General features: G+C 38.2%; 2 protein-coding genes and 1 long non-coding RNA gene across 5 annotated transcripts; all 3 read left to right on the top strand.

Moving 5' to 3' along the window:
• The first annotated feature begins 21,451 nt into the window (after window positions 1–21,451).
• RIMOC1 (RAB7A interacting MON1-CCZ1 complex subunit 1) lies at window positions 21,452–45,150 on the top strand. 2 transcript variants are annotated; one of them, XM_055554437.1, is made up of 7 exons: window positions 21,452–21,750; window positions 25,874–25,980; window positions 28,054–28,197; window positions 29,432–29,563; window positions 33,704–33,818; window positions 40,100–40,382; window positions 41,165–45,150. In XM_055554437.1, coding segments are annotated over exons 1-7 (882 nt in total). In that variant the 5' UTR covers window positions 21,452–21,650; the 3' UTR covers window positions 41,166–45,150. The 2 variants fall into 2 exon arrangements, with proteins under 2 accessions (XP_055410412.1, XP_055410411.1); XM_055554436.1 differs by having other exon boundaries at window positions 21,453–21,750; window positions 40,100–45,150.
• A 9,144-nt stretch (window positions 45,151–54,294) lies between these two features.
• Window positions 54,295–67,401, top strand: FBXO4 (F-box protein 4). Of its 2 annotated transcripts, none has more exons than XM_055554847.1 (7): window positions 54,295–54,459; window positions 56,008–56,243; window positions 58,175–58,395; window positions 62,371–62,446; window positions 62,557–62,732; window positions 66,472–66,647; window positions 67,055–67,401. In XM_055554847.1, the coding sequence occupies exons 1-7, from the start codon at window positions 54,310–54,312 to the stop codon at window positions 67,142–67,144; spliced, it is 1,125 nt and encodes a 374-aa protein (XP_055410822.1). In that variant the 5' UTR covers window positions 54,295–54,309; the 3' UTR covers window positions 67,145–67,401. The 2 variants fall into 2 exon arrangements, with proteins under 2 accessions (XP_055410822.1, XP_055410821.1); XM_055554846.1 differs by lacking the exon at window positions 54,295–54,459 and adding an exon at window positions 54,545–54,778.
• An 8,782-nt stretch (window positions 67,402–76,183) lies between these two features.
• On the top strand, window positions 76,184–105,817 carry LOC129633094 (uncharacterized). The gene is made up of 3 exons (XR_008704881.1): window positions 76,184–76,204; window positions 104,385–104,511; window positions 105,605–105,817. It is a non-coding gene; the product is annotated as an uncharacterized LOC129633094 (long non-coding RNA).
• Window positions 105,818–142,679: the final 36,862 nt, after the last annotated feature.

The following is a 142,679-nucleotide window of genomic DNA, read 5'->3' as shown; positions in this document are numbered from 1 at the left end:
TGATTTAGGTCATACCTGAATGCCCTAGTGGTTTTCCCTACTTTCTTCAATTTAAACCTCAATTTTGCAATACAGAGCTCATGATCTGAGCAACAGTCAGATCCCTGTCTTGATTTTGCTGACTGTATAGAGCTTCTCCATCTTTGGCTGCAAAGAATATAATCAATCTGATTTTGATGTTGACCATCTGGTGATGTCCATGTGTACAGTCATCTTTTGTGTTGTTGGAAGAGGGGGTTTGTTATGACTGGTGTGTTTTCTTGGCAAAACAAGAATAGCCTTTGCCCTATTTCATTTTGTACTCCCAAGGCCAAACTTGCCTGTTACTGCAGGTATCTCTTGACTTCCTACTTTTGCATTCCAGCCCCCTATAATGAAAAGGATATCTTTTTTGGTGTTAGTTCTAGAAGGTCATCATAGAACCATTCAGCTTCAGCTTCTTTGACATTCGTGCCTGAGGCATAGACTTGGATTACTGTAATACTGAATGGTTTGTCTTGGAAACGAACAGAGATCATTTTGTTATTTTTGAGATTGTACCCAAGTACTGCATTTCAGACTCTTTTATGACTGTAAGGGCTACTCCATTTCTTCTAAGGGGTTCTTGCCCACAGTAGTAGATATAGTGGTCATCTGGATTAAATTCGCCCATTCCCATTCATTTTAGTTCACTGATTCCTAAAATGTCAATGTTCACTCTTGCCATGACCCAGATAACCATGATGGTGTGATCACTAACTTAGAGACAGACATCCCGGAGTGTGAAATCAAGTGGGTCTTAGGAAGCATTACTATGAACAAAGCTGGTGGGTATGATGGAATTCCAGTTGAGCTATTTAAAATCCTAAAAGATGATGCTGTGAAAGTGCTGCACTCAATATGCCAGCAATTTGGAAAACTCAGCAATAGCCACAGGACTGGAAAAGGTCAGTTTCATTCCAATCCCAAAGAAGATTATAATAGCAAAGAATGTTCAAACTACCACACAACTGCACTCATTTCACATGCTAGAAAGGTAATGCTCAAAATCCTTCAAGCTAGGCTTCAATAATATGTGAAACGAGAACTTCCAGATATACAAGCTGATTTAGAAAAGGAACCAGAGATGAACGTTCCAAATCCTTTGGATCATAGAGAAAGCAAGAGAATTTCAGAAAAACATCTTCATCGGTGACTGTGCTAAAGCCCTTGACCCTGTGGATCACAACAAAATGTGGAAATTTCTTAAAGAGATGGGAATACCAGACCACCTTACCTGCCTCCTGAGAAACCTGTATGCAGATCAAGAAGCAACAGTTACAACCAGACATGGAATAACAGACTGGCATGCTACAGTGTACGGTTTTGCAAAAGTTGGGCATAGTGAGACTGAACAACATAGGCTACAGGTTAAAGTTCAACATCCAATTATAGCCAAGCTCTTTCTAAACCATCATACCTTAAGAGCTTTGCAGAAGTACTTCAGGTGTTATACAAACATTGAATTTTGAAAATAAATTTTAAATTATATTTTTACTTTTCTATCAACTCTAACAAAGTAGTAGCTTCTACACTCAATTGTGGTGTAACTGATTTTAACCTATTAAAGATTACCAGGTCATGAAGCTGGGAGGTAGAACTCAGAATAATATATGACAGATTGTCTTTTTAACTAGCAGAAACAGATTAACTAGTCCCTGAATTGGATTAGGAAAGTTTGCTGTAAATTTAAAAAAATATATAGATTGCTATATCTCAGAGTATATATAAAATACAATCCAGGTTGATTGAACTACTAAATACATTTTAAAAGACAATTTTGCTGCTATTTGATACGAATGTTTACCTCTACCTAAATACCTCAAAAAGGGTAGGGACTCTGTCTTTCTGTGTCTTTCTTAACCCATCGAGTCTCATAATATAGTACTTAGGCTTCCCTAAAAGTGATGTGAGCCATGAGCCAACTGGCAAAATAAGTGTGTAGAATTTACTTGACATGAAGTGCTTTTGGAGCTATTTATGAAAAGGTGATAGTCTAATAGTCCAGGTCATCTGTGTGAATGAATAATGATTGGTTCAGCAACAATGAAAATCAACCTCAGAAATCAGCTAATGACTATGTCCCTAAAACCCCCTATGACACCTAATTGAAACAAAGCAAAATATAAAATAATCTTCTGCTGCCCTCTTCTCCTTTTGCTTTCAATCTTTCCCAGCATCAGGGTCTTTTCCAATGAGCTGGCTCTTCATATCAGGTGACCAAAATATTGGAGCTTTAACTTCAGCATCAGTGCTTCCAATGAACCTTCCAATTCAGGGTTGATTTCCTTTAGGATTGACTGGCTTGATCTCCTAGCTGTCCAAGGGTTTCTTGGCACAATTCAAAAGCATCATTTTTTTGGTGCTCAGCCTTCTTTATGGTCCAACTCTCACATCCATACTGGAAAAACCATAGCCTTGAGTCTACAGACCTTTTTCAGCAAAGTGACACTTCTGCTTTTTAATGCTGTTTAGATTTGTCATAGAGATATATACATACCTCCTGCTACTCAGAGGTATCTTTCTCCAGGACCTGAAACTATTCCTTGGAAATATAATTATCAGGATGAATTGGGCCTTTGTCTCCTAGTCTCAGTGAAAGGATAGAATTTCAGTTTCCTTAACTGCCAGCTGGCAGACACAGCTAGCCTAATCACTTTGATACCACCCTTTGTGGTTGTAATTTTTCTTTTCCCTTTTTACTTGGGCCCTGCTCACTCTTCCCTACTCCTTCATACTGCCATTAAAATGCCCAGTCATCTCTGCACTAATCAGATGGAGCTCAGCTCTTGCCCCTACAGTCAGTAATTATTGAATAAAATCTGTTTTCAAACTTTAATGTCCTGCTTGGGCTACAGTCCACGGGGTCGCAAAGAATCGGACACGACTGAGCGACTTCACTCACTCACTTACTCACTCACTTGGTTATCTTTGACACTGGCAATACAGGAACAGAATTTTCTATGTAGTTCCAATGACATCACTTGCTTAGCAAACCAAATATTATTTCTGCAAATATACTTTAAAGACAGATTGTACACAGAAATATAAGAATTAATCTTCTTAAATAAATAACAGAATTAACATGAGAATCAGTAGTTCATATGCATGTGAATTTAATATGTGGCTAAACTGGTCTTTTTTTGAAAAATATTTATTTGGCTACACCAGGTCCTAGTTGCAACATGTGAATTCTTGGCTGCAGCATGTGGGATCTAGTTCCCTGAGCAGGGGTCAAACTCAGGCCCTCTGCATTGGGAGCTCAGAATCTTAACAACTGGACCATCAGGGAAGTCCCTAAACTGGTCTTTTTGATTGGTAGAAAAAGATGAGTTAGTTCCTCAGTTGGTGTTAGTATGTATGAAGTAAATGAAGTATGTAGAAGTAAATGTAGAGGAATTATTTTATAATCTTAGAATGGGAAAGTCCTTTTCAAAGAAATCATAAAATCCAGAAGTTATAAAGTGAAAGACTGCCGAGGTCCAGCCCCGGCTGATCCAGGGTATTCGAAGGGGAGACGGAGTAGGCGACCTATTTATTTATTTATTTATTCAGAGATATAAAGAATAATAGAATGAGGATAGCTCAGTAGGAAAATTCAGTGGAGAAAAGAAGCTCAGTAGCTTGGTTTACGCGGGAGACCAATAAAACTTCAAGACAAGAAGTTTGCACCACTTACGTAGGCCTCAGGCGTCCTTCCGTTCTCCCGAAGGAGAGGAGACACTGAGGCCTCCCCGGTCGGATCTTAGAAGCCCAGGCATAATTAGTAAGCATGGTGGGTTCCGCGCTCCAGATGGAGACTCAGCTGGAAGTTAAAGGGAAGAATGACATGGGGAGACCAAGCGTTGGTGAGCAAGGCCCATAGCTTTATTTTTAACAGGGGCTTTAATACCCTAAGTTACACACAGAGGATAATAGGGAATGCAAAGTCAGCAGTCTTTGATGCTTATCAAAAACCAGGGTTTCTTTCCTGCAAATTTATCATATACAAATGGTTTAGGTGATTTACATCATCTTCTGGCCAGAAGGCCTATTAACATTTTATGACTCTTGACAAGGACTTATCAACAAAGACTTATTTTCTCTAAGAGTAATTATTTTAAGGTTTGGCGCCATCTTTCAAAGATAAAATTACATTCCTATAGGGCGGATGTGTAATGGGTTTACAAAGGAAAGAATTTATTACCTTAAGGGTCTAAAGTTACTAACACCAAGGCCACTACTTATTTTTTTCTACATACCAACTTTATTAATTAATACACATTCAAGGATACAATTCAGGGCATGTGGAAACTTGGCAACAAACATTGGCTCATCAATGAAATCTTTTACTGGTTTTATTCTGACAGTTTCTAACTCTCTGAGAGGCTCTAAGCTATTTGAATATCTTAAGCTTCCTGTGCCTCTGGAGGCTGGGAGACTGTAAACAATCATATGCATAACTGTAGGTGTCCGGGTAAACTTGTCAGGCGAGTTAGAGAGCCATCTGAGGGGTTTGGATTTAAACACTCCTAATTGCCCGGGAACTTTATTAATTGGAGCTGTAAGTTAGCTCTTTGACAGAGAGAGCGAGATGGTGGTGGGGGACAGTTCCCAGTAAAGTCAGAGGTGAGAGCACAAAGCAATAAAGTAGGCAGACTCTGGTTTTTGGGGGTAGATGCTCGAGAATATCTGGGGGCACTCCCAAGGCTCGATCCCGCCTTTGCGTATGCCGAGCCTCCTTCCTCATGACCTTTGTCACGAGTGGAATGTCTCTCGCCGGCTCCCGGCAAAAGACTGATAGATTCAACAAAGCACATAAACCTTAAAGCTATAATCTCATACTCGTGAGCAAAATTAAAAGACAAGAAAGTGGGAAAAAGTATTCTTTACATATAAATCTGACAGTTAATAGCTATAACTCTAATGTCTACAAAAAGAAAGCCAAAACATAGTCACCGAAAAAGAAAAATGAACACACATAATGGAAAGATAAATGTAAATAACTATTATATGAAAAGATGGTCTAACCAAGGAAATGCAGTTTCAAATGAGGTGTCACTTTTTGTTTAACAGATAGGCAAAAATTAGAGAGATTAATTATAAACAACGTTGTCAAGAATGTAGAAATAATCCTCTCATGTTTTACAAAGCAAACTATCAAACTTTAAATTTCTCCCTCCTTCAACATCTTATATCTTTACTGTAGGATGTTGTTGTTGTTCAATCGCTAAGTTGTCTCAGACTCTTTGTGACCCCGTGGACTGCCGCATGCCAGGCTCCTCTGTCCTCCACTATCTCCCAGAGTTCGCTCAGATTCGTATTCATTAAGTCAGTGATGCTGACTCTACTCTACTTCCCCCTTTTCATCCTCTACTGCCCCCTTCTCTTTTTGTCTTCAATCTTTCCCAACAACTGGGCCTTTTCCAATGAATTGGCTCTTTGAGTCAGGTGGCCAAAGTATTCTAGCTTTAGCAACAGTCCTTCCAATGACTATTTGAATATTCAGTGTGGATTGACTGGTGTGATCTCCTAGCTGTCCAGGGGATTCTCAAGAGTCTTCTCCAGCATCACAGTTTGAAAACATCAATTCTTTGGCACTCAGCCTTCTTTATGGACCAACTCTCACACAGTAGTAAAAAAGAATCAGAGGGATCTTCACATACTTACAGTAACACTTTACCAGGATATATTGTTAAATAAAGGAATCAAGTTACAGGATAATGTCTATGATGTGATTCCACTTATGTAAAAAATAAATAGATCAATTCTATATTAGTGGTACTTGTATAGAAATTCATAGAAAAATTAAGGGGATTTAAAATTTTCCATTTATATGTGTTGCCTTGTTTTAAGTTTTACTATATTTAGTACATATTATTTGTATAATTCTAAAAAGTGAAGAGCCAATAATTACCTAATAATTTCTTAAACTCAATTTTATATGTTCAGCAATATTAAAAAGAATGACACATTTCAATATCTTTAAGACTTTGACATGTCATAAAAACAAGTTAAAACCCTATAATTTGGTTCCATGAAAAAATTTGACTTCTGTTTGTGCAGAGATATATCTGGAAGAATATTTATAGACATTTTACTAGTAGTCACTTTTATTTCAGGTGATTTTAACTTTTTTTTTCCCTTTTTTTCTTTTTTCTTATTTGGCTGAACCCCACAACTTGTGGAATCTTAGTTCCCTGACCAAGGATCAAACACAGGCTCCCTCCATTGGGAACATAGCATTTAGCCACAGGCCTACCAAGTTACACCACTATTTTTGAAGACAGAAGAGGGGGTCATGAGCCTAGGGATGCAAGAAATGCAGCTCTAGAAGCTATGAAAAGACAGGCTATTGATTCTTCCTTAGAGCTTCTGGGAGAGAGTGGGCCTGCTGACACCTTGACTTTAATCCAGTGAAACTGATTTTGCAATTCTGACTCCCAGAGCCATAAGATAATAAATATGTGTTGTTTTAAGCCAGTAATTTCATGTCAATCTGTGACAGAAACAATAGAAAACTAATAAATTGAGGTTGTAGGAAGAATCTGTTTCCTTGCCTTTTCAGCTTGTAGCAGCTATCCATATTCCTTGGCTCATAATCCCCTTTCTCTATCTTCAAAGTTAGCTATGGCAAGTCAAGTTCCTTCTCAGAATGTATCACTCTGACCTCTTCTTCCTCCATCTTCCACTTTTAAGAATCCTTGTGATTATACTGAGCACATCCAGATAATGCAGGCTAATATTGCAGTATTAAGTTCAGTTGATTAACAAGCTCATTTCCATCTGCAACCTTAATTGCCCTTTGCCATGTAACATGTTCACAGCTCCAGATATTACGACATGGACGTCTTTGTGAGGCCGTTGCTCTGCTCACAGGGAGTTAATTATTCACTTAGTAAAGTTGAACACATTAATCAACACTCTGGCTTGGATAGTTCCTCACCTCAATCCATAAATGGAAAGAAGTTAAAATATTCAGGACTTTGGCTGGCCGGATTTGACCGGAGCGGGGCTGAGTGAGTGATGGGATTTAAGAGTGATGCCATGGTAGGAACTGTGGATGCACAGAAGGGCAGAGGGTTGGGGATGATGATTCTGGGTCTGGACATTTTAAATTTGAAGTGCCCATGGCATCTGCAGCTGAAAATGCCTAGCAGTCAGTTTTGTATGAGTATATGGAGTGTGGGGTTTCCCAGGTGGTTCAGTAGTAAATCTTCCTGCCAATGTGGGAGACCCAGGTTCTATCCCTGGGTCAGGAAGATCCCCTAGAGAAGGGAATGGCAACCCACTTCACTATTCTTGCCTAGAAAATTCCATGGACAGAGGAACCTGATGGGCTGCAGTCCATGGGGTCACAAAGAATCAGACATGACTAAGCAACTAACACAGACACACACAGTATAGGTGGTAGCTGAAACCATGTGTGTAAGGTATGTTAAGCAGGGCAGGAGAGTGAGAGGCAAAGAAAGCAGTGAACTAAAGACAGAATGGGAGACAGCAATGGCACCCCACTCCAGTACTCTTGCCTGGAGAATCCCATGGGCGGAGGAGCCCGGTAGGCTGCAGTCTGTGGGGTCGCTAAGAGTCAGACACGACTAGCGACTTCACTTTCACTTTTCACTCTCATGCATTGAAGGAAATGGCAACCCATTTCAGTGTTCTTGCCTGGAGAATCCCAGGGACAGGGGAGCCTGGTGGGCTGCCATCTATGGGGTCGCACAGAGTCGGACACGACTGAAGCGACTTAGCAGCAGTAGCAGCAAAGGCAGAATGGGAGGGAAATTCTCACTGTAGAGGAAGCTATACTGCACCCTCAGTTCACCCTTCACAACCAAGGCACTCACCTCCCCAGCTTCTAGGAACACTGACTGTGGATTGCTCCCAGCTCTGTCAGAAGGATCGGAGAAGACAATGGCAACCCACTCCAGTGTTCTTGCCTGGAGAATCCCAGGGACGGGGGAGCCTGGTGGGCTGCCGTCTATGGGGTCGTGCAGAGTCAGACACGACTGAAGCAACTTAGCAGCAGCAGCTGTCAGAGGGATATCACTTCTCTAGAACTGCCCTACACCCAAGGGAGACACTTTGCCCTACTTTGAACCAGCCCATTCTGTGGGGATATCCCTCATCCAAGGAATTATCAATGTAGAAATCCAATGCCTTGGCCCCTTTGCATCAATTTGTGACATCAATCAAGGACCGTCTAATTCAAGAACTCTGTACAATCAGTGGAGGCTTCTGTTGCAACTGTATCACAGTTCACCTTGTCTCTTGCCTCATCTCCCTCTCCTACTGATAATCATCTTCCTGAGAGCAGTCCAAGCACACACCTACACTCTTCTCCATTTTAGTGTCCATTTCCAGGGAAGTAGCTCACACTAATCCTCTCACATTTAGTGGGATGGTAGAAAAGTTTAATTTTGTGGAAAGGACAGTAAAGAAATGAATTAGAACAGTATTAAGAGAGTGCAGTCTTTGAACTGTGAAATGAAACAGTGTCACATGCTGCAGAGATGTTTGGTGAGATAATGAGTGGACCATGATGAGGGAAGAAGACACACTGAAGTATGGTGATTACCTGTCACCAATCGTTATTCTTAAAGGATAACGATTGGTGACAGGTAATCATGAGGGCAGTCTATGCTTCTGCAAAGATTGAATGTTGGGATTGAATTCAGAATGGGAAGGAGCCAGAGAAGAACACAGGAACAATGAATGGGAGAAACTCAAGCATTTTAAAGGTGCGTTCATTTGTTAAAAAAATAAATATTGAACAAATTAATTACCATTTAATAAGTTAATAGATATTTATGTCTGTTATATAAATCAGTAGTCATATGCAAGTGATATGACTGCCCATCAGGCACTCAATTTGCCCTCAAGGAATTTACTGTCTGAAAGGGATGAGAGGAAGCTGACCAAGGTAACTGACTAGGGACTGCTAGGCAGTAGGAAGGCTCCAGATCAATTTATAGTCTGTTGGCAATAAGTCTGCATGCCAGTCAGTCTACTGGCAATAAGTCTGTTGTGCTTCCCTGCAGGGCAGAGGAACATTCAGTGAAGATTGTCAGAGTTTTTAGAGTGGAAGGATAGGAAACCAAAGTGCCCATTTGGATGACCAATCTTGTGACCCAGGGGAAAGAGGCCAGAAAGGACCTAAAAGAATTGAGAGAATATTTCACCAAAAGGTTTTTTTAGATTGAAAATCTGCAATGTTTAAGATCATGAGAGAATGATAAAGGATATATGGAATGTAGTTAGAGATTGAGTTTTGGAGTTTAAGGCTTCTGAGGGCTATAGCCTGGTTCATTGGTCCACCATGATGTTGGGCTAGTTTAGGCTTATAGCAGGGTCTAGGGTGAAGGTAAATGATGTAAATCAAGACAATATCTTTACTGAGTTGTGAGAGGGAGCCAGAGGTCAATAGAGGGGAAGAGAATTATGAGGGAGCTTGACATCAAACAGATGAAGTATTAATAGGCAAGTGTCCATTGAAATAAATAGATGAACATTTTGAGGAAATAGATGCATTTGTTAACATTGAAGCTAGATTCCCAGAGCATACAGTGAAAAAAAGTGGGAAGGGGGTGATTGTTAGGAAGAATCTTGGAAAAGCATGTTCAGGATAATAAGGATATGAGGACACAAAAGCAGATTGTAGCTTGTAGGACTTCCCTTCCCTAAGACCACAGGGTTTAAAAATATGGTAAAAAGTGACTGACTCCAAATGATTAACTTGCCACAAGTTGTCTTGAGTCTACACAACTTGGCACAAGTTGTTTGCATTTTACCCAAGGCAGTTAATTATTACTGGCAATAAACTCAAAAAGAGGTTTCTGGGTCAAGTACAAGAAATGAAAGTTTATTCAATTTTGGCAATGTAAGAAGTGGAATTTTTTTACTTAGAAAAGTATTAGCTTCTCTTTTATATGGTATTTTATTGTCTTAATTTTTACTGATAGATTGAAAAGAAAAACTAAAGCTGCTAAGCCTTGTGCATTAAAAGCATTTTTAAAAATCACTGAAGTTAGTATAAACAGTAGTATACAGTGGGGTAAGGAGAACTTTTACTTCGGTGGATTCAGTACAAATTAAAGGATGGATTTTTCTTACTAACAGGCACAAAGCAATGCTCTTGGGCTTTAACTTTGTGCTACGTTACTGGCCAATTCTTGGTCAGGATCTTGATTTTGTACAGGTTTCCATTTTCACTCTTCAACATATTCTTTACAAGTTTGGAAATGGATCTTGTGATGATTAATTTTTGATTAATTAATTATTAGGCTGCTTTGACTCTTGGTTGTGGTAATGTGGGATCTTCCATCCTTCTGCTGGAATGTGGCCTGTAGGATATACTTCCCTGACCGGGGTCAAACCTGGGTCCCCTGCATTGGGAGCTCAGAGTCTTAGGCACTCAATCACCAAGGAATTTCTGTGATGATTACTTTTATGTGTCAACTTTGATAGGCTATAGTATTAAGTTATCTAATCAAGTACTAACAAAGGTGTTGTGAAGTATTTTTTTAGGTGAGGTTAATATCTATGAGTTGACCTTCAGGGGATTATTTTTGTGACATATATGTGTATATATCTCTACCTATATATCCATCCCCTATTGGTTCTGTTTTTCTGGAGAACTCTGACTGATACAGACCTGATTGGTATAAGGATAATGTTAACCCTGTGTTAACAATTGGTTCTGGACCAGTATGTGACCCAGATTGAACCAATAAAGTGTGAGGAAATGTTTGATCTGGGCTTCTAGAGAAGTACTTCCCTATAAATCTGTGAGAGTTTCCACTAGTACCTGCCTCTGTCTTCCTCTGACAGTAGTTTCCTTAGATATGAGGCGTGGAATGGGTGCATCTCTTTCACTGTCAGGTTGAGTATGAAGCCAACAAACAAAGAAGGCAGAGCCAAGACACTTGTAGAGACATGGAGCTGGGGCTGCTGGTTTAAATCAGTACTGAAGCCTGTCCTGCCTCTGAGATTCATAATCCAAACCATGTATCATATTTCCTCACTGTTTATCTGGTAGTTGGGCTTTCTGACTCCTGCAGCCAAAATTATTTTACCTAATACAACACTTTTCCTTAAGATGAGTTCTTTGGGATATTAAGAAGCTAGTATATATGATCTGTTAGTTGAAATTTATGTCCTGTGTGGATACTTTTTTTTTAATAATAATTGCATATTTGGGATTTAAAAACAGGTAATATAAATCAAAGAATAGCTTTTAATTGAATCTTTGCAAGTTAGACAATGTGTTGTTTGTAAAGTTTCAATGTGTTCTGTTAATTTGTTTTAGAAGTATTAAGATTCTTAAGATTCCAGTGGACTTATATCATACCCAATCTTTTTAAAAAAAATTGGGGTATAGATGCTTTACAATGTTATGTTAGTTTCTGCTGTACAACAAAATGAATCAGCTATATGTATACATATATCCCCACCCTCTTGGACTGCCTTCCCACCCCACATCACCATCCCATCCCTCTAGGTCATCATAGAGCATCAAGCTGAGCTCTCTGTACTATACAGCAGGTCCCTACTAGCTATCTGTTTGACATATGGCAGTGCACATAAATCAAGCCTGATCTCCCAATTCATGCATAAGTCTTTTTTTGCATTATGATTTTTTCAGAGTATATGCCTAGTAGTGGGATTCAGTTCAGTTCAATCACTCGGTCGTGTCCGACTCTTTGCGACCCCATGGACTGCAGCATTCCCGGCCTCCCTGTCCACCACCTACTCCCACAGTTTACCCAAACTAATGTCCATTGAGTTGATGATGCCATCCAACCATATCATCCTCTATTGTCCCCTTCTCCTCCTGCCCTCAATCTTTCCCAGCATCAGGGTCTTTTCAAATGAGTCAGCTCTTTACATTAGGTGGCCAAAGTATTGGAATTTCAGCTTCAACATCAGTCCTTTCAGTGAATACGCAGGATTGATTTTTAGGATGGACTGGTTGGATCTCCTTGCAGTCCAAGGGACTCTCAAGAGTCTTCTCCAACATCACAGTTCAAAAGCATCAACTCTTCGGCACTCAGCTTTCTTTATAGTCCAACTCTCACATCTGTATATGACTACTGGAAAAACCATAGCTTTGACTAGACGGACCTTTGTTGGCAAAGTAGTGTCTCTGCTTTTTATTTATTTTTTTTAATGAATTATTTTACTTTATTTTCACTTTGCCATTGTTTTTTTATTAATTTTTTTAAATTTTATTTTATTTTTAAACTTTACAATATTGTATTAGTTTTGCCAAATATCGAAATGAATCCGCCACAGGTATACCTGTGTTCCCCATCCTGCTTTTTAATATTCTGTCTAGGTTGGTCACAACTTTCCTTCCAAGGAGTAAGCGTCTTTTAATTTCATGGCTGCAGTCACCACCTGCAGTGATTTTGGAGCTCAGAAAAATAGTCAGCCACTGTTTCTACTGTTTCCCCATCTATTTGCCATGAAGTGTGGGACCGGATGCCATGATCTTAGTTTTCTGAATGTTGAGCTTTAAGCCTTTTTCACTCTCCTCTTTCACTTTCATCAAGAGGTTCTTTAGTAGTGGGATTGCTGGGTCTAAAAACAGAACTACCATATGACCCAGCAATCCCATTACTAGGCATGTACCCAATATTTAAATGCCATGTCACTGACAAAGCACAGAACTTGGAAATTATTTGATATTGCAGCAATAGTGCACACTTATTAGATAGTTAATCTGGCAGATATATATTGCAGGTAATATGGATATCACTAAAAATGCTAAAGGAAACAGCCAAATAAGGCTGCCCACAGAATAGGGCAAGTGATTAATTACCTTGGGGAGTGGGAAAGGAGAAACAGTTTCTTGTAACATAAAAATAGACCTAGAAAACCTAAATGGCACAGCAGTCTTTCTGCTCTGTTCAGAAAGAATTTATTCTAGAGCTTAAATTATATATTTAACCCTTTAATCATCATGCTTTTAATATTTTGAGTCCTTTTGCACAGGGTGCTGTTAATTACCAGTATGCCTATAAAGAATCACTCTCTCTCCCCCTTTCTCTTTCTCCCCAATGAAAACTTCAAAAATTAATTGCTAATTACTTTTTTAGATGAATGTAAAAACTTAGATAAAAGTTTTAGTCAGGGACTTAAGTACATGTACATGCGTATTCACAGAAGCACTTTTCACAACAGCTGAATGGTGGAAGTAGTCCAAATGTCCATCAACAGTGAGTGGTCAAACAAGTTGTGGTATATACATACACACAATGGAATTTTATTCAGCCATAAAGAGAAGTGAAGCACTGATACATGTTACAGGATGTGGCACCTCAAAAACACTATGCTCAGTTTAAGCCAGACAACAAAGAGCACATGATTTTATGTATGTGAATTACCCAGAATAGGTAAATCCATAGAAACAGAAAGCAGTCTGGAGTTGTCAGGAACTTGGAGGAAGAAAGAGTGAAGATGGTTGTTTAATGGGTATGGGGTTATCTTTTGGAGGAGTTAAAGAAAATGTTTTAAAATTTGATAGAAATGGTGATTGAATGATATTGTGAATGTTCTAAATGTCACTGATTTGTATACTTTAAGCTGGTTAGTATTATTATGTGAATTTTGCCTCAATAAAAATGGGGGGAAAGTTTTATTGAGCTTAGGTTTATATATAGAGCTCTACAAATCAATAAGGCTGAATTAATTCTTGCTTTTCCCCACAAATCTGTTCCTCCTCTATCTTCATCTGATCCAACAAATGTCACTGCCATTGGCCAAATAGCTCTTGGCAAAACCTGGAAAACATTCTCCATACCTCTTTTTCCTTCTCCTCTCCCATCCCATCCTATCACCAAGTCCTATTGATTCTTTTTCTATAGTGTGTCAAATTTAATCCTCTGTATTTCAGCTGTGCTCATTCTGATAGGAATTACTTTATTTTCATCCAGAGAACTAGTCTCCCAACTGAACTACCAAATTTTCCTTCACATTTCTGTCATTCCATTCTAGCCAGAGTGAGTCATTAAAATGCAGTCTGATCATATCAGTCCCTTGCCAAAAACACTTCAACAGCCTTTTTTTCCCATTTAAGATAAAGTCTACAATCTCCAACATGTTATCAGAGGCCTGCTTGATCTGCCTCTACTGTCCTATACTCATACTGTTTATATATATATAATATTTTATTTATTTATTTATTTGATTGTGCTGGATCTTAGTTGTGTTCTATGGGATCTAGTTCCTTGACTAGTGATCAAACCTGGGGCCCCAGCATTGGGAGCTCTGAGTCTTAGCCACTGGACCACCAGGGAAGTCCCTCTGTTTATGTTTTTGTTTTATATGGCATGCAACATAAACTGACTCTAATTAGTTTCAGGATACAGATACAGGAGATGATCAAGGAACAGTTGAGCAGTCAAGACAGAAGTGGGGAGTTAAAGGAACCAAGTCCTCCCCAGGGACCTCTGCAGCAGCAGGTGGGTTCCTCTCACTGGAGTGCTGACATGGATGTGTTTAGTGTTCTGTCTTTAGTGTCTCAGATTACCAGGGGAAAGAATCTAATTGGCTTGGCTTCTGTCAGACTTTTACCCCTGGATCTGTCTGTCCTTGAATTTATCTCCACAAAGATAGGTCTGTCTTGTGCCATGTTACATGTGCCTGGCATAGAGTAGGGGCTCATTCAATAGTGAACAAATTTATGTCCAACTAATTGAATAAATAAATTGGCCATGGCCATAAGACAAAGCTGAGTAATTCAGCTTGGGGCTCACTTCGGGGTATGAGTTCATTTCCATGGTTGAGGGTGAGGCATCCACTTCAGGAGATAACTTCTCACTGTGCTGCTCAGCCTCACCTTGTTCCACTTTCCTCCTTGCACCAGAAACCTTTGCCCTTCTCTCATCCCTCAAAACTCTCAAATTCTTTCTAAACTCAAAGGCTTTGCATATGCCATCTCCTGTGCCAGATATGTTCTTCTCCATTGTTCTGGTTGTAGATTTAATGCCTCTCGGCTACAAATTTATTCATTTTGCCTGTTTTGTGAATATATATATATATATTCACAGGCTCCTCCTCTGTCCATGGGATTCTCCAGGCAAGAATACTGGGATGGGTTGCCATTTCCTTCTCCAGGGGATCTTCACCCAGGGATCGATCCCATGTCTCTTAACCTCTCCTGCATTGGTGGTCGGGTTCTTTACCACTAGTGCCACATGGGAAGCCCATATATATATATGTGTATATATACATATGTTAGTCGCTCAGTCGTGCCTGACTCTTTGCAACCCCATGGACTGCAGCCCACCAGGATCCTCTGTCCATGAGATTTTCCAGGCAAGGATACTGGAGTGGGTTGCCATTTCCTTCTCCAGGGGGATCTTCCCAACCCAGGGATCAAACCCAGGTTTCCTGCACTGCATGCAGATTCTTTTACAACTGAGCTACAATGGAAGCCATATATAAATATGCATATATGGGCCCTTTAATTTTGGTCAGCTGATATAATATTAAACTTTGTCAGTAGAGGGAGCTAGAGAGACATTGCAGGAAACATCGTCTTCGGGGTCTCCTGTGCTTTCTTGGCACTTCTACAGCACCGCCAGCAGCTTCTCCTGGCACCCATCTCAGACATGTTTCCTGTAAGACACCCCGCCATAAGCAGCTTTCCCAGCACCTTGAGGATAGATTTCTGGCAAGTCCCAGAGGGTAGAGTTCCAGCAAGTTCCAATGGTGTGAACTACAGTGATTTCTCTGCTGGCTAGCTATTCCCAGCCAGAAATTCTCCAACAAAGTCTAAATTTATATCCCAGGGGAAGTGGCTGCCCCTTGTCCCTGTTGTTTCTCTATTCTTACTTCTTACCAGCAGTCCATTGTGACTTCAACCCCTTGTTAAAAATCTTTTTTTTTTTTTTTTTTCTTTTTTGCCCATGCTGTGTGGCATTGTGGGACCTACTTCCCTGATCAGGAATTGAACCTGGATGCCCTACAGTGTAAGCATGTGTTGAACAGCACTGCCACCCTTGGGGTAACACTGGTATTGCATTTTGTATCAGCAGAGGCTTCTTTTGAATCCTGTGTCCACATGATGACATATCACATCAAGCAAAGGGTGCCAAGCTGATCCTTGCCAGGAACCAAAATCTACTACTGCTAGCAACACTCAAAAGAGTGCACACTTTCCCCTCCTCCCTTTACTTGCTATGTGTTTATAATTAAATTAGTTACAATTAGGCTCTGGAGTCAAGCAGACCTGGTTGGGTTTCATGATCAATTCTTTCACTTGCTAACTTAGGTGAAGATGTTTAGCTTTTCTAAGCTTCTGTTTCCTCCCTTGTATGGGTGAGATAGAGAGTAATATCTATATCATAAGGTAGCAAGTAAGGATTAAATAAGTTAATGAGTAGTGCTTGGCAACAAAGTGTATGTATGTAGGCTGCTGCTGCTGCTGCTTAGTCGCTTCAGTCATGTCTGACTCTGTGTGACCCCATAGAAGGCAGCCCACCAGGCTCCCCTGTCCCTGGGGTTCTCCAGGCAAGAACACTGGAGTGGGTTGCCATTTCCTTCTCCAATGCATGAAAGGGAAAAGTGAAAGTGAAAGTGAAGTCGTGTCCGACCCTCAGCGACCCCATGGACTGCAGCCTTCCAAGCTCCTCCATCCATGGGATTTTCCAGGCAAGAGTACTGGAGTGGGGTGCCATATGTATGTAGGCTAGCTGCTGTATAAAAGGCCCATGAAGATAAATCCATTAAGTTTTTGAAAAGATGAACTCTTCTGATATTAAGAATGTTCATATTAGCTGTCCTTATTTTCCACTGTTTCCCAGTCAAAGGACCGCTCAAAGTTCTCGGGATCTTCAGTTCAGTTCAGTCACTCAGTCATGTCTGACACTTTGCGACCCCATGGACTCCAGCATTCCAGGGATTCCTGTCCATCACCAACTCCCGGAGTTTACTCAAACTCATGTCCATCGAGTCGGTGATACCATCCAACCATCTCATCCTCTGTCGTCCCCTTCTCCTCCCACCTTCAATTTTTCCCAGCATCAGGGTTTTTTCAAATGAGTCAGTTCTTTGCATCACGTGGCCAAAGTACTGGAGTTTCAGCTTCAGTATCAGTCTTTCCAATGAATATTCAGGACTGATTTCCTTTGGGATGGACTGGTTGGATCTCCTTGCAGTCCAAGGGACTCTCAGAAGTCTTCTTCAATGCCACAGTTCAAAAGCATCAATTCTTTGACATTTAGCTTTCTTTATAGTCCAACTCACACCCATACATGACTACTGGAAAAACCATAGCCTTGACTGGATGGAACTTTGTTGGCAAAATAATGTCTCTGCGTTTTAATATGCTATCTAGGTTGGTCATAGCTTTTCTTTCAAGGAGCAAGCATCTTTTAATTTCACGGCTGCAGTCACCATCTGTAATGATTTTGGAGCCCAAGAAAATAAAGTCTGTCACTGTTTCTAGTGTTTCCCCATCTATTTGCATGAAGTGATGGGACTGGATGCCATGATCTTAGTTTTCTGAATGCTGAGTTTTAAGCCAAATTTTACACTCTCCTTGTTCACTTTCATCAAGAGGTTCTTTAGTTCTTTGCTTTCTGCCATAAGGGTGGTGTCATCTGCATATCTGAAGTTTATTGATATTTCTCCTGGCAATCTTGATTCCAGCTTGTGCTTCCTTCAGCCCAGCTGATGTACTCTGCATATTTTAAATAAGCAGGGTGACAATATACAGCCTTGAGGTATTCTTTTCCCTATTTGGAACTAGTCTGTTGTTCTGTGTCCAGTTCTAACTGTTGCTTCTTGACCTGCATATAGGTTTCTGAAGAGGCAGGTCAGGTGGTCTGGTATTCCCATGTCTTTCAGAATTTTCCACAGTTTGTTGTGGTCCACAGAGTCAAGGCTTTGGCATAGTCAATAAAGCAGAAGTAGATGTTTTTCTGGAACTCTCTTGCTTTTTCAGTGATCCAGTGGATGTTGGCAGGTTCCTCTGCCTTTTCTAAATCCAGCTTGAACATCAGGAAATTCACAGTTCACATACTGTTGAAGCCTGGCTTGGAGAATTTTGAGCATTACTTTACTAGCCTGTGAGATGAGTGCAATTGTGCAGTAGTTTGAACATTCTTTGGCATTGCCTTTCTTTGGGATTGGAATGAAAACTGACCTTTTCCAGACTGTGGCCACTGCTGAGTTTTTCAAATTTGTTTGGGAGCTTTCTGTGGCTCAAATTAGTTGTCTTAACCACTGGACCATCAAGGAAGTCCTTGTAATAATTCTTTATATCAGACTTTCCCTATTCCAATGCTTATGTAGTTTCTTTGTCTTAATTGGGCCCAGGTCGGTACATATCCCCACTCTTCACCTGGGTAATTTTATTTGTCCTTTAGGTGATAATAAAGCATAAAGGATTTTATTAAGTCCTTCTCTGAGATCTCAAACCAAATTATTCCTCTGTTTTTCCTTCATAACATCTTCCACAGTTTTAAACTTATGTATTAGTTTGTGTGATTCTTGCACATCTTTATCTTCCCAAACTAGGTAACAGTCTTCAGGAGGGCATTGATCACATTTATTTTGTTTACTTCTACAAATCCGGTGCCTATTACAGTGCTTACCCAATAATGGGTCATTAAATGAAAAAGAGAGTAAATCTTTTTTAAAGGAGAATTAATTATTTATTTTTGGCAGCTGTGGGTCTTAGTTGCTGCTCGTGGGCTTTCTCTAGTTGTGGTGAGCGGGGGCTACTCTCTGGCCATGGTGTGTGGACTTCTTATTGCGGTGTCTTCTCTTGTTGTGGAGCATGGGCTCTAGGAAACATGGGCTTCAATAGTTGTGGCACATGTGCTTAGTTGCTGCCTGACATATAGAATCTTCCAGGACTAGCGATCAAATCTTGCATTGGTAGGCAGCTTCTTAACCAATGGACCACCAGGGGAGTTTGAAAGTAAATTTTTATTGTGGTTTTATAACAGTCAAGTCACTGGTGGCAACTGAAAAAAAAAAAAGAACTCAACTTCCTGTTCACAGGAGGTTGACAAATTTATATGAAAGAATAAGACCTGCACAAAAAATGTAAATCAGTAAAGAGTTTCAAAAGAATGGTACAAGTGGTAAGTACTAGTAGTTCAGAGGCAATCAAGAATTTTATTTTTAAAAAGCTTTTTTTAAATTTTTATAGACATCCCTAGAAATTAATTTCTTCTTAGCTAATTGTATTTTATCTATTATATATTAATGGGGAGGAAAATGGCCCAAATGAGATCAATTATTTTAGAAGATACTTTTTAGTAGATTCATAATGGGTTATTAATCTTTCTGGGAAGTTTTTAAAATCTAGCATTATATTTTCATTTGTTCTATGCATTTTGGCGTCACCATGCAGCATGTGGGATCTCAGTTCCTCAACCAGGGATTGAACTCATGGCCTCCTATAGTGAAAGCTCAGGGTCCTAACTGCTGGACCACCAGGGAGTCCCCTCTTTAGCCCACATTGATCACATAATATAACATTCCTGGCCTTCAGCTTCCTTATTAGAGACTGTCCTGAGCATTCATTGGAAGGACTGATGCTGAAGCTGAAGCTCCAATACTTTGGCCACCTGATGCAAAGGACTGACTCAGTGGAAAAGACCCTGTTGCTGGGAAAGATTGAAGGCGGGAGGAGAAAGGGACAACAGAGGATGAGATGGTTGGAATGCATCAGTGACTAGATGGACATGAGTTTGAGCAATCTCCGGGAGTTGGTGATGAACAGGAAAGCCTGGCATGCTGCAGTCCACAAAGAGTCGGACTTGACTGAGCAACTGAATTGAATTGATATTGACAAAATAACATGAAATTTTTTTAATTAATAAACTTTTCCTAAGTATTTATTATGTATCAGGCACTATAGGAATCACTGAGGACACAAAAGTAATATGTTTCCTGCCCCCTATATTTAGGGTGAATTGCAGAAGGAAGAAACTTGTTACAAAGGTCAGCTAAGAAAGCCACTGTGGCCAATCACTTATAAATCACAACACACAATTTCCTCATGTGAACTGAAAGAAAAAAAAATGCACAGTGAGTTGTGAGTTAAGTTTTATTTGGGACCTGATGAGGACTATAGCTTGGGCTGTACATAACTCCTAGGACCTGTCAGTATATACATGGTTTTAGTCAAGGGGGATACTTGCAATCAGGCACACATTTTTGCAAAGGTTTGATGCTAGTCACGAGGAACAGATGTCTCCGTTAAAGACTAGTGGTTTTCCAGACATGAGAAGATACAAGGAATTGGGCTCACAAAATCTTCTGAAAATAACCATCCAAAGGCCTGTTCTGCCAGTTTTTCCCAGAGCACAGGATGCGTCATTTCTGATCTCTTCCCTGAACTCCTTTCAGGGTGTGTTGAAGGTCAGTGACAACAATGGCTAGTGACTTCATTCTTGTAAAATGGCAACAGATGACAAGTGACAATTTTTAGTTGGCACCTATTTTTATATCCCTTATTAAATAAAAAACTAACTTCCATAAGACAGAAGATAGGATGGAGATTATTCAAGATACTGTGTCAAATCAAAAAATGAAAAAGATGAATTAAAGGTTAGTTTGATCAGAGGCAAGAAAATAGGGAATGCATAATGGAAGTTAGACTTCTAAGTGCTTTGAGACTCACAGTTGAGAAGAACTTTGCACATGAAGTTTTTTAGACCCTCTTTAAGGGAGGGTCTAGAGATGTGTGGCAGTAGAAATTTTTGTAAATGCAAAATTTTTGTACACTGGGACAAGATGAATATGTTAAATGTGAGCTAGACAAAGCAGACCAAAAATAAAGCAAACCCAACTGCTAAAATTCAACTTTAGAAAAACTCAGCCACATAGACTGGGAATTTCCATCAGAGTTTAGCGGTCCCGTGGATCCAATCCCTGTCTCCTCCATTGCACGCAGATTCTTGACCATTGAGACACCAGGGAAGCCCAACTAGACCCACAGTAACCGCTCAGAGATTTGGATATGCTCCAGAAGAGCCAGTCGGGCTTTCCGTATTTTAGACAACCAAAACCACACAGCCCTATTTTCAGAGATTAATGGCTGCTCTGTTGAAGAAGTGAAGTCACTCAGTCGTGTCCGACTCTTTGGGACCCCAATGGACTGTAGCCTGGCAGGCTTTTCAATCCATTGGATTTTCCAAGCAAGAATACTGGAGTGGGTTGCCATTTCCTTCTCCAGAGGATCTTCCCGACGCAGGGATTGAATCGGGGTCTCCCGCGTTATAGGAAGACTCCTCAACGTCTGAGCCACCAGGGATGTCTCACAGGGGAATCCCGCGCTGCAGCTCTGCTCTCCAGCCAGTCCCCGGAGGAGAGAGCTGGCTTTTCATTGGATCAGCGCGGGGACAGAGCCAGCTCTCTATTGGTTTAGAAGGGGGGCGGGAGGGAGGCGTGTCCTGACGTCACGCCCGTCCCCAAAGTGCTTACTCAGGGCTGTGGAAGGAGAAGTCCGAGAGGAAGAGGATAACCCGGAACTACCTTTGCGGTCCTGAGCCATCCCTTTCTCGGAACTGGGGTCCCCTCCCACCAACCAAGAAAGCTCCGCCCAAAGCAGCCCCGCCCGCACCAGGGGATCAGGTGACCTCGGGCCGGTGCGGTTACGTGACTGGGCGCGCCCGCCCGTTGTGGCCATGGCGGCCGCAAGCTCTAGTGTGGTCAGGCGAGTGGAGGAACTCGGAGACCTGGCTCAGGCCCACATACAACAACTTAGCGAAGCCGCCGGCGAAGATGGTGAGGGAGCTGAGGAGAGGGAGGCGGTCAGGCGGGCGGTTGTTCGGAGCTGGCTCTCGACGGCCATTGGGGCTGAGGCTGCGGCCTGTAGTCTATGGATTCCAGGCCAGAAATACAGAAGGTGTTGCGCTTCTGGCCCTAGCTGGGCGTTCTCTTGTCTACCTCCAGGAGCTCACATCGCTTTAAGACAAAGGCGTTTACTTCCGGACCAGGTTTTTCATAACCCGCGAAAACCGCTGAAATCTCAGGCAAATCAGGGCTTCTTGTCTTTACCTGTCTCGGTCGGTGGCGACTGGCAAAAGGGCGAGATCTGGATGAAAGTACACAGGGAAGTTTAAATGAGTGGTTAAAGTTGGATGATGGTACGCAAATAAGTAATGGTAGTTTTGCATGTCCTAAAGATAGTTTGGCGTGTATAATAGTTCTACTTTTTCATTGCTACGTTGTAAATTTTTGTGTTGTGTTTTGGAGTCTAAACTCAACTGTAAACAGTAGTCTACAGACGAGATTTACATTGGAGTAATTAAAACGATTCTCTCACGTTCATCACCTCAGTTGTCACAAGGGCCGTGTCAGTACTGGAATAACTTTTTTTTTTTAATATCTAAGCGGTTTCCTTGGATTTCCCTGGTGGCTCAGACGGTAAAGCGTCTGCCTACAACGCGGAAGACCTGGTTTCAATCCCTGGGTCGGGAAGATCCTCTGGAGAAGGAAATGGCAACCCACTCCAGTACTCTTGCCTGGAAAATCCCATGGACAGAGGAGCATGGTAGGCTCCTACAGTCCATGGGGTGGCAAAGAGTCAGACAGGACTGAGCGACTTCACTCACTCAAGCGGTTTCCTTAGGAAAGACTGACACAGAATCACCTCGACGTTTGCTCTTTTTCATTACTTACCAGCTGCCTATAGGTTTCTACATTCTTACCGAGTTTTGCACCTTTACTACAGATAGAAAGTTTAAAAAATTTTTGTGGGCTGTCTCGTTGTCTTCGGAGTCATAGAGAAATAGTAGTGGAACATTTTCTCAAGCGATTGAATAGTTGGTGAATTTATTGAATAGGGTCCATGATAAAATGGCTCTAGTTCCATACAAGACTATTTGCTGGATTTTCTTTTCTTAGGGGTCTGTTGTTAAAAATCCACAAGACTACCCTGAAGTAGTTTCCTTTTTTGGTTTGTGGTAAGTGAATCACATGAATAATTTTAGTTTATGGACAGTAGTAGCTATTCCAGTAGCTATTGTCTGGAAGTGCATCTAAGTTACTTCCAAATAAACTATTCAGTGATTTCCACCCCACTCCAGCTCCATTAGAACCAGTCTGAAGAGATGAAAGAATGTATGCTATTCACTTACCAGTAAACCAAAAACCCATTCTCATTTTCCAGTGGAAGTGTACTTTAATCCAGTCTAGAGTGAAGGCTGAAAAGTAAAGTATATATTCTTGTTTGGAGGCTTTAAAGTTCTGAAATGTACTAGAATTGCAATAATAGTGGTCGACGTTATGAACTGTTCAGTATTACTAGCAAGATTTTCATATTAAGTTTAACTAAGACATAGTTCCATATATTTGAACTTGTATTTTCTAATATAGCAAAAATTATACACAGTAAAAATTTGTTTTTTAATGATATTTATGTTAGGTTGTAGGGATTGATAATTCCTGTAGTTTTTTAATTGATCAGATACAGCCAGACACTAGTCCATGTAAGAATGCTCTCCTTTGTACTACTGGTCAATTTTGGTTCATTTATTTCTCATTGTACAAGCACAATGTGTTTACGATATGGAAATATATACCATTAGAGGGACCTTTTCTGGGGACTATGTTAGAATCTCTTATCTTTGCCTTGTCAGTCACTATTTTGACTGAATGGTTAGGAAAAATTCTACATTTCATAAAAATTTTCTAAAATGGTGAACCATTATCCCTCCATTTGTCTAATTATGTCATGAGTTCATGTGAAATGCTCCTTCAGCAATGGTTTGATGAATTCAGTGCAGACCTTTACATTTAAAATAATCCTGCAAATTAAGAAAAAAATATCAACTCAGTGTTGAAAGAAGCTCCTGAGGGGTGTTTTGTTCCAAACCGTTTCAGTTCACAGTAGAATCTTTTTTCCGGAGCTGTATGGGTGTTACTTCTGGACTGAGGAGAGATAGGAAGGCAGTGCTGAAGAAGTAGTTTTCAATTTAGGTGAATATTGGACCTTAAAGTGTTCAGAATCTGGTCTAGATACAGGTTCGGCCTTACTGGGGAAAGTTTAAGGTTGTCGTATTACTGCGAACAGACGCAACTTAAACTGGTGGTGCTTTTGTTCCAACACTGATCTGCTTACCTACTTGTGTAGGTGCTGAGGCTGGATCAGATGGACCCTCACCAGGTCCTGAAAGGTTGTTGAATCACGCCAATACACCGGGATTCTTGGCCCCCAGAGGAGAAGAATTCAATCCGGGGCCAGAGATGAGACTTGATCGCTCAGAGCTTTTGTGTAATAAAGTTTTATTAAAGTATAAAGGAGATAGAGAAAGCTTCTGACATAGGCATCAGAAGGGGGCAGAAAGAGTACCCCCCTGCTAGTCTTCAGCTGGATGTTACATAGTCACTAGCAGTCTGTTTAATGAAAGAAAGGAATGTCTTAAAATTCAGAATGGCACCAAATGGTTTATCCTGGGCCATAAAATGATTAACTTGAATCTTAAAAGAAGGGCAGACCACCATACAAATAGTTTCATTTACATAGATTAGGGGAACAATATCTGTGTATAACATACTGGTTTGTCAAGTAGGTTCTGGGCCAAGAGGCGGAACCGACTTGGAGACAGAGTTTGGGGTAAAGGCGTAGTACATTAGCATAGTTTAAGACAAACATTTCCATAAGAAAAAGGCATTGGTTATCTCTAGGCTCAAGAATAGCTAACTTCAGGCCAAACCAGATGTCATTATGGCAACACAGTATTTTAAGAGAAACCTCCCTTTAAATTTGTATAGAGAAGGAAAAAAATATTGCTAGTTTGTTTCCTCCTGCCGCTTAAGAGAGAAAAATGTTTGACACTTGCAGGCTATTTCCTCCATTTGGAGACCCCTGGCCTTCCTGCCTGTTACCCTCTCAGTCCTACATTGTCCCTTTACCAGTGAGGGGAAAAGGTTATATATTTCAGGAGAAAGCTACAGAGGGGCAGTCTCAAGGATCTAAGTGTCTTGATGGGCTTTTTTTTTTTTTTTTTTTTTGATGTATGTGTGTGTGTGCTTAGATGCTCAGTGTCCAACGCTTTGCAGGTTTTGGAACTGTAGCCTGCCAGGCTCCTCTGTCCATGAGGATTCTCCAGGCAAGAATATTGGAATGGATTGCCATACCCTCCTCCAGGGGTTCTTCCCAACCCAGGATACACAAGGGTGCATAGCACCTTGGATGCATATGGACAATTTGTAGGTTAGAGAGGAAAAATTCATAAGACAAGGTGAAACCATAGAAGCAAAAGAAAAAAGGAATAAGTTAGACAATGTAGAGGGAAAGTGAGGATGATGCTTTTAGAGGGTGTATCAGAAATATTTAGTTTAATTTTGTCCAGGTTTTGATTTCTAGGTTTTTAAGAAATAAACTACTCAGGCGTATTGTGTAATTTTACTTACAACAGCTATTTGTATACCTAAATATGTAAGTATAATTATAAAGTTATAATTTCATAACTAACAGCACTTAACATTTTATGAGGCATTTGGTTTAATCAGTCTTTTTCCTTCACAGAATGTATTTATGAAATTATAAGTTTTTAGTGGAAGTCCTTTCTATAGATTTATGTATATTATTTGTACTCTTCCAATAAAAGTTTTAAATTTAATGCTTAAACATTTTGAATATGTCAACATCATAAAATAAACATTATGAAAGTACACGTTGTGCTTAAGAAATGGCAACTGAACCTAGAAAGTTTTAAGTCTCGCTTTTAAGAAAAAATTTCCATGATAAATTTAAGTAGAGTTAGGTATTATGATATACTTCATGTTTTACAAAAGATATTACTATGTTGTATTAATTTTATCATTTTAGATATGTAGCTTTTTTTTTTGTTTAAAAGACACCTGAAAATAGGTGAAGTAATCATATTTTTATCTCTTATAGATCACTTTTTAATTCGCGCCTCTGCAGCTCTAGAAAAATTGAAACTTCAGTGTGGAGAAGACAAAGAATGTTCAACCCCATCAAATCTTCTAGAACTTTACACACAGGTACTGAATCAGATGGTTTCTGACATATTGTGGGGTAGGTTGCTTACTTAAGAGGGTTGACTCCAAAATTTAGGTTTAATGTTCTTTATTTAAAATGTTTTTGTTCAAAAAACTATGTATAAGGCATATAGACTTGAAACTGTGAGGCAGTTTGCAAAGAAGTAAAGTTTATTGGATGTGTGGATTATAAAGTCAGGGAAAAAATCTTACATATACCAGTATTGCTTCCCTATACATAATTAAGCAAAATACTCATATGTGCAATTTCCAAGCTCTGAAAGGTTAGAGGGAATGGAGGTTTCTCTAAGGCCTCTGGTTATTTTTTTTTTCCCCCCCCTGAAATTTACCTTTCCTTTGGATTCTTCGCTTGACTACCTGTGATTTTGTTGTGCAAGTCCATAAGAACAGAAAGCTGTTCCCCCTTCTTTCCCTTTTCTTTCAAATTCAGACCTCTCTATGGACAAAATCTGTTTTCTAGGTTTTCTCAAACTGCTGAGGCAAGTTCACATTAATAAACATAATTTTGAGGGACTTCCCTGGTGATGTAGTAGTTAAGACTCTGTTCTTCCATTGCATAGGGCACAGGCTCCACCCTGATGGAGTTCCATCAGTGAACTAAGATCTTGCATTTGCAACAAGACCTTCAAATATGACTTCAAATATGACTTGACTGCAAATATGACTTGTCTTTGGTTGGTTAAATAGAACTAATAGCAGAACTCGTTTCCTTAGTCTTCATGCAGCACAACAAAAAAGCAAAACCTGAAAAAAACATAATTTTATTATAGTAGCTATCATTTATATAGCACTTTATAGTTGACAGAGTGCTTCATATGCCCTTACTTGATTGCCAGTTGTTATAGGAAATAAGAGTAAACTTACTCGAGTTTCCAAAACACATTCATAGCACTTAGCTGCCTGATGCTGCTTTCTGTTAGGAGATACATGGGCATAGTTCTGCCTTCAGATGTGGTTGAATGAGCCTCTGACAAGTACCCACAAACCCCAGAGAGCTATTGTAGCTCGGGAGAAATTTCCTTCACTTTCTTTCTTTCCTTTCAGAAGGTTCCCTGTTTATCTTACTTCTTTCATATAGGAGAGCTGTAAACACTTTTAACTTATTTCTGAGAATAAGGCAAAAGAATTAGAGATATAATTAAAATTCCTCAAACCTTTCTGGAGCTTACTTGTGGTTCTGAATCAACAGGTCCTTTTCCTTAGGATGATGATCTCTCCCTTCCTGGCTTAGTCCTTCTAACACAACAGCACCTGTCACTTAAGTAGTGCTGTGTGCTAGGTCATGTTCTAAGTGATTTACATATGTTAATTCATTTTATCCTCAAGGCTGGGGACTTTAAAAGACAATTTGTCAATGAAGTAACTGAGGCTTTAAAAAAGAAGTAAAATATGACTTGTCTTTGGTTGGTTAGATAGAACTAGTAGCAGAACTCAATTTCCTTAGTCTTCATCAAGTAGATTAAACAGAGACAAAGGATTGAGTAGTTTGAAAGGGCTGACTCTTCATTTGGGGAAACAGGTAATCCTTTGAAGATTCAGTGTACAAAACTGGAGGTAGTGACCTTTTCTTGATACGGCAGGCATTTAGAAAATGTTCAGAAAGTAATATATGCAAATAACAAAGAATATAAAAAACTTTTTATAATTATATTGTATATGATTAACTTACTTGAATTAAAACATAAATATCCATTTTATTTTTTGAGGAAAGCTGGATTATCTTAAATCAGTGTTTAGTTAAATCTTACAAAGTTTACTATAAATTCGTCTTAGATTATATTTACAGCTAGGACTGACTACTGGGGCTTCCCTGATGGCTCAGTGGGTAAAGAATCCGCCCACAATGCAGGAGATGCAGGTTCGATCCCTGGGAAGATCCCCTGGAGAAGGAAATGACAACCCATTCTGTGTTCTTGCCTGAAAAACCCCATGGACAGAGGAGCCTGGCGGACTACAGTCCATGGGGTCGCAAAGAATATATGTAAGATTAAACTGTAAGAGTTATTCATTCTAATTCAAATCTTTTATATTATACTTTTTTCTCTCTTACTGCAGGCTATTTTGGACATGACATATTTTGAGGAGAACAAGCTAGTAGATGAAGATTTTCCTGAAGATTCTTCACAGAAAGTAAAAGAGTTGATCAATTTTCTTTCAGAACCAGAAATTTTGGTTAAAGAAAATAATATGCATCCAAAAGTAAGTTTTGCACAACTATAAATTATGGTGGAATGCTGCTAATTCCTGCTAGACTACCCTTTAGGATCTGTGTTTTTTCCTTCTTAAATGTGTCTTTGTCTCTATTTTAAATTGACTGAAGGAGGGATATATGAAGTTGAATGTTTCAGACTGATGTCAAAACTAAAGTATCCATTTTTATAAATATGTTTCAGAACATTTTCTATGATGAAGTTACACACAGTGCATAGTCATTTTCTAAAGATGCACATTTGCTATTTCTGCTCCCTTTACTTTTGCAGATGCTATGTTTTCTTGAAGGTTCCTAGTGATTTTAATGACCACGTCTCTGGTTCTTTCACAGTCCTCTTCTTCCTGGACATTTGCTGTCTTTCCAAGGATCATAACATCCCTAAAGGCCTTTTATGCTTCTCTTCGTCTCTGAGAAGCCTTGCTCTTTCTCTTTCTAAGCATCTCACCTCTCTCCCATTCTGGAAGCATAGGCACTCCCCAAGAATATCTCCTTAATTCTCTAATAGTTTCTATTTTGTCTTTGTTTGAATATCTCCTTAATCCTCTAATAGTTTCTGTTTTGTCTTTGTTTGTCCACACACTTTTTACTGCTGTCTCTATTTCGATGATTCCCAAGATTTTTGTATCTAGCCCTGACTACTTTAAACCCCTGGATCAGCAGGGAAATCCATTCATTCAGGCAAATAATTTCTCATCTTCAGCTATCTGCTGGCTGTCTCTACCGAGATATCTTTGTTGCTCTCTGTTTTATCAGGGAATGCTAATTGTGTAAATGAATAATTCCAAGTTTTAAAAGATACCACATAATAAAAGTTTGATTCATTTAAATTATTTTTGTATATATCTTTTCATTGTTTTAATTTAGTAGTAGTAGAAAATGTTTCAAGTAACATATATATATATATATTTCTGAAAACTTATTTTTCCCATCAGACTATGGAATACTTATATTTGAAATACATTAGAGGATTTAGTTACTTAAATACTTGAATATCAATTATCTAGAAATACTTGTAAATTAGAGTAGTTATTGTAATTTTTATATAGCAGTAGATGTTTATATTTCTAATTGATTCAAAGTAAGTCATTCCTGTGTAGGTTGCAAAGTAAAGGGCAGATTTTATGAAATGAATATTTTTAATTTCTCAATATTTTGAAATTTAGTTTTTATTTTTACAGACATGAAGTTTCTCTTTTTAACTGAGTCTTTGTTGTATTTCAGCATTGCGATTTGCTTGGAGATGAACTCCTGGAATGTCTCTCCTGGAGACGAGGAGCCCTGCTCTACATGTATTGTCATTCTCTGACCAAAAGGAGAGACTGGCTCACAAGAAAATCTAGCTTACTTAAAAAGGTAAAAAGGCAAATTCTTCATACATATTTGATTGTTGACATTTAAATGTTTCTAAAATCTGTCTTTAATATAGGATTAAGAACCAAGGAGTCAAAGGGCCTGGGTTTTCATTCCAGGCCTGTACTTATCAGCTGTGTAATCTTAAATTGAAATTACTGTGAAGATTAAATAATATGGAAAAGAAAAACCATAAAATAACATGTGAAAATCCTTTGTAAACTGGAAAGTTTTACACTTTTAAGTCCCAGATTTTTATTTTTTATGATATAAGACAATCTGTATTAATTTCTAAGCATATTTTTTGGCCTGAAGAAAACAAAACTTGGTAGTGAGCCTCTTTCTATTAGCAGATCACTCCTAAAGATTCCACATGACTCTGCTCTTAGAAAATTGTGGCTCTCTGATTTTTCCTGATTCTTCCGACCAAATCAGTAAATGCAAAGATCCTGTCTTAATATTTGTATAACTATGGATCCTTCCTATCTTGAGTTGGTTGTACACATAGTTTATGTGGGCCTGCAAATGAGAGGTCACAGTTTCAGATATAAAAATTTGATTATAGTGTTTCTAAATTATAGTAAGTGTATCCATATTTTTAACAAGTTGTTATTGAACATATCTTTATTATCTTTACTGATTTCTTTCTCTGATGACATTTTTGACAAGTATGTTACTGAATCATGTGTTCTTGATTAGTGATTTTTTTTCCCGTTGTTCAGCCCTTAAGTTGTGTCTGACTCTGTGTAACCCGTGGAATGTAGCTTGTGAGGCTCTTCTGTCCTCCACTATCTCCCAGAGTTTGCTCAAATTCATGTCCATTGAGTTGATGATGATACCTAACCATCTGATCCTCTCCTGTCACCTTCAGTCTTTCCCAGCATCAGGGTCTTTTCCAGTGAGTTGACTCTTCCCAAAACATGGCCAAAGTGTTGGAGCTTCAGCTTTAGCATAAGTCATTCCAGTGAATATTCAGGGTTGATTTCCTTTAAGATTGACTGGTTTGATCTTGCAGTCCAAGGGACTCTCAGGAGTCTTCGCCAGCATCATAGCTCAACAGCATCAATTCTTCGGCCTTCAACTTTCTTTATGGTCCAACTCTCACATTCATACATGACTTATGGAAAAACTATAGCTTTGACCATATGGGCCTTTATCAGCAAAGTGATATCTCTGCTTTTTAATACACTGTCTAGCTTTGCCATAGGTTTCCTTCCAGAAGCAGATGTCTTTTAATTTCATGGCTGCGGTCATTGTCTGCAGTGATTGTGGAGTTCAAGAAAATAAAATCTGTCACTGTTTTCACTTTTTTACTTTCTATCTGGCATGAAGTGATGGGACCAGATGCCTTCATCTTGGTATTTTTTTAGTGCTCAGTTTCAAGCCAGCTTTTTCACTCTCTTCTTCACCTTCATTAAGAGGCTCTTTAGTTCCTCTTCGCTTTCTGCCATTAGAGTGGTATGATCGTCACGTCTGAGGTTGTTGATACTTGTGGCTGTCTTGAGTTCAGCTTGAACTTCATCCAACCTGGCATTTCACATCATGTACATGTACTCTACATATAAGTTAAATAAACAGGTGACAATAAACAGCCTTGACATACTCCTTTTCCTATTTTTCCTATTTTGAACTGATTGTTCCTTACATGGAACAATCAGTTGTTCCATGTAACGTTCTAACTGTTAATTCTTGATCTGCATACAGGTTTCTCAGGAGGCAGGTAAGGTGGTCTGGTATTCCCATCTCTTTAAGAATTTTCCACAGTTTGTTGTGATCTGCACAAAGACTTTAGTGTAGTCAATGAAACAGAAGTAGATGTTTTTCTGGAACTTGTTTGCTTTCTTCATGATCCAGAAAATTGATGGCAAATTAGTCTCTGGTTTCTTTGCCTTTTCTAAACCCAGCTTGTACATCAGAAGGTTCTTGGTTCAGGTATTGCTGAAGCCTAGCTTGAAGGATTTTGAGTATAGCCTTGTTACAATAGCGTGTAAAATGAGTGCAATTTTGTGGTTGTTGAAACATTATTTGGCATTGCTGCTCTTTGGGATTGAAATGAAAACTGATCTTTTCCAGTCCTGTGGCCACTGCTGAATTTTCCAAATTTGCTGGCGTATTGAGTATAGCACTTTCACAGCACCATCTTTAGGATTTGAAATAGCTCAGCTGGAATTCCATCACCTTCACTAGCTTTGTCCTTAGTAATGCTTCCTGAGGGCCACTTGACGTCACACTCCAGGATGTCTGGCTCTAGGTGAGTAATCACACCATAGTCGTTATCTGGGTCATTAAGACCTTTTTGTATAGTTCTTCTGTATATTCTTGCCACCTCTTCTTAATCTCTTCTGCTTCTGTTAGGTCCATACCATTTCTGTCTTTTATCATGCCCATCCTTGCATGAAATGTTTGCTGGATATCTCTCATATTATTGATGATATCTCTAGTCTTTCCCATTCTGTTTTTTCCTCTATTTCTTTGCATTTTTCATTTAAGAGGGCCTTCTTATCTCTCCCTGCTCTTTTTGGAATTCTGCATTCAGTTGGGTATATCTTTTCCTTTTTTCCTTGGCTTTCACTTTTCTTCTTTTCACAGCAATTTGTAAAGCTGCCTCAGACAATCACTGTCTTCTTGCATTTCTTTTTCTCTGGGATGGTGTTGGTCACTGCCTCCTGTATGATGTTATGAACTTCTGTCCATAGTTCTTCAGGCACTCTTGTCTACCAGATTTAATCCCTTGAATCTGTTTGTCACCTCCACTGTATAATCATGAGGGATTTGATTAGGTCATGCTTGAATGGTGTAGTGGTTTTCCATACTTTCTTCAATTTAAGCTTGAATTTTGCAGTAAGTAGCTCATAATCTGAGCCACAGTTGGCTCCAGGTCTTATTTTTGCTGACTGTATAGAGCTTCTCCATCCTCAGCTGCAAAGAACATAATCAGTCTAATTTTGGTATTGACCATCTGGTGATGGTGATGGTTATGTCCATGTGTTGAGTTGCCTCCTGTGTTGTTGGAAAAGGGTGTTTGCTATGACCAGCATGTTTTCTTGACAGAATTCTGTTAGCTTTTGCCTTGCTTCATTTTCTACTCCAAGGCCAAACTTGCTTGTTATTCTTAGTATCTCTTGACTTCCTACTTTTGCGTTCTAGTCCCTTGTGATAGAAAGGACATCTTTTTTTTTTGGTGATAATTCTAGAAGTTCTTGTAGGTCATCATAGAACCATTCAACTTCAGCTTCTTTGGCATCAGTGGTTGGAGCGTACACTGGGATTACTGTGAATGTTGAATGTTTTGCCTTGGAAGGGAACCAAGATCATTCTCTCATTTTTTAATTTTGAACTGCATTTTGGACTCTGTGAGGGCTATTCCATTGCTTCTAAGGAGTTCTTGCCCACAGTAGTAGATACAATGGTCACCTGAATTAAATCCACCCATTTCTGTCCATTTTAGTTCACTGATTGCTAAGATGTTGATGTTCAATCTTGCCACCTCCTGCTTGACTACGTCCAATTTACCTTGATTCGTGGACCTTACATTCCAAGTTCCTATGCGGTTTTGTTCTTTATAGCATCGGACTATACTTTCATCAGCAGAGACATCCTCTACTGGCATCATTTCTGCTTTGGCCCAGCTGCTTCATTCTTTCTGGAGCTGTTAGTAATTGCTCTCTGCCCAGTAGCATGTTAGACAACTTTTAACCTTAGGGTCTTGTCTCCCAGTGTCATATCTTTTTGCCTTTTTATACTCTTCATAGGGTTCTTAAGTCAAGAATACTGGAGTGGGTTGCCATTTCCTCCTCCAGTAGACCACATTTTGACCCATCCATCTTCATTATGACCCATCCATATTGTATGGCTCTGCACAGCATGGTTCATGAGTTACAAAAGCCCCTTCGCCACAACAAGGCTGTTACCCTTGAAGGTTTTTTCCCCCGTACCCTTTTACTAGTTGGCGGGTTATACTTTAAAATACCCTTTTAAAAATTTCAAGGTAGTGGGTCCTTACAACATTGTAATGTAATAACCATAAGACATATCTAGTAATAACTATTAAGCAGTATTCTCCTGAGTGAAAATATTAACATTTGAAGTTTCTATAGCTCTGCATTTAATAACCTGGATTCTTTGTTTTTGACTTTCATTTAGTACCTTGTTGATGGAATCAGTTACTTACTACAAATGCTGAATTTTCGATGTCCCATCCAGTTAAATGAAGGAGCTTCTTTCCAAGACCTAGACACAGCTAAATTACTAAGTGAAGGTAGTATGATTTCTTTTTTCAGTTTTCTAAGTGTTTCAAAGCATTTTAAGATTTTAAAATGTTTCTTAGATTTAAATGATTTAAGTAAATTTCAAGGTTTACATTACAGACAAAACAATAATAAAAGGCTTTTTTTAAAAATTGGAAGTCTTCTCATGTAATACATAAAAGTACTGCTAATCTCTGTTTAATAGTTTAAAGAAATTAATTTATCATGTTGCTTTTACTTTCTTTGCATCCCCACCCAGCCCTGATCAGGCTCTAGGTATGGCTTCTTATAACAGGGACTAGAAGTAACTTCAAAACAAGAAGAAATTTACTGCTTTTTCACTTAAAAAAGGTCCACAACTGGTTATGGTGGCTTCATGGCATCAGATTCCTGTCTTTTTCCTCTATCGTCTTTTGAAGTAGAGCCCTGCGACTTCAGAGGGATGGATGTGCTTTATAGAATTCATATAAATAGTATTTGCCAGAGTTGTGCAACAGGCATCCCTGTTGAGGACATTGCTTCCATTTTCAGTGTCTCAAGATGCTGCTGGAGCTCCTTCTGTTTCAGCTATGTTTCAGTCTCTAGGAATAGCAAAAGGAAGTTTCTTTCAGCCAGGTCTTTCTTACAGCCTTCTTAGAAGCTTGTTAGAACACTGAGAACACTTCTGCCAACATTTCACTGGCCAGAATTTAATCACAGAGCTTCATATAGCTAGAAGGAAATCTGGGATGTATTGCCCTTTACATTATACGTTGCCATCCCTAGTAAAGTCTCTTGACTAAGAAAGAAGGGACGAGTACATGTTGGATGGTACCTGCTGGTTTCTGTCATAAACGTATGTGCACTTAAAAATGTTAGGAACTGGAAGTAGCGCATCATTTGGGTTTTAGACTGAGGTTTGAGAGGGAAGAACCGTTTAGTTTTAGTGTCTCTTTTTACAAATGGAAGAACTGAGGTCCTGATAAGCCTGGTAAGGTCACATAGCTGGCGAAAGATGTTAGATTATATATGTAAACTTTCTTTTATGCTTCATGTGAAATTCTGGGGAACCTTGATGAGAAAAATCAAACATGCGGAAGAACAAGAAAACTTCTTAGGGAAAATTCTGTGTCTTAATTTTACAAGTGTGTTTTAATTCTTCTTTGTTAACTGCTGTAGACTTTCCCTTTCTAGTAGAAAACATTGCATGGAAAAAAAAAAAAACACTGTGAATTAAGTGCCATTAACATATATGACTGGCTACAAGTGGCTTGTCCTTAAAAAAACTTGTTGTAGATATAAAGTGAGCATGATGTTTTGACAAACATGGTGTTTTGACAAATGTGTTTTGATTTATTCGTGAGAAGTATTTATTCCAGGTAACTAGTGAATTGATTAGTTGCATTGAAAATGAGCTTTCTAAAATTTCCTCTCCTGCATGGATTGATTTAAAAGAAGAAGCAGAGATGGACATTAAAGCTATTTAAACTCAAAGAAAGAGGCAAAATATTTCCCTTATTCTCCCATTTCTAGTCATAAAGTTATATATTGTCATGGCCTGGAATTTTTTTTATCACTATCCTGATGATCAGTTCAGTTCAGTTCAGTTGCTCAGTCATGTCCGACTCTTTGCTACCGCATGAATCGCAGCACGCCAGGCCTTCCTGTCCATCACCAAATCCCGGAGTTCACCCAGACTCACATCCATTGAGTCAGTGATGCCATCCAGCCATCTCATCCTCTGTCGTCCCCTTCTCCTCCTGCCCCCAATCCCTCCCAGCATCAGAGTCTTTTCCAATGAGTCAACTCTTCGCATGAGGTAGCCAAAGTACTGGAGTTTCAGCTTTAGCATCGTACCTTTCAAAGAAATCCCAGGGCTGATGTCCTTCAGAATGGACTGGTTGGATCTCCTTGCAGTCCAAGGGACTCTCAAGAGTCTTCTCCAACACCACAGTTCAAAAGCATCAATTCTTCGGCGCTAAGCCTTCTTCACAGTCCAGCTCTTACATCCATACATGACTACTGGAAAAACCATAGCCTTGACTAGACGGACCTTTGTTGGCAAAGTAATGTCTCTGCTTTTGAATATGCTATCTAGGTTGGTCATAACTTTCCTTCCAAGGAGTAAGTGTCTTTAATTTCATGGCTGCAGTCACCATCTGCAGTGATTTTGGAGCCCAGAAAAATAAAGTCTGACACTGTTTCCCCTTCTGTTTCCCATGAAGTGATGGGACCAGATGCCATGATCTTCGTTTTCTGAATGTTGAGCTTTAAGCCAATTTTTTCACTCTCCACTTTCACCTTCATCAAGAGGCTTTTTCGTTCCTCTTCACTTTCTGCCATAAGGGTGGTGTCATCTGCATATCTGAGGTTATTGATATTTCTCCCGGCAATCTTGATTCCAGCTTGTGCTTCTTCCAGCCCAGCATTTCTCATGATGTACTCTGCATATAAGTTAAATAAGCAGGGTGACAATATGCACCCTTGACGTACTCCTTTTCCTATTGGGAACCAGTTTGTTGTTCCATGTCCAGTTCTAACTGTTGCTTCCTGACCTGCATACAGGTTTCTCAAGAGGCAGGTCAGGTGGTCTGGTATTCCCATGTCTTTCAGAATTTTCTACAGTTTATTGTGATCCACACAGTCAAAGGCTTTGGCACAGTCAATAAAGCAGAAATCGATGTTTTTCTGGAACTCTCTTGCTTTTTCCATGATCCAGCGGATGTTGGCAATTTGATCTCTGGTTCCTCTGCCTTTTCTAAAACCAGCTTGAACGTCTGGAATTTCACGGTTCACGTATTGCTGAAGCCTGGCTTGGAGAATTTTGAGCATTACTTTACTAGCGTGTGAGATGAGTGCAATTGTGCGGTAGTTTGAGCATTCTTTGGCATTGCCTTTCTTTGGGATTGGAATGAAAACTGACCTTTTCCTGTCCTGTGGCCACTGCTGAGTTTTCCAAATTTGCTGGCATATTGAGTGCAGGACTCACATCCTTGTGATACTGATCTTCTTTTGCATTATAATTGATTACACTTGCCTCTACCTTCCATTGCTTCTTCAACAGGGGAATCAAAGGCACAGATACGGTCTCTTTTTTTCCCAGGAAATAAGAAAGTAAAATCAGCCCCCTAGCAGTTTTGTCACAGGAGTCAGTCCTCTTGGTGTTGGCTTGCTCTCAACTAGAGCAGTTTGTTCCTCCCTACTTGATTCCTTGAGATGTAGACTAGTAGCCAGGAAGCCTACTTCTCATAGGCTAAATTACTCTTAAGACCCTGGTGGAGTGGTTCTAAATTTTTTTTTTTTTAAATTTTGTTAGCCAGTATAAAAAACGTAATTCAGAATAATTATTATTTTTTCTTTTTTGGCTGTGCTGTATCTTCGTTGCTGCATAGGCTTTTCTCTAGTTGCTGTGAACGGGGGCCTACTCTCTAGTTGCAATGCACGGGCTTCTCATTAGGATGGCTTTTGTTTTTGTGGAGCAGGGCTCTAGGGCACGCAGGCTTCAGTAGTTGGGGCCTGTGGGTTCTAGAGCACAGGCTCAGTAATTGTGGCACATAGGCTTTAGTTGCTCTGCAGCATGTGGGATCTTCCCAGATCAGGGATCAAAACTGTGTCTCCTGCATTGGCAGGTAAATTCTTTACCACTGAGCCACCAGGGAAGCCCCAGAATAGTTCTTAATGCTAATTAGAGTTAAAAGTTCTTTAAGAATCATCAAAACTTTTGTGACCAGGTCTTAATAATAGTTTGCCTGATTTTTGATAAAACTTAAAGCAATGTATGCTTTCAATGATTTTTATGTCTTTTTAGAAGGTGAGATAATCATTTTGTCCTTTGATCATTACCTGTATGCCATTAAATTTTTTGCTTTTAGAAATTATCAAGTAATGTATTCAGTAAACCTTTTTATTTCATTTCTGTGTTTCATTATTCTGTGGGCCCTTATAAAAATAGCCTTGTCACTATAACCCTGGAGTTAAATAGGTTAAAGGACTGTTCAGCTGGGTGCATCCTTGGTTTATGCCCTTTTTATGCCACTAAGAACCACCCATCCTGGCAGCCTTTGGCTCATTGCTTAGCCCAGAACCTGAATTTCAGATGTCTTGAAGGAGGAGCTCTGAATTGAGATCACTAATTGCCTGGGTAGCATGTTAAAAATACTGATTTCTGTGTATCACCTTAAGGTTCTGATTCAATATCTGGAGTCCAGGAATCTATTTTTATTACCTCCTGTAATTATGATGCAGTCAGATTTAGATATCACTGCTTCTAGAGAATGCCAGTATGGCCACTTTTTTTTTCTTTTTTTTTTTTTTAACATAAAACTCTCTGCCCTCACTCTTACTTCATGGGTTATTCATCCTCTCCCTCCCTTCATCCCGCATGCTCACATACATGTTCACTAAGCATATGAACAGTAAATAGTGAAGTATTTTATTGAAAACCATGCTGAAACTTAGCAGAAAAATATCAAAGAAAATTTATAGCACCAAAAACAGTGTAACTAGAGAGTAATGGATTCCTTGAGAGAGTAGGGAGGGAGGAAGAGTATTTTTTATGTTGTTCATCTCTTCCCTTGGTATTTTGAAACAATAGTTCAGCGTAGTTTATGGACCAGCAGCCTCACCCTAGATTCTAAGTCTTTGTTAAAAATGCAGATTCATAGATGCAATCCCATATCTGAATCTGCAAGTTTTGGAGGTGGGAATCCAGCAACCAGCATTTCAGCATGTCCTCCAGGTAATAATTCTAGTGAAGTTTGAGAAACACTCTTTAGTATATAGCTGTTCTTTTGCTCCTCAGGGACACCTTCCTATAGGATATCTGTGTACTTTTCTTAACCTTCACTCCTTGTTAGTATAAAGGATGAGGCTAGCTTAGAGTTGGGTGTAAACTGGATGCCAGATCTCCCTTAAACAAACCCTTCTCATCTTTCCCATGTGGCCTCACTTTGTGGGTCTTACTTCAGCTCTTCCTTCTAAAGATCTAGTCTACTTAAAAGTTTAACCTTTCATTCAGTTTTGCTCCTGTCTCCTTACTTTACCAGTCTTTTTAGGAATAATTAGGGTGTAAGATCACAAACATAAGAAAGGATACTCATTTGATGAAATGCCCTATCTAATATGAAATATAATTCTGGAGTGAAAATCTTTAATTGGGGATGCAGAAAACCCCACCAACTATTCCTTAAGAAAACTTCATGAAATTAAGGAGAGCATATGGAATCTTGATTTTTGCAAACTGGGGCCTAAAGAGCTTTGATGAGTTGCACAAAGTTAGTAATTTTTATCCAGATCCTCTCAGATTCTAGGTCTGTTTCTTTTTACATTCTGAATAATATCTTATGCTATTCTAGCTTTTTCTGTGAAGATTTTGATCTTTTAACTATGAAGAAATGAAATGAGAAAGAAATGATTATGGGTAATATGTACAAAACAACTTAATAAGTATAAGGCATATTACCCATAATCTTTTCTTTTCACTTCATTTCTTCATAGCTAAAAGAGAGAAAAAATCTCAGAACAAAAGCTCGTTAAAATTCCATGAAATAAGTAGGGCATGTGGAATCCTGAGTCTTGCAAACTGAGGTTTAAAGAGCTTTGGTGAGTTGTACAAAGTTGATCATTTATCCCCAAATCTTTACTACTCTAGGTTTTTTTTTTAATATCAAATTAATAAACTCTGTATGTCATAAATGTTTAATCATATAATTGCCTTCTTCTATGATCATGCTTTCAACTTTTGATGGAAATCCTGCAGTGTATTCCTTTTTCCTGAGAAGATGAAGCTTCTTGGATACAATTTAACACCTTTAGTTATTTCAAATTTTATGGCCTCTAAGGGACATGATTATGCAGGATTGTATCTGTACACTATTGTAGAAATATAGGAACTGTATTACTGATCCTTGAGTATACCCCCTAAATAAAAGTTATGTTCATGAATGGGATCGAGGGAATCTCGGAGTAGTATGCGGAATATGCAATGCACGTTCCTGGGAGAGGTTCCATTGATTTAGATTAGATTTTCAAACAGATCCTAAAGATAATCCCAGAAAGGTGAATACACAAACCTAAATGATTCTTTAAAAATAATTTTTGGGGAGGGTGGGATTTGGCTTCTTTTATAAAGTAGAGATGGAAGTGTCAATGAAATGAGGATTGTGTTAAGTGATATTTGGCTTTTCTAAGTATAACTGTTAAATGAGAAGGGAAAATGCTTAATGATATAAAAGGATTTTATTAGAGTCTTGATCATTAGGGTTTCTTTTAAAGTTTTAAAATTCTAATCTCTCAACTTAAATGACTTTCCTAGGAATATTTAGTGACATTCATTTGCTGGCTATGATGTACAGTGGAGAAATGTGTTATTGGGGATTGAAGCATTGTGCAGATCAACAGCCAGAAAATCATGAAATGGATACTGGCGTTTCTGGAGGAAGTTACGCTACACACAAAGAACCTTTGGATTTCCGAGAAGTAGGAGAGAAAATTTTGAAAAAGTATGTATATGTATGCGAAGGACCCCTGAAAGAACAAGAATGGAATACAACAAATGCAAAACAAATTTTAAACTTCTTTCAGCATCACACTAACTAGTAAGTTCTTCTAGTCCTTTTCAAACAGAAAAACAAAAAGACTCAGGAAATGAAAATTCCAGAAAAGAAGACATAATGATACTGAATTTATGAACATTACACTACATAAAGATAGCCAGCATGGTTACCCTTTTTTAAATGCCATTACTGTCTTTCACTATATATTCTTAAACCTGTGAAGGAATGATTCTTTAATTTCTGAAATGGCATTTACATTATTCTAACTCAGCCTGAACTACAGATATCCTGTGACTAATATTAAGAAGGAATCCAATTTATCTCTATAAAGATTTTTTCTGTTATTAATTCTTTAGATTTTTTTTTACTGTGGTACAATAGACATAACATAAAATTGAACATTTTAACTGTTTTTATATATTTTTTTAGTCTCCCTCTCTTGAAGTTTGCTACACTTCAGAGATTAAAATCAAGTCACCTCTTTGCTTTGGATATATGCTATGGGTGTATTTAAAAATTGGCAAAATGAAAAATTGTGACTTGTATCCATGTACCACTTTCAGAGTAAGATGAATAATGAAAGACTCCACAGAAGAATTTTTGTTTCACTACATAGTACTAATGGCATTTAAAATTTTTAGTCTGTTAGGCATTTTATAAAAATTTTAAAATGATTTTTCTTCTTTTGTTTAAAAGAATATGCATGGTTTATTAAACAAATAATGAAGATAAAATCGTTAGGTTACTCTGCCATTAGTCATGTGTCTTAGGGCACATCTTTTCATACATTCTGAAATTTTAATATTTTCTGTCTTTGATTGTAGGGGTGAGTGTTAAAGGCCAAGAGCCCAGCCTGCTATCTCACTGACAGTCTTTCTGTCTACCTCAGTTCCTGTTGTCGTCTAGGGATGACCTGGCTGATACCTTGCCAGTGTCCTCAATCTCTGGGCCATTGACTTCATCACATTCCAGGAACTTGACTCCCATGGCCACTCCATGAATATCACCATCCTGAGTTTCTGTTTCTGAAATCTTCAATTTCAGTAACTAATGACATTTTCATCTTTCCAACTTTTTACTTCCTCATTTTTGTTGATTTTTCTCTCTTACTGCTTTCCTATCTCTTTTGCTTCTTCAGAGCCTCCTGTTACTACTACTTTTTTCCTCACCATCAGCCCCTTTCAGAGTTTTCTTCCTTCCCTGTCCAGCCTTGGTTTTCTGGGACATCACATGAAGAGCTTTCTACAGTCCCTTCAGATCCCATCTTCCCCTTGTCCTTCAGCCTAATCATTCTTCAGGCCTTCTCTCCATATTGAATTAATCCTATCATTCCCCCTTCTTTTCTGGGATACTGAATTCCATGTGAAGTTCCTGCAGCCCTTCAAAGTGGAGTCACTCTAAAGATCTCACCTTCAAGTTTAGAAGAGCCCTCAGCGTAGGCCGTTTATCTGTCCCTTTCCCCTTGTGGCTCACACGCACCTCTGACTTGCCTCATCACTGTTCTCTGGCCATTTGTCCCCTCCCCTAGCACATGGCTCTTAGTCTTGTCTTAACAGAAAATAGAGACTATGCGGAGGTCAGTCTCTGTTTCCCCGCTTTGCCCTACTCATTTTCCCGCTTTTTCGAGGAAAAGAGGTCTCCACCTCTTTTCCTCTCCACCAATTTCCCCACCTTTCCTTTCTACCGACTTTCTCCTTTCTCCCAGGGCTTCTCTTTTTTACTGTCTGTACCCTGTAGGTATTACTATTACCCAAAGTACTATCCTTTTTCTCTTTTTCCTCCTTCTCCCCTATTTCCTTCCTACCTTTCTCTTTTTTTTTCTTTTTTACTTTAAATATAGTTGACCCTTGAACAATGCAGGTTTGAATTTTGAACTGCATGGGACTGCCTATAAATTTTTTTTTAAATAGTTAATACTACACTTCTACACAACCATCAGTTGGTCATATCCTCAGATATGGATGGCTAACTATAAGTTATATTCTGATTTTTTACTGCCAGGAGGATTCATCCCTAATCCCCTCATTGTTCAAGGATCAACTGTACTTCTGTGTGATGTTATTCATAGCCATGGCTTCTGCCACCTGTAATGTTAGGCTGACTCCAAAACCTGCACTTTGAATCCCAACTTCTGCTCTCTAAACCTTCTTTCTAATTGCCTATTAAATATCTTCACTTAGACATCCCACAGTAATTTTAAATTTAACATGCTCACACACAGCTAATCTTCATCTTTCACCTATAATCTTTTCCAGTTCATGTTTTCTTTTTTCTTCAATCTTCCACAAAGCAGGGCAACACAGAATGCTGTAATCTGCTTTCTTCTGCCTACCTTGCCAGTCTCATCTCTGCAGCTCTTCTTGTGTGATCATATTCTAGTACTTGTTCCTTAGGCTCCTTTTTGATAAATATTCTGATAGAACCTCTTGGGACAAGTGGATACTTTCTCCCTATCTCTGTCTCTTGTTTATCCTCACACAGCTAAGAATATTTTTATTTAATTCAGTCTTTAACAAGTTTTGCTGTGAAAAATGCCTCTATGCTTTCTAAGCATGAAGATTTAAATCACAGACTACCCATCCTCACTCCACCCCTTTTGGAGCATCATGATCAGTCACAAGTGTACCAGTTCCTTTCCCAATGTGCTATGTGTTTTTTTTTTCCTTTGTTATTCTTGTTACTTCTAACTGGGATGCATTGCCCTTCTTTGTGGCTAAGGGAATATTTTTCCTTAAGGACTCAGCCCCAGTGATATTGTGTCTGTAATGCTTTTTCCAGCCCTTTTCAGTCAAAGTTACAAGTTTTGTTTCTGCTCCCTGAATCTTCGCCTCCCTGAATCTTCCCCTCCCATGTTGTTTTATTGCTTTATAGTCATTTTTCTTAAGAGTTGACAAATTCCATGTTTTGAAAATTTATCTTTATGCATAGTGTTTAATGAATGATAGGCCCTTAGTAATGCTTTTTGAATTAATAAGAGACATGATTCTTAAGTGCTTAACTCTGCCACAAAAGGGTTTCTGATATCTGATTCCAAACTGCCATGCCCTCTTGTACCAGTGGTTGACAAGGCCAAGAAGGAATTATTCCTCAGAGGAGTAAAGTATTGTTTAGATTTAGAACCAGAGAAAAAAAGAGGACTTTGTCTTCAGAAGCTAGAGACTCCATTTTGTCCTCATGACCCCTGTGAAACAGCCCTTTTGGGTCTCTCACTGGTTGGTATACTAATGAGGGTACTGTTGGGGTGCTTTCTGTACAACTTTTTCATCCCCCACACAATTGGAGAATAATTTGTAGATCATAACATTTACAGTGCTTTTTACTGTGATATATCACAAAGCAATGAACAGTACATTTTTATATATTAAAGCCTGATAAATGAATTGTTTCATTTAGAATGGATTAACTTCAAAATACCAAATATTCCACATAAGGAAGGTACTATAATTCACTGATCAAAGTATTATAATTTACTTATCAACACGTGCCTGCTACATGCTGTTTTATCCTTTAGCCCTTCAAAGTGGAGTCACTCTAAGTATCTCACCTTCAAGTTTAGAAGATCCCTCAGCATAAGCCATTTATCTGTCCCTTTCCCATTGGACAGGGACAGACTTCACATGGAATTTCCACTTTATCCACTGAGAATATAGCTTTGTAAAACATCAGAGTTTATATTCTAGTGGAAGAAGTTAATGCATTTTAAGAAGTAAAAATATAGTGTGGTGAGTGTTGAGTGCAATGAATAATTAAGCAGGCTAGCGTGACTCTTAAGAAAGGTGCTGTTTTATTTAGGGTGGTTGGGAAGACACCTCCAAGCACCTATCTACTTCATCATTTGTGTCTCCCCTCTGTTTAAACACCATCAAATGTGCCATTTTGCATTCAGTGTATTCATAAAATTTCTCTTTTGAAAGTTTTGATGCTGGATTAAAGAATGAATCACTTCCTAAGAACTTTTCATTTTGATCACATTTAAAGGGTTTCTCTCCAATGTGGGCCTTACTATTGGGTAAGTGATAACCTAAAGGCCTTGTAGAATTTATTACACTTGGAGTTCCTCTCCATTTTGAACTCCTTGATGGGTTACTAAAACTTTAACTCTTGTAAAGGAATTTTCATAATCCTTAAATTTGTATGGTTCTTTTCCAGGATGAATTTTCCCATGTTAACTAGGCTTTGAGAATTAGTTAAAGGCTTGTCTGCTTTGCTGCATTTATAGGGTTTCTGCTATTGTGAATTGCTTGATGCTGATTAAAGTGCACATAATGACAGAAGACTTTCTCTTATTTCTTCGTGTTCAGTAGAGTGAAGTGAGAGTCATGGCTAAAACCCCACAATAAAATTTCCCTTCTTGCCTTGTAACAGCAAGTAAGTTCCATCTGTAAGTTCCACTGGAAATTCTGTAATGTAAGGGGGTATGGTCTCTTAAAGGCTTTCTCAGATTCTTTTTAATGCCATTTTTTAAATACTCACAGCTGGCTGATAGGCTAGTTGTAGATCGCTTGTCACTTTTTCTTCTCCACCTTCCAGGGCTCCTTTTCTGGCTCCCATAAGGATATCCCTTCTGCACAGAGTACAGGATTCCGTAGTTCTCTAGCATCACTTTCTTGTATTATTTTTTTTTAACACAGTATGAGCTGTCATGTTATGAAAGTATTACATGAACATACATTTAATGTATCCACAGTCAAAGTATGCATTACGTATTTGTGCTGCTGTCCCTTACTGGTTTTTGTTTGTTTTCCTACTTCTAGTGAAAATTTCCAAGTAAAGTGTTTTGGAGCATATAAAATTAAAAAAAAAAATAAAACCATAATCCCATATTTGTTTTTTGTTTGTTCTTTGTTTTCTTTTATATCTGGGTATTGTATTAGAATGAAAATTTTCATCATCTTAATTTAGTGTTTATAACCAAGCACAACCTTATGTGGCCTTTCTGAGACAGATTGCCTCCTCTGCCCACTATGTCCTCTACCTGCCTCTTCACAGAAGAACTTGAGCTTCCCAGGCCTTCCCCAAGTTCAAAATATAAATTTAATCAGAGAAGTGAGAAAATGCAGAAACAGTCAAACAAGACAAAATAATGATTTAGCCATTAAACAAAGTCAAGGAGCTTTAGTTCCTCCTCAGGGTTTATAGATAATGTTATAAACCATATCCTTTGAGCTGTTTTGCAAATACCCAAACTTTCACCACATGGAAGAAATTAAATTGTAGGCCAACCAGAAGAACATAGGTCCCAGACTGATATGAACCAGAAGGATGTTGCTCTTGACTGCCACCAACCAATCAGAAGAATGTCCACAGGCCAATCAGGTACCCTGCAACTCTCTGCCTTACTCTGTCTTTAAAAAACTTTCTCTGAAAGCCATCAGCGAATCTGGGAGTCTTCTTTTGAGCATTAATGGTGCATGCTTCTTGTTTTGTGTCTGCAATAGATGCTGCACTGTCCTTCATGATCTGGGTGTCAGTAGATTGCCTTTAAGGCATATAGGCAATGGACTCAAGTTTGGTTTGATAATGTGTTGACAGTATTATTCTGGTCCTGATAACCTTCAGACAGAGTAGTTGTTAGGAATATGGGTTCTAGAGCCAGAGGCCCTAACCCCAGCTCTCTTGTTTCCTAGCTTTGTGACACCATATAAATTATTTAACCTTTTTGTGCTTTAGCATTCTGTTGTTTAACACAGGAATAATAATGGTACCTACTTCACAGGTTGGAAGAAAAAAACGAATTAATCTTCGAAGTGCTTATTCAATAAACCAGAAATAGATGTTTTTCTGGAACTCTCTTGCTTTTTCTATGATCCAACAGATGTTGACAATTTGATCTCTGGCTCCTCTGACTTTTCTGAATCCAGCTTGAACATCTGGAAGTTCATCATTCACGTACTGTTGAAACCTGGTTTGGAGAATTTTGAGCATTACTTGGCTAGCGTGTGAGATGACTGCAATTGTGCGGTAGTTTGAACATTCTTTAGCATTGCCTTTCTTTGGGATTGGAATGAAAACTGACCTTTTGCAGTCCTGTGGCCACTGCTGAGTTTTCTAAATTTGCTGGCATATTGAGTGTAGCAGTTTCATAGCATCATCTTTTAGGATTTGAAATAGCTAAGCTGGAATTCCATCACCTCCACTAGCTTTGTTCATAGTGATGCTTCCTAAGGCCCACTTGACTTTGCATTCCAGGATGTCTGGCTCTAGGTGAGTGATCACATCATCATGGTTATCTGGGTCATGGAGATCTTTTTTGTATCGTTCTTCTGTGTAATCTTGTCACCTCTTCTTAATATCTTCTGATTCTGTTAGGTCCATACCATTTCTGTCCTTTATTGTGCCCATCTTTGCATGAAATGTTCCCTTGGTATCTCTGAATTTTCTTGAAGAGATCTCTGATCTTTCCCATTCTATTGTTTTCCTCTATTTCTTTGCATTGATCACCGAGGAAGGCTTTCTTATCTCTCCATGCTAATTCTTTGGAACTCTGCATTCAAATAGGTATATCTTTTGTTTTCTCCTTTGCCTTTAGCTTCTCTTCTTTTCTCAGCTGTTTGTAAGGCCTCCTCAGACAACCATTTTGCCTTTTTGGATTTCTTTTTCTTGGGGATGGTCTTGATCACTGCCTCCTTTCAGTGTAATGAACCTTTGTCCAAGTTCTTCAGGCACTCTATCAGGTCTAATCCCTTGAATCTGTTCGTCACTTCCACTGTATAACCTGAAGGGATTTGATTTAGGTCATAAATGGATGGTCTAGTGGTTTTCCCTACTTTCTTCAATTTAAGTCTAAATTTGGCAATAAGGAGTTCATGATCTGAACCACAGTCAGCTCCCAGTCTTGTTTTTGCTGACTGTATAGAGCCTCTCCGTCTTTGGCTGCAAAGAATATAATCAATCTGATTTTGGTGTTGACCATCTGGTGATGTCCATGTGTAGAGTCTTCTCTTGTGTTGTTTGGAAGAGGGGGTTTGCTATGACCAGTGAGTTCTCTTGGCAAAACTCTGTTAACCTTTGACCTGCTTCATTTTGTTTTCAAAGGCCAAATTTGCCGGTTACTCCAGGTATCTCTTGACTTCCTAGTTTTGCATTCCAGTCCCCTATAACGAAAAGGACATTTTTTTGGGGTGTTAGTTCTAGAAGGCCGTGTAGGTTTTCATAGAACTGTTCAATTTCAGCTTCTTTGGCATTACAGGTTAGGGCATAGACTTAGATTACTGTGATATTGAATGGTGTGCCTTGGAAACAACAGAGATCATTCTGTCATTTTTTAGACTGCATCCAAGAATTGCATTTTGGACTCTCTTATTGACTATGTGGGCTATTCCATTTCTTCTAAGGGATTCTTGCCCACAGTAGTAGATAAAATAGTCATCTGAGTTAAATTCACCCAATGCAGTCCATTTTAGTTCACTGATTCCTAAAATGTCAATCAATGTTCACTCTTGTCATCTTCTATTTGACCGATTCCAAATTACCTAGATTCACCTTACCTGCCTCCTGAGAAATCTGTTTGCACGCCAAGAAGCAACAGTTAGAACTGGATATGTAACAACAGACTGGTTCCAAATCAGGAAAGGAGTATGTCAAGGCTATATATTGTCACCCTGCTTATTTAACTTATATGCAGAATACATCATGCAAAATGCCAGGCTGAATGAAGCACAAGCTGGAATCAAAATTGCCAGGAGAAATATTAATAACCTCAGATATGCAGATGACATCACCCTTATAGAAAGCAAAGAACTAGAGTCTCTTGATAAAAGTGAAAGGAGAGTGAAAAAGGTGGCTTGAAACTAAAGATTCAGAAAACAAGGATCATGGCATCTGGCCCCATCACTTCATGGCAGATAGATGAGGGAACAGTGGAAACAGTGAGAGACTTTATATTTTTGGGCTCCAAAATCACTGCAGATGGTGACTGCAGCCATGAAATAAAAAGATGCTTGCGCCTTGGAAGAAAAAGTTATGACCAACCTAGACAGCATATTAAAAAGCAGAGACACTTTGTGAACAAAGGTCTGTCTAGTTCAAAGCTGTGATTTTTCCAGTAGTAATGTATGGGTGTGAGAGGTGGACTATAAGAAAGCTGAGTGCCAAAGAATTGATGCTTTTGAACTGTGGTGTTGAAGAATCTCGAGAGTCCCTTGGACTGCAAGGAGATCCAACCAGTCAATCCTAAAGGAAATCAGTCCCGAATATTCATCGGAAGGACTGATGCTGAAGGTGAAACTCCAATCCTTTGGCCACTTGATGCAAAGAACTGACTCATTGAAAAGACCCTGATGCTGGAAAAGATTGAGGGCAGGAGGAGAAGGGGCAATAGAGGATGAGATGTGGTTGGATGGCATCATGGACTCGATGGACGTGAGTTTGAGCAAGCTCCTGGAGTTGGTTCTAGTGTGCTATAGTCCCTAGGGTTGCAGAATGGGACATGACTGAGCAACTGAAGGGACTATCTGCCTTACTCATCAACCACAATAATTATCTCCCTGTTTTTTTGGCCTTGTCCCTTTTGGAATATTAGTTCCCCGACCAGGGATTGAAAGTAGGCTTTTAGCAATGAGCACGGAATCCTAACCACTGGGCTGCCTGGGAATTCCCAAATGGCTGGTTCTTGTTCTGGCTAGTGAGCACTCACTAACGTTTGCTTAGTTCAAGTTGTGCTGGCATTCTAAGTGGGAAGCAGTTTTCAGAGGAAATCATTGACTGTATAGGCATCTTAAATGTTTACATTTAGTATGGCTGGAAGAAAACCTACAATTTTCAGAAGCTTTTCAGCCCCAGTCTCCAAATGTGTATATACCTGCTATAATATACCAACTTCCACAGTTACCATTCAGCTTCATTTACTGGGCTTCTGGTCTCACACTTAACTTTTGGTCTCACATTTAACTCACAAGTCAAATGCGTTTAATAAATATTAGTCATCTGAACATTATGCATACCCTGTTTCAAAATAGATTAAACTGGTAAATGCACATGACTGAGTAGCATGTAGCTTTAAAAAGCAAAGAGGAATATTTCTTTAAAATGCTGTGGAGTGGTATTATTAAGTGAAAAGGTGGAAAAGGTATACAGTACTATTTAAGAAAGAGTATAAATGTGTTTGTATAACCTTGTTTGTTTATATTAAAAAAAAACAAACACGGTTATGGTGAAAGGAGGAGTGGGGGGAGCGGAATCAGATGTAGGGGATCAGGGTGTAAACTAGACTTCTCTGAATATATGGTGAATTTTGTCCATTGGCTTGGGAATCACGTACTACATTTTTGCAGTTTTTTAAAAATAAGATAACATCAAAAAGGAAACTCCTAAAAATCCGAAACAAAATGAAGCAAATTAACTGTAATTGTGTAGCAAGTTGGTGGCTTCAGTATACAGGAATGTTTCAGTTAGCTTTCAGTTCAGTCACTCAGTGGCATCTGACTGTTTGTGACCCCATGGACTGCAGCATGCCAGGCCTCCCTGTCCAACTCCCAGAGCCTACTCAGATTCGTGTCCATCACATCGGTGATGCCATCCAACTATCTCATCCTCTGTCATCCCCTTCTCCTCCCGCTTTCAATCTTTTCCAGCATCAGGATGTTTTCCAATGACTCAGTTCTTCACACCAGATGGCCAAAGTATTGGAGTTTCAGCTTTAGCATCATTCCTTCCAAGGAAATCCCAGGGCTGATCTCCTTCAGAATGGACTGGTTGGATCTCCTTGCAGTCCAAGGGACTCTCAAGAGTCTTCTCCAACACCACAGTTCAAAGACATGAATACTTTGGTGCTCAGCTTTCTTTATAGGCCAAGTCTCACATCCATACATGACTACTGGAAAAACCATAGCTTTTACTAGATGGATGGACCTTTGTCGTGTAAAGTAATGTCTCTGCTTTTTAATATGCTAGCTAGGTTGGTCATAGCTTTTCTTCCAAGGAGCAAGCATCTTTTTATTTCATGGCTGCAGTCACCATCTGCAGTGATTTTGGAGCACCCTAAAATAAAGTCTGTGACTGTTTCCATTGCTTCGCCATCTATTTGCTATGAAGTGATGGGACCAAATGCAAGTTTTAAGCCAACTTTTTCACTCTTTCACTATCATCAAGAGGCTCTTAATTCTTCTTCACTTTCTGCCGTAAGGGTAGTGTCATCTGCATGTCTGAGGTTATTGATGTCTCTCGGCAATATTGATTCCAGCTTGTGCTTCTTCCAGCCCAGCATTTCACATGATGTACTCTGCATATAAGTTAAATAATCAGGGTGACAGTATACAGCCATGACATACTCCTTTCCTGTTGGAGTCAGTTATCTTTCAGTTCAGTTCAATTCAGTCGCTCAGTTGTGTCCAACTCTTGGTGATGCCATGAACCGCAGCACGCCAGGCCTCCCTGTCCATCACCAACTCCCGGAGTTCACTCAGACTCACGTCCATCGAGTCAGTGATGCCATCCAGCCATCTCATCCTCTGTCGTCCCCTTCTCCTCTTGCCCCCAATCCCTCCCAGCATCAGAGTCTTTTCCAGTGAGTCAACTCTTGGCATGAGGTAGCCAAAGTACTGGAGTTTCAGCTTTAGCATCATTCCTTCCAAAGAAATCCCAGGGCTGATCTCCTTCAGAATGGACTGGTTGGATCTCCTTGCAGTCCAAGGGACTCTCAAGAGTCTTCTCCAACATCACAGTTCAAAAACATCAATTCTTCGGCGCTCAGCTTTCTTCACAGTCCAACTCTCACATCCATACATGAAACAGTAATTTGGACACCCTTAGTGTGATATCCCCAAGGGCAAAAAGAACTGGAAAGAAATCAACCTCCTTGATACTTATGTTGTTATTAAGTATGAAAATTGAAATGTATGTAATTAGAAATTAGAATTTTCAGTGTAAGAGAAGAGACGTGAAATTAAGGTAAAATTTTTGTAGTTCTAAATTTGAATAGGGAGTAATAACTCATCCCTTTATGTATATGAAGACCACTAAATAATGTCCAAAGACCATTTCTCATTAAAATGAAGTAGGGCTCCCTGGAGATAAAGCCAATTCCAGTCTTGGGGAGGGTATTCAAATGGTTGATGAGGGATAATTTTTCTTTAATTATCTAATAAAAGGAATTATAAAATTGGAATAGCAACATTTTTCAACTGTAAACAAATAACATTGATAACTGCTAAATCCTTTGAAGTAAGAAGTTTATGGAGCATTCAGTTACAAATGGATCAGACTTTTGAAACCATTAATCAGTTTGATATCAGAAAAGAAGAATGACTTACTTTGAGACCTCACTGGGAAGTCATTTTGTAAGAGTTGAGAACCATTTTAGTACTTCATACTTAAACTGATTTATTTGTGTTATTCCTAGAGAGGTAAGAGAAATGCCAATTAATTTATGGTTCTTTTTCTTGTCTGGAATCCCTTGCAGAACTAAGCCTGAAATTGGATTGGTTATTGGCTTCTAGCAATGGCATGCAAAATAAATGATGAAACTTAATATTCAGATCTCACAGAACCTCTGGGGCTTTATTGGATTTCTGTTATTTGACATTTAGATCCCCAGATAATTTACTTTTGAAGTGTAAATACAAGCTCGTAAGCACTGTGTCCATTATTAAGCATTATCGCGCTCTGCTATGTAGAATATAAATACGGATATAGATACAGATAGAGATGAATATTATGTTAAACATATTATATATTTAATTATTTGTATAAATACACACAACTTATCTATGTTTCCTGTAGCTTATCATGATCCTTACAGTCTTAAATGTTTTTGTGAAGTTGCTGATCCTCTGTTCTATTTTTGAAGGCTATTTAAAAAATGGGATTAATTTTCCACTCTTGGGCACATATCTGGACAAAACTATAATTCAAAAAATACATGTACCCCATGTTCATAGCAGCAGAATTCACACTAGCCATGACATGGAAGCAACTGAATGTCCATGGACAGATGAATGGAGAAAGATGTGGTATATACACATACAATGGAATATTACTGAATCATAAAAAAGAAAATAATGCCATTTGCAGCATGACTGGACACAGAGTAAACATAGTGAAGTCAGAGAAAGACAAATACCATATCACTTATGTGTGGAAACTAAAACATGACACAAGTGAACATATCTTCAAAAGGGACTCACAGAGATAGACCACAGACTAAACAGGTGGGAAGGGGAAGGGGGTGGGGGAGGGATGAAGGGGGAGTTATGGCTTAGCAGAAGCAAACTATTATATATAGAATGGATAAACAACAAGATCCTACTGAATAGCACAGGGAACTATATTCAATAGCCTGTGTTAAACTGTAGCAGAAAAGAATATAAAAAAGTATCAGTTCAGTTCAGTTGCTCAGTCGTGTCTGACTCTGTGACCCCATGAATCGCAGCACGCCAGGCCTCCCTGTCCATCACCAGCTCCCGGAGTTCACTCAGACTCATGTCCATCGAGTCAGTGATGCCATCCAGCCATCTCATCGTCTGTCGTCCCCTTCTCCTCCTGCCCCCAATCCCTCCCAGCATCAGAGTCTTTTCCAATGAGTCAACTCTTGGCATGAGGTAGCCAAAGTACTGGAGTTTCAGCTTTAGCATCATTCCTTCCAAAGAAATCCCAGGGCTGATCTCCTTCAGAATGGACTGCTTGGATCTCCTTGCAGTCCAAGGGACTCTCAAGAGTCTTCTCCAACACCACACTTCAAAAGCATCAATTCTTTAGCGCTCAGCCTTCTTCACAGTCCAACTCTCACATCCATACATGACCGCTGGAAAAACCATAGCCTTGACTACATGGACCTTTGTTGGCAAAGTAATGTCTCTGCTTTTGAATATGCTATCTAGGTTGGTCATAACTTTCCTTCCAAGGAGTAAGCGTCTTTTAATTTCATGGCTGCAGTCACCATCTGCAGTGATTTTGGAGCCCCCCAAAATAAAGTCTGACACTGTTTCCACTGTTTCCCCATCTATTTCCCATGAAGTGATGGGACCAGATGCCATGATCTTCATTTTCTGAATGTTAAGCTTTAAGCCAACTTTTTCACTCTCCACTTTCACTTTCATCAAGAGGCTTTTGAGTTCCTCTTCATTTTCTGCCATAAGAGTCGTGTTATCTGCATATCTGAGGTTATTGATATTTCTCCCGGCAATCTTGATTCCAGCTTGTGTTTCTTCCAGTCCAGCGTTTCTCATGATGTACTCTGCATATAAGTTAAATAAGCAGGGTGACAATATACAGCCTTGACGTACTCCTTTTCCTGTTTGGAACCAGTCTGTTGTTCCATGTCCAATTCTAACTGTTGCTTCCTGACCTGCATACAGATTTCTCAAGAGGCAGATCAGGTGGTCTGGTATTCCCATCTCTTTCAGAATTTCCCACAGTTTATTGTATATACATATAACTGAATCACTTTGCTGCACACCAGAAATTAACACGTTATAAATCAATACTTTAAAAAGTTTGCAACAAAAAAGGATTTTTTTATATGGGTGATTTGGGTAATACATGAGAGAATTTTAACAACTGAGATAAGAGAATGGTGGGCAGAGGCTGATTCTGAAATTTATAAATCTCCATAGTTGGTTATTTTCACGAAGAGAATGGGTAGCTGCATGTCCTGGAAACTGCAGGTTGACAGTGAGTTAAACCAGGTTTCAGTTTCAGTTCAGTGGCTCAGCCCTGTCCGACTCTTTGTGATCCAATGGACTACTGTACACCAGGCTTCTCTGTCCATCACCAACTCCAGGAGCTTGGTCAAACTCATGTCCATCAGTTGGTGATGCCATCCAACCATCTCATCCTCTGTCTTCTCCTCCTGCCTTCACTCTTTCCCAGCATCAGGCATTAAGCACCAAATAGTGGAAGAGGGCCATCTATTGCATAAGAGTCGCCCAGACCCAGGCAAAAAGGAAAAGAAATGAGTTCCACACAGAGAGGGACGGCCTTGGGTGAAGTAACGCAGTTATAAGAGGGGCAAAGGGCGAGAGCTCTTAAATCAATGGGTGAGGTCAGCGCGCCTGAGGTTGAGGCCTTAAGGGAGGGGCGCAGTGATTTCTGGTGGGAGCTTCAAGCTCCGCTGCGAACCACGCTCAATTGGGCCATCTCTCTCCCCGGCTCTGAAGGTTTCTTCGTCTGCGGTGGGACCGGGGTAGGAGGGCAGGGGGTTGGGGGGAACGCAGGGAGCGGGGCGGGGAGGAGGAAGGGAGGGGAAGTGGGAGGAGGCGGGGCGCGGCTGTGCCGCGTCACCGTGCGGCGCGCCTGGAGAGGCGTAGGCAGCCATGGCGGGAAGCGACCCTGGCAGCCGAGGGAGCTCTCCTCAGCCTCCTCACAGCGACTGGGGCCGCCTGGAGGCGGCCTTCCTCAGCGGCTGGAGGAACTTCTGGCAGTCGGTTGGCAAGGAGAGGGCGGCTCCTAGGGCCTCCGCAGAGGAGGTGTACGAGGAGGCCAGTTCTCTGACGCGGCTGCCGGTGAGCATCGGTCGCCGCCCGCGAGGAACCGAGGGAGGGGCGCTCGCTGGGGCGGCCTCTTGGGGGGCCGGGGAGAGGGTAGCCCGCTGGGCCCAGCCTAAGTCTGGCCCGGTCCGTGCAGCTTTACGGGCACTGTCGCCACCTGTGGGGCAGCAGTTGAAAAGAGACGCCTTAGCGTTGACGCTTGGTGCCTGGCAGCCGGACTGAGGGTTGCTGCGAAACTCACCTGCAAGGAGCGCCCTGGTAACCTGCCAGGTCATCCTCAGGTTTTCTCCCCCCAAAACGAGTCTGGGGACTGGGACACCCTGAACATTCTGTTGAGGAAATGCTGAGACCATTCCAGACATTCTTGGAAACATGGACAGCATTCAGCGTCTGGGTTCTCAGCATCTTTCATCCTAGGCTTCACGTATCAAAACACACTTTCTGAGGGTTTTGCGGCTGTTTTCTTACCGTGTATTTCAAGTAACAAAACCGACAAGTGAAATTAAATAACTAAGTTACAAGGGTCTCAAGTTACAGCAGGCCTTGAGAATTACACATCTCATTCCTTGTTCAACTGTTTAGGAAGATGGGAACATGGCGAGAGAAGAATATCTTAGAAATTAAAATTCTGTATCTTAGCTGGACTGTTGTCACTTCCCTCTGAGGTACATCAGAAATTGAAAACTGCAGGCTTAAATTTCATCCATAGTTCTTGCAGAGATAACAGATTTTTACAGAAGAACACAGGTGACAGATATACTCTGATTTGATCTGATAAAATCAGAAGTTTGTTTACTTGAAAAGATTTTATTTTGAAGAATAAATTATTTCATTAAGTAATTTAATGCAAATAATGTGGTAGAATATTCATGAGGAGAAATTAAATAAACTGATTATTTTGTTTGAAAAATACCAGAACAATGGGTGGTTTTTCAGGAATGTTTCAGTGTGTCAAAATGAAGTGTTCATTATGATTCTGCCCTGAGGCAGGAAATTAACTTCAGCATGGTAAATTTCATGAGTAAAGATAATGACTGTTAAGTTGATCTTTTGCTATTTAGTATAAAAATTGTTTGTTAATTTTGTAATTTATTGTGATTTAATTATTAAAATGATGGATTGTTCAGTTGACCTATCAGTTTCCCAGTATAATTGTTAATTTGTAATTTATTTTTCAAAAAAACCTATCTGCCAAGGTAAATTATTCATTCCCTTTACCTACCTGCTGCTTCCCTCTGTTTCAGATTGATGTACAGCTATATATTTTGTCATTTCTTTCACCTCATGATCTATGTCAGTTGGGAAGTACAAGTCGTTATTGGAATGAAACTGTCCGAGATCCAATTCTGTGGAGATATTTTCTGTTGCGGGATCTTCCTTCTTGGTCTTCTGTTGACTGGAAGTCTCTTCCAGATCTAGAAATCTTAAACAAGCCTATATCTGAGGTCACCAATGGTGCATTTTTTGACTACATGGCAGTGTAAGTACTAGTTTTATGAATTAAAAAGAAGATATTAATTTGATTATAGCAAGTCAGTAGCCTAAGTTAGTCTTGGTCCTACAAATTTGTAGCATGAATTTTAGGTCTAAGGGTCCTTTTGTAAGAATTGGGGGTTAGGTTAAATAACATCATTCAGGACCTACTGTAAAGCCAAAAAAAAAAAAAAAGTCTGTGACAGAAGATAGCACCTTAAAAAAAAAAAAGAATATTTGTGCTTTAGGTAAGGATTGTTTTCCTGTGCTAGACTTAATACATGTGGTTTTTTTCCCCCCCATATTTTAAGTTATTTAGAATCCTTATTCCAATACAGATGCCATTACATCAAGTCTTGTGAGACTCGTTGACTAAAATGTACATGTGTATAATTTTAACTAGTGATGGCTCAGTGGTTAAGAATCCTGCAGTGTGGGAGATGTGGGTTCAATCCCTGGGTCAGGAAGATGCCCTGCAGGAGAAAATGGCAACCCACTCCAGTATTCTTGCGTGGAAAAATCCCATGGACAGAGAAGCCTGGAAGGCTATAGTCCACGGGTACTCAAAAGTCGGACATGACTTAGTGACTAAACAGCATAGCACTGTAGTCTCACTTGCTGGTTACTTCCACATTGTCCCACAGCCAACCAAGACATCAGGTGTATCTGTGGTGCTGTGGAACCATGTTTTCATAGGGATAGTAATAATCATAGTAATGAACATTTGTGATCTGACTCAATGGATATGAATCTGAGCAAACTCGGGGAGATAGTCAAGGACAGGGGAGCCTGGCATGCTGCAGTCCATGGGGTTGGAGATAAACGATTTAGTAGCAAACAACATGACCATTTGTGAGCATATATATTATTTCTGATTCTTGTTATCTAGAGTTGATTGTTATTGCTCAAATAATGCAAATTTAAAAATCTGAAGTTCAGACTATAAGTGGCTTATATGACTAATTAAAGTGGTGAGGCTTGGCCAAATCTACCTAGCTGCAACGTTGACTTTTTTTTTTTTTCCTTCTTAAATTACAAGATTCCTAAGTAAAGATGATTTTCTTATAAAGTTAGTGATTGTTTTAAAGGGCTTGATTTAAAGCCAGCTTGATTTAAAGGGCTTTAGGTTTTATTTAGATTTGAGCAACTCTGTTTTAATTTTTGATGACATGTTGAATCACTTGTTTAGAAATTCATGACTATTGAAAAAGCTGTTTCTTTCACATGATTCTTAGTTTGCTAGGTAACCTGTAATAAGTACTTATTGAACTGCTAGTGTTAATGGAAGTACTCTAAGAAATTCAGTTATATTGGTAGCTTTTAGTAATTTTTTTCTTTTTTACCTCTAAAGACATTTTTATGCTATCTATGTAATTTAGTGCAGGGTTTCTCAGTCTTGGCACTATTGACATTTTGCACCGGGTGTTATGGGAACTGTCTTGTGTGTGCATTGTAGCATGTTTAATAGCATCCCAGGATCTGCTAGATGTCAGTAGCACTGCCCTACTCCCCCTGTAGTTGTAATAACAAAAATGTCTCCAGACATCAGCAGATGTTCCCAGGGGGTGCAAAATCTCCCCAGGTTGAGAATCACTGCTCTATGTAGTGAATTTTAACCATTAAAACACATGTTAGACCAAGTGTTTCATGAGAGAATCTAAATGAAAAAATAGAAAGTAACCACTTCCTGGAGAAGACTTCCTCAGTTACTTAACCACTACTACTCCCATAGCACCTTGTGCTTTTTCTGTCATGGCACTTGACATATGTATTATTAATATAATAGTATCTGTCCTCCACTGCCCTCCATGAGGATTAGGACAGTAACCATTGTATCCCTTTTGTCTAGCAAGTTTTCGATGCATTATATATTGTTGAATGAATAAATGGCTAAGTAAGTATTTGTGTTAATTATCTAATTGTGACAATTTTATACAGCTATAAAATGTGCTGTCCACATACAAGAAGATCCTCAAAATCTAGCCGTCCTATGTATGGAGCTGTCACCTCATTTTTACACTCATTGATCATTCAGAATGAACCACGATTTGCCATGTTTGGACCAGGTTTGGAAGAACTAAATACATCTTTGGTGTTGAGTTTGATGTCTTCTGAGGAACTTTGCCCGACAGCTGGTTTGCCTCAGAGGCAGATTGATGGTAATTTTCATGTTAATGTACAATTCATAATAAGTCAAACACTTTGAGCTTGACTCTAGTAATTACATAGAAAAAAATTAGTTTTTTAAATTATTTAACTCTTTGATGTAATGAAATGTACTAATTTGATGGATGGGAGCCCTCACGTCTCTATGGACGGAAAGAACTAATTTACTTTTTTATAAGAGGTAAGTTTTCTCTTACTTAGTCTAAAATATGAGATTATGTGAAAGCAAATTGTATGTTGTTAAAATGTTGTACCATATTTTAAAAGAATGTTACAGTAAAAACCATTCAGCATCTACTATATTCAAAGTACTTTGATATGTCTTGGAATTTCAAAAAAGAGCTAAATTGTCACCTTACCTTTATTTCTATGAAAAACAACAGGAACAACAACCATGTAGTTAATTTGGTAAGTAGGATTTATAATAAACATGTGTAATAGTGGTCTAGCTTCTGCTTTACTTTTTCATTTGTTGAGGGTACCTATTAGAAACTAAAGATGCAGTGATTTAAAACAAACAACATCAAAAATCTCCACTTTGCCCTGAAAGGTGATTAGTCTAGGTGAGGGCAGAGACATGTATACAGGTGATTAGAATATGGTGTAATGAGCTTCTTTGTAGAAAGTTAAGGGTCATAGAAGGCTCTGCATTGAACATGATGCCTTATATGAGTCATTTTGATAAGCAGGGGTAAGCCATCAAAAAAAGGGTAAAATATTCTAAGCAGTGAGAACTGCATCTCTAAATTCTCAAAGTTTTGGGTGTGCATGACACACTTGAAGTAGCTCTGTGTGTCTAGAGTGGGGCCAAGTGAGAAGATGCTTATATGTCAGACTTAAGCATTATATTGAAGGATTTGAAGCAGAAAAGTAAGATGATCAAGATGGCATTTTAGATAGATCACTCTGGCTCCTGAGTGGAGAATTGATTAGAAGGGGCTCTAAAGGTGTGAATACCCATTAAGAAACCACTATAATATTGTGATAAAATATGAAGGATATGGAATTGACTCAATGTGTATCAGCAGTAATAAGAATAATTCCTAGTTTCTGGGTCTTATTTTCATATTGGATGATGGTGTCATTCTCTAGGTTAAAGAAACACAGGAGTAGGAAGAGAAACTTTTTATACAGGCAGAGATCAGAGATGCCTGCTATAAGCTAGCTATTTGAATGTGAGTCCCGTTAGACCAGAAATCTCAGCCTATTTTTTTAAGAGGTTTTTTTTTTTTTTTTTTAACTGTTTTTGGCTGCACTGGGTCTTTGCTGCTGCATGTGGGCTTTTTCTAGTTGCGGCGAGCTGGGGCTACTCTTCATTACAGTGCTCAGTTTCTCATTTTGGTGGCTTCTCTTGTTGCAGAGCATGGGCTTTAGGTATGCAGGCGTCAATAGTTGCAGTATTCAAGCTCAGTCGTTGCAGCTTGCAGGCTCAGTAGTGGTGGTGCATGGACTTAGTTGCTCTGCAACATGTGCAGTCATTCCGGACCATATCCCTTGCATTGGCAGATGGATTCTCAACCACTGGACCACCAGGGAAGTCTCTCTTGTCAGCTTTATTCTTAGTTGTATCTGTAGTGCTAGGCACATAGTAGACATTCAATATGTATTTGATGAATAAATGAATGATTTTATGGAATACTTTATGCATTCATGTGTCAAAAGAAAGACCTGGGCTAGAACTGAAGATTTGGGAATCATATGAAGTCCATGTGAACTTGGAAGTTTCTGAAAATAAAGAAAATTGTGAGCCAGGTGATATAGTCTTCAGTGAATGTTTGGAGAAAGGGATTATCAAAAGTAGATTCATAAGTGACCAGGTTAAGGATGGGAAAATGGTATTAGAGCTAAATGGTGTGTGTGTCTCAAAGAGGTGGAGTTTTTTCAAGAGGGTTGGTGAGTAATGGTTTAAGACATGGCATTGAGAAGTAAAGAGAACACTTATCTCTGTACCCTGAGATGTGAGAGAATAAGCAGTTTAGTTACTGGAAGCCCACTGCAAGAGAAGCAGCACCTAGGCACAGGCCAGTTTCTGGTCAGGTCATGAGGTGGAAGGATCCCATTTCAATAAGAGGTTGGGGATATGGGGAAATTGGCTGATTATGAAATAGCCATTTCATTCTGTAGAGTAATTGTGATTGTTTGAAATTGCCAGTCTAACTGTGCTTCAGATCCTGCAAGGTCAGGGAAGCATAAAGGGATGAGTCGTTGGCAAGGTGGGGCAAAACAGCATGCAAATCTTATTGGACTGAGGTTAGATGCGTTGAGAAGGTAGTTTCTGGAAGTTAAACTGATGAAAACAAAGATTAGAGACATGGTTGTTGTTCAGTTACTCAGTTGTGTCCAATTCTTTGTGATCCCATGGACTACAGCATGCCAGGCTTCCTTCACCATCTGCTGGAGCTTGCTCAAAATGCATATCCATTGAGTCAGTGACACCATCCAACCATCTCGTCCTCTGTTGTCCCCTTCTCCTCCTGACTTCCATCTTTCCCAACATGGTAGAATGTTATGATATCTTTGGGAAGTCCCCTGGTGGTGGAAGACTAGGGCCACTTTGCCTGAAATGCTTACAGACCCCGCTAGGATCTCTACATAATGTGTTGCCTGAAATGGTGATGTAAGTAAGATAGTATGGCATGGCTTCTTTAAATATCTAGATTGGTTATAATGCAGGGATTAAGGATATGAAAGATGGAGTTGTTCTTGGGCTTCCCTGGTGGCTCAGATGGCAAAGAATCACCTGCAATGCAGGAGACCTGGGTTCAATCCCTGGGTCTGGAAGATCCCCTGGAGAAGGGCTTGGCAACCCACTCAAGTATTCTTGCCTGGAGAATCCCCATGGACTGAGGAGCCTGGTGGGCTACAGTCCATGGGGTCGCAAAGAGTTGGACACGACTGAGCGACTAAGCACAACACAATGAGGTAAGTAGAGGCCATATTATGTTAAAGTTTTATTTATCTGAAGAGCAGCAGCTTTGAAGAGAAGAGACATAATTAAAGACATTTTAAAGCAATCTCTCCAGCTGCTGTCAGAAGATTGGATAGTAGGGAACAGAAGTGGATTAGGAGCATAGTTAGAAATGATTACAGAAGTTCAAGTGAGAGATGATGATGATATCTAAATTAAAGGTGTGGGGTGGGAATGGAGAGGAGTAGACAGATCTAAAAGGATGTTTGTTAATATATAGCAAAAAGACACAAAGCCAAAAAGGAGTAGAAGGATCTTTGCAGGAGGCAAGAGGAGAATCAACCCCTAAGTGTTAACACAAAGGAGGGAAGGAGTTAAGAAAGAAGGACAAATAATAGTGTTGAATGATTTAGATATAAAATATAATAAGTAATATTTAGCACCTGTTACTTACCAGTTATGTATGTAATCTTATTTAATGCTTACAATAACCCTAAAAAATGTGTATTATTTCTGTATTTCAGTGTCAAAATCAAGGCTCACAGAAACATGGGTATATGTGACAAATTCTAGCTCAAATCTAATTCCAAATTTCAGTGTTTTCTGTATTTCTTCCATTTTCTAAGACACTATGAATTTAAAAATGCCTTTTCAGAGTGCAGGGGAAAAACCCATTTGGTTGAATGTATACATGGAGTATGAGACTAATGAGAAACACAAAAAAAGTGAAACTAAGTCAGTCTTGAGGATAAGTAGAAGTAGTTGTTGTTATGCAGCTGCTACTGATAGGATGATAATAAAGTTAATGATGATAGTGATGATGGTAAAAAAAAAAAATCAATGTTAAAGCCTAAGAGTTTTTTATTCTGTATCCATGATTTACTATTTTGTGAATGAAAATTGCATATAGCATCTTTTCTTTAACATAAACATTTTATTCCAAAGCTATATATAACTTGTCATAGTTTTTTGTTTGTTCTTTTTATACTAAGTAATTTTTGCATTGTCATCTTTTGCTATCTTTATTTTTTGTTTTGATAACTGTAATTTTCTCCTTTAGGCATTGGATCAGGAGTTAGTTTTCAGTTGAACAATCAACATAAATTCAACATCCTAATACTATATTCAACTACAAGGTAAGGCTACCAATTTAGCAGCTACCTGAGACATCAGTAATAGAATATTTTAGAGGGGGTGAAGCCTGTTTAGTGTCTGTTTATGTTTTATATTTACATTTTTCTTATAGAAAGGAAAGAGATAGAGCAAGAGAAGAACATACAAGTGCAGTTAACAAGATGTTCAGTGTACAAAATGAAGGGGACGATCAACAAGGGAGCCGGTACAGTGTAATTCCACAAATTCAGAAGGTGTGTGAAGTTGTTGATGGGTTCATCTATGTTGCAAATGCTGAAGCTCATAAAGGTAAGCATTATCTTATTTTCTTTTTAAAAGCGCTTTCTTTGCAAAGCAAATAAAGTATTTTTATAGGCTTTATTGTGGCTTGTTAAGAATATCATGGCTAATTTTATCAGTGTGATTCTGTTAATATTACTATCAGTATTGGATTCTCAAACCTTGATGTGTGTTAGGATCACCTGTGGATCTTGTTAAAAACATGGCAGCCTGATTCCTATCCTGATGGATTATGACTCATAGATGTGGGTTATGTCTTGGCTGTTTTTTTAAACAAACTTTACAGAATTCTGATACACACTGAAGTTTGCTACTGTAACTACATAGTATTTTTTTTGTTGTTTCATGCTTCTGTACTTTTAGTTATTGATATTTTGTTTGCTTTTGGCCTTATTCAAATAATTTATGCAGGTAAATGAAAAATTTTAGGTTATTTTAATCATCCAGATAGTAGAGTGTGAGTTAGTAGAGTTGGTGGAGTGTTCAATAAAGTGGATTAGTTAAGAACACTCTCCATATATTCTGAATAATTGCCATTCACATTGATAAATAGCATGAAAATAGAATACTATTGGGCCATAAGCCAATATTGTAATTTCTTTCCCAAATCCTTTGTGAACAAGGTAGGGCATAAATATGCAATATATTATTCTCACTTGGAAAAAGGTAGAAGTAGTCCACTTCTGAAAGAATTTACAGTTTATAGTGCACTGAAATTATAACAACAAAAGCCAAATGCAGCTCAACTACTGACTAATTGGACTTGTCTCACTGCATAAATGGCCTAACAGGAGAAGAAGCATACCCATTTGTAGAAGTAAATCCTTTTTACCTCAGTCTCTTCTGTTCTTCCACATAAAATCTAGCATTAAATTAAAAAGTATGATACAAAAAAAAAAAAAAATGAAATGACCCGTTCTTAAGAGATAAAGCAGTCAATGGAACTAGACCCAGAAATGGCCTCAATATTGGCACCCTCAGAAAAGGACATAAAAAGAACTATGATTAATATGTTGAAGAATCTAGTAAAAAAAAAAAAGTGACCAATGTATGTGAACAAATAGAGATTTTCAGCGGAGGGAAAGAAGCTATGAAAAAGTAAAATGAGTGTGCTAAATACCAAAAATACAACAGGTGAATAATTCCTTCAATGGACATATCAACAAAGGAAACCTTTTGTGAATGTGAAGATAGATCAGTTGAAATTACTCAAATTAAAGAGATGGGTTTCCCTGGTGGCTCAGTGATCAAGAATCCGCCTGTCAATGCAGGAGACATGGGTTTGATCCCTATTCCAGGAAGATCCCACATGCTGCAGAGTAACTGAACCTTTGTCCTAGAGCCTGGGAATCACAACTACTGAGCCTGTGTGCTGCAGTTACTGAAGCCCATGCACCCTAGAGTCTGTGCTCTGCAGCAAGAGAAGGCACCGCAGTGATAAGCCTGTGCGCTGCAATTAGAGAGTGGCCCCCACTTGCCACAACTAGAGAAAAGCCCACATAGCAACGAAGACCCAGCACAGCCAGAAATTAATTAAAAAATAAAAATTTTTTAAAAGGAAAAAATTGGTAGTGGAGGGCAGAGCAAGAGCTGGGGAAAACCAATGAAGTGATCTAACTCAGGGTTGACATTTTCTTAAAGGTCTAGGTAGTACATATTTTAGGCATGTGAGCCATATAATCTCTTACAGTTACTCAGCTCTGATACTATAGTGCAAAAGTAGCCATAGACAGTTTGCGAATGAATGGGCTTGGCGGTTTTTACCAAAATAATTACTTATAAAAATATCTATAGTGTGTGGTATGTGGACCCCTGATTCCATTTATATGTGATTGGAGTCCCAAAATACGAAGAGAGTAAGAACAGGGAAAAAGAAATTTCTGAACAAATAATGACCAAAGCTATTTCAAAATTGCTGAAAGACAATAAACCACAGATCCAAGATTCTCAAAGAACTCCAGACGTGATAAATAAAAAATACAGATACATCGTAGCCAAACTGGTGAAAACAAAAGATAAAGAGAATATCTTGAAGGCAGCCAGGGCAAAACAAAATATACATATAGAGGACCAAAGATAAGGAGAGAGACTTTCTGATAGAATTTTGCTGTAAGCTAGATAGTAACGAAGGGAAATCTTTATAGTATTGCAAAGGGTGGGGTGGGGGAGATAAAATCCAGCAGAGATATCTTTCAAAATGAAGGCAAAATCAAGACATTTTTTGGACAAACAAAATCTGAGAAAGTTCAGTCAGCAAATTTTTATTACAATAAATATTAAAGGAAACTTCAGGGAAAATAGTATACCAGGTGGAAAACTACATTTACAGAAAGGAAGAAAAAGCCTTGGGATAGAAACAGTTTAGCTATACATAAAATGTTTTTTTCTAAGTTTAATTTCTTTATCATTATTTAAAGGAAAACATGATATTTTTTAAAATAAAATATATTGTAACAATATTACACAGCATGGAAAGACAGAAATGGAAATGTTGTAAGGTTCTATATGTGAAGTTATATAATACTTTTTAAAGGTAGACTATTGTAAGTTTAAAATATGCTTTGTAAATCTTTGAGCAACCAACCACTAAAAAAGTATAACAGAGATATAATTAAATAAGCCAGTAGTGAAGATAAAATGTAATCATTAAAGAAGACAGTTCAAAAGAGCACAGGAAAAGAGGGCAAAAGGAACAAAGAATAGATGGGACAAGTCAAAATTCAATAAATATGTGATAGACTTAAATGTACTGTGTTGATAATTACATTCAATGTTTGTTTTCTATTAAATATATAACAAATTACTGCCAACCTAGTGGCTTAAAAATGCATCTATTAGCTCAGAGTTCTTTATGTCAGAACTCTGAGTACAGCATGGCTGGGTTCTCAGCCAAGTGACTCACAGGCTGAAATTAGGATGAGAGATGGGTTACATCCCTTTCTGGAGGTTCTGGGGGAAAATCCTGCTACCTAGCTCACTCAGATTATTGACTGAATTCAGCTTACTTTTATAGATCTGAGGTCCCTGTTTCCTTTCTGGCTGTCAGCTGGGGGCTGCTCTCAGCTTAACAGGCTATCTTCATTTCTTGCCATGTGACCCCTCTGTCTTCAAATTCAGCAATGGAGGATCTCTCTGACTAGGAAGAATCTCATCTGTTTTAAGGGCTTACCTGACTAGGCTAGGCTCACTGATTATAGTCTCCCTTTCTTGAAGTCAGCTGTGTCTTGTAATATAGCCTAACCATGTTGGTGATATCCCATGTGTTTACAGATTCTTCCCACACTCAGAGGAGGGAATAGAAAAGAATTTGAGTTATTAGGGTTATTTTAGAATTCTGCCCACCACCAAATGTCAATGACTTACACTCCACTGAAAGGCAGAGATTTTCAGTTTCAATAAAAAAGCTAGACTCAATCATATGTTTAAATTTTAGAAACTCTGGCCTTTGAAAGAAAGGGTAGTGACAGCTACAGAATTTGTGAGAAGAAAATACTTTTATCAGAGTAGTTTTGCTTTTAAACCATAGAAACATGTAAGTGGTACTGTTTTTGTTCTCTCTGATTTCATCTAAATTCTGATCCTTGCAAGGCTGATTAATGTAGTTTTATGAAAGATCAGTAAATGAACACAGCAATAGAGGGATAGATGCAGTTTATTATGTTTGGATCCTGGTAATTTTTATAGTTTTCAATTTTGTATTATTATTTTTTAAATAATGAAAATTAAGAATTTTAACTACATTCCTTAGGACATGAATGGCAAGATGAATTTTCTCGTATTATGGCAATGACTGATCCAGCTTTTGGATCTTCCGGGAGACCAATGCTGGTTTTATCTTGTATTTCTCAAGCTAACGTAAAAAGAATGCCCTGTTTTTATTTGGCCCATGAGCTGCGTCTGAATCATCTAAACCACCCATGGATGGTAAGGTTCTATTTTCTCTAGTGAGAAAAATCTCATTTTATTTTTCACTCTGATTTCTAATTTATTTTTCTTTATTCTTTCCTATTCATTCTTTTTAAAAGAATAGCATTCTAAAAGTCAGTTTTAATAGCTTAATCAGTGGGAGATATTTGATATCAAAGCTGAGTTCCAAGATAAGTAATAAACCTCATATTGATAGTAATTATAAGACAGAAGAGAAGATGGTATTTTTAATCTAAACTCTCTAGAAGACAAAACTTGGTTATTTACCCACAGTTTACTGGGATTTTTTTAGTCCTATTCGTTTTTGAGTGTCCAGAAAAATGTCCCACATAATTATAAGTATTTGTGCTTAGTTTCTTAGTAAGTTTCTTAGTAACAAATGGTCTCTTTTTATTTGCTCATAGGTCCAGGACACTGAGGCTGAAACTTTAACTGGTTTTTTGAATGGTATTCAGTGGATTCTTGAAGAAGTAGAATCTAAGCATGCAAGATGATCCTTCCCTTCAACCTTGGCAACTGAAAGCATTTGAAACTTGTTACTAAGGTCATGATGTGGATATTTGCTCAAGTCAGCTCATTCTGCCCTGCCTTTTTGCAGGTAGGCTTTATGTTGGACAGCTGTCACCACTCTAATTTTTATATAACTTTTCCTTTTTACCTTAGATCAATTACAAGAAAAAAGTTTCAGTGGTAGCATTTGGCCCCAAAATGAACCTTTTAAGATTTTTTAATAACTTTCATATATATATTTTTTAATATTAAATTCTAAAAAAAAAAAAAAAATCAAGTTTGTGCCTCTCTCATTCTTCGTGATTTCTCCTCTGTTCAGTTCAAAGATTGCCATCGTGGGGAATAGCAACTTTGCTAAGCTTTAAATAGATTCTTTTCAAGGGTCCTTAACTGGTTATCAGAAAATAAGTTTTATCTATTTTTAATAAATATACTGCTTAAAGATTGGAATATTCACTGAAATTTCATTTACTGGTATGGCCATACAACTTCTTTTTCTTTTCTGAAATAGTAGGAATTAACTTTTTGTCTTATTCAATACTAATTCGGCGAAAATAACTGGAAATTCTTGCTGTTTTCAAATAACCTGAAAGCTCATGAAGTGCTAAAGCCCGATTTTTTTCCTTGCTCATGAAGAAAATATTCCAGAGACATTCATGATCATATGACCTCCTACTCACTAATTGCTTCCACTTTGCAGAGGAAACAATCCTCCTATCTCAGTGGAATTGAGGGATTTAAAAATTACAGTTGAAAAGAGCATTATATTCTCAGTGGTGCTGCACCCAAGAAACAGCCTCCATCCTACAAGCAGGTGCCATTCTGAAGAAAGGAGCTCTCACATCTTGGGTGCACTTATCCATCCCTTAACTTGGGCATTTGTAGTTGGGGGAAGAGAGAGAAATGCTGACATCCTGCTTTTCCTAGAAAGGAAGCCCTCTGACTTGGGGAGAGAGTGCTGTTTCCTTGACTGCCATGGTCTAGAATGGAGTTTCTTTCTTTCTGAGCTGGAGGAGGGATGTCTTGGTTCACATCCCACATACTCTTACTGTTCTTACTGAGTTTTTTTTTGGGGTGTGTGTGCTGTGTACTCTTAGATTTTAATGATTTTTTAAAATTAATTTTCTCCAGTTTTTCTGGGGAACCATTACATGGTACTCTTCATGCTATTATGCCAAAAATACATCCTCTCCACTTTTAATTATGTGTAGTTAGGTGGCTCAGATGGTAAAGAATCTGCTTGCAATGCAGGAGACCTGGATTCAATCCCTGTATTGGGAAGATCCCCTGGAGGAGGGCATGGCAACCCACTCGGTTATTCTTGCCTGGAGAATCCCCATAGACAAAGGAGCCTGGCAGGCTACAGTCCATGGGTCACAAAGAGTTGAGCATGACTGAGTGACTAAGCACATGTTACCTCATTCTTTGCTGATGTTGGTAATGTATTTTCTTTTTTTCTTCATGATCAATCTGGCTAGAGTTTTATTGATTTTATTATTCTCAAAGAGCCAGCTTTTGGTCTTACTAATTTATTCTATATTCTGTTTCATTGATTTATGCTCTAATCTCTATTTTTCTGCTTTTTAAATTATAAAACTTCAATATTTTTTTTTTTATATTATTAAGGTACAAATTTAGGTCATTGTGGGCTTGAGGCACAGTGGTAAAGAATCCTTCTGCCAGTGTAGGAGGTGCAAGAGACAGGTTCCATCCCTAGGTCGGGAAGACCCCCGGGAAAAGGAAATGATAACCCACTGAAGTGTTCTTGCCCAGAAAATTCCATAGAGGAGCCTGACAGGCTACAGTCTATGCGGTTGTGAAGAGTCAGACACTACTGAGTGACTGAGCACGCACATACACATGGGGTTGCAAAGAGTTGAAGATGACTGAGCAGTTCTTTGAGTATGCATGCATTGAAGTATTGCACTTACATATATTGTAAATTCCAGAAGACAGTGTTATCAATTTTTGATGAAACAGTCATATGTATTAAAAAGAAATTAAAAGAAGAAAAAAATTTTAAAATAATAAAAGTAATCTTTTATTTTTTTCAAGATATAGGCATACCTCATTTTATTGTACTTTGCTTTATTATGTTTTATAGATAACTGTGTATTTTACAAATTGAAGTTTTGTGGCAACCCTGCACTGAACATGTCTATCAGCACCATTTTTCCAGCAACATTTGCTCACTTAATATCTCTGTCACATTTTGATAATTCTTACAATATTTCAAGCTTTTTCTTTTTACTGTATTTGTTATGGTGATCTGTGATCAGTGATCTTTGATGTTACCACTCTGACTTGCTGATAGCTCAGATGATGATCTGGAGAAGGCAATGGCACTCGACTCCAGTACTCTTACCTGGAAAATCCCATGGACGGAGGAGCCTGGTGGGCTGCAGTCCATGGGGTCTCTAAGAATCAGGCACGACTCAGAGACTTCACTTTCACTTTTCACTTTCATGCATTGGAGAAGGAAATGGCAACCCACTCCAGTGTTCTTGCCTGGAGAATCCCGGGGACGGGGGAGCCTGGTGGGCTGCCGTCTCTGGGGTTGCACAGAGTCAGACACGACTGAAGCGACTTAGCAGCAGCAGCAGATGATGATCAGCATTTTTTAGCAGTTAAGTATTTGTTAAGATATTTACATTGTATTTTTAAAATTAATTAATTTATTTTAATTGGAGGCTAATTACCTTACAATACTACGGTGGTTTTTTGCCATACATTGACATGAATCAGCCAGGGATGTACATGTGTCCCCTATCTCAAACTGCCCTCCCACCTCCCGCTGCATCCCATCCCTCTGGGCCATCCCAGTGTACCAGCTTTGAGTACCCTGTTTCATGCATCAAACTTCGACTGGTGATCTATTTCACATATGGTAATATACATGTTTCAATGCCATTCTCTCACATCATCCCACCCTCAGCTTCCCCCACAGAGTCCAAAAGTCTGTTATTTATATCTGTGTCTCTTTTGCTGTCTAGCATATAGGGTTGTCATTACCATCTTTCTAAATTCCATATGCTAATGCTATGCTAAGTCACTTCCGTCGTGTCCGACTCTGTGTGACCCCAGAGACAGCAGCCCACCAGGCTCCCCCGTCCCTGGGATTCTCCAGGCAAGAACACTGGAGTGGGTTGCCATTTCCTCCTCCAATGCATGAAAGTGAAAAGTGAAAGTGAAGTCACTCAATTGTGTCCGATTCTTCGCGACCCCATGGACTGCAGCCTACCAGGCTCCTCCGTCCATGGGATTCTCCAAGCAAGAGTACTGGAGTGGGGTGCCACTGCCTTCTCCCAAATTCCATATATATGTGTTAGTATACTGTATTGGTGTTTTTCTTTCTGACTTACTTCACTCTGTATAAAGGCTCCAGTTTTATCCACCTCATTAGAACTGATTCAAATGTGTTCTTTTTAATATATGAGTAATAGTCATTGTGTATATGTACCACAACTTTCTTATACATTCATCTGGCAATGGACATCTAGGTTGCTTCCATGTCCTAGCTATTGTAAACAGTGCTTCAGTGAACACTGGGGTACACATGTCTCTTTCAATTCTGGTTTCCTTGGTGTGTATGCCCAGCATTAAGATTGCTGGGTCATAAGGCAGTTCTATTTTCAGTTTTTTAAGGAACCTCCACACTGTTCTCCATAGTTGCTGTACTTGTTTGCATTCCCACCAACAGTAAGAGGGTTCCGTTTTTTCTGCATCCTCTCCAGCATTTATTGTTTCTGGGCTTTTTGATAGCAGCCATTCTGATCAGTATGAGATGGTACCTCATCATGGTTTTGATTTGCCTTTCTCTGATAATGAGTTATGTTAAGCATCTTTTCATGTGTTTGTTAGCCATCTGTATGTCTTCTTTGGAGAAATGTCTGTTTAGTTCTTTGGCCCATTTTTTGATTGGGTCATTTATTTTTCTAGTATTGAGCCGCATGATCTGTTTATATATTTTTGAGATTAATTCTTTGTCAGTTGCTTCATTTGCTATTATTTTCTCCCACTCTGAAGGCTGTCTTTTCACCTTGCTTATAGTTTCCTTTGTTGTGCAAAAGCTTTTAAGTTTAATTAGGTCCCATTTATTTTTTTTTGCTTTTATTTGCATTACTCTGGGAGGTGGGTCTTGCTGTGAAGATCCTCTGGGAGAGGATCTTGCTGTGGTTTATGTCAGAGAGTGTTTTGCCTATGTTTTCCTCTAGGAGTTTTATAGTTTCTGGTCTTACATTTAGATCTTTAATCCATTTTGAGTTTATTTTTGTGTATGGTGTTAAAAAGTGTTCTAGTTTGATTCTTTTACAGGTGGTTGACCAGTTTTCGCAGCACCACCTGTTAGAGAGATTGTCTTTTCTCCATTGTATGTTTTTCCCTCCTTTGTCAAAGATAAGGTGTCCATAGGTTCGTGGACTTAGCTCTGGGCTTTCTGTTTTGTCTACTGCTCTGTATTTCTGTCTTTTTGCCAATACCATACTGTCATATAGCTTTGTAGTGTAGTCTGAAGTCAGGCAGGTTGATTCCTCTAGTTCCATTCTTCTTTCTCAAAATTGCTTTGGCTTTTCGAGGTTTTTTTGTATTTCCATACAAATTGTGAAATTATTTGTTCTAGTTCTCTGAAAAATACTGTTGGTAGCTTGATAGGGATTGCATTGAATCTATAGATTGCCCTGGGTAGTATACTCATTTTCACTATATTGATTCTTCTAATCCATGAACATGGTATATTTCTCCATGTATTTGTGTCATCTTTGATTTCTTTCATCAGTGTTTTATAGTTTTCTATATATAGGTCTTTTGTTTCTTTGGGTAGATTTATTCCTAAGTATTTTATTCTTTTTTGTCACAATGGTGAATGTGATTATTTCCTTAATTTCTCTTTCTGTTTTCTCATTGTTAGTATATAGGAATGCAAGGGATTTCTGAATATTATTTTATATCCTGCAACTTTACTATATTCATTGATTAGCTCTAGTAATTTTCTGGTGGTGTCTTTAGGGTTTTCTATGTAGAGGATCATGTCATGTGCAAACAATGAGAGTTTTACTTCTTTTCTAATCTGGATTCCTTTTATTTCTTTTTCTTCTCTAATTGCTGTGACTAAAACTTCCAAAACTATGTTGAATAGTAGTGGTGAGAGTGGGCACCCTTGTCTTGTTCCTGACTTTAGGGGAAATGCTTTCAGTTTTTCACCATTGAGGATAATGTTTGCTGTGGGTTTATCATATATGGCTTTTATTATGTTGAGGTATATTCCTTCTATGCCTACTTTCTGGAGAGTTTTTATAATAAATGGATGTTGAATTTTGTCAGAGGCTTTCTCTGTATCTATTGAGATAATCATATGGTTTTTATCCTTCAATTTGTTAATGTGGTGTATCACATTGATTGATTTGCAAATATTGAAGAATCCTTGCATCCCTGTGATAAAGCCCACTTGCTCATGATGTATGATCTTTTCAATATGTTGTTGGATTCTGTTTACTAGAATTTTGTTGAGGATTTTTGCATCTGTGTTCATCAGTGATGTTGGCTTGTAGTTTTCTTTTCTTGTGGCATCTTTATCTGGTTTTGGTATTAGGATAATGGTGGCCTCATAGATGAGTTTGGGAGTTTACCTTCCTCTGCAACTTTCTGGAAGAGTTTGAGTACGATAGGTGTTAGCTCTTCTCTAAAGTTTTGGTAGAATTCACCTGTGAAGCCATCTGGTCCTGGGCTTTTGTTTGTTGGAAGATTTTTTATTACATTTTCTATTTCTGTGCTTGGGATGGATCTGTTAAGATTTTCTGTTTCTTCCTGGTTCAGTTTTAGAAGATTATGGTTTTCTAAGAATTCATCTGTTTCTTCCAAGTTATCCATTTTATTGGCATATAATTGCTGATAGTAGTCTCTTATGATGCTTTGTATTTCTGTGTTGTCTGTTGTGATTTCTCCATTTTCATTTCTAATTTTGTTGATTTGATTCTTCTCCCTTTTTTTCTTGATAAGTCTGGCTAATGGTTTGTGTATTTTATTTATCTTCCCAAAGAACCAGCTTTTACTTATGTTGATTTTTGCTATAGTCTCCTTTGTTTCTCTTTCATTTATTTCTGCCCTAATTTTTATGATTTCTTTCCTTCTACTAACCCTGAGGTTCTTCATTTCTTCTTTTTCTAGTTGCTTTAGGTGTAAAGTTAGGTTATTTATCTGATTTTTCTCTTGTTTCTTGAGGTAGGCTTGTATTGCTATGAACCTTCCCCTTAGCACTGCTTTTACTGAATCCCATAGGTTTTGGGTTGTCATGTTTTCATTTTCATTCATTTGTATGCATATTTTATTTCCTTTTTTATTTCTTTCATGATTTGTTGGTTATTCAGAAGCATGTTATTTAGCCTCCATATGTTTGTATTTTTAATAGTTTTTTTCCTGTAGTTGACATCTAATCTTACCACATTGTGATCAGAAAAGATGCTTGAATGATTTCAGTTTTTTTGAATTTACTAAGGCTATATTTATGGCCCAGAATGTGATCTATCCTGGAGAATGTTCTGTGTGCACGTGAGGAAAAGGTGAAATTCATTGTTATGGGGTGAAATGTCCTATTGATATCAATTAGGTCTAGCTGGTCCATTGTATCATTTAAAGTTTGTGTTTCCTTGCTAATTTTCTGTTTGGTTGATCTATCCATAGGTGTGAGTGGGGTATTAAAGTCTTTCACTATTCTTGTTAATTTCCCCTTTCATACTTGTTAGCGTTTGCCTTATGTATTGAGGTGCTCCTATGTTGGGTGCATATATATTTATAATTGTTACAGCCTCTTCCTGGATTGATCCTTTGATATTATGTAGTATCCTTTGTCTCTTTTCATGGCCTTTATTTCAAAATCTATTTTATCTGATATGAGTACTGCTACTCCTGCTTTCTTTTGGTCTCTATTTGCATAAAATATCTTTTTCCAGCCCTTCACTTTCAGTCCCTTGATTTGAGGTGGGTCTCTTGTAAACAGCATATATAGGGGTCTTGTTTTTGTATCCATTCAGCCAGTCTTTATCTTTTGGGTGCTGTATTCAACCCATTTACATTTAAGGTAATTAATGATAGGTATGATCCTGTTGCCATTTACTTTATTATTTTGGGTTTGAATTTATAAACCTTTTCATGTTTCCTGTCTAGAGAAGATCCTTTAGCATTTGTTGAAGAGTTGGTTTGGAGGTGCTGAATTCTTTTGCTTGTCTGTAAAGCTTTTGCTTTTTCCTTCATATTTGAATGAAATCCTTCCTGGATATAGTAATCTGGGTTGTAGGTTTTTCTTTCATCACTTTAAGTATGTCCTGCCATTCCTTTCTAGCCTGAAGAGTTTCTGTTGAAAGATCAGCTGTTATCCTTATGGGGATCCCCTGTGTGTTATTTGTTGCTTTTCCCTTGCTGCTTTTAATATTTGTTCTTTGTGTTTGATCTTTGTTAATTTGATTAATGTGTGTCTTCACCTTGGGTTTATTCTGTTTGGGACTCTCTGAGTTTCTTGGACTTTGTTGGCTATTTCCTTACCCATTTTAGGGAAGTTTTCAACTATTATCTCTTCAAGTATTTTCTTATGCCTGTTCTTTTTGATTTCTTTTTCTGGGACTCCTATGGTTCGGATGGGGCATTTAACATGGTCTCAGAGCTCTCTGAGATTGTCCTCATTTCTTTTAATTCTTTTTTCCTCTCTGCTTCATTTATTTCTACCATTCTGTCTTCCATCTCACTTTTCCTATCTTCTGCCTCAGTTATTCTACTCTTGTTTCCCTCCAGAGTGCTTTTGGTCTCAGTTATTGCATTATTCATTGTTGATTGACTCTTCTTTATTTATTCTAAGTCCTTGTTGAATGTTTCTTGCATCTTCTCAATCCTTGTCTCTAATCTGTTTATCTGTAACTCCATTTTGTTTTCAAGATTTTGGATCATCTTTACTATTATTCTGAATTCTTTTTCAGGTAGACTCCCTATCTCCTACTCTTTTTGTTTGGTGGGCATTTATCATATTCCTTTACCTGCTGAATATTTCTCTGCCTTTTCATTTTGTTTAGATTTCTGTGTTTGGGGTGCCCTTTATGTAGGCTGGAAGTTTGTGGTTCCTCTTTATTGTGGAGCCTGCTCCCTACAGATGGGGTTGGACTAGTGGCTTGTCAAGGTTTCCTGGTTAGGAGAGCTTGTGTCCATGTTCTGGTGGGTGGAGCTGGATCTCTTCTCTCTGCAGTGCAATGAAGTGTCCAGTAGTGAGTTCTGGGGTGTCTATGGTTTTGGTATGGCTTTGGGCAGCCTGTCTTTTAATGCTCAGGGCTGTGTTCCTGCTTTGCTGGAGAATTAGCCTGGTATGTCTTGTTATGGAACTTGTTGGCTCTTAGGTGGAGCTTGGTTTCAGTGTTGATACGGAGGCTTTTGGATGAGCTCTTGTCTATTAATGTTCCCTGGAATCACGAGTTCTCTGATGTTCTCAAGTTTTGGAGTTAAGCCTCCTGCCTCTGGCTTTCAGTCTTAGTCTTAGAGTAGCCTCAAGACTTCTCCATCCATACAGCACAGATGATAAAACATCTAAGTTAATGGTGAAACAATTCTCCACAGCAAGGGACACCAAAAAGGTTCACAGAGTTACATGGAAGAGAAGAGGAGGAGGGAGATAGAGGTCACCAGGAGGAGAAGAGGGAGAGTCAAAGGGGAGAAAGCAGTCTAGCTAGTAATCAATTCCCTGTGTGCTTTCCACAGCCTGTAACACCCAGAGAGATTCACAGAGTTACTTAGAGAAGAGAAGAGGGAGGAGGGAGATAGAGGTAACCAAGAGGAGAAGACGGGGGAGTCAAAAAGGGAGAGACCAATCTAGCCAGTAATCAGTTCCCTAAGTGTTCTCCACAGCCTAGAATACCTAGAGAGATTCACCGAGTTAAGTAGAGAAGAGAAGGGGAAGGGAGGAGATAGAGGTGGCCTGGGGGAGAAAAGGGAGTGTCAAAACGGGAGAGAGCAATCAAGTCAGTAATCGCACCCCTAAGTGAAAGTGGATACTGAAGATTAGATTCTTAAAGGTACATAACTGATAGCAAATACCAAAAAGCAAATATTAAAAATCTAGTGTAGAGGCTAGACTCTCAAAATACAATATTAAAAATACAAAACAAAATCACAAAAATTGTGAAAAATATATATGAAGTTTGCTTTAAAATTAGGGTCTTTTTTTGGCAAGGTAACAGGAGGTTATAAAAATGAAAATTAAAGGAGAAATGAACTTGAACTACAAAAATTAAAAAGTGATAATTGTAAAAATATATTTAGGAATGTCTCTGGAGCTTTTGTGGGCAGTGTGGGGTCACTTCAGTTTCAGATAGTTCCTTGTTCCAGCTTGTACTTGTTCGCAAAGTCTGTAGGCCGCCTCCAATACTTAGTCAATGTTAACTACAGGGTTTTAATCTGTTGTACCTGTCACTTCCAGAGCGATTCCCTATTCTTTGTTTATTTTGACTTCCTCTGTTTGCAAGTCTCTTTGGTGTCTAATTTCTGCCCTGACACAAAGGGGTGAAGGTGGTCACTTATTTAGGCTCACTTGTTCAGTTGTGTCGTGGGGAGGGAGGAACACTGCAAACAAATATCGCTGACGTGTATGGGGAGTGCTCGCAGTGTATGGACCGCATTGCCTTTGCCCCAGCTCACAGCAGCATGTGCTTTCCGGGTCTACACTGCTCTGGCTCCAGGGTGCTCTGCAGGGCACTGTCCAAAGCAGGCCCTATGTTTCATGCACTTCCCAGGTCTAAGCCACTCAGGTTCAGGTTCTTGGGTTCTCCTCAAGGGCACAGACTTGGTTGGGCATGCATTTTGTGCCCTTCCCGAGTCTGACCAGCTCAGGTGACCAGGTGCTTGGTGAGCACACTGTTCCAGGTGTGTTTTAATCACACCCCTGGTCCTGGCTGCTCGGCTTCCCAGGTGCACTGTGAGAGCACCATCTCAGGTGTGCCATATATCTCTTTTGGGGAGCTGATCTCAGGCTGTGGCCCTCCTGGCAGATGTCAACCATCCAGGATCCTAGGAAGACGTGATTAGCAACTGGGAGCCTGCTCACAGTTTGCTGGAGGATGCTGGTCTCTGGGGCCGAGAGTAGAGCAGCCCCTTGCCTTCCGGCTCTGGCTGTTGCACACCTGCCTCTCTGCCTCCGGTGGTGGTGGGGAGGGGCCTATATGCAGCCGGGTAGCTCTCCTTTGGTATTCACTCAATCCTTTTGCTCTGAGAATGGGCCAGGCTGTGAGTTATAGCCTTTCACAGGAAAGTTCTCTCTCTTTTTTTTTTTTCCTTTCTGGCGATCTCACAGTTTGGGTTGCTATCTCACATTATCCCCTTCAGATTGTCCTCAGGGCATTGAGGCCTGGTCTTTACGCTAAGGACCGATGATACCACCCACACCTCCCTGTCCAGATCCCCCTCGCTGCTGGTGGATACCAGCCTCTGGCCTACTTCTCTGCTGGCAGTTGCAGTTAGGTGCCTATTCTGTGGGTTGTTTTTTTTTTTTTTTTTTTTTTTCTTTTCTCCCAGTTATGTTGCCCTCTGAGATTTCAGAACTCCCCACAGACCCACCTGTGAGAGGGTTTCCTACTGTTTGGAAACTTCTGTTTCACAACTCCCTCCTCAGGACGGATCTCCGTCCCTAATTCTTTTGTCTCTCTTTTTGTCTTCTATATTTTGTTCTACCTCCTTTCAAAGAGAATGGGCTGCCTTTCTGAGTGCCTGGTGTCCTCCGCCAGCATACAGAAGTTGTTTTGTGGAAGTTGGTCAGCATTCAAATGATCTTTTGACGCATTTGTGGGGGAGAAAGTGGTCTCCCTGTCCTATTCCTCCACCATCTTGGGACTGCCCCCCCTTACATTGTATTTTTAAACATAATACTGTTGCACACTTAATAGACTACATGAGTTTGTGCATGCTCAGTCACTCAGTCGTGTCCAACTCTTTGTGACCCCATGGACTGTAGCTTGCAAGGCTCCTCTGTCCATGGGATTTCCCAGGCAAGAATTCTAAAGTGGGTTTCCACTCCAGGGGATCTTCCCAACCAGGATCAAATGCATGTCTCTTAATGTCTCCTGCATTGGCAGGCGAATTCTTTACCACCACACCACCTGGGAAGCCTACAGTATACCGTAAACGTAACTTTGTATGTATTGTGTTAGCCAAAAAATTCATTCGTTTTTTCTGTAGGCTGATTCTAGTAGTGCTTAGTTGTCTTTAATTTCATTCAAAGCAGTTTTGTTAGATTGTATTGTAACAGTTCTCATATCAGCATGCATTAAAAAACTTACCAGCATTGGTGAATTTTTGTGTAGCCATTTTAATGTTGAAGATGGAAGATAAAAACCTCATTTTTGGCATGTTATGCTGTATTATTTAAAGAAAGGTAAAAAACATAACTGAAAAGCAAAGATTTGTTCCGTGTATTTAGAAGGTGCTGACCCTGATCAAACATGTCAAAAGTGGTTTGCAAAGTTTCATGCTGGAGATTTCTCTCTGGATGATGTTCAGACCAGCTGAAGTTGATAGTGATCAAATCAAGACATAATTGACAACAATCAATGTTATACCACACAGGAGTTAGCTGACATTCTCCAAATATCCAAATCAAGCATTGAAAATCATTTGCACCAGCTTGGTTATATTAATTGCTTTGATGTTTGGGTTCCACGTAAGTCAATTGAAAAACTTCTTGACTATATTTCCACATGCAATTCTCTACTGAATGTGACAAAAGCATTCCATTTTTAGAACAAATTGTTATGGGTGATGAAAACTGTATACTGTACCATAATGTGGAATGGAAGAGATTGTGCTTGAACAATCACCAACCACACCAAACGCCAATCTTCATCCAGAAAAGGTGAGGCTATGTATATTGTGGGATTGGAAGGGAGTCCTCTATTAGCATCTTCTGGAAAACCAAATGATTAATTCCAACAAGCAGTGCACCTAGTACTACTAGGAAAACAATAGAATGGGAAAGACTAGAGATCTCTTCAAGAAAATTAGAGATACCAAGGGAACATTTCATGCAAAGATGGACTCAATAAAGGAGAGAAATGATATGGACCTAACAGAAAGAGAAGATATTAAGAAGAGGTGGCAAAATTACACAGAACAATTGTATAAAAAAGATCTTCACAACCCAGATAATCACGATGGTGTGATCACTCACCTACAGCCAGACATCCTGGAATACAATGTAAAGTGGGCCTTAGGAAGCATCACTATGAACAAACCTAATAGAGGTGATGGAATTCCAGTTGAGCTATTTCAAATCCTAAAAGATGATGCTGTGAAAGTGTTGCACTCAATATGTCAGCATATTTGGGTTAGGGTTAGGGAAAACTCAGCAGTGGCTACAGGACTGGAAAAGGTCAGTTTTCATTCCAGTCCCTAAGAAAGGCAATGCCAAATAATGTTTAAACTACCGCACAATTCCTCTCATCTCACACGCTACTAAAGTATTGCTCAAAATTCTCCAAGTAAGGCTCCAACAGTATGTGAACTGTGAGCTTCCAGATGTTCAAGCTGGATTTAGAAAAGGTAAAGGAACCAGAGATCAAATTGCCAGCATCCGTTGGATCATCGAAAAAGCAAGAACATTCCAGAAAAACATCTATTTCTGTTTTATTGACTATGCCAAAGCCTTTGACTATGTGGATCACAATAAACTGTGGAAAATTCTGAAAGAGATGGGAATACCAGACCACCTGACCTGTCTATTGAGAAATTAGTATGCAGGTCAGGAAGCAACAGTTAGAACTGGACATGGAATAACAGACTGGTCCAAATAGGAAAAGGAGTACGTCAGGGCTGTATATTGTCACTCTGTTTATTTAACGTCTATACAGAGTACATCATGAGGAACGCTGGGCTGGAAGCACAAGCTGGAATCAAGATTGCCAGGAGAAATATCAATAACCTCAGATATGCGGATGACACCACGCTTATGGCAGAAAGTGAAGAAGAACTAAAGAGCCTCTTGATGAGGATTAAAGGAGAGTGAAAAAGCTGGCTTACTGTTCATCATTCCGAAAACTAAGATCATGGCATCTGGTCCCATCACTTCATGGCAAATAGATGGGGAAACAGTAGAAACAATGGCAGACTTTATTTTGGGGGGCTCCAAAAATCACTGCACGTGGTGACTGCAGGCATGAAATTAAAAGATGCTTGCTCCTTGGAAGAAATGTTTTGACCAAACTAGACAGCATATTAAAAAGCAGAGACATTACTTTGTCAACAAAGGTCCATCTCGTCAAGGCTATGGTTTTTCCAGTAGTCATGTATGGATATGAGAGTTGGACTATAAAGAAATCTGAGCACGGAAGAATTGATGCTTTTGAACCATGGTGTTGAAGAAGACTTTTGAGAGTCCCTTGGAGCACAAGGAGATCCAACCAGTCCATTCCAAAGGAGATCAGTCCTGAGTGTTCATTGAAGGGACTGATGATGAAGCTGAAGCTCCAATACTTTGGCCACCTGATGCGAAGAGCTGACTCATTTGAAAAGACCCTGATGCTGGGAAAGATTGAGGGCGGGAGGAGAAGGGGATGACAGAAGATGAGATAGTTGGAAGGCATCACCAACTCAATGGACATGAGTTTGGGTAAACTTTGGGAGTTGGTGATGGACTGGGAGGCCTGGCGTGCTGCAGCCCATGGGCTCACAGAGAGTCAGACACAACCGAATGACTGAACTGACTGAGTGCTCCCAGTTAGACCAACTGAAAGCAGTACTTGACAAAAAGTGTCAAGAGTGAGTCAACAGAAAATGCATTATCTTCCATCAGGGTTATGCACAACTGCATGTTTCTTTGATGAATAGGCAAAAACTGTTACAGCTTAGTTGAGATGTTCTGATTCATCCTCTGTATTCATCAAACATTGTAACTTTGGATTTCAATTTATTTCAGTCTTCACAAAATTCTCTTAATAGAAAAAGTTTCAGTTTCCTGGAAGACTGTAAAAGGCACCAGGAAGAGTTCTTGGCTCAAAATGATAAAAAGTTTTGGAAGACGCAATTATGAAGTTGCCTGAAGAATGGCAAAAGGGAGTGGAAAAAAAGGTGAAACTGTTATTCAGTAAAGTTCTTGGTGCAAATGAAAAATGTGTCTTTTATATTTATTTAAAAACCAAAGAAACTTTTTGACCAATCCAATATTTGGGAACCGAACAATTTGTGTGACTCTATTGTGATAATTTGCTTTATTGTACTGGTATACCAATACCAGTACTGGTATGCCAAGGTATGCCAATATATATAAAATCATTGGTTGACAATTTTATTCTCTCAGCCCTTCAAGATGTTCTTTTTTTCTCTTCTATACTCTAATTTCCAATAAGTCATTCACTAATTGCATCTTCAGTCCTTTGAATATAATTTTTTTTTTAACTGCTTTCAAGTTTACTTTTTATCTTTGTTTTCAACACTTTCGTTATAGTGCATCCAGGTATGGTGTCTTTATATTTATCCAACTTAGAGGTTGTTAATGAACATATTGAATATAGAAATTCATCTCATTAACCAAGTTAGGAAATTTGGGGTCATTATTTCTTCAAATATATTTTATTCTCCTTTTTCTCTTCTTTTCTTCCCTTTTAGGTCTCCATTGTATAACACCATAAAATATGTTGTTATTTAACCTATCCCTGACTCTTTGCTCATTTTTTTTTCAATCTTTGTTCTGTAATTTGGGCAGTTGCAATTGATTAATATCCCTCAAACTCCTCTTTTATCTCTATCCTCTTGTTAAATAAACCCCAAGAAATTTTCAATTAGATGTCATGTTCTACAATTTTCTTTTTTTTAAGTTTATTTTTCTTCTCAGATTTTTTTCATTGAGAGGATACATTCCTTTACATCACTGAGAATGATTGTGATGGCTACTTAAAAATCCTTGTCTGTTAATTTCAAAATGTGAAAGAATGGATTTCAGTTGATATTCTCTTATTAAGGAAAAGAGTGTCATTCTCATTTTCTTTGTTATATTGAAGAATTTTTTATTGTATCCTGAAAAATAAATATACTAAGTTGTGGGGACTCTGGAATCTGTTATTTTTCTCCAATAGTTCATGTTGTTTTCATTTGAACAGTTAACATGTTTAGATATAAATTGCAGGTTCTATCCAGTTTGGGCAATAGCTGTACTCTCAGTTCATATCTTTGTTTAAGTGAGCAGCATAAGTGGTTTTGAACACAAGATTCAGACCAAGATATAGACAGAGAATTAGGGGATTCCCTTCCTAGTTTTTTCTTTTCTAAGACTTCCCCTTGTCTCTCTAATGACTGCAATTGGCCTGCGTTGGTAGGCTTATTCCTCATGCCCCAGAGGCTGTGATTATTCTACCAGTTCCCCATGCTACAATGTATATATACCAATACCTACCCACAATCTACAAGTTAAAAAAAAAAGTGGGAAATCACTCTGTCAAACTTCTCAGAGAGTGTATATTTTCTACCAAAATTTGCCTGCTTCTCTTGACAGTTTAGTTGTATCAGGTAACTGCTTTTTTATATTATATTCTCTGTGGAAGAGTTAGCCCAGTAGTAAATTGTTGGGCCAAAAATCATTTTGACACTATAGCTATGTCACTTTATATTATTTTTTAGTAGTTGCTGTTTTGTTGTTCAGTCGCTAAGTTGTGTCTGACTCTCTGGGACCCCATGGGCAGCAGGCTCCTCTGTCCTCCACTATCTCCTGGAGTTTGCTCAAATTCATGTCCATTGAGTTGGTGATGCTATCTAATCATCTCATCCTCTGCTACCCTCTTCTCCTTTTGCCTTTAGTCTTTCCCAATATCAGGGTATTTTTCAGTGAGGCGGCTCTTTGCATCAGCTGGCCAAAGTATTAGAACTTCAGCTTCAGCATCTGTCCTTCCAATGAATGTTCAAGATTACTCTAGGAATTATAATATACATTTGGAAATAAACTCTTGGGTTGACATTTTTATTTCAGCACTTTAAAGATATAATTAATTACCTTTGGCTTCCATTGTTTTTGATAAGTGTCAGCCATCTATGCTATTTTTGTTCCCTGAATTGATTGAGTTATACTTCCCTGGCTACTTTAGCTTTCTCTCTCTCTCTCTTTTTTTTTTTTTTGAAGACTTATTTATTTTATTTTTTCACTGTAGTGAGTCTTTGTTACAGTGCATGGGCTTTCTCTAGTTGCAGTGAATGGAGGCTACTCTTTGTTGTGGTGCACATGCTTCTCATTGCAGTTGCTTCTCTAGTGCAGCACAGGCTGTAGGTGCGAGGGCTTCAGTAGTTGCAGCACATGGGCTCAGTAGTTGCGGTTCTCAGGCTCTAGAGCTGGGCTCAGTAGTGGTAGGGCACAGGCTTAGTTGCTCCATGGCACATGTGATCTTCCTGGACCACATGGATCACTAGACCACCAGGGAAGCCCTAATTTTTTTTTTTAATTTTTAATTTTCAATGGTTTGATCTGTCTCAGTGTGATTTCTTAGTTTTGAACTAAAGAACTGAACCTGTTGGATCTCTGGCTGACCATCAGTTTTGTAAAATCTTTAGCCAATATATTTAAATATTTCCTTTGTCCAGTTCTTTCTCTTTACAGTTTCTGGAACTCCCAGTTACAAATATATTAGATCATTTGACATTTTGTCCCACAGGTCTCTGATAATATTATTTTTTATTATTTATTTATTTGCCACACCATGCAGCTTATTTTTTTTCTATTCTACCTAGTTTCTTATATATAATTCATTTTTTTAAAATTGAGTCATACTTTTTAATTCTAAAATTTTCATTCTCTTAGAGCTTCTCTTTTTCTGCTAAAATTACCTTTTCATTCATTCTTTCTTTTCTACTACATTCTTTAACATATTTAAATACTTATTTTAAAAATCATTTTAAATTAATTTCATCATCTAGGTCATTTGGGAGCCTATCTCTCTATTGACTATACTTTCTCTTGACTTGGGGCCACATTTTTCCTTTTTCATTATATATTTCCTATTTTAAAAAATTATATGCAGAGAATTTTTCCTTAAGAGAATAGTAGATTGTGAAATAGGTAATACTTTTTATTTTGTCTTTTGTTTTTTAGGCAATTTCATTCATCCTTCCTATTTTCATCAGTCAGGCTTGGTTGACTTGGAGCTGGACCATATCTTTATTTAACTTATCTCTTCTGCAAATCAGATCATATCTTTCCATTGATGCCAATCCCCAATATGTTATGCTACCACCAAAGAACTGGTCTCATTGATACCATCTGGAAAGGGATTGGGTTGCCTGTATAGACAGTTTCAGTTCATCTCTAGATATAATTCTAGCAGAGTCTTGAAACCTAAGCACTGAATAAAAATGTAAGAGATTTTTCTGCCTTCTTTGTCTCTTGCTAAAATTCCTGCAGGAATGACTTGGGAGGTTCAACGAGTTGTCTTCACATTTGGAGTTCTTTCATCTGTTCAATACAATATGTTGTGCTAGTCATTTTGTCATTAAAGACTTCAGTGGTATTTTTCTCATCTCAGCAAAATCTTGCTTTCTATGATGGGGCTGCTATTCCATCCAAAGTTACCCAAAATAGGCAATTGGTTCCATAAAAGCAGTGTAGCTCTTTGATCACTGAAATAGCCTGATTCTCTTTGGAATTTAGTTTATTCAGATTCCTTTTATATACTATTCTTCAATGACTTAAAGTATGATTTTCATTTTATCCTGTATTTTATTATTGCAATAATAATCTTTTGTGACCTTCTACATTCTATCTGAAAACAACTGTTAGTGGTTTTCACACTGTCTTTTAAACACCTTATCACCTACGATGTCCTAGATTACAATGTTCATTTGTTAAAACATTTTTTGTATTATGTCCACACATTATCTGAACTATACTAACTTACTATTATTATATATTGTGAGAAGTTCTCACATAGTCTCATTTTCCTCATGATTTTCATCATTATTTCATTTATACTATACAGTATAATGACATTTTACTATTTTTTGGTGGAATTTTGTTTACCTTTGTATTCTTTGATCCTTGGAATAAGTCCTAAGCAAATTTGTATAACATATTAGATCTTATTCTTGATACCAATCTCATCAAATTAAATTTCCTGTATTTAAAATTTTCTAGTTGCTTATTTTTCTACATACTGTATAAGAAGTTGTTAGAGGTGGTATAACTAAATTATCATGTGTGAGGACCCTAAAATCAGATTGGTACAGATTCAAATCTTAACTGTATTACTTCACAATCTTGGGCAAGAGCCTGAGTTTCCCTAATTTAAAATAAAGATAAATAACAGTAATATCTACCTTATAAGGATCTTAAAAGTTTTAAATAAATTAAACATTCCTTTGCCGAATTACTATTTTAACTAAAATTTATGTTTTACAGCTAATAGTTTGTATCTCTTAAACCCCTCTTAAGGTCCTATCCTTATTATACCCCTCCCCCTTTCCTGTCCTCATTGGTAACCCTAATTTGTTCTCTGTATCTGTGCATCTGCTTCTTTTAAAAATGATATACTTTTAAGTCAGAAATCTAGATGAATAATTCACTAATAAAGTAGAAGGTAGTAACTGGTAATAAATCATTTGCTACCTTGTATAGACTTGGCACCCCATTCCAGTACTCTTGCCTGGAAAATCCCATGGATGGAGGAGCCTGGTGGGCTGCAGTCCATGGGGTCCCTAAGAGTCGGACACGACTGAGCGACTTCACTTTCACTTTTCCCTTTTATGCATTGGAGAAGGAAATGGCAACCCACTCCAGTGTTCTTGCCTGGAGAATCCCAGGGACGGGGGCGCCTGGTGGGCTGCCGTCTATGGGGTTGCACAGAGTCGGACACGACTGAAGTGACTTAGCAGCAGCAGCAGCATAGACTTATTACTTCAGCCTAATTTTTGAGGTTGTTTTTATGAACATTATTATGTTCAAGAACCATTTGAATTTTTTCTTCTTTGAGCTTTCTGTTTATGCCTTTTGCGATTTTTCTATTCAGTTGTTCTTTTTTGCACCTCAAAATTTAAAGGCCTTTGTGTATCAGGGAGACTAATCTTGTCTATGATGTATGTTGAAAAAGTATTTTTTCCCAATTTATCAATTTGTTTTCTGACTTAACAGACAGTATTTTGAATGTGTAAAGCTTTTTAAAATGTAGTCTAATTTATTAATACTTTCTTTGCCATTGTTCAGTTGCTAAGTTATGACTGATTCTTTGCCACCCCATGGACTGTAGCACCCCAGGCTCCCCTGTCCCTCACTATATCCCGGAGTTTGCTCAGATTCATGTCCACTGAGTCAGTGATGATATCTAAACATCTCATCCTCTGTTTCCCCTTTCTCCTTTTGCTTTCAGTCTTTCACAATATCAGGGTCTTTTCCAGTGAGGCAGCTCTTTGCATCAGGTGGCCAAGGTATTGGAGCTTCAGCTTCAGCCTCAGTCCTTCCAATGAATATTCAGGACTGGTTTCCTTTAGGATTGACTGATTTGGTCTCCTTGCTGTCCAAGGGACTCTCACGAGTCTTCTCCAGCACCACAATTCAAAAGCATCAGTTCTTCAGCACTCAGCCTTCTTCATGGTCCAACTCTTATATCCATATATGACTACTGAAAAAACCATAGCTTTGACTATACAGATCTTTATCAGCCAAGTGATGCCTCTGGATTTTAATAATGTATATTGAAGAGTGTTCTGCCTATGTTTTCTTCTAAAAGCTTTATGGTTTCTGGTCTTACATTTATGTCTTTAATCCATGTTGGGTTTATTTTTGTATATGGCATTAGAGAATGTTCAATTCCATTCTTTTACATATAGCTGTCCAATTTTCCCTGCACCACTTATTGACAAGATTGTCTTTTCCCCATTGTATATTCTTGCCTCATTTATCATGGATTAATTGAACATAGGTGTACGTGTTTATCTGGGGGCTCTCTGCTCTATTCCATTGATTTATGTGTCTTTTTTTGTGCCAGCAACAAATGCTGTTTTGATTACTGTAGCTTCATAACGTAGCCTGAAGACAAGGAGTGTGATTCCTCCAGCTCCATTCTTTCTCAAGATTGCTTTGGCTATTTGGGGTCTTAATGTTTGCATCAGTTCAGTTCAGTTGCTCAGTTGTGTCCAGCTGTTTGTGACCCCATGGACTGCAGCATGCCAGGCTTCCCTATCCATCAACCAACTCCTTGAGCTTTCCCAAACTCATGTCTATCTAGTTGGTGATGCCATTGGTATTTCCATACAAATTTAAAAATTATTTGTTCTAGTTTTGTGAAAAATGCCATTGTATTTTGAAAAATCCCAAAATGTACTTTGATAGGAATTGCATTGAATTTGTTTATTACCTTGAGTAGTATAGTCATTTTAACAATATTAATTCTTCCAATTAAGAACACAGTATATCTTTCTATTTGTGTGTCTTTGATTTCTTTCACCAGAGTCTTATCGTCTTATAGATTTTTGAATACCTCATTTACTCTAGGTAGGTTTATTCCTGGGTGTTATATTGTTTTAGATGTGATGATGAATGGGATTATTTCTCTTTCTGGTAGTTTGTTGTTATTGTATGGAAATGCAGCAGATTTTCTCTGTGTTAATTTTGTACCTGCAATTTACTGAATTCATTGATGAGCTCTAGTAGTTTTTTGGTAGCATCTTTAGGATTTTCTGTCTTGTTTCAAGTCATCTGCAAATGACAGTTTTATTTCCTTCTTTTCAAATAGGATTCTTTTTTTTTTTTTTGGTCTTATTGCTGTGGCTAGGACTTCCAATACTATGTTGAATAAAAGTGGCAAGACTGGACATCCTTGTCTTGTACCTGATCTTAGAGGGAATGCTTTCAGCTTTTCCCTCATGGGTTTGATGTTAGTTATGGGTTTGTCACCTACAGTCTTTATTATGTATTCCTTCTGTTCCCACTCTCTGGAGAGTTTCTATCAAAAATGAATGTTGAATTTTTAAAAAAACTTTTTATGCATCTATTGGGATGATCATATGATTTTTATTTTTCAGTTTGTTGATATATGGTGTATCACATTGATTGCAGATACTGAAAATTTGAAACTCTAGTTTCCTATTTTTGTGATGTCTTTGTGTATTTCTTTCATGATGTACTCTGCATATGAGTGAAATAAGCAGAGTGACAATATACAGCCTTGACGTACTCCTTTTCCTATTTGGCACCAGTCTGTTGTTCCATGTCCAGTTCTAACTGTTGCTTCCTGACCTGCATACAGGTTTCTCAAGAGGCAAGTCAGGTGGCCCGGTATTCCCATCTCTTTCAGAATTTTCCACAGTTTATTGTGATCCACACAGTCAAAGGCTTTGGCATAGTCAATAAAGCAGAAATAGATGTTTTTGTGGAACTCTCTTGCTTTTTCCATGATCCAGTGGATGTTGGCAATTTAATCTCTGGTTCCTCTGCCTTTTCTAAAAGCAGCCTGAACATCTGGAAGTTCACGGTTCATGTATTGCTGAAGCCTGGCTTGGAGAATTTTGACTATTACTTTACTAGTGCATGCTGCTGCTGCTGCTGCTTCTAAGTCTCTTCAGTCGTGTCCGACTCTGTGCAACTCCGTAGACGGCAGCCCACCAGGCTCCTCTGTCCCTGGGATTCTCCAGGCAAGAACACTGGAGTGGGTTGAGATGAGTGCAATTGTGCGGTAGTTTGAACATTCTTTGGCATTGCCTTTCTTTGGGATTGAAATGAAAACTGACCTTTTCCAGTCCTGTGACCACTTCTGAGTTTTCCAAACATGCTGGCATATTGAGTGCAGCACTTTTACAGCATCATCTTTTAGGATATGAAATAGCTCAACTGGAATTCCATCACCTTCACTAGCTTTGTTCGTAGTGATGATTCCTAAGGCCACTTGACTTCGCGTTCCAGGATGGCTGGCTCTAAGTGAGTGATCACACCATCGTGATTATCTGGGTTGTGAAGCTCCTTTTTGTACAGTTCTTCTGTGCATTCTTGCCACCTCTTCTTAATATCTTCTGCTTCTATTAGGTCCATACCATTCTGTCCTTTATTGAGCCCATCTTTACATGAAATGTTCCCTTGGTATCTCTAATTTTCTTGAAGAGATCACTAGTCTTTCCCATCATGAGAAACACTGGGCTGGATGAAGCACAAGCTGGAATTAAGATTGCTGGAAGAAATATCAATAACCTCATATATGCAGATGACACCACCCTTATGGCAGAAAATGAAGAACTAAAGAGCTGCTTGATGAAAGTGAAAGAGGAGAGTAAAAAAGTTGGCTTAAAGCTCAACATTCAGAAAACTAAGATCATGGCATCCGGTCCTATCACTTCATGGCAAATAGATGGGGAAACAGTGGAAACAGTGGCTTACTTTATTTTGGGGGGCTCCAAAAGCACTGCAGATAGTGACTGCAGCCATGAAATAAAAAGACACTTACTCCTTGGAAGCAAAGTTATGACCAACCGAGACAGCATATTAAAAAACAAATATACTACTTTGTCAACAAAGGTCCGTCTCGTCAAGGCTATGGTTTTTCCAGTAGTCATGAATGGATGTGAGTTGGACTGTAATGAAAGCTGAGCACTGAAGAATTGATGCTTTTGAACTGTAGTGTTGGAGAAAACTCTTGAGAGTCCCTTGGACTGCCAGGAGATCCAACCAGTCCATCCTTAAGGAGATCAGCCCTGAGTGTTCATTGGAAGGACTGATGTTGAAGCTGAAACTCCAATGATACTGGAAAAGATTGAGGGCAGGAGGAGAAGGGGACAACAGAGGATGAGATGGTTGGATGGCATCATCAACTCAATGGACATGAGTTTGGGTAAACTGTGGGAGTTGGTGATAGACAGGGAGGCCGGTCATGTTGCAGTTCATGGGGTTGCAAAGGGTCGGACTCAACTGAGTGACTGAACTGAACTGTGTATTTCTTTTTTTTTTATTTTGATATGTTCTTAAATATTGTTAATATTACATGTCATATGTAAAATATTTTGTATTTTGTATGTTGTATATTTTTATGGTTGTGTTTTTACAAGTACTTCAATGCCTATTTTCTTAGATTTCTTTTTTAGTAACCCTTTTTACCTCTTTCTGTATTTCATTTTCACTATGTTATTTGTTTTGATTTTTGATTATGGCCCTCTTTATAGTCCCAATCTGTGCTGTTCTTCCTTGGTCATCATACAAGGTATGATGAGTTTATCTTCATTTTTTCCCATGTGTTGCTAACTTTCATTTTACATCTTCTTATTTTTATGTTCATTTCTATTTTAACTTTTAAATATATTCTTTAAGGTTTTTTTTTCACATAAATGCTCATTTAAAGGTATTTAATTTTGATTGGCATGTTTTGTTTTCATTTTTCTTTGTTTTGTATTTGTTTCGGGGTAATCGTTTTCATCATCTGAAATGTTTTGATTTTCACTGTTTTTATTTTCTGTACAATACTTTTAATATAGATATTGTCTTCTATCTTTTGTTAATTTTAGGAATGGCTTACATTTTTCTAGGCCAGCATTAACAGTTGTGTGTAGAAAAGGAGGAGTTTGATAGTGTATTAAATTTCTTAGCTCATGAGTGTCCTCTTCTGTTGTTAATGATGAAATTCAGGTTCTTTGATTAATGTATACATTCTTTGAGTGTCATGAGAGGATAATGAAGTCTTCTGATATTTCAGTTTTATTTTTGTGTAGAAGAGATATTTTTTATTGCTTATTTCCTTCTTTCCCCTCACCCTCAAACTCATATAAATCCTTCTCCCTAAAGTTATTCCCTTTCCAATTCTTTTCCACTCTTCGAGAAGGGGTACAACTCCCACTTCTGATTGCAAACATTTTCAAGGCTTTCCCCCCTGATTCCCCATAACCAGAACTCTGAACATCTGAATATCAAACTTATTCTCAGCATTTATGCCCAAAGGGTAGGACTCTACTTCTTTTGGAAAATATCAATATTCCATACCTTAAATGCTTATTTGCTGCTTTAATGTGGGCTCCAGTAGTGCCTCTAATGTTTATTTCCCTAGTTATTTATAAATTGAAGTATTTTTCTGTTTTATTCATGCTGTAGACATGAGTTATCAGTGGTTTTACTTATTCTTTCAGATCTGTATGATATTCAGAAGGTGTGTGGAGATTCTAATTTAGGTGACCCCATTTATCCTATGGTAGTCTAAAATCAAATCACTTTATTTTTGAACAAATGTAATTGTTAGGCAAGTCTTCTTTCCTTGAACTGCAATTTCCTCCTTATAGTTTTTATCTATCAATTCTAGTTGTGTCTTCTGAAACAACAAAGAATAAATCAAATATACAGCCCATAAAACCTTCTTTTCTCTGGAATAATTATCCTTTGATCCTTCAACCACTCTTCAGGTGGTAAAACTTCAAGTCACCCCTCCCTGCATCTGATCACTCTCTTTATCAAAGATATTAACTTCTCCAGTTCATAGTTTCCTATACTGTATTTACCAGCATAACTTGAAAACACTGTTGCTACTGGAAGATGCTAACAGTAGCAATTGAAAAGTTCATTCTTAGAGCAGTTACTTTCTTTCATGCAAATATAATTATTTATGTAAAGAAATAAAGGAAAATTGAAAATGGGAAAAAGCATGTTTTTATATTTTGCTTTCAACAAAAGACAATCATCAGTTGACTGATCTACAAACACAGCAAGTATTTGTTTTGACTGGAAGAACAGTTCACGTGTCTAAATGTTTCTAACCAAATGTAGCAAATAAAAAGTAGAATAGCCTGAATGAATATGAATATTTGTGAATCTTTTAACTAGGAGTCTAAAGCTGCAAACTTAGTGCTAATGAAATAAGAGTACTGCTTTGCTTGTTCTCATTTTATGTAGCACTGGCAGTTACACTTTTTAGGTAATGATGCAAGCAGATCCTAGGTTGCTGAAAGTTTCAACACAGAGCACAGTATACTTAGAGGGTTCAGATAGGAAGATGATAGGAAAATGTGGGGAAATTGGATGGGGCAAGTGGGAGTTGAAAAAGAAAAGTGAGCATTGGATTTTCTTACCAACTTTGGGGGTGGCTCTTGTTGAAAATGGAAGTATATGAAGTTAAATGATGCATTTTCTCTATGTGACTTCCCTACCTCCACTTTCAATGTGATTTCATATCTCTATTAAAGGGCAGAGAAATAAATCTGAAGATTTGGATTCAGAAAGAAGTATCAGTTTAAGTCTAGAGGATATGGGAACTTTGCACCAGGAGTACTAGTTTTCTAGTTCAGAGGTGTTCAACTTCTGTTCAGCTTTGACACATGAAGGATGATGTTCCCATGCATTACACAAGGCATTTGCATTATCTAGACTTGCCCTCTGTAATTCTATCTCCCTTTCTCTTTGGAAATATTGGGAGGCAAGTGAAATAAAGTGACTTTAATATGGGATTAAACTTGAATCTTATCAAATTTATTTTAAAGTAAGTCTTCCTAAAAGATGATGCTGTTGAAGTGCTACACTTAATACGCCATCAAATTTGGAAAACTCAGCAGTGGCCACAGGACTGGAAAAGATCAGTTTTCATTCCAATCCCAAAGAAAGGCAATGCCAAAGAATGTTCAAACTACTGCACAATTGCACTCATCTCACATGCTAGCAAAGTAATGCTCAAAATTCTCCAAGCTAGGCTTCATCAGTTCGTGAACCGAGAACCTCCAGATGTTCAAGCTGGATATAGAAAAGGCAGAGGAACCAGAGATCAAATTGCCAACATCCATTGGATCACAGAAAAATCAAGAGAGTTCCAGAAAAACATATACTTCTGTTTTATTGACTAAGCTAAAGCCTTTGACTGTGTGGATCACAACAAACTGTGGAAAATTCTTAAAGAGATGGGAATACCAAACCACTTTACCTGTCTCCTGAGAAACTTGTATGTAGGTCAAGAAGCAACAGAAGTGGACATGGAACAATGGACTGGTTCCAAATTGGGAAAAGAGTACATCAAGGCTGCATATTGTCACCCTGCTTATTTAACTTATATGCAGAGTGCATCATGTGAAATGACAGGCTGGATGAAGCCCAAGCTGGAATCAAGATTGCTGGAAGAGACATCAATAATATCAGATACGCAGATGACATCACACTTATGGCAGAAAGTGAAGAAGAACTAAAGAGCATCTTGATGCAGGTGAAAGAGGAGAGTGAAAAAGCTGGCTTAATACTCAACATTCAAAAAATGAAAATCATGGCATCTGGTCCCATCACTTCATGGCAAATAGATGGGGAAACAATGGAAACTGAGAGACTTTATTTTCTTGGGCTCCAAAATCACTGCTGATTGTGACTGCAGCCATGAAATTAAAAGACACTTGCTCCTTGGAAGAAAAGCTATGACCAACCTAGACAGCATATTAGAAAGCAGAAACATTACTTTGCCAACAAAGGTCCATATCGTCAAAGCTATGATTTTTGCAGTAGTCATGTATAGATGTGAGAGTTGGGTCATAAAGAAGGCTGAGTGCCAAAGAACTGATGCTTTTGAACTGTGGTGTTGGAGAAGACTCTTGAGAGTCCCTTGGATTGCAAGGAGATCCAATCAGTCATTCCTAAAGGAAGTCAGTCCTGAATATTCATTGAAAGTACTGACGCTGAAGCTGAAGCTCCACTTCTTTGGCCACCTGATGCAAAGAGCCAACTCACTAGAAAAGACCCTGATGCTGGGAAAGATTGAAGGCGGGAGGAGAAGGGGACAGCAGAGGATGAAATGGTTGGATGGCGTCACCAACTGGATGGACATGAGTTTGATCAAGCTCTGGGAGTTGGTGATAGACAGGGAAACCTAGCGTGCTACAGTCCATGGGGTCACAGAGAGTCAGACACAACAGTGACTGAACTGAACTGAAATCATCATCATGGTTATAAATAACTTGATATATAATAGTCTCAGTCCAACATGACTGAGTGACTGGACAAAAACATGATAGTCTCCAAATATTCTACTAATCAGGCTCTCTCAGACATAATAGAACAGAAGGGCTCACAGACCAAATCAAGATAATTTAATCATGTTGTTAGTTGAATCAATTGAAAGCATACAACAAGGAGCAAAGGGAAAGAAGTGAGGTAGGTTAATATACTCAGGGTACTGTTCAAGCAGAATTAAGTTACTATGCTACCTGAATCCTGTGTTACACATGTTCCTATGTCCTCTTTCTATCCCTCTCCCCACTCTTCTCTTACCTTCTCTCCTTTCCTCTCCCTCCTTCTTCACTCTCCACCTCTCTCTCCTTCTCCTCTCTCATATATGAATTCCAAATTAAGTAATTGAGGCCATATAAACACTCTCCTTAAAGCAGAAACCTCTGAGCAAAGCACTGAATCATATAATTATGATGCATCATCCACATCTAGCAAATCTCTCTATTCTGAATTTTCAGTAAAAGGATTTAGTTATTTGAACACCAGCTGTTGCTCTGTTCTCAATATTGCATATAATAGAAGCATTTGCAAACTACTCATGTTGTCTTTTTCTGTGTACTTAGGAAGACAGGATGTTAATATTTATTTTAATCACTTCATAATCATTGATTGCAACAAATAGTTTGTCTGAAATCCGAGGAACATCCAAAAGAGAGACATCAGGGGCTAATCTCAATTAAATTCTTAAATTACATTTTGGAATGAAAACTAAAGCATAGAGACTAACTAATTTATCTCAGATCATTATTTCTTCAAGAAAATTGGAGATACCAGGGGGAAATTTCATGCAAAGATGGTCATGATAAAGGACAAAAATAGTGAGAACCTAACAGAAGTAGAAGAGATTAAGAAAAGGTGGCAAGAATACACAGAAGAACTATACAAAAAATTCTTAATGACACAGATAACCACAATGGTGTAGTTACTCACCTAGACAGACATCCTAGAGTGTGAAGTCAAGTGGGCCTTAGAAAGCCTTACTATGAACAAAGCTAGTGAAGGTAATGGAATTCCAGCGGAGCCATTTTGAATCCTAAAAGGTGATGCTGTGAAAGTGCTGCACTTAATATGCCAGCAAATTTGGAAAACTCAGCAGTGACCACAGGACTGGGAAAGGTCAGTTTTCATTCCAATCCCAAAGAAAGGCAATGCCAAAAATGTTCTAACAACCATTAAATTGCCCTCATTTCACCTGCTAGCAAGGTAATGATCAAAATCCTTCAAGCTAGGCTTCAACAGTACATGAACTGAGTACTTCCAAATGTACAAGTTGAATTTAGAAAAGAGAAAAGGCAGAAGAACCGGAGATTAAATTGCCAACATCCACTGGATCATAGAAAAAGCAAGAAAATTAAAAAAAAAAATCTACTTCTGCTTCATTGTCTACACTAAAGGCTTTGACTCTGTCAGTCAGAATAAACTGCAAAATTTTTAAAGAGATAGGAATACCAGACCAACTTCTGCCTCCTGAGAAACCTGTTTGCAGGTCAAGAAGCAACAGTTAGAGCTGGACATGGAACAACAGACTGGTTCCATATTGGGAAAGGAGTAGGTCAAGGTTGTATGTTGTCACCTGCTTATTTCATTTTTATGCAGAATATATCATGCAACATGCTGGGCTGTATGAATCTCAAGCTGGAATCAAGATTGCTGGGAGAAATGCCAGCAACTTCAAATATGCAGATACCACTCTAATGGCAGAAAGCAAAGAGGAACTGAAGAGTCTCTTGATGAAGGTAAAAGAGAAGAGTGAAAAAGCTGGCTTAAAACTCAACATTCAAAAAACTAAGATCGCTTCTGGTCCCATCACTTCATGGCAAATGGATGGGTAAAATGTGGAAATAGTGGCAGATTTTATTTTCTTGGGCTCCAAGATCACTGCATGCGGTGGCTGCAATCACAAAATTAAAAGACTTGCTCCTTGGATGAAAAGCTATGACAAACCTAGACAGTGTATTAAAAGGCAGAGACATCACTTTGCTGACAAAGATCCGTACAGTCAAAGCTATGATTTTTCCAGTAGTCATATATAGATGTGAGAGTTGGACTGTAAAGGAGACTAAGCTCAAAGAATTGGTGCTTTCAAATAATGGTGCTAGGGAAGACTCTTGAAAGTACTTTGGACAGCAAGGAGATCATACCTGTCAATCCTAAAGGAATCAACACTGAATATTCATTGGAAGAACTGATGCTGAAGCTGAAACTCCATGACATTGGCCACCTGCTACAAAGAGCTGCCTGAAAAAGACCCTGATGCTGGGAAGGATTGAGGGCAAGAGGAGAAGGGGGTGACAGAGGGTGAGATAATTGGATGGCATCACTCACGACTCAGTGAACATGAATTTGAACCAAATTTGGGAGATAGTGGAGGACGGGAGCCTGGTGTGCTGCAGTTCATGGGATCACAAAGAGTTGGACACAACTTAGCAACTGAACAACATGATAAAATGGACAAATGTGTGGTGTGAGTTGTATGTGTTTATGTTTCTTCACTTCTAGAGAAATTCCAGAGTAAATTGACTAAGCTACATTAACTAGATAAAGCAGAGTTTGCAAATTTGCAAAGTTTTTGACAACTAAAAGGGTTTTTATACATCCTATGTTACTCCCTCTGTGGAGCAGAAAGTGATCATAGGGAATACTGGTTTTTTTTTTTTTTCTGCACTGGGTCTTCGTTGTGGCAGGTGGGCTTTCTCTAGTTATGGTGCAGGCTTCTTGTTGCAGAATATGGGCCATAGAGTGCACAGGTTCAGTAGTTGCATCACATGGACTTCTCCAGTTGTGGTGCAAGGACTTAGTTGCTCCATGTTATGTGTGATCTTAGTTCCCAAACCAGGGATTGAACCCTCATTGCATGCATTGGAATATGGATTTTCAATCATTGGACCACCAGGGAAGACCCTATGTTGTATCTAAATTTGATATTGTACAACACCTAGAGGATCCTACTTGAGTGAATCTGAAAGAAAAAACCCAGCATTTCAGTGATAATATGCAGACTATATAGATTTAAACTGTTTTTAAAAAGCATGATACAGGAATTTCTAATCAAGATAGTAGATTCAGAGAAACAAAGTTTATATTCCTGAATAAACAACAAGAAACTGAATAAAATATATGAAAAAGTTTTTGAAGGTGTTGAACATTAAGCAATAAAGGGTAGTGATTCCATTCACTATTTGAATAGATGAGATGACCTAAATTGTCCAGCTTATTACCCGCAGATTTCCCAAGCCACAAGGGAGAAAGAGTCCAGATAAAGTGTAGTGGTCTTCCTAAACTGAGAAGATGAAGCTAGGAATCTGGGTACACCAAGAACTGAGAGTTCATAGGGAAGAATATAATAGGAAAAAGCTGTTCAGAAACAGGGAAAGAGCTCTCTGGGGATCTGCAAATCCTGTGTGTCTTCGGTTGACTACTGGTCACTGCATGAAGGTGAGAAAACTGCTTGATGTAGAAGGGATTAGAGGAAGTAATACTCAGTATTTACAGAGGGTGCCAGCCAAATGGAAAACTTCATAATTTATGGGATTTGGATAGAGTACTCAGAAGTGTTTTGCCCCAGCAGTAGCAGAATCATTCCTAAACTAAATGCTGCTGTTTCCTTCTAACAGTGCTTATAAACTAGACCTGGATGGCTCAAACTGTTCCTAAATAATAACATCACAGAATAAAGCTCAAGAATATTTAAAAGAATTCAAAAATACACAGCATCCAACAAGACCAAATTAATAATGTCCAATCAAAATTATCAGTATGCACAGAGCAAGGTATATGATCCATAAGGAGAAAAATAATCAAAACCAATCTAAATGGGACACAGAAGATAGAATTAGTAAACAAGAACAGTAAACAATTGCTATTTTCTAAGTTTAAGAATCTGGAGTAAATATTGCACATGTTAAGTAAAGACAGAAAGTGTTAAAAAAAAAAAACCCCTCAAGTTAGACTTCCAGGGATGAAAACTGCAAATGAAAAACATACTATTGGGATTAATGATGAATTAGACACTTTAGACACTGGGGAAGAAATGATTATGGAACTTGAAGACATAGTCATGAAACTATACAAATGACGAACATAAGAATGACTGGAAAAAAAAAAAAAAAACAGCATTAGTGACTATTTAATAGTACAGATCTGCCAGAGATTTGATGAATCCTCTTAGCTTTTGCCTGCTTTCAAATGGCTCTATTTTGACTTCATGTTAAAAGGACATTTTTACTGGATACAAAATTATAGATTAACTTTTTTTTTACATATACTTTAAAGATGCTATTTAGTTGGATCTGGGCTTAGCTGTTTCTTTAGTTAGGTTTATCTTTACCACAGGCTTCAGATAATTAGTGCAAGTGATCAGAATTTTCATTTTACCACAGGCTTCAGATAATTAGTGCAAGGGATCAGAATTTTCATTTTAGTCAGACAAGGGACCTGAGTACCTGGAGGATTTGTTTCCATTCTCCTGCTTTGCTCGCAGCCTTCCTGAGACGCTGCTTGTCTACATCTCAGAGGAATGTCTCTAGGTTCTCTTGCTTCTCTCCCAGCCAAAAATCAGTCATTGCTTTGTACCCAGTGAAGAAGGAAAGTTATGACCAACCTAGACAGCATATTAAAAAGCAGAGACATTACTTTGCCAACAAAGGTCCATCTAGTCAAGGCTATGGTTTTTCCAGTGGTCATGTATGGATGTGAGAGTTGAACTATAAAGAAAGATGAGGGCAGAAGAATTGATGCTTTTGAACTGTGGTGTTGGAGAAGACTCTTGAGAGTTCCTTGGACTGCAAGGAGATCAAGCCAGTCAATCCTAAGGGAAATCAGTCCTGAAAATTCATTGGAAGGACTGATGCTGAAGCTGAAGCTGAAGCTCCAATACTTTGGCCACCTGATGTGAAGAGCTGACTCATTGGAAAATACACTGATGCTGGGAAAGATTGAGGACAGGAGGAGAAGGGGACGACGGAGGAGGAGAAGGGGACGATGGAGGATGAGATGGCTGGATGGCATCATCGACTGAATGGACATGAGTTTGGGTGGACTCTGGGAGTTGGTGATGGACAGGGAGGCCTGGCGTGCTGCGGTTCATGGGGTCGCAAAGAGTCGGACACGACTGAGCGACTGAACAGACTGAACTGACTGACCTAAAGACTTCAGTTCAGTTTTTCCTATGCTGCCTTCAGACTTCAAGAAACCTTCTATGCTTACACCTCAGGAAGAATCCCTTTCAGCTTCCCTGCCTCTCCCTCAGTCATAGATTATCACTGCTCTTACTCTGTGTACAACCTGGAGAATTTAAGGTCCTTGGTAGGGCAGCTCTCTCTCAGTATTTCTGCACCTCTTCACCAAAGTTAGGTGCCTGGTGCCTTGTATCTGTAAAGCCTGAGTGCTCAAAAGTTTCTTTTAACATTTCTACTCTAGCCCCAATATTTTTCATGACTACTCTGTGAAGGCTGTGAAGTATTGGTAGGTGGGTGTGCTCTGTGTTCTAAAGATTCTAAACTATCATATCAGCTAGCACTTAGTCTACAAAAAATTCTTAAAATTTCAGTAGTTTTCTTCTTATGTTTCCCCAGTTATCTTCTTATCTTTCTTCTTGCTCTGATGGCTTTGTCCTTTTCTACTGCTTCAGCAAGAATGAAAGAAACTGTAGCATTGCTTCCCTCCAGAGAGAGGTTTGTGACTTTCTGGATTTTAATTCATGAGATATTTTTCTCCATCATTAGCTCTCTTGACAAATTTATAATAAACCATGATTTCATGGGTTATCTGACTTGTACTATTGTTAGGGTAGAAAGGACATTTTTCTTGCAACTTTCTATATTCTAGGCAGAAGCTGACATCTGACAGTTTACATATAAATGATTGTTTAACCTTTCAACATATATATGTTTTGGAATTGATTTGTTAGAATCATTCATCATATTCTTTCAAATACCCTGGGTGGTGGAAAATCTTTAGTTCCAAAAATCATATCTGCTCTAAAATAATAATAGCAATCAAAATTAAGTTTCTAAGTAATGCTGCTGATGAAATTTAGCAGTATTATTAGCAAAAATGTAAAATAATTAGGCTGATTTCCTTATATTTCTTTTAAACATCTTTTGAAGAAAATTTTATATAAACAGTTCAAAACTGGTTTTGAGTGATGACAGCATCATTAAAATAAGAAAACTCTTTCTTATGTTTAATTATGTGATAGCAATTTAAACCAAATAGGAAGATGCAATTTTAAAATCCATTTTCATTGCTCATGAGCTATCACCTCACACTATCAGAATGATCATCATCAAAGTCTACAATCAAGAAATCCTGGAAAGGGTGTGGAAAAAAGGGAATCCTTCTACACTATTGGTCGGAATGTAAACTGGTGCAGCCACTGGGGAGAACAGTGTGGAGTTTACTTAAGAAACTAAAAAGAGGCATCAGATGATCCAGCGATCCCATTCCAGGGCATGTATTTGGAGAAAAACATGGTTTGAGAGGATACTTGCTCTCCAGTGTTCACTGCAGCACTGTTTACAATAGCCAAGACATGAAAGCAATCTAAATGTCCATCAACAGATGAATGGATAAATAAGATTTGGTACAAATACACAGTAGACTGTTAGTTATTAAAAATATTGAAATAATGCCATTTGCAGTAACAGGAATGGACCTGGAGATTATCATACTTAACTAAGGGAAGTAAGTCAAACAAAGACAAATATCATATGATATCACTTATGCAGAATCTAAAAATAATTGTACAAATGAGCTTATTTACAAAACAGAAACAGACTCATAGACTTAGAGAATGAATTTATGGTTGCCAGGGAGGAAGAATGAAGGGGGAGGGATAGATTGGGTGTTTGGGATTGACATGTATACACTGCTATATTTAAATTAGATAGCCAACAAGATCCTCCTGTATGGTGCAGGGAACTCTGCTCAGGATTCTGTAATAACCTAAATGGAAAAAGAATTTGGAAAGAATAGATATATGTACGTGTATAAACTGAATCACTTTGCCGTACATCTGTTACTAACACAACATTGTTAAATATACTCCACTATAAAATAGAAAAAATTTAAGATGATTTTAATTGCTCATATACCTTGCTTCAAATACCTGTTTTTAAAATTCTTTAAAATATTTGATTTTAGTTCTTCTTATACTTAATAATGCAATGCAATCGATAATACATATTTTTTCCATTTTATGATTTTCTTTGTAAATGCAAAAATAGATTTTTTTTCTTAGTTTAATTGAAAACATGTCATAGCCATCTTTACCTTATTTACAACTGCTTTAATTTCAAATGAAGTGTTTTCGGAGGAAGATAAATACATTTCATTCACAAAAACGAAAGTCGGAAATTTTTACAAACATTGAGCAGCACAGAAAAGTGGGACCAGACGTGACACAACTCTCCCGGCAGAGGGCAGCACTCTATGGGAAATCAAATCACAGGAGAATGCTTCTGAACTTTTGCCTTATGTACCAGAGCCTGGTCAAAGCATCAAGAAACATTATTTTAACATTTATTTTAAATATCGAGAAACATTATTTTAACTGAATTTTAAACAGCATAAAATGTACACTCTCTTTAGAGGCTTAATATTTTGGCTAGGTATTTACTTACGGGTGTTTTTTTCTGTCAATACCATAGTTTCAGTTCAGTTCAGTTCAGTCGCTCAGTCGTGTCCGACTCTGCGACCCCGTGAATTGCAGCACGCCAGGCCTCCCTGGTCCATCACCAACTCCCGGAGTTCACTCAGACTCACGTCCATCGAGTCAGTGATGCCATCCAGCCATCTCATCCTCTGTCGTCCCCTTATCTTGCCCCCAATCCCTCCCAGCATCAGGGTCTTTTCCAATGAGTCAACTCTTCACATGAGGTGGCCAAAGTATTGGAGTTTCAGCTTTAGCATCATTCCTTCCAAAGAAATCCCAGGGCTGATCTCCTTCAGAATGGACTGGTTGGGTCTCCTTGCAGTCCAAGGGACTCTCAAGAGTCTTCTCCAACACCACAGTTCAAAACCATCAATTCTTCTGCACTCAGCTTTCTTCACAGTCCAACTCTCACATCCATACGTGACCACAGGAAAAACCATAGCCTTGACTAGATGGACCTTTGTTGCCAAAGTAATGTCTCTGCTTTTCAATATGCTTTCTAGGTTGGTCATAACTTTTCTTCCAAGGAGTAAGCATCTTTTAATTTCATGGCTGCAGTCACCATCTGCAGTGATTTTGGAGCCCCCAAAAATAAAGTCTGACACTGTTTCCACTGTTTCCCCATCTATTTCCCATGAAATGGTGGGACCAGATGCCATGATCTTCGTTTTCTGAATGTTGAGCTTTAAGCCAACTTTTTGACTCTTCTCTTTCACTTTCATCAAGAGGCTTTTGAGTTCCTCTTCACTTTCCGCCATAAGGGTGGTGTCATCTGCATATCTGAGGTTATTGATATTTCACCTGGCAATCTTGATTCCAGCTTGTGCTTCTTCCAGCCCAGCGTTTCTCATGATGTACTCTGCATAGAAGTTAAATAAGCAGGGTGACAATATACAGCCTTGACGTATGCCTTTTTCTATTTGGAACCAGTCTGTTGTTCCATGTTCAGTTCTAACTGTTGCTTCCTGACCTGCATATAGGTTTCTCAAGAGGCAGGTCAGGTGGTCTGGTATTCCCATCTCTTTCAGAATTTTCCACAGTTTATCGTGATCCACACAGTCAAAGGTTTTGGCATAGTCAATAAAGCAGAAATAGATGTTTTTCTGGAACTCTCTTGCTTTTTCCATAGTTTAAGCACATATAATAATTTATTGTATTGTATACTTATTTACTGCTTTCTGTGTAAGATATGATTTCTTCTAATTATTGAAAATGACTTATTTTGAATTTCATTGGTATACTAATGTCTTGACAATTGCAGTATTTATTAAATGCAGTATTCTTATATTTTATGAATGTCGATTATGTCTGCATGAGACATCATTTTCTTTTATCCTCTAGACTGGTTTTTAAGCCTTTTATTTATATGGAAGTTTTTTTTTTTCCATTTAGTGTTGTTTTTGGCATTTTCTAAGTGCAAGTTACTTTGCAAATGCTTTTGTCTTGACTTATTTTGGTTGTCCTTATTTTATCTTCTGCACTTCATTTACACGTGTATCGACACATGGTCAGATACAGAAAGCAAAGGTTGGTGCCTGCCAGCAGTATCCTGCAATTGTATATCCTGTATAATGCCTAACTTTTCCCATTCATCCCTTACTCTTTTCTTATTATGAAATATATATACTTACGGAAAAGTTCATAAAATATATATGTGCTGTCAAATGAATACTTAAAAAAGAAATACTGGTATAACCCAAGTCAAAAAATAGAACTTTGGCAGCATCCAAGAACACCCACTTTGTTCATGGCTTCTCCCTAATTATAATTCTATCCCGCACCCTGGAAGTATACACTATTCTGGCTTTTTGATAATCATACCTTTGTTTTCTTTTATGCTTTTAAAACTATATGTGCATCTATAAACAATGGTGTGGTTTAGCCTGCTTTGAACTTAATATGAATAATAAGACTCATACTTTTGAACTTATTTTTATCTTTCTTCTTTTGTTCAATATTGTGTTTGCAAGATCATCCATACTATACCGTTTGGCTATATAATTTTCTTAGTAACTTATTGTTCCATTGTATACATATTTCAGAACTCATTCATACTATTATAAGTGGAGTTTAAGGTGTTTACAGGTTTTTTGTTGCCATAAATATTCTTACAAATGTATGCTAGTGTATATATTTACATATTTTTAGGGTGGTATTAGCATACTTTAACATTTCCCTGGTGAAATACCTCTTGGACTTTGATATCCAAACTTCAGAATATAGATGTCTTTGCAATACACTTGTCAGCTGATTTATACTTTAAAAATTGTATTTATGTCTCACAAACTCAATACTACATTTTAAACAAAACAATATACATGTAGGAGGGGAAATCTGGGTTATATCCAGATAGAATTGTTAAGTATTAATGTTTTGAAAGGTGCAGCTAGAATCACTAAAGGGTATGTGTGATGGTTAATTTTATGTGTCAACTTGACTGAAAGGGTTGCTCAGATATTTGGTTAAATATGATTCTGGATGTATCTTTGAGAGAGTTTCTGGATTAGTTTAAGATTTGAATAGATAGAATAAGTTAAATAGAGGCCCCTTTCTAATGTAAGTGAGCCTCATCCATTTCATTGAAGGCTTGAATAGAACAAAAGGCTGAATAAAGGAGAATTTTCTCTCTCTGCCTATCTTCTAGCTAGAATATTGATCTCCTGCATTTAGACTTGGACTTGGATAGGAACTACACCATTGGGTTTCCTGTGTCTTCACCAGATTTCTGGGTTCAACTGCAGATCTTGGAACTTCTCATTCTCCATAATCACGTGAGCCAATCCCTTATAATAAATTATATATGGTATATTACATCAATTGGATATCATAAATCTATATAGCTGTATCTATATCTGCAATTGGCTCTGCTTCTCTGGAGAAGCCAGACTAATACAGCATGTTGATGCATACAATGAAACTGTTTGAAGTAACCACATTGGTCATTTAATGAAAACTTTATTCATTTTATGTCTTAACATGACAGCTTGCTACATATATACATATATATAGACATTGTACTCTGAGTTATGTTTTAGGAAATTAGTTGAGGTTTTATATCAATACAAAAACATTATAATTTTCCTTATTTAAAATATTGAGAAATGGATTCAATTAGCATATTTTTAATCAAATGGGGAATTTTGAATATAGCATAAGTATTAGAAGAGACAAAACGTACTGAAATAGAAAGTAAAGATTATTTACTGAAAAAATAGTTTGACAAAGAGTATGTACAATATGATTTTATATTGATGTGACACTACAAAGGTGTGTATATTGTGTGTGTGTGTCTGGAAATATAGACATTAAGGTAAGTAGTAGTGATTGTCTCGGTGGTGAAGGACTGATTTAATTATACTTTTCTACAATGTCCATGTGCTGCTTTTGTAATAATTTTTAATCAAGTTATACTTAATACACAATGATATAGTAGTTTCAGGTATACAAAATAATGATTCATTATTTTTATACATTATGAAATAATCACCACAGTAAGTTTGGTTGCCATCCGTAACTACACATGATAATAATTTCTTAAATATTAGGTAATAAATTAGATAGTAAAAAGTCAGTCCTGTAATAGATTAGTTTTTTTTAACTGATTAATTTTAATGGAGCATAATTCCTGGTAAAAACTGAGATATAAAAGACAGCTAAGTATTTTCTGCCTAATAATAATTCTAATTCTATGCATGACTAGCATCTTATATGCTAGATAATCTTCCTGGAAATAAATAACAATTACCTGGATAATTATTAAAAACACCACTCCATTGGCAAAACTAATACAATTATGTAAAGTTTAAAAATAAAATAAAATTAAATAATAAATTAAAAAAAAAAAAAAAAAACAATACTCCATAGGCTCGTAGCTTCCTTAGTGGCTCAGACGGTAAAGAATCTGCCTGCAATGTGGGAGACCTGGGTTTGATCCCTGGACTGGGAAGATCCCCTGGAGAAGGGAATGGCTACCCACTCCAGTGTTCTGGCCTGGAGAATTCCATGAACGGAGGAGTCTGGCAGGGGTTGCAAAGAGTTGGACAGGACTAAGCAACTTTAACTTTCTTTCACTTTCACTTTATAGGTCATAAGTCACCTAGTGTCTTCCCTGTTGATTATGTGCATTTTAATATGGATCTTAAAATAGATAGAACATGTCTTCCTCTATTCTTCTAGCACTTTATAGTTGAAGTTCCATCATTTTCAACCCTGTTATGTCATATTTAGTTTATTAAAGAAGAAATAAATTGATTAAAATAAATTATGAGGAGTTTACAGATAGCTGTCTATAGTTATATACAGAGTATTATACTCGCATTTACTTCATTTACATATATGTATTTTTTAAATGCACCTCTTCTTTCTCCCTGTGACTCTTGAAAGCTTGGATTATAATCTGTCAGTTTTAGTACATTTTTATTCTACATGAGAAATTCTTTTATTGATTGATGTGATCATAAAACAATGATCAATGCATTTTAGTGCATTACAATGATTTTAGTGCATTAGTGAACACAAAAGTGAATAAGTAAGGTTCTTTGTCCTCAAGGAGATCCCAATTCAGAAAAGAGAGGAAGAAGAAATGTGCTAAATAGATCTATGAACAAAATAATTTCCAAACCAATAGAATTTCACTTATTTTATTCAGCAAATATTTATAAGTATTTATTAGGCTCCAGGTTCTATGCTAGAAACTAGGCTTCAGAAAGAAAATATATTGTTTCTCCCTTTGAGTTAGCAATAGTCTAGGATAGTAGACTAATAAAGAGATAAACAGACTAACTACGATCAGTATGATTAGTAGCACTTAATCAGTGGTTCTCAAATAGGTAATATTTTGCTTCCCAGAGGACAGTTGGCAATATCTGCAGACATCTTTGATTGTCACGTTTGGCATGTGTATGCTGCTGGCATCTGGTACTAAAATAAAGATACTACTGAATATCCTATGATGAAGAGAACAGCCCTGCACAACAGTTATTAGGTCAACAACGTCAATAGCAATGCTCTTGAAAAACGTTACACTAATCATTGAGTGTTTTTGGTTTAAGTAAGAGAAGTGTCTAATCCAGTAAAGATAAGTAGGGGAGAAGGGATGGAATGTTTTTATAGAGTTTGGAGCTGAAGTTTGAAAGACAAGTGGAGGTCACCAGGCAGAGGGTGTCAGCAAGGTAAGTGAAGAGTGCCATGGGAACATACAAGAAGGAAAGTCTAATTTAGGAGAATGATGAGGAGTGGGCATGTATAGACAACTGTCAAAGAAGGCTTCTTGGGGATATTTGATGGTTTAGTCACAAAGTTGTGTCTGACTCTTGCGACCCCATGGACTGTAGCCTGCCATGCTCCTCTGTTCATGGGATTCTCCAGCCAAGAATACTGGAGTGGGTTGCCATTTCCTTCTCTAGGGGATGTTTGAGTCAAGTTTAAAAGAATGACTAGGTGAGGACATAGGCATATGGGGGATGGTGTTGGAAAAGTTCTCAAATTTCAGTTTCAGATTGAAGTTTATAATTCTGTCAAGTGTCATTTTGAGAAGTGGTGCATTTAAGTCCTGTAAAATAACAACAAAAAAATTGCATATGCCAATAATAACTTATTTGTACCATAAGGGGATCATCATATTTTAGAGATTACATCATATTTAAGAAAGTAATAGAACTCGGTTGCAATGGATATATAAGAATATTTATTGCAGGTTTAATTTCCAAATATTTGGGAATTTTCCAGATATATCTATTTTATTGATTTCTAGTTTAATTCTATTATGAGCTAAAGGCATTGATCTCTATCCTTATAAATTTGGAAAAGTTTGTTTTATGGCCAAGAATACTGTTTATCTTGCTGAATGTTCCATATACACTTGAAAGAAACAGTTATTCATCAAGAGGGAAGGGACATACACATGTTGGGCTTCCCAGTGGCTCAGACGGACCTATGGCTGATTCATGTTGATGTTTGGCAGAAACCAACACAATTCTGTAAAGCAATGATCCTTCAATTAAAAAATAAAAAGTTTAAAATTGAAAGAAAAGAAAAGAAAGAAATGCTTATTCAAATGTTAGATTGAGCATTCCATAAATGTAAAAAATATGACATTATAGTGATAGATTGGTCAATAGTGTTGCTTCTCTCTTACATCTTTAGTAATTTCTTGTCTTTGTTCTAGCAATTACTGAGAGAGGAAGTGTCAAACTGTTAATTGTGGGTTTATCTATTTCTCTTTTTAGCACTATTAATTTTTGTTTTATATATTTTGAGATTTTGTTAATAGGGATCTATACGTTTAGAATTCCTAAGTATTCTTGGAGAATTGATTATTTATTATTATCTAATTTTTCTCTTAAATATTGATAATATTCCTTGTTCTGATGTAACTGTATGATATTATTATAGCCACCCAAGCTTTCTTGTGTTGGTGTTGCATGGTATATCTTTTCCCATCATTTTACTTTTAATCTAACTATGTTTTGTATTAAGGAGATTGCTTATAAATAGCATATCATTTAAAAAATTCCAATCGGACAGTCTCTGTTTTTAATTGGCACATTTAGATCATTCACATTTTGTCACTATTGATATGGTTGGATCAAACTCTCTGGTTAATCAAACATTTTCCTTATGATTCCATTTTATTTTCACTATTAATTTACTGTCTATACTTCTTAAAAAACTTTAGTACTTTCCCTAGAGATTATGATGTATTTTTTCAGCTAATCAGTCTGCCTTTATAACATTCTGCTTCATGTGTAGAGTTTTTTTTTTCCTTATGTACCACTGACTTCAAAAGAGTATACAATCATGCTTACCACTAATTACATTATTAAAAATTCTGAAATCTATACTCCTTAGTCTATGTCTAGCAAATGTTCAATAACTGCCTATCAGGAAGAAAAAGTCCTCATTTATAGTGTTTGATAATTTCTGTGATATAATGTCTCCAACCATGGCCTATTGCTAGCTACTATTGTGCTATCACTAAATGTAGATTCAGAAAGAAAGGAGACCATCACTGCACTGAGCCAGTGCAAGCTGGCTCTAGTACGTGCTTTTGAGTCCATAAGCTCCCCTGGTATTGCTAAGACATGTCCTTGGTTCTTGTTTACTATTCATATTTCTTGGGCCTAAAGCTTTCAATTCTCAGACCTACAAATTTAACTCTCAATATCTAAGAAGTCTGCAATTACCTTTCATCCTCTTGCAGGTTTATCTTCTTGTAATGTTAAAGACTTCAGGTTCATTAAAAATGATCTATCCCTTCCAAAGAATTTCTTTCCACCTTCAAAAAAAACCTACCAGTGTCTCCCATATACCTATTTCTATTAACCATGTCTGAAATCAATCTAACGACAAAACAAAACAAGTAGATGCATCAGGCCATTCTGTAGTTGAAAGTTATTTGTGACGGTTACCCAGGAGTTGGCTGCACTAGCATTGGAGCTTATAGCAGATTTAATTTGGAAAGGATATGGGAGGGTTAGAGAGCAGGTTTGCATGTTTTCTTCCCAAGAGAACTGTGATTCATTGGATTGATATATGTTAGCCCAAAGGTCTGCGTTTTGAAGACCTAAAATGACTGCCTTGGTGTTCACTCATAATCAGCTACTAACTCTCCCAATGTGAATCAAGTGGTGACTCTGGCCTAACAAGATGAGATCTTATTTACAATGGAACTGGGGAAATGGAACAACTGTTGAATATTTGGAACCTCCTGGGAGAGTCTGCTGCAAGACAGCCTTAAAAGTGTTCCATTTCCAATGTCTTTATAGAAAAGAGAATCTGAGTCACTTATACTACTACTACTGCTACTACTACTAAGTCACTTCAGTCGTGTCCGACTCTGTGCGACCCCATAGACAGCAGCCCACCAGGCTCCCCCGTCCCTGGGATTCTCCAGGCAAGAACACTGGAGTGGGTTGCCATTTCCTTCTCCAATGCATGAAAGTGAAAAGTGAAAGTGAAGTCGCTCAGTCGTGTCCGACTCTGTGCAACCCCATGGACTGCAGTGCACCAGGCTCCCCCGTCCATGGGATTTTCCAGGCAAGAGTACTGGAGTGGGGTGCCATTGCCTCATAGTAATGTTTAAATAAAGATTTTGGGGGAGGGGGTGGGTATGTGCTGAAGAGAAAAATTATAGAAGCTCAACATATTTGAGAACTCAAATGCTAAGAGACTGGGAAAGGTCATACAGAGACTATTAGTATATATTCAAGAAAACATTTTGAATAATAGTGAAGTTTACTACAAAAACAATTAGATGAATATTTCTTGTGTTGTTGTTAGTTCGCATTCCAGGATGAAAACAGTAAAAAAGGGTTGAAGAATCTTAAATCTCATTTCTCATTTCTTACTCCCTTTTTAAAAATTTTTGCATAACAATCATCACCAATATCAATCATCATCTTTCTTCTAAAGGAGGAAGTTGGAACATAAAACACATCTTTATGATAAATAAAAGCATGTAGACAGGAGTTGTAAATCATTCAAATTTTCTTTGGTATAGTGATTCCAAAACATTACTTAGTGAACTATTATTGGTATTAATCACCTTTATAGCCAAGAAATTCAGATTTTTCTCCAAATGTATGGTTTTCCTTTTCTGTGAATTAAAGAATATTTACATAAATTTGTCCTAATAATAACATTTTAAATACATGAGAACCATTTTGTTAGACTATGGCTACTTCCGCTTTTTTTGTTTGTTTGTTTTTTAAAACCATGTAGTTTTTCTACAATAAGAGGAATAAATACTCATTATTTTAAAAATTGGAAAATATAGATGATACTTATAAATAAAACAGAAAAATCAACCATAACATGAACATGCAGAGAAAAACCTATTAATATTCATAGAATTTCATCTATATACTTTTATGACATATTTTTAAAATTTGGAATTATACTGTATGAGTTCAGTTCAGACGCTCAGTCATGTCCAACTAGTTGCAACCCCATAGACTGCAGCACCAGCCCTTCTAGTCGATCACCAACTCCGAGATCTTGCTCAAATTCATGTCCATCGAGTCCATGACGCCATAAAACCATCTCATACTTTGTTGTCCCCTGCTCCTCCTGCCTTCAGTCTTTCCCAGCATCAGGGTCTTTTCCAATGAGTCAGCTCTTCACATCAGTTGGCCAAAGTATTGGTGCTTCAGCTTCAGCATCAGTCCTTCCAATGAATATTTAGGACTAATTTCCCTTAGGATTGAACGGCTTGATCTCCTTGCAGTCCAAGGGACTCTCAAGAGTCTTCTCCAACACCACAGTTCAAAAGCATCAATTCTTCTGCACTCAGCTTTCTTTATAATCCAACTCTCACATCCTTACATGACTACTGGAAAAACCATAGCTTTGACTAGACAGACCTTTGTTGGCAAAATAATGTCTCTGCTTTTTAATATGCTATCTAGGTTGGTCATAACTTTCCTTCCAAGGAGTAAGCATCTTTTAATTTCATGGCTGCAATCACCATCTGCAGTGATTTTGGAGCCCAAGAAAATAAAGTCTGTCACTGTTTCCACTGTTTCCCCATCTATTTGCCATGAAGTGATGGGAATAGATGCCGTGATCTTCATTTTTTGAAAGTTGAGTTTTAAGCCAGCTTTTTCACTCTCCTCTTTCACTTTCATCAAGAGGGTCTTTAGTTCCTCTTCACTTTCTGCCATAAGGGTGGTGTCATCTGCATATCTGAGGTTATTGATATTTCTCCTGGCAATCTTGATTCCAGCTTGTGTTCACCCAGTCCAGCATTTCATAAGATGTACTCTTCATAGAAGTTAAATAAGCAGGGTGGCAATATATGGCCTTGACATACTCCTTTCCCAATTTGGAACCAGTACATTGTTCCATTTCCAGTTTTAACTGTTGCTTCTTGAAATGCATATATATTTGTCAGGAGGCAGATAAAGCAGTCTGTATTCCCATTTTTTTAAGAATTTTCCACAGTTTGTTGTGATCCCACAGTCAAAGGCTTTGGCATAGTGAATAAAGCAGAAGTAGATGTTTTTCTGGAACTCTCTTGCTTTTTTGAAGATCCAATGGAATTGGCAATTTGATCTCTGGTTCCTCTGCCTTTTCTAAATCCAGCTTGAACATCTGGAATTTCATGATTCACGTAGTGTTGAAGCCTCACTTGGAGAATTTTGAACATTACTTTGCTAGTGTGTGAGATGAGTGCAATTGTGCAATAGTTTGAACATTCTTTGGCATTGCCTTTCTTAGGGATGGGAATGAAAACTGACCTTTTCCAGTCCTGTGGCCACTGCTGAGTTTTCCAAATTTGCTGGCATATTGAGTGCAGCACTTTCACAGCGTCATCTTTTAGGGTTTGAAATAGCTCAACTGGAATTCCATCACCTCTACTAGCTTTATCCATAGTGATGCTTCCTAAGACCCACTTGACTTTGCATTCCAGAATGTCTGGTTCTAGGTGAGTGATCATTGTAGTTATCTGGGTCATGAAGATATTTTTTGTATAGTTCTTCTGTATATTCTTGTCACCTCTTCTTAATAATATATTATGCTTCTGTTAGGCCCATAGCATTTCTGTCCTTTATTGTGCTCATCTTTGCATGAAATGTTCCCTTGGTATCTTTGATTTTCTTGAAGAGATCTCTAATCTTTCCCATTCTGTTGTTTTCCTTTATTTCTTTGCATTGATCACTGAGGAAGACTTTCTTATCTCTTTGTGCTATTCTTTGGAACTCTGCATTCAGATGGGTATATCTTTCCTTTTTTCCTTTGCCTTTCACTTCTCTTCTTTTCTCAAATGTTTGTGAGGCCTCTACTTTGCATTTCTTTTTGGGGGGATGGTCTTGATCACTGCCTCCTGTACAATGTCAGGAACCTCCATCCATAGTTCTTCAGGCACTCTGTATATCAGATCTAATCCCTTGAATCTATTTGTCACTTCTACTGTATAATCGTAAGGGATTTGATTTAGGTCATACCTGAATGGTCTAGTGGTTTTCCCTACTTTCTTCAATTTAAGTCTGAATTTGGCAATAAGGAGTTTATGATCTGAGCCACCGTCAGCTCTAAGTCTTGTTTTGGCTGACTGTATAGAGTTTCTCCATCTTTGGCGGCAAAGAATATAATCAATCTGATTTTGGTATTAACCATCTGGTGATGTCCATGTGTAGAGTCTTTTCATATGTTGTTGAAAGTGGGTATTTGCTATGACCAGTGCATTTTCTTGGCAAAACTCTGTTAGCATTTGTCCTGCTTCATTTTGTACTCAAAGGCCTGTTACTCCAAGTATCTCCTGTCTTCCTATTTTTGCATTCTAGTCCCCTATGATGAAAAGGAAATCTTTTTTGGGTGTTAGTTCTAGAAGGTCTTGTAGGTCATCATAGAATTGTTCAACTTCAGCTTCTTTGGCATTAGTGGATGGGGTATAGACTTGGATTACTGTGATATTGAGTGGTTTGCCTTGGAAATGAACAGAGATCATCGACAATAGAATGTTCAATCCCACCAAAAAAAGCTACCCCACCTCCAAGGGCAAAGGAGAAGCCCCAACAAGACAGTAGGAGGGGTGAAATCACGTTTAGAGTCAAACCCCATACCAGCCAGAGATGCTCGAAGGGCTTAAACAAAACCTTGCATGCACCAGGACCCAGAGACTCCACAGAGACTGAGCCACACCTGCCTTTGAGTGTTTGAGTGTCTCCTGTGGAGGCATGGATCATCAGTAGCCTGCCACAGGGACAGGCTCTCTGGTTGCAGCAGATCTTGGACACACAGTGTGTTGCGTAAGCCCTCTTGGAGGAGGTCACCATTAGCCCCATCATAAAGCCACTGAGCAGATGACCCACAAACTGCAGAGCAAGTATACTAAATAAATTCTTGCACTGTTAGGAAAGTTCTAGGACACACAACAGACTTCCCAACTTGAGGATCCAGCAAAGGGACTAAGAACCCCCAGGGAATTTGACTTTGGAGGCCAGTGGGCTTTGATTACAAAATTTCCACAGGACTGGGGAAACAGACTCTTGGAGGGCACAAACAAAACCTTGGCACACCAGGAGCCAGGAGAAAGGAGCAGTGTCCCACAAGAAACTGAATCAGACTTGCTTGTTATGTCTGGCAGAGGTGTGGGTCGACAGTGGCCTGTTGCAGCGTCTGGAGCACTGAATACAAAAGTGGTGGCTTAAGCCCTTTTGAAGGAGGTCCCCATTACCATCATTACCCCCACCATAGTTTGGCCTCAGGCCAAAACACAGTCCTGCCCATCAACAGAAAATTGGATCAAAGATTTACTGAGCATGGCCCTGCCCATCAGAACAAGACCCAGTTCCCCCACAGTCAGTCTGTCCAATCAGGAAACTTCTCCACAAGCCTCTTATCCTTATCCATCAGAGGGCAGACAGAATGAAAACCACAATCACAGAAAACTAACCAAACTGATCACATGAACCACAGCCTTGTCTAACTCAATGAAACTATGAGCCATGCCATGTAGGGCCACCCAAGACGGACAGGTCATAGTGGAGAGTTCTGACAAAATATGGTCCACTGGAGAAGGGAATGGCAAACCACTTCAGCATTATTGCCTTGAGAACCCCGTGAACAGTATGAAAAAGCAAAAAGATATGACACTGAAAATGGACTCCCTAGGTTGGTAGGTGCCCAATACACTACTGGAGAAGAGTGGAGAAATAACTCCAGAAAGGATGAAGAGATGGAGCCAAAGCAAAAACAACACCCAGTTGTGGATGTGACTGGTGATGGAAGTAAAGTCCAATGCTGTAAAGAGCATATTGCATAGGAACCTGGTATGTTAGGTCCATGAATCAAGGTAAATGGAAGTGATCAAACAGGATATGGCAAGAGTGAACATCGACATTTTAGGAATCAGTGAACTAAAATGTACTGCATTGGGTGAATTTAACTCACATGACCATTATATCTACTACTGTGGGCAAGAATCCTGTAGAAGAAATGGAGTTACCCTCACAGTCAACAGAAGGGTCTGAAATGCAGTCTCTAAAATGACAGAATGATCTCTATTCATTTCCAGGGCAAACCATCATACTGTACAGTTTCAAATACAAACATTTCCACCAAGAATATATGAGAGCATTTTCCTGTTCTATATTTCATTTGCTAAATCATATTGAATGCTTCTGGCTTCACAGTGGCTCAGCAGGTACGGAATCTGTCTGCAATGCTATGTGCGTTTGATCCCTGAGTTCCTGGTAAGATACTCTGGAGTAGGAAATGGCAGCTTACTCCAGTATTATTGCTGGGAAAATCTCATGGACAGAGGAGCCTGGCAGGCTACAGTCCATACAGTCACTGAGAGTCAGACAGAACTGAGCACACATGAGCATGCATCTTTTATTAAATAAAAAGAAAAGTGTGAGCATTTGTCTCAAGTTTTTCAATTATTTCCTTGAAAACTTTCAGTTCAGTTGCTCAGTTGTGTCAGACTCTTTGTGACCCCATGGACTGCAGCATGCCAGGCTTCCCTGTCCATCACCAACTCCTGGAGCCTACTCAAACTCATGTCATTCGCATCAGTGATGCCATCCAACCATCTCATCCTCTGTCATCCCTTCTCCTCCCACCATCAATATTTCCCAGCATCAGGGTCTTTTCAAATGAATCAGCTCTTCACATCAGGTGGCCAAAGTATTGAAGTTTCGGCTTCAACATCAGTCCTTCCAATGAATATTCAGGACTGATTTCCTTTAGGATGGACTGGTTTGATCTCCTTGCAGTCCAAGGGACTCTCAAGAGTCTTCTCCAACACCACAGTTCAAAAGCATCAATTCTTTTTTTTTTTTTTTAATTTTATTTTATTTTTAAACTTTACAAAATTGTATTAGTTTTGCCAAATATCAAAATGAATCTGCCACAGGTATACATGTGTTCCCCATCCTGAACCCTCCTCCCTCCTCTCTCCCCATACCATCCCTCTGGGTCATCCCAGTGCACAACCCCAAGCAAAAGCATCAATTCTTTGGTGCTCAGATTTCTTTATAGTCCAACGCTCACATCCATTCATGACTACTGGAAAAATCATAGCTTTGACTAGATGGACCTTTGTTGGAAAAGTAATGTCTCTGTTTTTTAATATGATGTCTAGCTTGGTCATAGCTTTTCTTCCAAGGAGCAAGTGTCTTTTAATTTCATGGTTGTAGTCACCATCTGCAGTGATTTTGGAGCCCCCCCCCCCAAAATAAAATCTGTCACTGTTTCCATTGTTTCCCCATCTATTTGCCATGAAGTGATGGGACCAAATGCCATGGTCTTAGTTTTCTGAATGTTAGTTTTAAGCTGACTTTCTCACTCTCCTCTTTCACTTTCATTAAGAGGCTCTTTAGTTCTTCTTCACTTTCTGCCATAAGGGTGGTGTTATCTGCATATCTGAGATTATTGTTATTTCTCCGGGCAATCTTGATTCCAGCTTGTGCTTCATCTAGCCTGGTATTTTGCATGATGTCCTCTGCATATAAGCTAAATAAGCAGGGTGACAATATACAGCCTTGATGTACTCCTTTCTCAATTTGGAACCAGTCTGTTGTTCCATGTCCAGTTCTAACTATTGCTTCTTGACCTGAATATAGATTTCTCAGGAGGTAGGTCAGATGGTCTGGTATTCCCATCTCTTGAAGAATTTTCCACAGTTTGTTATGATCCAAACAGTCAAAGGCTTTGGTGTAATCAATAAAGCAGAAGTATGTTTTTCTGGAACTGTCTTGCTTTTTTGATGATCCAACAGATGTTGGCAATTTGATTTCTGGTTCCTCTGCCTTTTCTAAATTCAGCTTGAACATCTGGGAGTTCTGGTTCACGTAGTGTTGAAGCCTGGCTTGGAGAATTTTGAGCATTAATTTACTAGCGTGTGAGATGAGTGCAATTGTGCAATAGTTTGAACATTCTTTGGCATTGCCTTTCTTTGGGATTGGAATGAATCCTGTGGCCACTGGTGAGTTTTCCAAATTTGTTGGCATATTGAGTACAGCACTTTCACAGCATCATCTTTCAGGATTTGAAATAGCTCAACTGGAATTCCATCACCTCCATTAGCTTTTTGTAGTGATACTTCCTAAGACCCACTTGACTTTGCATTCCAGAATGTCTGGCTCTAGGTGAGTGATCACACCATCGTGGTTATCTGGGTCATGAAGATCTTTTTTGTATAGTTCTTCTATATATTCTTGCCACCTCTTCTTAATATCTTCAGCTTCTGTTAGGTCCATAGCATTTCTGTCCTCTATTGTGTCCATCTTTGCATGAAATGTTCCCTGGGTATCTCTGATTTTCTTGAAGAGATCTCTAGTCTTTCCCATTCTATTGTTTTCCTTTATTTCTTTGTATTGATCACTGAGGAAGACTTTCTTATCTCTCCATGCTATTCTTTGGAACTCTTTGGTATGCAAATGGGTGTATTTTCCCTTTCCTCCTTTGCCTTTCACTTCTATTCTTTTCTCAGCTATTTGTAAGGCCTCTTTAGACAACCATTTTGTCTTTTTACATTTCTTTTTCTTGGGGATGGTCTTGATCACTGCCTCCTGTACAATGTCAGGAACCTCCATCCATAGTTCTTCAGGCACTCTGTATATCAGATAATCCCTTGAATCTACTTGTCACTTCCACTGTATAATCATAAGGGATTTGATTTAGGTCATACCTGAATGGTCTAGTGGTTTTCCCTACTTTCTTCAATTTAAGTCTGAATTTGGCAATAAGGTGTTTATGATCGGAACCACGAGTCAGCTCCCAGTCTTGTTTTTGTTGACTATATAGAGCTTCCCCATCTTTGGCTGCAAAGAATATTCAATCTGATTTTGGTATTGACCATCTGGTGATGTCCATGTGTAGAGTCATGTTTTGTTGGAAGAGAGTGTTTGGTATGACCAGTGCATTTTCTTGCCGAAACTCTGTTACCCTTTGACCTGCTTCATCTGGTACTCCAAGGCCAAATATCCCTGTTACTCCAAGTGTCTCTTGACTTCCTACTTTTGCATTCCAGTCACCTATAATGAAAAGGACATCTTTTTTGGGTGTTAGTTCTAGAAGGTCTTGTAAGTCTTCATAGAACCCTTCAACTTGAGCTTCTTTGGCATTAGTGATTGGGGTATAGACTTAGATTACTGTGATACTGAATGGTTTGCCTTGGAAACTAACAGAGATCATTCTGTCATTTTTGAGATGGCATCCAAGTATTGCATTTCAGACTCTTGTTGACTATGATGGCTACTCCATTTCTTCTAAGGGATTCTGACCCACAATAGTAGATATAATGGTCATCTGAGTTAAATTCACCCAGTGCAGTACATTTTAGTTCACTGATTCCTAAAATGTCGATGTTCACTCTTGCCATATCCTGTTTGACCACTTCCAATTTACCTTGATTCGTGGACCTAACATACCAGGTTCCTATGCAATATTGCTCTTTACAGCATTAGACTTTACTTCCATCACCAGTTACATCCACAACTGGGCATAGTTTTTGCTTTGGCTCCATCTCTTCATCCTTTCTGGAGTTATTCCTCCACTCTTCTCCAGTAGCATTTGGGCACCTACCAACCTAGGGAGTCCATTTTCAGTGTCATATCTTTTTGCCTTTTCATACTGTTCATGGGGTTCTCAAGGCGAAAATTCTGAAGTGGTTTGCCATTGCTTTTTCCAGTGGACCACATTTTGTCAGAACTCTCCACCATGACCCATCTGTCTTGGGTGGCCCTACACAGATTGGCTCATAGTTTCATTGAGTTAGACAAGGCTGTGATCCATGTGATCAGTTTGTTTAGTTTTCTGTGATTGTGGTTTTCATTCTGTCTGCCTTATAATGGTTAAGGATAAGAGGCTTATGGAAGTTTGAAAACTTAACCACTAGCCATATATGCGACTGCTCATATACCTATGACATCTTCACTTGGCTTAGTGATTTAAAATTGTATTTATTCGATGAAAAGTAAGTGAAAACGTTAGTTGTTCAGTCCTGTCTGACTCTTTGTGACCTCATGGACTGTAGCCTACCAAGCTCCTCTGTCCTTGAAATTTATTCAGTAGGTACCTCCCAATTTTATTGATGATTCAATTTAATTCAATGTCTTTGATGAATAGCAAGTTTAAAATTTCTTTTATATTTTTATATAAATTGTATTACTTCTGTGAATCATCCATTCTTTTGCTCATTTCTTTTGGGTTACTAGTGGTTTTTGTAATAATTTTTATGCTTTTTACAAAAGCAATTCATTTTTTATATTATTTATGCCAAATGTTACTCTAATTTTAAAATTAGTTTTGTTTCTGATATGTCATATAGTCAAATTTATTGATTTTGCAGTTATGTATTTTATTTATTTATTTTTAGTTTTTAAATGTAATTTTATTTTTTAACATTTGTATTGGAGTAAGGACTTTCCTGATAGCTCAACTGGTAATGAAGATGCCTAAAATGCAGGAGACCCCAGTTTGATTCCTGGGTTAGGAAGATCCGCTGGAGAACAGATTGGCTACCCACTCCAGTCTTGGGTTTCCCTTGTGGCTCAGCAGGTAAAGAATCTGCCTGCAATGTGAGAGACCTGAGTTAGATCCCTGGGTTGGGAAGATGCCCTGGCAAAGGGAAAAGCTACCCACTCCAGTATTCTGGCCTGGAGAATTCCATGGACTGTATAGTCCATGGGATCACTAAGAGTCAGACACAACTGAGTGACTTTCACTTTCAATTCATGGCTGATTAACAATGTTGTGATAGTTTCAGGTGAACAGTAAAAGGACTCAGATACATATATCCATTCTGATTCTCACAGTATATAGCATATTGTGTATTTTCCATAGAACATGAATTAACTTAAGTAAATATGTAATTAATATTTTCTAATGCTTGATTTTGCCTACTAAATTTGCCAAAATCCAAAAATGGAGATGGTATAGACTCTAATGCTACCATTTCAGTGAATTTCTTCAATGTATTATAATTTTCATATTTGATATAAAAACTATCTAGTACTGAAGGGCTGCCCAGGTGGTGCAGTGGTAAAGAATCCACCTGCCAGTGCAGGAGGATGGTAAAGAGTCTGCCTGCAATGCGGGAGATTGGGTTTGATCTCTGGTTTGGGAAGATCTACTGGAGCAGGGAATGGCAACCCACTCCAGTATTCTTGCCTGGAAAATCCCATAGACGGAGGAGCCTAGTGGGCTACACTTCATGGGGGTCACAAAAAGTCAGACACGACTGAGAGACTAAAGAAAGATTGCAAGAAAGCAAATTCAGAGATGCAAGAGACACAAGTTCGTTCCCTGGGTTGGGACTATCCCCTTGAGAAGGAAAAGGCAATCCAGTCCAGTATTCTTGCCTAAAAATTTCCATAGACAGATGAGCCTGGCAGGCTAAAGTCCATGGGGTTGCAAAGAGTTGAATATGACTGAGCAACTGAGCATATACACACATCTAGTACTGAAAGTCTCTTAATGATAGCCATCATCTTATTATGAATTGAAATGCTTATCATTATAATTTAATCCTCTAATATAATTTATTTATCATGATTTTTCTTTGTCCAGTTTTATTATTACCTCTTTTTCGTTTTTTAAATTTGCCTTTTTCTACATATCTTGGCCTATAATTTTTTTTTTTTTACATATTTGTACCATTTTGTTTAATTTCTTTCAGTTCAGTTCAGTCACTCAGTCGTGAACTACTCTTTGCGACACCATGAATCGCAGCACGCCAAGCCTCCCTGTCCATCACTAACTCCCGGAGTTCACTCAAACTCATGTCCATCGAGTCAGTGATGCCATCCAGCCATCTCATCCTCTGTCGTCCCCTTCTCCTCCTGCCCCCAATCCCTCCCAGCATCAGGGTCTTTTCCAATGAGTCAACTCTTCACATCAGGTGGCCAACGTACTGGAGTTTCAGCTTTAGCATCAGTGCTTCCAATGACCACTCAGGACTGATCTCCTTTAGGATGGACTGTTTGGATCTCCTTGCAGTCCAAGGGACTCTCAAGAGTCTTCTCCAACACCACAGTTCAAAAGCATCAATTCTTTGGTGCTCAGCATTCTTCACAGTCCGACAACTCTCACATCCATACATGACCACTGGAAAAACCATAGCCTTGACTAGATGGACCTTTGTTGGCAAAGTAATATCTCTGCTTTTCAATATGCTATCTAGGTTGGTCATAACTTTCCTTCCAAGGAGTAAGCATCTTTTAATGTCATGGCTGCAATCACCATCTGCAGTGATTTTGGAGCCCAGAAAAATAAAGTCTTACACTGTTTCCACTGTTTCCCCATCTATTTCCCATGAAGTGATGGGACCAGATGCCATGATCTTAGTTTTCTGAATGTTGAGCTTTAAGCCAACGTTTCCGCTCTCCTCTTTCACTTTCATCAAGAGGCTTTTTAGTTCCTCTTCACTTTCTGCCATAAGGGTGGTGTCATCTGCATATCTGAGGTTATTGATATTTCTCCCGGTAATCTTGATTCCAGTTTGTGCTTCTTCCAGCCCAGCATTTCTCATGATGTACTCTGCCTAAACTCATTTTATGCTGGAGAATTTAAGCCATTTAAATTTACTGCTGCAATCTGTATATTTGTTCTATTGTATTTCTCTGATTTCATTTGGTAATTTTTGGATAACTTCTTTTCTATGTCTTTTTAGATATATTATATATTCCTCCAATATTTGCAATGATAAATGCCGTATTTGAAAATTTCATCAGTATATATATTACACTTAAATTAAACTTCTTTAGTCTGTATCAAATTGTCAGATAATTAAACATTGTCATTTTAGTCCCCAGGATTTAAATCCACTTACTTTCTTTTCTTTCTCTCTATCATGCCTCTATCATTGTTAATATAATTTATTATTTTGATAATCTAGTCTAGCAGGTGAGAGATAGCAAACAGCCACAATAAAATAGATGATATGGAATTGCCACCTATTTGTGGGTCTCAAATCTTATTCATGGGATGTGTAATAGATTCTAACAATGAGCTGTCATCAATTTTAGTTTTTAATGTTGTTATGATTTTATATTTTTGTGTTTATATAAGTATTTATTTTGGAAAATGTAAGAATTTAAAACTGATTTAGTCAATTTTATGACTATGCCAAAGCCTTTGACTGTGTGGATCACAATAAACTGTGGAAAATTCTGAAAGAGATGGGAATACAAGACCACCTGACCTGCCTCTTGAGAAACCTATATGCAGGTCAGGAAGCAACAGTTAGAACTGGACATGGAACAACAGACTGGTTCCAGATAGGAAAAGGAGTACATCTAGGCTGTATATTGTCACCCTGCTTATTTAACTTATATGCAGAGTACATCATGAGAAACGCTGGACTGGAAGGAACACAAACTGGAATCAAGATTACCAGGAGAAATATCAATAACCTCAGATATGCAGATGACACCACCCTTATGGCAGAAAGTGAAGAGGAACTAAAAAGCCTCTTGATGAAAGTGAAAGAGGAGAGTGGAAAAGTTGACTTAAAGTTCAACATTCAGAAAACGAAGATCATGGCATCTGGTCCCATCACTTCATGGGAAATAGATGGGGAAACAGTGGAAACAGTGTCAGACTTTATTTTTTTGGGCTCCAAAATCACTGCAGATGGTGACTGCAGCCATGAAATTAAAAGACGCTTACTCCTTGGAAGGAAAGTTATGACCAACCTAGATAGCATATTGAAAAGCAGAGATATTACTTTTCCAATAAAGGTCCATCTAGCCAAGGCTATGGTTTTTCCAGTGGTCATGTATGGATGTGAGAGTTGGACTGTGAAGAAAGCTGAATGCCAAAGAATTGATGCTTTTGAACTGTGGTATTGGAGAAGACTCTTGAGAGTCCCTTGGACTGCAAGGAGATCCAAACAGCCCATCCTAAAGGAGATCAGTCCTGAGTGGTCATTGGAAGCACTGATGCTAAAGCTGAAACTCCAGTACGTTGGCCACCTGATGCAAAGAGTTGACTCATTGGAAAAGACCCTGATGCTGGGAGGGATTGGGGGCAGGAGGAGAAGGGGACGACAGAGGATGAGATGGCTGGATGGCATCACTGACTCAATGGACATGAGTTTGAGTGAACTCTGGGAGTTGGTGATAGACAGGGAGGCCTGGTGTGCTGCAATTCATGGAGTCACAAAGAGTCAGATACGACTGAGCGACTCAACTGAACTGAACTGATAATGTTATCCAGACAAAAAGTGAAACATTTTAATTTACCTTTTATTCAGACTAAATAAATCATCACAGCTACTTTAAATTAACTCATTAGAGCTCAAAGAATAATGTTAAATGTGACAAGAGTTTGAGGAATAGCTCAGTTAGGTTTCTGGTTATTTGTAGTAGTTGGACAGGTGTCTGATCTTGTATTACAAGGACATTAAGGTTCATTATCCTTATTCTTGGCTTTGGATCATCTTTTCTAAGATGGAAACTTCCTTAAGGGCAGACACAGCCCCATGTTTTTCTTCTCCTGTTTTCCTCCACTATAAAGCAGAGGTTTTCATTTCTGTTTTGGCTAGGGGAGTATAAAGATAAACAAAACCCGTGTTGCTAGGTTGAAATTCAGGTAAGAGGATGACAAATGGCTATTATTTTTACTTTTATGTTATAATCTGCTAAATTTTAGTTCAGGTAGGAAAACAGCTCTGAGTGATTGCATTCACTTCATCTTTCTTGTTCAGCTTTCTTCCATGCATGAAAACCCCAAATGGGAAACATTCCTAAGTTGTATGGAAAGACTTCTGTTCTAAAGATGTGTTTTGTATCTTTCCTCTACATTATCAATGTGTGACACCAATCTAATTTTCTCCAAGTTTTGTTCTCTTCAATAGATTTTCTGTCTACCCTTCTCAATTCCTCTTACTACGATTTAGACCAGTCTTCATTATTTCCTGCCTAGATTGAACAGCAAAATTCTCTTAACTGATTTCCATACATCCAGTCTCATTCTTTCCGAAACGCTTTCCCAAACTTCCATCTTTGAGATTTTTTTAAATCACAAATCAGAGTATGTCATTACTGTTCTAAATATTCCAAATGCCTCTCATTGCTTTCAAAAGGAGTTTGGCAAGACATGTAATTTCCTTTACAATCTAGTATTTATTTATTAATTTATTTAACAGAGCTTATAACTTTATATTTGATACATAAAAGTTTTCAGATAGTAGGAATAAATCTTTGTGGATGTTGCCAATGATGACGGTGGGTATAACATTGAAAGAAATAGTTCTGGGAGGCAAAGGCAAGCAAAGTCAGTAATAAAAAAGCAGCAAAGTCAAAATCTATCCTTCAATTTACTTATTGGATTTTCTACAATTACTAAGGGATGATACATATTTAAAATGAAGTTTAAAGAATGGCAGGAGAAAAACTCTAGGCTTGATAGGTACTGAAAAAGAAGGAAATAGGCTTAATGTTATGAGCTATGCAGAAGGGAGGTTAAGAATGCTCTTCGAAAGTCAGCCTGGATTATAATTCTAGTTCTTCTGTTGACTAACTTGGGATAACTACCTGACTTCTTTTTTTTTAATTTTATTTTTAAACTTTACAATATTGTATTAGTTTTGCCAAATATCGAAATGAATCTGCCACAGGTATACCTGTGTTCCCCATCCTGAACCCTCTTCCCTCCTCCATCCCCATACCCTCCCTCTGGGTCATCACAGTGCACCAGCCCCAAGCATCCAGTATCGTGCATCGAACCTGGACTGGCGACTCGTTTCATACATGATATTATACATGTTTCAATGCCATTCTCCCAAATCTTCCCACCCTATCCCTCTCCCACAGAGTCCATAAGACTGATCTATACATCAGTGTCTCTTTTGCTGTCTCGTACACAGGGTCATTGTTACCATCTTTCTAAATTCCATATATATGCATTAGTATACTGTATTGGTGTTTTTCTTTCTGGCTTACTTCACTCTGTGTGATAGGCTCCAGTTTCATCCACCTCATTAGAACTGATTCAAATGTATTCTTTTTAATGGCTGAGTAATACTCCATTGTGTATATGTACCATAGCTTTCTTATCCATTCATCTGCTGATGGGCATCTAGGTTCTTCCATGTCCTGGCTATTATAAACAGTGCTGCAATGAACATTGGGGTGTCTCTTTCCCTTCTGGTTTCCTCAGTGTGTATGCCTTTGTAATTTGTTTTCTTTGGCCAAATGGATACTACTAGTGTATTTCTTTTAAGCTCATTGAGAGAACCTAGTTGATTCATGTAAAGAGCTTGACAAAGTAAGCTTTTAAGGAAACTTAGCTATCACTGTTTATATTATTATTATTTACCATATTTACCTAAAAAGAGAAAATAGAGACTTTTGTTAACTAGATATACGAGAGTTAGATGACAGAAGCCATCAACTACTTCCTGGACTACAGGAAAACTCCAATTATTAAAATGTAAATAGGAAAAATAAATATGTTACCACCTGGTTCTTAGTTTAAAAGGTAGAACACATTGTTTCCTCCTTCTGCTACTCAATTATTTCAAATATTCTATTTAAAATTTATGATTCTTTTTTTCTTTGAGAATAAAAGGTTACACATTTGATTCATAACATATATTTCAAACTCAGCATTCAGTTATGGTTGTAATAATCCTTGAAACTATAACTTTTTTGGGTAAATTTAGAAAGCATTGAATGAGGTTGGATGAGAACAATCCTTGAGACAATTTTAGAGTATGTTCAGGTTAAATTGTGATATAAAAGCCCTCATTTAGTTTGAAATGATTTTCTTGTCCTCCTGTCAATTTCTTTTACCACTTGGCTCTGTTTTGGGCATAACCACTCAAGAGCAATTTTACTATTTTTGAGTAAAAGCATAAAAAAAATGTATTGGCTCTAAGATTACTTTCATTTAGGGGGATGTGTATGTGGAGTTAGGAGAGAGAAAAAGGAAGATATAAAAACAAGGAAAGACAGTCATTTTCAGGGAGTTTACTTGAGTTAAGGACAAATGTAGCCTACTAATTATTTTCTTTCATTCTGTAATAAAATTGAACTTTGATGAGCTTAGGTCCAGGGAACAAAATGTGATGCTACCACTTATATTCATGTATTAAATTCACTGGGTGCTACAGTGGAATGATCTGTTTCTCAGAACTGGTTTGTTTGGGATATTTGTGTGAACTTTTTGAACTTTACTCTTTCACTCGAGTATTAACCCTGGGCAAGATAGTCCACAGATCCCAAATTGTGATGTTATTATAAGCTCTCAGAAGGCCTAACACTGCAAAAATGCATTTGTTCTAAACATAAGGTGGAGGGTTTTGAGTCCTTAAATCCTTCTGTTATTGATTTTCTCAAGCAAGTAAATAATATAACTTTAAAAAAAAATTTTTTTTATTTTTTAACTTTACAATATTGTATTGGTTTTGCCATATATCAAAATGAATCCACCACAGATAGCTTTTGGGTGGGCAAAATAATAAAATTCTAGTATTTATGTAAATTGTTGTGATTTATTTTTTATTTTCATTTCTCTTTGCCTTAATATGGAGATGTTAAAGTCTTCCTGCTCTTTATAGAGAAAAAAACTCTCCCAGTTTAAATCCATTTAGCTTTAATGCCTGATTTCAGTTTCATACAAGTAAAAGCTATATTCTCTCTAACTAAAAATAAATGAAACATAGCACACAGGAGTTTGTTTATGAATGTGCTGTAATCTAAGAATGAGGAGTTTTTCATAGAAAAACCAGACCTCTATGATTTTAACCTTAATGGAAGCAATTAGGCCAGTTGTTATTTGAGATTAGTAGCTATGGTAGTTCAGAAAGGTTTTTTGTTTTTTTTTTAAATAGAATGGAAATCATAAATATCAGCTCTATCTCAAAACAAAGCAACCATTATTTCTCCCAACCTCAGTTTGTTTGCAGCACATCACAAATTCTTTAAATTACCAGTAATATCCTGGTCTTTCCTGACCTGGGGAGTCAAACTACTTTTTTCAAAGGACTTTATCAAATATCTGTCTATGCATACATATATATATATATATATATATATATATATATATATAGTTGGAGGGTCTTCCCATTTCTGAGTCCAGTTTAAGCACTGAAATACTATAGAAATGGAAAAAAAAAAACTATACATATGTGTGAATAAGCTCCTTGTGAGTGCTATTGTTGTAAAGGATTGACCTTGAACTTTTTTGACATTTATACAAGCCTGAGTGACATCTTATTGTAATGTCTTTTGTAGCATCCGTGGATTGAAATGTATGGTATACATAGCATTCAGATAGTTCAGTTCAGTTGTTCAGTCATGTCCAACTCTTTGTGACCTCATGGACTGCAGCATGCCAGGCTTCCCTGTCCATCACCAACTCCCGGAGTTTGCTCAAACTCATGTCCATTGAGTCGGTGATGCCATCCAACCATCTCATTCTCTGTCCTCCCCTTCTCCTCCTGCCTTCAGTCTTTTCCAGCATCAAGGTCTTTTCCAATGTTAATTCTTTGCATCAGGTGGCCAAAGTATTGGAGCTTCAGCTTCAGCATCAGTCCTTCCAATGAATATTCAGGACTGATTTCCTTTAGGATTGAGCATTCAGATAAACTAATGAAATATTTGCTTATGTGCAATTTTACAATCTTCATATAAAAATGAATTATGTTTCTGTCAGAAGATCTTCATGATTCACCATCGTACAACATTCTCTTTCTTCTCCGACATCTGATAAAAGACTAGCTTCTTTGATGGGACACAACACAGGAAAACACTGTGAGAAGGGCAAAAGGGAAATTAGGGATCTTCTTGTGTATTAGCTTATCATGTAACATACATAAATACTGTCTCTGCATGTTCATCTGGCAGAGATGATCCTCAAGGATGCATCCTCAAATCCTTGAGGATGTGGGGAGGAGAGGTGGGGATTGAGGAAGAGACAGTGATGACTGATGTGCAGGAGCATGTAAGTCATGTGCAAATACTCTTTCTCCTTTCTTTTTCCTCCTCATTTAATTACCACTTCCCCTACTGCTCAGGCCAAAAATCTTAGAAAAAACCTCGAATACACGCTTCTCAGGTGGCACTAGTGGTAAAGAACCTGTCTGCCAATGCGGGAGACATAAGAGATGTGGGTTCAGTCCATGGGTCAAGAAGATCCCCTGGAGGAGGGCATGGCAACCCACTCCAGTATTCTTTCCTGGAAAATCCCATGGACAGAGGAGCCTGGCAGGCTACAGTCCATGGGGTTGCAAAGAGTCAGACATGACTGAAGTGACTTAGCATGCCCGGCACTGATTTCTTAGAAACTGGTTCTAGTTTTAAAACATATTTATCCAGCAAACAAAAAAAAATAGATATAGAAGATATGAATAACAAAATTAACTATTTGACTTAACAGAGCTATGTGGAACACTAAACCACCAATGACAGGATTTATATTCCTTCTAATGCACATGAATGTTTAGCAAAATAGACCATATGATGTGTCATAAGTTGAACAAATTTCAAAGCATTGAAATCTTTCATTGTATTCCCTGACCACCGTGAAATTAAGTTAAATGATTTAAAAAAAAATAATGAAGCCACTATAATGCCAACATTGAGCACAATACTAGTGAGCCTGATGAATCTCATTTAGGCTAAAGAATTTTCAGTTCATATTATCAAGGCTTGTAACAATTAAATATTATCACTGGCTATTCTTAATCAAAGTGCTTATGAAAAGTAGATTCAAATGTCAGCAGTGGAGAAATAGTTTAATAGTCTGATTAACTTCTAACTAAATAAACAGATGTAATTAACTTAGTTAAATTTGGAGTGGTATTTTAAAGCCAAACAAAGTATTAATTCAAAATTTAACTCAGAACTTAGCATTCTAAATTCCCATAAGACCTTATTTAGTAAACTGCTATAGAGACAAATGGGAAGACATTAGATTGCTAAGTGATTAGTGTAATTTAGATAATTTTCTTTAAACCTCCCTTTGCATACATAAAAATGTATTTACTTTTGGGCTTATGGCAACCTGACCCAATTAAATAATTTCAAGATCACAACCAATTAAAACGATAGTAGGAGTCAGGTGCTTTGTGTGCCCTGAATTTTTGAATTTTGAATCGCTCAATTTGTTGAATTGCTCAAGTCAGAACTATCTACTTAGTGATGATTTACTAATTCAAGAAGTGTCTCTTCAAAATATCTCCGTTACCTCCTTTTCAGCACCTACTTTTCATTCATCCTAGCTTAAACATCCTAAATTTGATTCAGACTAAATATTACTGTATAAATGCACATACCCAGTAAGCTTTTTTATTAGCTACATGACTCACCAGTCTTCACAATCTAGGCTTTAGTGTCAGTTTCTTTAAGACTAGGGGGGAGAGGAGATATGGCAGGGGCAGAATATATTTGCCTGCCGGGTACACTCTGACTCCAGAGGGACCTACTAGGTTTATAGTGTGTGCATCTGTGCTAAGTCGCTTCAGTCATGTCTGACTCTTTGTGACCCTATGGACTATAGCCCACCGGGTTCCTCTGTCTATGGGATTCTCCAGGCAAGAATACTGGAGTGGATTGCCATTCCTTTCTCTAGGGGATCTTTCCAAACCAGGGATCGAACCCGGGTCTCCCACATTGCACGCAGATTCTTTTCCATCTGAACTACCAGGGATGGTCTCCTAATTACCCATTTTGTTAAAACTTCAGTGGGCTTTTAGTATAGTATAAGGTTGATGCTATCCCACTAGAAATTCCTAGTCTTTTCCCTGCTTGATAGTCTTCCAAGAGCTACTTGCAAAAGCTTAAAACTTATTAACTTGCCCAAAATATAGTCTTTGTTTGCTCTTCTGGGCTCCAATAAACCAATGTTTATTGGTTGAGATAGAAGTAAACCATGCTGATTGGGCACTTTAGAGTTCTCCTATTCAATCTCAAATGGATCTTTGCTACTTGACAATTCCTGTATTAATTCCTTTTGGATTCTGGTATATTTCTTGTTATTCTAAACTTTTTGCTCTCTCCTGAAATCCTTAACCTCAACTTCAGCCCTGCCTTCTCACTCTTAGCAGATAATTATCTCCTAATTCATAGAGTATTTAACAACATACATTGTTTTGTCTTTCTCAATTAAAAAATATTCTACATACCTTCAATTTCCATTTCCTTTTAAAAAGAAATATCCCTCCTCTTATATAATAAATACATACATTGTTCTATTTAGATTTTTCTCTCTTTATGTGTTGTTGAAACTTAGTGCATAGTTGTTTTATTTGAACTATTATTAGGTTCAGCAGTCAGTTCAATACCTACCTGTGAAATGAAAGTATATAGTCTTTGTTTATTTGGGGCACATGAGTAATGATGTTTCACAGTCTTTTAGAGGATCTGAGAACTTGGAAGATGAAGTCAAATTTCTGCCATGGCTCTTTTGAACTCTTAATGAATCCATATTTTTTCTGCTTATCTCCCACCATTGGAAAAGAAACTTGAGGAGAGCAGAAGAGGCAGAGTGGGATCTCCTACTCAGTACTGTGATCCTGGAGGAAACATTTCTCAGCTCTGTTATTATGAATGGGAGGCACCCAGGGAGCTGTTTGGAGCCAGCCTTGCCTTTACAATGGCAGGTTGATTCTTTGGGGGAATGTTTTCAGATTTGAACTGAAAGTGTTTGGGAGTTTTTTCTTCTTATTTGTTTTTAATTAACTGGGACTTTTGAAGAGACTTCCTAAAATAAGTGATTTCTAGAATGGAAAACTGCTCAAGGTGAAATCTTTTCAACAAGTAGCATGCCGCACTCTTTCTACTACCACATTTGAAGACTTCCAGTTATATAATTCTACCAGCCACTAATTTTTACTGTTTATTTTTAAAAAACAAGCGCATTCTTCAATTATGAATTGTTTCCTTTTAAGTGAAGAACATAAGAAAACTTGAGAGGAGAAAATTGGGTCATACTATAATCATTACTTTGTAGCTCACTTTTTTAAATGTAAAAACACATTGCGAAAATTTTTTCATGGATTTAAGTATTTAGTATTAATAGCATTATTTTAATGGCCACATTAATATTTTCCCTTCTTCATGAATTTATTCAAAAATATTTTTGAACATCCATAGTGTATCAGGTGATGAGGGTAAGGTAGTAAACAAAATAGATAAAACTTCTCATTCTGAAGCTTACATGGTATTTCTTTATGTTTGCTTTTTTTTTTTAATTTTATTTTATTTTTAAACTTTACATAACTGTATTAGTTTTGCCAAATATCAAAATGAATCCACCACAGGTATACATGTGTTCCCCATCCTGAACCCTCCTCCCTCCTCCCTCCCCATTCCATCCCTCTGGGTCATCCCAGTGCACCAGCCCCAAGCATCCAGTATCGTGCATCGAACCTGGACTGGCAACTCGTTTCATACATGATATTTTACATGTTTCAATGCCATTCTCCCAAATCTTCCCACCCTCTCCCTCTCTCACAGAGTCCGTAAGACTGTTCTATACATCAGTGTCTCTTTTGCTGTCTCGTACACAGGGTTATTGTTGCCATCTTTCTAAATTCCATATATATGCGTTAGTATACTGTATTGGTGTTTTTCTTTCTGGCTTACTTCACTCTGTATAATAGGCTCCAGTTTCATCCACCTCATTAGAACTGATTCAAATGTATTCTTTTTAATGGCTGAATAATACTCCTGAAGCTTACATGGTATTTCTTTATGCATATGTATTAGAACTGTCTTAATCAATCATCTCTTTTTTGGTCTATTAGATTCTTTTTTTGTTATTACAAATTATAAATCATGTTTAGTTGAAAATCCTTTTATTATAGCTTTGTGCATGTTATGATTGTATCATGAAGCAAAGTTCTAGAAATGAAATTATTCAGTTCAATTCAGTTGCTCAGTCGTGTCCGACTCTTTGCAACCCCATGGACTGCAGAGCCAGGCTTCCCTGTCCATCACCAACTCCCGGAGCCTACTCAAACTCATGTCCATCACATCAGTGTTGCCACCCAACCATCTCATCCTCTGTCATCCACTTCCCCTCCCACCTTCAATCTTTCCCATCAGGGTCTTTGCCAATGAGTCAATTCTTCACATCAGATGGCCAAAGTATTGGAGTTTCAATATTGGAGCTTCAGCATCAGTCTTTCCAATGAATACTCGGGACTGATTTCCTTTAGGATGGACTGTTTGGATCTCCTTGCAGTCCAAGGGACTCTCTAGAGTCTTCTTCAACACCACAATTCAAAAAACATAAATTCTTTGGCGCTCAGCTTTCTTTATAGCCCAACTCTCACATCCATACATGACTACTGAAAAAACAAGATTTGACTAGGCGGACCTTCATTGGCAAAGTAATGTTTCTGCTTTTTAATATGCTGTCTTGGTTTGTCATAGCTTTTCTTCCAAGGAGCAAGCATCTTTTAATTTCATGGCTGCAATCACCATCTGCAGTAATTTTGGAGCCCCCAAAAATAAAGCCTGTCACTGTTTCCATTGTTTCCCCATCTATTTGCCATGAAGTGATGGGACCAAATGCCATGATCTTAGTTTTCTGAATGTTGAGTTTTAAGCCAAATTTTTCACTGTCCTATTTCACTTTTATCAAGAGGCTTTTTAATTCTTCTTCACCTTCTGCCATAAGGGTGGTGTCATCTGTGTACCTGAGGTTATTGATATTTCTCCAGACAATCTTGATTCCAGCTTGTGCTTCATCCAGCCTAGCATCTTGCATGATGTACTCTGCATATAAGTTAAAAAAGCAGGGTGACAATATACAGCCTTGACATATTCCTTTCCCAATTTGGAACCAGTCTGTTGTTTCATATCCAGTTCTAACTTTTGCTTCTTGATCTGCATACAGATTTCTCAGGAGGCACGTCAGGTAGTCTGGTATTCCCATCTCTTTAATAATTTTACACAGTTCATTGTGATTCACACAATCAAAGGCTTTGGTGTAATCAATAAAGAAAAAGTAGATGTTTTTCTGGAACTCTCTTGCAAATTATTAATAGATGCCAAAATTATTAATTGCCAGTTTCTCTCTAGAAGAGCTAGGTTTTTCTACATTCTTATCATTGGTTAGTATCACTTAAAATTATTTTTCTATTTCTTTCTTAATTAAAGCAAGAGCCCTTTCTTTCTTGGCTTCCTTTCAGATGAAGGACTGTTTATATCTTGTATATTCCATATATATCCTGTATTGTTAGTTACATGTCTCAACAAGATAGTAGCAAACCAAATCATAATCTGAGTTGAAAGAATAAATTGCTAAAAATGTATTTATGTCAATGGCTTTAAACTGATAGCATTTGTTTCTGTATCACTATATACTGACACAAAGCTTGGTATATAATAGACATGCAGTAAGTATTGAACTTAATTTTTTAAATGTATTCTTCTTAATTAAATATGTGTTCTGCTTTAAATGAAAGAAAGTCTCAATGTTTAGTCTCATTCCTTTGTTTCTTTATTTAGGAATGATTTTTGAATAGAGGTTGATATTACAGTTCATTACCATGGTAACAATTATAATCTCACAAACACCAGTCTTTTTAAATGACATTTAATCACTGAAAAGAAGAGAAGTAAAAAGCAAAGGAGAAAAGGAAAGATATAAGCATCTGAATGCAGAGTTCCAAAGAATAGCAAGGAGAGGTAAGAAAGCCTTCCTCGGCGATCAGTGCAAAGAAATAGAGGAAAACAACAGAATGGGAAAGACTAGAGATCTCTTCAAGAAAATTAGAGATACCAAGGGAACATTTCATGCAAAGATGGGCTCAATAAAGAACAGAAATGGTATGGACCTAACAGAAGCAGAAGATATTAAGAAGAGGTGGCAAGAATACACAGAAGAACTGTATAAGAGCTTCATGACCCAGATAATCATGATGGTGTGATCACTGACCTAGAGCCAGACATCCTGGAATGTGAAGTCAAGTGGGCCTTAGAAAGCATCACTACGAGCAAAGTAGTAGTGGAGGTGATGGAATTCCAGTTCAGCTATTTCAAATCCTGAAAGATGATGCTGTGAAAGTGCTACACTCAATATGCCAGCAAATTTGGAAAACTCAGCAGTGGCCACAGGACTGGAAAAGGTCAGTTTTCATTCCAATCCCAAAGAAAGACAATGCCAAAGAATGCTCAAACTACCGCACAATTGCACCCATCTCACACGCTAGTAAAGTAATGCTCAAAATTCTCCAAGCCAGGCTTCAGCAATATGTGAACCGTGAACTTCCAGATGTTCAAGCTGGTTTTAGGAAAAGCAGAGGAACCAGAGATCAAATTGCCAACATCTGCTGCATCATGGAAAAAAGCAAGAGAGTTCTATAAAAACATCTATTTCTGCTTTATTGACTATGCCAAAGCCTTTGACTGCATGGATCACAATAAACTGCGGAAAATTCTGAAAGAGATGGGAATACAAGACTACCTGACCTGCCTCTTGAGAAACCTATATGCAGGTCAGGAAGCAACAGTTAGAACTGGACATGGAACAACAGAGTGGTTCCAAATAGGAAAAGGAGTACATCTAGGCTATATATTGTCACCCTGCTTATTTAACTTATATGCAGAGGACATCATGAGAAACGCTGGGCTGGAAGAAGCACAAGCTGGAATCAAGATTGCCAGGTGAAATATCAATAACCTCAGATATGCAGATGACACCACCCTTATGGCAGAAAGTGAAGAGGAACTAAAGAGTCTCTTGATGAAAGTGAAAGAGGAGAGTGGAAAAGTTGGCTTAAAGCTCAACATTCAGAAAATGAAGATCATGGCATCTGGTCCCATCACTTCATGGGAAATAGATGGGGAAACAGTGGAAACAGTGTAAGACTTTATTTTTCTGGGCTCCAAAATCACTGCAGATGGTGATTGCAGCCATGACATTATAAGATGCTTACTCCTTGGAAGAAAAGTTATGACCAACCTAGAAAGCATATTGAAAAACAGAGATATTACCTTGCCAACAAAGGTCCATCTAGTCAAGGCTATGGTTTTTCCAGTGGTCATGTATGGATGTGAGAGTTGGACTGTGAAGAAAGCTGAATGCCAAAGAATTGATGCTTTTGAACTGTAGTGTTGGAGAAGGCTCTTGAGAGTCCCTTGGACTGCAAGGAGATCCATCCAGTCCATCCTAAAGGAGATCAGTCCAGGGTGTTCATTGGAAGGAATGATACTGAAGCTGAAACTCCAATACTTTGGCCACCTGATGTGAAGAGTTGACTCATTGGAAAAGACCCTGATTCTGGGAGGGATTGTGGGCAGGAGGAGAAGGGGACCACAGAGGATGAGATGTCTGGATGGCATCACCGACCTGATGGACATGAGTTTGAGTGAACTCTGGGAGTTATTGATCAACAGGGAGGCCTGGCGTGCTGTGATTTATGGGGTCGCAAAGAGTCAGACACGATTGAGCAACTGAACGGAACTGAATCACTGACAAAAGGGCTGAAAAATCCCTTGCATTCCTATACACTAATAATGAGAAAACAGAAAGAGAAATTAAGGAAACAATTCCATTCACCATTGCAACGGAAAGAATAAAATACTTAGGAATATATCTACCTAAAGAAACTAAAGACCTATATATAGAAAACTATAAAATACTGGTGAAAGAAATCAAAGAGGACACTAATAGATGGAGAAATATACCATGTTCATGGATTGGAAGAATCAATATAGTGAAAATGAGTATACTACCCAAAGCAATCTATAGATTCAATGCAATCCCTATCAAGCTACCAACGGTATTCTTCACAGAGCTAGAACAAATAATTTCACAATTTGTATGGAAATACAAAAAACCTCGAATAGCCAAAGGGATCTTGAGAAAGAAGAATGGAACTGGAGGAATCAACCTACCTGACTTCAGGCTCTACTACAAAGCCACAGTCATCAAGACAGTATGGTACTGGCACAAAGACAGAAATATTGATCAGTGGAACAAAATAGAAAGCCCAGAGATAAATCCACGTACATATGGACACCCTATCTTTGACAAAGGAGGCAAGAATATACAATGGATTAAAGACAATCTCTTTAACAAGTGGTTCTGGGAAATCTGGTCAACCACTTGTAAAAGAATGAAACTGGAACACTTTCTAACACCATACACAAAAATAAACTCAAAATGGATTAAAGATCTCAACGTAAGACCAGAAACTATAAAACTCCTAGAGGAGAACATAGGCAAAACACTCTCCGACATACATCACAGCAGGATCCTCTATGACCCACCTCCCAGAATATTGGAAATAAAAGCAAAAATAAACAAATGGGTTCATTTTGATATTTGGCAAAACTAATACAATTATGTAAAGTTTAAAAATAAAATTAAATTAAAAAAAACAAAACAAATGGGACCTAATTAACCTTAAAAGCTTCTGCACATCAAAGGAAACTATTAGCAAGGTGAAAAGACAGCCTTCAGAATGGGAGAAAATAATAGCAAATGAAGTAACTGACAAACAACTAATCTCGAGAATATACAAGCAACTCCTACAGCTCAACTCCAGAAAAATAAATGACCCAATCAAAAAATGGGCCAAAGAACTAAATAGACATTTCTCCAAAGAAGACATACAGATGGCTAACAAACACATGAAAAGATGCTCAACATCACTCATTATCAGAGAAATGCAAATCAAAACCACTATGAGGTACCATTTCACACCAGTCAGAATGGCTGCGATCCAAAAGTCTACAAGTAATAAATGCTGGAGAGGGTGTGGAGAAAAGGGAACCCTCTTACACTGTTGGTGGGAATGCAAACTAGTACAGCCACTATGGAGAACAGTGTGGAGATTTCCTTAAAAAACTGGAAATAGAACCGCCTTATGATCCAGCAATCCCACTGCTGGGCATACACACTGAGGAAACCAGAAGGGAAAGAGACACATGTACCCCAATGTTCATCGCAGCACTGTTTATAATAGCCAGGACATGGAAGCAACCTAGATGCCCATCAGCAGATGAAAGGATAAGAAAGCAGTGGTACATATACACAATGGAGTATTACTCAGCCATTAAAAATAATACATTTGAATCAGTTCTAATGAGGTGGATGAAACTGGAGCCTATTATACAGAGTGAAGTAAGCCAGAAAGAAAAACACCAATACAGTATACTAACGCATATATATGGAATTTAGAAAGATGGCAACAATAACCCTGTGTACGAGACAGCAAAAGAGACACTGATGTATAGAACAGTCTTATGGACTCTGTGGGAGAGGGTGGGAAGATTTGGGAGAATGGCATTGAAACATGTAAAATATCATGTATGAAATGAGTTGCCAGTCAAGTTTCAATGCACGATACTGGATGCTTGGGGCTAGTGCACTGGGATGACCCAGAGGGATGGTATGGGGAGGGAGGAGGAAGGAGGGTTCAGGATGGGGAACACATGTATACCTGTGGTGGATTCATTTTTATATTTGGCAAAACTAATACAATTATGTAAAGTTTAAAAATAAAATAAAATATTTTAAAAAAAGGGCTGAAAAATTTTTCATTTGTGTTGTGATATCTTAATAGTTAGCAGTGGTGTACAAAAGGAAATAATGTAGATATTCAGATAAAAATATGCAATTTTGACTACTTTTTGAGCCATGGGAGGGTTTTGATGTCACTGTATTGTAGGTATATTTTGACCTATCAATGATAAAACATTGTACGATAAAAATGGCAAAGGATTTATAGGACTTAAAATCATGAGGCCTGAATTTTAGGTTCCTCTCTGCAACAAATTACTGCCATCATTTAATTTCCTCATAAAATATATACAGTTTTCTTCTAATCATGACATACAGTTATATTGGGAATGTTGGAGAAGACTCTTGAGAGTCCCTTGGACTGCAAGGAGATCCAACCAGTCCATTCTGAAGGAGATCAGCCCTGGGATTTCTTTGGAAGGAATGATGCTAAAGCTGAAACTCCAGTGCTTTGGACACCTCATGCAAAGAGTTGACTGTTTGGAAAAGACTCTGATGCTGGGAGGGATTGGGGGCAGGAGGAGAAGGGGACGACAGAGGATGAGATGGCTGGATGGCATCACTGACTCGATGGACGTGAGTCTGAGTGAACTCCTGGAGTTGGTGATGGACAGGGAGGCCTGGCGTGCTGCGATTCATGGGGTCACAGAGAGTCGGACATGACTGAGCGGCTAAACTGAACTGAACTGAATGAACTCATACATGTAAATGCATGCTTTAAAGTATGAAGTAAATTGTAAGATGTTACTGTCCTTCTTATAGAAGCTGATTTACATAATTTTATATGACCTAAGCATGATGGAGATTGGATCTTTGGTTTTCACATATATATCACTCTACCTTGTAATGGTTTTTTTTTTTTTCTTGTAATGGTTTTTAATAAATGTTTTAAAATTGATTGTGGTGATCATTGCACAATTCTGTGGATATCATAAAAACCACTGAATTGCACCCTTTATGAAGTGAATGGTATATGAATTAATTCTCAATAAAGTTGATTTTTTTAAAAGCCCATTAGTTATTGCTATTTCTGTTCAGTAGTTAAACCACTAAAGAATTTTAGTTGGACATCTTTTCATGTGGTACTCAGCTATCTGGTCAGAATAATAGGTTTCCATTCTTAACCTTCCCTTTTGCTGTCTTTCAAAAAATCAGACCCTCTAACCTGATAAAACAAAAGGATTCTGCTACCTTTAGCCCCTAAGAAGACAATCCAACGTTCTGTTTAAAAGCAGAGGTATTGTAGCCTGGGGTCCAACCCTCAGCTTCGTCCCTTTAAAGCTGTGTAATAATGATGCTTGGGTCACTCTCTCTGTAGTGAGGATGGCAGGAGTAACTCTTCCATAGATATATGGCATACATTAAATGAATTAATACAGGTCTTAGAGCATTGACTTTCAAGTAATTTGTTGTTGTTATTGGTCAGTCAATAAGTTGCGTCTGACTCTGCGACTCTGTGGACCACAGCCTGCCAGGCTTCCCTGTCCTTCACTCTCGGAGTTTGCGCAGACTCATGTCCTTTGAGTCTGTGATGCCATCCAATTTCTCATCCTGTGTTGCCCACTTCTCCTGTTCTCAGTCTTTCCCAGCTTCAGGGTCTTTTCCAATGAGTCGGCTCTTTGCATCAGATGGCCAAAATATTGAAGCTTCAGCTTTAGCTTTGGTCCTCCCAATGAATATTTAGGGTTGATTTCCTTTGGGCTTGACTAGTTTGATCTTCTTGCAATCCAAGGGACTCTCAAGAGTCTTTTCCAGCACCACAACTCAAAAGTATCAATTCTTTGGTGCTCAGCTTTCTTTATAGTCCAACTCTCACATCCATACACGACTACTGGAGAAACCAAAGCTTTGACTATATCTATCTTTCTCAGCAAAGTGATGTCTCTGCTTTTGAGTATGCTGTCTAGTTTTGTCAAAGCTCTTTTCCAAGGAGCAAGCGTCTTTCAAATTTGTGGTGGCAGTCACTGTCTGCAGTGATTTTGGAGCCCAAGAAAATAAAATCTGTCACTGTTCCACTTTTTACTCATCTATTTGCCATGAAGTGATGGGACCAGTTGCCATGATCCTAGTTTTTTGAAAGTTGAATTTTAAGCCAGCTTTTTCACTCTTCTTTTACCCTCATCAAAAGGCTCTTTAGTTCACTTTCTGCCATCATAATGGTATCATCTGCGTATCTGAGGTTTTTGATATTTCTCCCAGCAATCTCTATTCCAGCTTGCAATTCATCCAGCCTGGCATTTCACATGATGTACTTTGCATATAAGTTAAATAAGCAGGGTGACAATATGCAGCCTTCTCATACTCCTTTCCCAATTTTGAGCCAGTCCATTGTTCCATGTCTGGTTCTAACTGCTGCTTCTTGACCTACATACAGGTTTTGTAGGAGACAGGTGAGGTCATCTGGTATTCCCATCTCTTTAGCAATTTTCCACAGTTTGTTGTGACCCACACAGTCAATGGGTAAGAGCAGCTCTTACTATAAATCCAAACTGTGACCCTTCTTGTCATATTTTCAAATGCATTAAGGTGTTCTGATATATAAAGAGCTCTCCCTTGAGGATTCCATAATTTAGTAATAGAAAACATGGATAGAAAATTTGAAATGAAAACAGTTCCTTTTATGTATGCTCAGATTTCCTTTTATGTTTACTCAGATTTTTATTCAAGGATATCTTTTTCTTGATGGTCAGTTTCCTGTAGAAGGAAGAAATAACTATAGTTATAGTTATATAGTTCTTTAGTCATTTACTTTTGTGAAGTGTGATGGGAGAACATTTGTATATGTTAAATAGCTACATCCTTTTTGATAACATAATACATAAACATAAATTAAACATAATTATATATTTAAAATATCCAGTGTAGACTTCATGTATACTCAAATGTATATGCCTGGCACACAGAAGTGTTCAATAAATCCTTGAAAAGCTAAATGGATGAATGAGCTCAAACAATATGAAATTATTTCCAGTTTCACTGAGGTCATGCCCTGGTGCTTAGCAGCAAATTGGTTGTGATGTTATTACCATCACTTTGTGTTTATATATTGCATTTTGCTTTCCAAAGCACATTTACATCTTATTTTGACAATAGCTTAATACATGTAAGATATGTATTTTGTGATTCCAATTATACATACTACAATTGCATATGCTTGTGTAATGCATCTTGCTTAGAAACATTTCCATAAGTTGTATATTAACTCATTTCATCCTCAGAACAATTTTTATGAAGGTAGATTGGACTGGTAGCACAGTCTTAATTTTCAAAGGAGAAAAATGGTTACTGTACAACTTTATAAGGAATTTAATAATAGAATTAGATAAATTATGGAGTTAAGACAAAAATGGAGACTTAATGCTTCACTTTGACTTCAATTACATGCCCATTTTGGTACCTCCATGCCCTGAAGGAAATAATGTTTTAATTGTTCAGACCTGGTACTTATGTTCTCTGTGGAGCTTTTAAGCTACATAGACTAAGAGAAGGAGGGAAAATTCTTCAAATGAAAATATGGTTCTGTTTTCAGAAGAAGGATTGGAGGCTGGGTTGGCAAAAGAAATAACTGAATCTTGTGACGTCTATCCAGCTTTTTACCACAGTTGCCTGTGACTTGGATTTCTATATTTCTATAAACAAACAGTGAAATGGTCAGTTCCAAGTTGTTTATCGCTTCCTTTCTCTAACGTCCCTAACATACCATATCCAAACTATACCAAACATTCTTATAGATTTGGAACAGTCAGGCTTGCTGAAACCATTTTCGAAAATTGAAGTAGTGATGATTTACAGTGTTTTATGAATGAAATAATGCCATTTGCAGCAATTTTGACATTGATGGAACTAGAGATTATCATACTAAGTGAAGTAAGCCAAAAAGAGAAAGACAAATACCATATGATATCAGTTACATTTGGAATCTAAACTATGAAGTCTTTTCTTTAACTTAAAAAATTTACTTTAGTATCTTCAGAAAATTTAAATTTTGCAACCAGTAAATTTGCTGTTTTTTTAATTAGGAAAGAAACAAAATAGCATGTATGGAAGAGGTAGGTAGTTTTGTTTTTTTTGTTTGTTTGTTTTTTTTTTATGGTAAATAGAGTAGAAATACAATGACTCGGATCTTTGAGAGGTTAAGAGAATTCCAAGTCTGTTCGAGAGTGCTAAAAATTCTAAAATTGTGTGTTTTATCCTGGATTGAATGAATAACAAAAATAGCAGAAATACTTGAATACATGATCATAAAAATCACACATATGTTTAAAAATCATTAGGACTGGCTAGCTAGGCAGGCTCATGCACTCCAGCCACCACTTGGCTGGCTCTTAATGGCCCAACTGCCACTTCGGCAGGCTCCTGAGCCAACTGCAGCCTTCACAGGCTCAGGGAGCAGATGTCAGTAAGTTGCCCACATGTAGAGGTGGGGCGGAAGCCATAGCTGAGCCCCGGGGGTTGAGTGACTTAGGAAGCAGCACTGAAATCTCTCCCCACAGCTGCATATGCTGTGGATTTATATCTCCACTGCCCCCTTTGTAAATTTAGCACTGGCAGGACATCTGAATGAACACTGGATGCTACTACAGCTGAGATAGGTCTGGTCTTAGCAGCTGTAGACTTTGTGGGTGCGTGCTTGTGGAGCCCAGGCCAGGCCAGGATCTGAGCTGCCTCCAAAGCTTCCACTGTAGGCCAAATGAACACAGTGGTCTTGGGACCAGACTTCAGTGGAGGGACCCTAGGGCTGATCTCTGGCATTCCCATAATTGAGGTGGGGTTGAGGGCAGGGCCAACAACAGCAGGTGAAAGGTGACACAAGAGAGCACACTTGGTGAACAGCTCTGGCAGAGGAATACTCAGAGGCTCCTCTCTCAGTGGGAGAGTTCCAATCACACCTACCTCATACTTCAGCTCAGAAATGGATCTGGGGGCTTCCATCCCAACAAGTAGGCAGAAGACTGCCCTTCACAGGGCAGTGACAATCACAGAGCAAAGAGGAGACCCTGCTCAATATCCAGTGCAAGTTCTGGTCACCACAACGCCAATCACACCGCCTCTCCAGGGGATAATGGCCAGCATACACTGAGGAAAGAGACAGCAGGAGGCATCCATACTAAAAACAGCCCTCGCACCAAAAGCACTAAACATGTGCAGACTACGTAGGGATGTGCCCACATATAAATAGCCCTCCAAGACCACAGTAGATAATTGTTTCTTCTGAACTCATAGAGCAAAAGAAATATAAGTAAAATGAAGAAGCAGAAGAACCACTTCCAGTCAAAAGATCAAGAGAATTCCCCTGAAATAAGAAACAATGAAACAGACCTCTTCAGTCTAATAAATACTGAGTTCAAAAGGAAATAATAAAAATACTGAAGAAATTAAGAGAGTCTATTGACAAAATTGCAGATTACTATAATTAGAATGTATAAAGAACTAGAAAGTATAAGGAGGAACAAAGAAAAATTAGAACTTCATTTGCACAGACAAAATCTGAACTAAAATCAAT

The sequence above is a fragment of the Bubalus kerabau genome, chromosome 18, assembly GCF_029407905.1.
Source record: "Bubalus kerabau isolate K-KA32 ecotype Philippines breed swamp buffalo chromosome 18, PCC_UOA_SB_1v2, whole genome shotgun sequence".
Classification (NCBI taxonomy): Eukaryota; Metazoa; Chordata; class Mammalia; order Artiodactyla; family Bovidae; genus Bubalus; species Bubalus kerabau.
This window is presented reverse-complemented; position numbering and strand designations above follow the sequence as displayed.

Coding starts and splice junctions, on each gene's coding strand:
- RIMOC1 (XM_055554437.1), top strand. CDS start 21,651: ATGGCGGCCGCAAGCTCTAGTGTGGTCAGGCGAGTGGAGGAACTCGGA. Junction 28,198..29,431: donor AAAATAATATGCATCCAAAA/GTAAGTTTTGCA, acceptor GTTGTATTTCAG/CATTGCGATTTGCTTGGAGA. Junction 29,564..33,703: donor AATCTAGCTTACTTAAAAAG/GTAAAAAGGCAA, acceptor ACTTTCATTTAG/TACCTTGTTGATGGAATCAG.
- FBXO4 (XM_055554846.1), top strand. CDS start 54,590: ATGGCGGGAAGCGACCCTGGCAGCCGAGGGAGCTCTCCTCAGCCTCCT. Junction 56,244..58,174: donor TTTTTTGACTACATGGCAGT/GTAAGTACTAGT, acceptor AATTTTATACAG/CTATAAAATGTGCTGTCCAC. Junction 62,733..66,471: donor AAATGCTGAAGCTCATAAAG/GTAAGCATTATC, acceptor TACATTCCTTAG/GACATGAATGGCAAGATGAA.